Source organism: Dendrobates tinctorius, unplaced genomic scaffold, assembly GCF_039654945.1.
Source record: "Dendrobates tinctorius isolate UK_male_01 unplaced genomic scaffold, ASM3965494v1 ptg000069l, whole genome shotgun sequence".
Taxonomy (NCBI): Eukaryota; Metazoa; Chordata; class Amphibia; order Anura; family Dendrobatidae; genus Dendrobates; species Dendrobates tinctorius.
In genome coordinates this window covers 4,302,531-4,446,709 of record NW_027361737.1, presented here as the reverse complement: position 1 = coordinate 4,446,709, position 144,179 = coordinate 4,302,531, and the positions used below count along the sequence as shown (strand labels likewise).

The 144,179-nt window shown below is 44.4% G+C and overlaps 1 protein-coding gene across 1 annotated transcript; it reads right to left on the bottom strand.

The window, feature by feature from the left end:
- Positions 1 to 38,796: 38,796 nt before the first annotated feature.
- LOC141095357 (mast cell carboxypeptidase A-like) lies at positions 38,797 to 96,089 on the bottom strand. The gene is made up of 11 exons (XM_073581329.1): positions 95,983 to 96,089; positions 95,786 to 95,861; positions 69,467 to 69,591; positions 65,696 to 65,792; positions 65,507 to 65,608; positions 51,680 to 51,781; positions 49,823 to 49,933; positions 46,945 to 47,035; positions 45,562 to 45,764; positions 40,748 to 40,832; positions 38,797 to 39,245 (listed from the first exon to the last, which is right to left on the bottom strand). The coding sequence occupies exons 1-11, from the start codon at positions 96,051 to 96,053 to the stop codon at positions 39,058 to 39,060; spliced, it is 1,251 nt and encodes a 416-aa protein (XP_073437430.1). The 5' UTR covers positions 96,054 to 96,089; the 3' UTR covers positions 38,797 to 39,057.
- Positions 96,090 to 144,179: the final 48,090 nt, after the last annotated feature.

Sequence of the window (144,179 nt, the reverse complement as noted above, 5' to 3'; positions counted from 1 at the left end):
CGGAAGGCCACAAGGGTCAATTTTAAAAACCGGATCCGGCGTAATCCGTCGAAAAACGGATAGAAAAACGGATGAACCGGATGAGACGGATCCGGTTTTGTCTGTCAAGAAAAAGACGGATCCGGCAGAAAACCGGATCCGTCACATCCGGTTTTACTAAACATTTGCCGGATCCGGCGTTCCGGCACGACGCCGGATCGCGCCTGACGCCGAAAACCTGATGTGTGAAAGTAGCCTTAATGAGGTGTTTAAGGAAAAATCCCCGGTGATTTTAGATTCACAATATAAGGACACTAAGGAACAGACTACACGGTTAAAAAATCTTTTATTAAAAAGAACTAAGCTATGGTGGAACAAAGCGTTCCTGGAAAAATATCTCAGCAAAGGACTGATCCCTAGGGGATTACGAATTCAGTTATTCCCAGCTTTCCCCATAGATGATACCTCCTTTAGAGACAACTGGGAAAGGATCTCAACAAGATCCTCTAGGGAATATATGGAGCTATTAGTTCAACTTGACAGCACTAAATTGAATACATTGGAGACTGAGATTGAAGTTCTACAATCAGAACTTAAAAAGAATTTATCCCCTGAAGCTCTAACCAAACTCCAGGAGGATCTAGATGGAGAGTTTGCCAAGTGGGAGCAAGATATTTGTATGAATAAATCCCAAAAATTCCAGAGGGATGTTCTTGACTTTCAGGATAATAGAGTATACAGGTGGAAGGCGACACCTAAACGGGACCGTTCTCCGTCTGCTGCCAGGTCCGAATCTTTGTCCTCATTTGCTTCTGCCGATGAGTCAAGGCAGATATCTAAAACTGGAGCTAAAGTGAAAGATTCCTATAGCAGGAATACCCGTAATACTAGAAGTCGTCATACAGGTAGAAGAAAGGCATATTCATCACCTACTCATGGAGCCAAGACTAAGCCCAAAAACATGGAGGTAATTAATCTTTCAAACCATGTCATTTCTAATGACCAACTTGATCTCCTGAGTTTGGGCTTGTCTTTTGCGCCTAGTAACAGCTTTAATTTCTTCACAGCCGTGAAAGATGTACATCTTTTCTGTCGAAAACTTATTTTAACTAAGTTGCACAATGCACGTCGTCTGCATATAGGTGTGGATGATGATACCGAGCATCAAGCATTATTGGCCCTTGAGGACCTTTTGAGAGAACAACAGATGGAACCTACAGGTATGTTCCCAAAAACAGTGATGCCTAGATCCACGACATTTCCTGCCTTATCGATATGCCCACAGGTTGAGATATTTTGCAAAATGGTGATTGAGGAATTCAAAAAGATCCCTACGAATATTTATAAGGACAATCTGTCATTTAAACAAAGACAAGCTCTAAAGGAGCTACAACAGATTAATGATGTGGTTATTAAGGCTGCAGATAAGGGCGGAAATGTTGTGATCTGGCCCATTGATAAATATGAAAAGGAGGCTTTTCGGCAGCTAAAAAATAAGGAAACTTATCAACAACTAACAAATAATCCTACCGCATCATTTGCTCAGTCTTTGGAGAGAATATTGCCTAATGCATTTGAGTCGGGTTTGATTCCCAAAAAAATCTTTGATGGACTCATGACCAGGAACCCTAGGGTGCCAACATTTTATTTGTTACCCAAGGTCCACAAGGATCCGGCCAACCCCCCGGGTCGTCCCATTGTAGCTGGCATAGGGGGGCTATGCGACATGACATGTAAATTTATTGATTAATATTTGAAACCTATTGTCGAGACGCTGCCCTCCTATGTCAGGGATACCACCGATTTGTTGAATAAGATCAATGGGATTACCCTGGAGGATGACATGATCCTTGTGGCTATTGATATTGAATCATTATATACATCCATTAACCATGTGGATGGATTGGCTGCTGTGCGTTTTTATTTGGAGATGATGAGCCAGGATGGCCATTGGTGTGAATTTCTCATGGAACTTCTAGAATTCGTTTTGTTTCATAATTACTTTGTCTTCAAGGACCAGTTCTTCTTGCAGAGGCGCGGCACTGCCATGGGTGCGGCTTGCGCCCCGTCCTATGCTAAGCTGTTTCTTGGTTTTTGGGAGAGGCAGGTTTTCTTTGGGGGCGGGATGCTTGCTGTAAACCATGTGCAGTGCTGGCACCGGTATATCGATGACGTCTTTGCCATTTGGCAAGGGTCATCATCTGACCTCCAGGATTTCATGCATTGTCTTAATTCTAATACCTTTAACCTCAAATTTACTTATAAATGGCATAGATCTAGTATTGAATTCCTGGATGTCTTAATTAAGGCCGATTCGGGAGGCTTGATTCAAACGGACTTGTTCCGCAAAGCAACAGCGGGGAATTCCCTATTACATGCGTCTTCGGCACACATTCCACCAATTATTCGTGCCATCCCCATTGGGCAATTTTTAAGAACAAGGCGTATTTGTTCTACAGAGTTTATGTTTGAACAACAGGCTAAGGATTTGGGGCATCGATTTAAGGCTAGAGGGTATAGTAATAGATGCATCAAACAGGGGTATAGGAGGGCTAAGCAGGTTCCACGTAATGATTTGTTGGCTAAATCCACCAGCACTCGACAAAATGAAACTAAGGACACTATCTGTTTTGTGTCCACATCTAACTGCCAGTGGGATCGGATGCGGAAAATCTTTGATAAATGTTGGCCCATTTTACATACTGATACCACTTTGGCAGCACATTTGCCACCATGACCTAGAATCATTCCTAGACGGAGCTGGAATTTAAAAGATCATCTAGTTAAAAGCCATTATGTACCAACAATACCAACAGTCCATGGCCTTACTCATATACAAGGATGTTTCCCTTGTGGGAGATGTGTTGCATGTCCGAATATTTGTAAATCTACATCTTTTAGTACATCTGACGGAAAAAAGACTTTCTCCATAAAGAGTTATATTACATGCAACACATCAAATGTGGTGTATTATGCCACTTGTCCTTGTAATAAAATTTATATTGGACTTACGTCACGAGAGTTTAAAGTTCGGGTGCGTGAACATGTTAGGGACATAATGGCATCTAGAGATATTGAGGATATTTCCTGTCTAAAAACACTTCCGAAACACTTTAAATTGTTTCATAGTGCCAATCCCAAGGGTTTATTAGTCCGTGGGATTGATAGGATTGATTGTGGTATTCGTGGTGGCAATGTTAAAAAGATCCTTGCACAACACGAGTGCAGGTGGATTGTGACATTAGATACCTTAGCCCCTGCCGGCCTGAATGAAACTAATACCTTTGTTCCTTTCCTTAATTAGGGATTGGTCCCAATAGACCTTGAATTGGGTTCTGAAGTATTACGGTTTCTTAAGTTCCACTGGGATAATAACGATCCCGGCTATGACTCAGTTTATCCTTTTTTCCGTTGTGGTCTGACTATTTATCCGTTTTTGTTCTTGTTGTGCTTTTAATTTGGTTTTAACATTCTGTGTCTGTTTTTTCTAGTTTATTTCACAGTTGTACTATTTCTGGCATCCATGTCTGAATGCGGAAGAGTTGGTTCCATTATACTTTTCATAACTATTTGGACCAGTGGTCGCCTTCTCTGGGAAACTATACTGCCTGCTATTTTGTGAAACATGGTTGACTATGACATCCATCTCCTACGCTTCACTGAAGATACTGCCATTATTAGGTGGGGGTTCGTGGTTTGGAGGGGGGGGTTGGTGTGGTTACTTTTTATATAATGTTGATCTTGTTATGTCCAGACATTTAAGAAGAATTTTCCATATTTTTGTATCATTTAATTAATGATGATTGTATGATGCTTTGTAATATTATACATTATGAGATCTACTGTATCTGTATATAATATTTAATTGTATGTACCATAAGTGCCATTTATATGTATGATCTGGGGCATATTTTGTTCTTTTTTTAGAACGTTTTTTCCTCCAGTAGATGGTATTTTATGATGGCGGGATTTCCTTATGATTTACACTTAATATTATCTTTTTTGCATATTTGCATTATTGTCTTCCTCTCTATATGGTGTTATATATTATATGCACTGCTCATGTCTTTGATTGGCTGTATATTATTACAACTACATAATGGGGATTCTCTGTGGACTCCCTTTTCTAGCAATCATGGATTTTTTTCTTATTATGATGTCCTCCTCCCTCCCTTTTTTGTATTTTGCCTGTGAGCAGTTTAACTACCTGTTTAGACCCCACCATTATGGCCGCTTGCAGTGTCTCCGAGAACATGGCGCTGATCCTGAGCACATGCGCGGTGTGCCCGACATTGGTCGCGATGCTCCGGCCATCATATTGTGGGTCGCGCGCGTGTTGATGACGTCTAGCGGTGTTTTTTCACCGCGCACGCGCGCTGCTCACTGATGGCGGCGGGTCATCGCGCGGGTTACTATGCGGCTACACTGGGCATGCGCCATTATTGATTAGCTACACCTGGAACGCTGCATTTATATATGGGTGCTTGAGGATAGATAGGCACTTCCCCTTGAGAAAGCCGAGGCGAAACGCGCGTCGGGGTTGAGCGCGGTATCCTCCCTGCATTTATATTCCCCTATGGGTAAGTGGCATGAGCAATATGGATATTTGGTATGATCCCAGAATTGATTGATATATTTCTCTGAGCCAGTAATTGTTTATATAAATTTTAGCACCATGCTATATACAGCACCTGGTCCTTTTTAGGTACATAGAGACATTGTCTCTGGATAAGTTGCACAATACGTTTTGGTGCTTAGACTAAGTTTCATACTTGTAACATATGGTGCTTTGGCCTGCTGTCACTTTATATATAGGGATGTCTACCGTGTGCTACACTGGGATTATTCCTTGTATATCTACCTCTATTATGTGTTTATAAATGTCTGATTTTGTTTTAAGATGTGTTAATAAAGATTTTTCATTTTTCTTACATTTCTATTGTGGTTTATGGCTACTCTATTTTTTTCTTTATTTGTATGTTATTGGGAGTACTCCACTATTATCTTATTAGTCCTAATTTTTGGTGGGGGAACTATGATTGTTTTCGAACTGGTTCCTGACCACGTTTTATAGTTATGAAGGTTTTGAAATTGTCTTCTATACAATTATATTGTATGGAAGGCAATGTGGGCTCATTATACTGTACAGAGGACAATGTGGGGCACATTATACTGTATTTAAGGCATTGAGGGGACCATTATTCTGTATGGAGGACTATATGGAGCCCTTTATACTATATGGAAAGCAATGTTGGGCCCTTTATACTACAGTATATTAAGGACTATGTGGAGCTTCTTATACTGTATGAAAGACATTGTGGACCCATTATACTATATGGAAGGTAATGTGGGGCCCATTATATTGTACAGAGGACTATTTGGAGCCCATTATGCTGTATGGAAGGCAATATGGAGTCTTTTGTAGTGTGGGGAATTCAATTTGGAGTTCATTATACTGTATAGAGGGTTATGTTGAGTCCTCTATACTATATGGAAGGCTATGTGGAGTCCATTATACTGTATGGAAGGCTATGTGAGGGGAATTATACCATTCAGAGGGCTATGGGGGTAATTATATGATTTGGAGGGCTATGTGGGAGCATTTATACTGTATGAAGGGCTATGTGGGGGCTATTATACTGTTTGCAGGGATATGCGGTAGGCCGCTGCACAGTTTTCAGGCCTGTTTGAAGGTCCATTATACTGTTGCGGTTTTCATTACACTGCTTGCAGGGCAATGTGGGGTGTCATTACACTGTTTGCAGGGCTATTTGGGGAGACATTATACTGTTTGCAGGGCTAGGTGGGGGACCATTACACTGTATGCGAGCAATTATACAATGTGAAGGTTTGTGTGGGGTCCAAAATACTACGTGGAGTGCTGTGTGTGGGCCATTATGCTGTTTAAAGGGATGTGGTGGCTATTATACTGTTTGGAGGGCTCGTTCGGGCCATTACACAGTGTGGAGGCTTGTGCTGGGGTTGTGTGGGTTCAGTTATATTGTATGGTGAGATGTGTGGGTATCACATTTGAACATCATACAGTATTGGGGTCACCATACTTGCCCGTTGTATTGACAGGGGTAGAGTAGGGTCATCATTCAGTGCATGTGGAAGCAGGGCTGGCTCCAGATTTTCTTGGGCCCCGGGCAAAATAGTCTCAATGGGACCCGTTTATGAACCCCACAATTTATGAAGCACAAATACTGCAGAGAAATATAGGTATAGTACATGTCAAAGATTTTACTTACTTCTTACATTACACAAGTAATATCTATTGTAAATTCTACAATAGATCAGAAACCTGACAGTATAATGGGCACCACATAGTGCTCCATACAGAATAATGGACCCCATATAATGCATCATAGAGTATAATGAACTCCATATAATGCTTCCTACAGTATAATGAGCCCCATATATTATTCCATACAGTATAATCAGCGCCATATATTGCTCCATACAGTATAATAATCCCCATATATTGATCCAAACAGAGTAATGGAGCCCATATTATTCTCCATACAGTATATTATGGGCCCCATATAATGCTCCAAACTGAATGGGCCCCATATAATGCTCCAGTAAATGATGGGCCCCATATATTGCTCCATATATATTGGGCCCCATATAATGCTCCATACAGTATATCATGGGTCCCATACAGTATAATGAGCCCCATATAATGCTCCATACAGTATAATGAGTGACCCCATATTTTGCTCCATACAGAATTGGGGCCCCATATAATGCTCCATACAGAATAGGGCCCTTATAATGCTTCATACAATATGTGATGGGCCCCATATAATGCTTCAGTACTTGATGGGACCCATATAATGCTCCAAACAGAATGGGCCCCATATAATGCTCCATACAGAATAGGCCCCATATAATGCTCCATACAATATATGATGGGCCCCATATAATGCTTCAGTACTTGATGGGCCCCATGTATTGCTCCAAACAGAATGGGCCCCATATAATGCTCCAAAAATAATTAGCCCCATATACTGCTCCATATGTAATTAGCCTGATATACTGCTCCATATGTAGTTGGCCCCATAAGATGCTCCATATGTAACTGGCCCTATAAGATGCTCCATATGTAACTGGCCCCATAAGATACTACATATAGAATTGGCTCCATAAGATACTCCACATAGAATTGGCCCCAAAAGATGCTCCATATAGAATTGGCTTCATGAGATGCTCCATATATAACAAGCCCCTTCTGATGGTCCCCACATATTGCTCCAAACATAAACAAAGAGAAAAAAGAAATACTCACCTCTCGTTGCTGGCCGCTGATCTGCTCCAGACTCCTCAGTGTCACCGACTTCTAGTTGTGACTATTCAGGCAGAGGGCGCACAGATGTGATGTCATCATGCCCTCTAACCTGAACATCACAGTCAGAGGATGTGGAAGATGCTGCAGTGCTGGAACAAGGAGAGGTGAGTATCGCAAGTGCCGGGACCCAGAACAAGCGGGGGGACCCCCTCTCAAGTGTCGGCACCAGGCCCCCTTAGCGCGCTGGTGTCCCCGATGGCGAGTGGGCCCCAACCTATTCAGGGCCCCGGCACTTGCCCGGGTGAGCCAAGTACTGATGCCGGCCCTGTGTGGAGGGTACTGTGGAGGATTTCACTTTGGGGGTATCATACGGTGTTTGGGGACGATACTTTTGTTGGCATTGTACTTTATGGGGGCAATGAAAGGGGAATCTAGGGGCTTCAATAGGAGGAACATTACTTTATAAAGACTGAAAAGTTCTGAGATATGCTCCTTTATGAGCCTGCAGAATATTATTACTTTTTGGCTGGGGTCCAATTAGAACTTCTACTATGGGGACCAATGATTTCTATGCATGCACCTGTATGCCAGGACGTGTCAATGCACCTGGAAGAAACAGTGGAATTGCATTGTCGCGCACCAGAGCTTTTCCAGCCTGATTTGCACATAGTTTCTTCAATAGATTTCTCATGAATAGCATGTTGGATCTCTTAAAAAAAAGTATAATTTTTATTTGGAAACAGGCACCTATACACAGACATACCACTACTTGCATATGTAAAAACATGTAAACAGTAATCTTTCATTTGGGTTTCTATGCATGTGAAAGTGAAAATTACTGTATATTCAATAAAATTACATTGTTTGAATTTATTTGGTCTGAAATGGTCCTCTTTATTTAAGGGAAACCACTATAGAATACCCCACATTGTTTCAAGTAAGCAGTTATTACAATCTTGAGAGATAACTTCCAAAAACTTTTTTTTTAGATATGTGGATTTGATTTTAAAACGTGTTTTACTAATTCTTTTATAATAAAGCTGAGAATGCTGAGTAATTTAATCTGTAAGTAGTGGGACTTCTTTAGGTTGTCTTTTGGCTAACCAAGATCTAATAACCAGTTTTAGCATGCTAAACAGGTCACATCATTGAACAGTGACTGCACTGCTGAATGCAATGTCATTTTTATTCCTCTAATTTGAATCTTGGTTGCCAATATTTGAGCTTGTAAAGTTTAGATTATAATTTCCTCTTCAATCAAGGGACTTTAGCAAAGATTCATCTCTGGAAGATGCGTATTTTTTTTCCCCCTGCTTGATGTTGATGAATAATAAGCATGAGGTGTCAGGTCAGTGAGACATGTACTGACATTCAGCCTTGCTTCCGTCCCTGATCTCTGCATATATGTGTCACTAGAAGCTAGTCACTAGTGCCCTTCATCTCAGGGCACTGTCAGCTCTGCTGTACTCATCCTCCTACCACACTCACTGCCGTGAGATGAATCTTGCAGAAGTTGTTTGTATTGACATGCAGTTCTGTTCTACCCTTAATCAGGTGTAGAGATCATGGAAGATGCATGGCTGAGTGTCATTACATCTCAGAGGAGAAAACCTGCTCTAAACTTCTCTAGGGGGCGTTTTCCTCCCCACTGCATAACACCTCCGGACCATGATTGGACAATGTCATGCAGGAGAAAAAGTACACACCCCTAGAGACAAATCTTGGTTAATGCCTCCTTAGTTGGATGGGAAATTAGTATTGAAACTTTGCTAGTTAATATCTGCACAACAGATATGAGAATAGAAGCTGTTATACTAGGATGTGGCCAGATTAACATGCTCAAACTGGTGAAATGTCTTCCTTTAACTTCTTATATATTTTGTATTGCTGTCAGTCACAACATTTTTGTGATCAAGGGAGAGAAAGCTACTAAACAGTAAAAATAGCAGCTGAGACCTAGTCTAGAAGTTTGTGTTCCATTCCTAGGTGACTGAATCATATCTAGATGTTCTGAGCTAGATTGTTTTGGGTACATTGTGTGTTCTGCTTTTCTTTTCATTATTAGGCATTATGGGCCTTAAAGAGAATCTGTCACCAGGTTTTTGCCACCTCATCTGAGAGCAGCAAAATGTCAGAAAAGAGACCCTGATTTCAGTGATATATCACTTAAATTACTGGGTGCAGCAGTTGTTACACAATCAGAGTTTTTAGATGAAGCATGTGACTCTTTATATACATAATCTATTGACAGTGAACTGCTTATCAGAGGAGGAGGCATGGTCGAACCGGGGCTCACGCGAGCTGTTGTCCAAGCAGTGATGATCTCCTGGTGATAAAACATCAATTGTGTTAAAACAACAGCAAACAGCCTAAAAAGAGACACATCTGTTGTGAGTTCATTTTCCCCTTCACTACTGAGGCCCGAGGAACTCCCTCTGCTGGTAAAGAAAGGTAGTGAGCCTGATTATCAAACACCTGAGTCTGATGATGATACCTGGCTGAGTGGAGTTACTGACTGGATATAAGGCTGCCGACGCCCTTCTGCCCTGCGGGTGATTTCTCTGTGGGATCCTTGGAGACCAGTCTGAATTCCTGCTCCTCTAAAGCTAAGTTTTCTGCTCGGCTTTTTGCATTTGTGCTTAGACTTTGTTTTGCTTTGTTTTTCTGGATTTCTGCCATTCCCTGCTGGGGTGTGCTGAATTCCTTTAGCTCTGTCTTCTGAAAATACCTGAGTGCTGATTTAGTTTTTGAAGCCTAGCTGCTTCAGGGTCTTTTTCATATCAGCTTGTTGGCTTATGTCTTTGATAGGGTTTTGGCAGATTGCAGACAGCAACCTTCCTTTCCTGTTCTGTTTAGCTAGCTTGGGCCCCATCGTTTGCTCAGCCTATCTTTCTATCTGTGTGAGTGTTTTTTCATCTTGCTTCACCGTCATTATATGTTGGGGGCTGCCTTTTACTTTGGGGTCTGCTCTGGGGCAGTTTAGATTTCCTTTTCTGTCTTTAGGCTATTTAGCGCTCCAGCTGTGATCGAGGGGTCTAGGGCATCGTAGGAACCCCCCACGGCTACTGCTAGTTGTGTTGATAGGTTCAGGGGTCTGCAATCTGATAGTTGTCAACTTCTCTGGTTTTCTGGACGTAGCTTCTATTTTTGTGTCTGCCTCCTACGGTGACTCAATCATAACAGAATCACCCGCCATACCGCAGATCCTAGGGTACTCAATAGCAGGAAAGAATTGTATAAAAAAAAAAAAAAAAAGTGTGTATATTTTTTCCTCTATATCTCTGAGGCCGTAGGGGGAATTTTTTTTTTCTCTCAATGGAGATAAAGCAATTGTCTGATCGAGTGGAGCAGCTCGCTGTGGAAGTGCGGGGAATTTCCGTCTACCTTGCTCATTCACATGCTGCTGAACCAAAGATTCCTACACCTGATGTATTTTTTGGGGATCGGTCTAAATTTTTGAATTTCAAAAATAATTGTAAATTATTTTTTGCCTTGAAGCCTAACTCGTCAGGGAGCTCCGCGCAGCAGGTTAAAATTGTCATCTCTTTGCTGCGTGGCGATCCTCAGGATTGGGCGTTTTCTTTGAAACCAGATGATCCTATTCTGACTAATGTGAACGCATTTTTTCAGGCCTTGGGGTTGTTGTATGATGAACCAAATGCCATTGATCAGGCTGAAAAGACCCTGCTGGCATTGAACCAGGGTCGTGATTCTGCAGAATTGTACTGTCAAAAATTCCGAAAGTGGGCAATACTTACTACCTGGAATGATAATGCCTTGGCTGCTCTCTTTCGGAAGGGGTTGTCAGAAGCTGTAAAAGATACTATGGTGGGATTTCCTGTTCCCTCTGGTCTTGACGATTCTATGTCATTAGCCACTCAGGTTGATCGGCGTTTGCGCGAATGCAAAGCTGCACGAGAGGTGTTGCCACCTGTTGAACAAATGTCTGAACCTATGCAATGTGATAGAGTTTTTTCCAGAGAGCAGCGTCAGTAGTTCAGAAGGCGTAATAAGTTGTGTTTTTTCTGTGGAGATGCCTCGCATATTATTTCTGTCTGTCCTAAACGAGAGAAACGCTTTGCACACACGTTTTCTGTTGGTGGTGTTCAACCTAAGTTTCTTCTGGCTATTACTCTGATCTGCTCCCTGTCCACATTTTCCGCCAAGGCTTTTGTGGATCCGGGAGCAGCCCTAAACCTAATGGACTTGGATTTTGCTAAACGTTGTGGATTTCCGATGACACCTCTGCAGACGCCTATCCCTTTGAGGGGGATTGATGCTACTCCTTTGGCTAAAAATAAACCTCAGTTTTGGACCCAGGTGGTAATGCGGGTCGCCCCAGACCATCAAGAAAATTGCAGATTTTTGGTGTTGCATAATCTGCATGATACTATTGTTCTGGGGTTTCCCTGGTTACAAATTCATAATCCAGTTTTGGATTGGAAATCTGTGTCTGTGGTGAGTTGGGGTTGTCGGTGTGCCTTTAGTGAGGCTCCGGTGTTTTCCACCTCTCCTCAGTCGCATGATGTTCCTGATTATTTGGCGGACTTTTATGATGTATTTAGTGAGAATGAGTCTGCGTCTCTGCCTCCTCATAGGAGTTATGACTGTGCAATTGAACTGAGCCCGGGGTGTAAATTTCCCAAGGGTCGGCTCTTCAATTTATCTGTACCCGAGCATGAGGCTATGCGATCCTATATTAAGGAGGCGTTGGAGAAGGGTCATATTAGACCATCCTCTTCACCCTTAGGTGCTGGTTTTTTTTTGTAGCCAAAAAGGATGGATCATTAAGACCTTGTATTGATTATCGTGCCCTCAACAAAATTACTGTTAAATATCAGTATCCGTTACCCCTGATTTCTGATCTATTCTCCAGAGTTAAAGGTGCTTGCTGGTTTACCAAGCTTGACCTCAGGGGGGCGTATAATCTTATTCGCATTAAGCATGGGGATGAATGGAAGATTGCGTTTAATACTCCGGAGGGACATTTTGAGTACCTGGTGATGCCTTTTGGGCTCACTAATGCCCCTTCTGTCTTCCAGTGCTTCATGAACGATATTTTCCGAGATTTTGTCGATAAATTTTTGATTATCTATCTGGATGATATTTTGATCTTCTCCAAGGATTGGGATTCTCATGTGGAACATATTCGGACTGTGTTCCGGATCTTGACGGAGAATTCCCTGTATGTCAAAGGATCTAAATGCTTTTTTGGAGTACAGAGGATTTCTTTTTTGGGATTTATTTTGTCCCCGTCAACTATTGAAATGGACCCGGCCAAGGTACAGGCCATTTACGATTGGGTTCAGCCCACTTCTTTGAAGGCCCTCCAGAAGTTTTTGGGTTTTACTAAATTTTATCGGAAATTTATAGCAAAATTTTCTAGTATTGCCAAGCCATTGACTGATTTGACTAAGAAGGATGCTGATGTGTTAAATTGGTCTCCGGAGGCTGTTTCTTCCTTTCAGGAGCTGAAGCGAAGATTCACCTCCACCCGGTTTTGCGGCAACCTGATGTCTCACTTCCGTTCCAGGTAGAGGTGGATGCTTCTGAGATTGGTGCAGGAGCTGTTTTGTCCCAAAAGGATCCTGTAACATCTAAAATGAATCCCTGTGCTTTCTTTTCCCGAAAGTTCTCTCCATCTGAACGTAACTATGATGTGGGGAATCGGGAACTGTTGGCCATGAAATGGGCTTTTGAGGAGTGGAGACATTGGTTGGAGGGAGCTAAGCATCAAGTCGTGGTCCTCACTGACCACAAGAATTTGATTTACCTAGAGTCGGCTAAGCGCTTGAACCCTAGACAGGCTAGGTGGGCCTTGTTTTTTACACGTTTTGATTTTGTGGTTTCTTTTCTTCCTGGAACTAAGAATGTCAAGGCAGACGCCCTCTCTAGGAGCTTCTTTGCTGATTCTCCTGTGGTGACCAAGCCTACTACCATCTTAGGCGAAGGGGTAGTTCTTTCTGCCATCTCGCCCGATTTGAGACGTGCTCTGGAAGAGTTCCAGGAGGACAAACCTGAGCGTTGTCCCAGTGGAAAGTTGTATGTTCCTGACCAGTGGAAGAAGAGAGTGATGTCTGAAGTTCATTGCTCTGCTTTGGCTGGTCATCCAGGTAATTTTGGTACTAGAGATCTGGTGAGTCGGTCTTTTTGGTGGCCCTCCTTGTCTCGTGATGTCAGGAATTTTGTGCAGTCCTGTGGGACGTGCTCCCGGTCTAAATCGTGTTCTCGCTCTAGTGGGTTGTTGATGCCTTTGCCTGTCCCCAAGAGGCCATGGACCCATATTTCTATGGATTTCATCTCTGATATGCCTGTCTCTCAAAGGATGACTGTTATTTGGGTGATTTGTGATAGGTTCTCTAAGATTGTTCATCTTGTACCACTCCCTAAGTTGCCGTCTTCCTCTGAGTTGGTGCCCCTGTTTTTACAACAGGTGGTTCGCTTGCACGGGATTCCTGAGAACATTGTATCTGACAGAGGAGTCCAGTTTGTGTCTAGATTTTGGAGAACTTTCTGTTCCAAGCTGGGAATTCAGTTGTCCTTCTCCTCTGCTTTTCACCCTCAGACCAATGGGCAGACAGAGAGAACAAACCAGACCTTGGAGTCATATTTGAGATGTTTTATATCTGCTGATCAGAATGATTGGGTTTCATTTTTGCCCTTGGCCGAATTTGCTTTAAATAATAGAGCTAGTTCTGCCACTTTGATGTCACCTTTTTTTTGTAACTTTGGGTTTCATCCTCGATTTTCTTCAGGGCAGGTGGAGCCCTCTGCCTGCCCAGGTGTTGACACTGTGGTGGAGAGAATGCACCAGATCTGGGACCAAGTGGTGGATAAGTTATCTCTCTCCCAGGAAAAGGCCCAGCGGTTTTCCAACCGACATAGGACCATTGGTCCCCAGTTTAAGGTTGGTGATATGGTGTGGTTATCATCAAAAAATATTGCTAAGAAGGTGGCTTCTCCTAAGTTTAAGCCTAGATTTATTGGACCTTACAAGATTTTGGAGATTATTAATCCGGTCTCTTTTCGTTTGGCTCTTCCTGTCACATTTAAAATCCATAATGTGTTCCATAAATCTTTGTTGAAGAGGTTTGTTGAACCTGTTGTTCTGGGGGTGGCACCTCCAGACCCTGTATTGGTTGAAGGTAACATGGAATATGAGGTAGAGAAAGTACTGGATTCCCGTCTGGCTAGACGGAGACTCCAGTATTTGGTTAAGTGGAAGGGTTATGGTCAGGAGGATAATTCCTGGGTCTCTGCCTCTGATATTCATGCCAAAAGATTAGTGCGTGCCTTTCATCGGGCTCACCCTGATCGCCCTGGTGGCGTGGTTGAGGGTTCGGTGACCCCTCCTCAAGGGGGAGGTACTGTTGTGAGTTCATTTTCCCCTTCACTACTGAGGCCCAAGGAACTCCCTCTGCTGGTAAAGAAAGGTAGTGAGCCTGATTATCAAACACCTGAGTCTGATGATGATGACTGGCTGAGTGGAATTACTGACTGGATATAAGGCTGCCGACGCCCTTCTGCCCTGCGGGTGATTTCTCTGTGGGATCCTTGGAGACCAGTCTGAATTCCTGCTCCTCTAAAGCTAAGTTTTCTGCTCGGCTTTTTGCATTTGTGCTTAGACTTTGTTTTGCTTTGTTTTTCTGGATTTCTGCCATTCCCTGCTGAGGTGTGCTGAATTCCTTTAGCTCTGTCTTCTGAAAATACCTGAGTGCTGATTTAGTTTTTGAAGCCTAGCTGCTTCAGGGTCTTTTTCATATCAGCTTGTTGGCTTATGTCTTTGATAGGGTTTTGGCAGATTGCAGACAGCAACCTTCCTTTCCTGTTCTGTTTAGCTAGCTAGGGCCGCATCGTTTGCTCAGCCTATCTTTCTATCTGTGTGAGTGTTTTTTCATCTTGCTTCACCGTCATTATATGTTGGGGGCTGCCTTTTACTTTGGGGTCTGCTCTGGGGCAGTTTAGATTTCCTTTTCTGTCTTTAGGCTATTTAGCGCTCCGGCTGTGATCGAGGGGTCTAGGGCATCGTAGGAACCCCCCCACGGCTACTGCTAGTTGTGTTGATAGGTTCAGGGGTCTGCAATCTGATAGTTGCCAACTTCTCTGGTTTTCTGGACGTAGCTTCTATTTTTGTGTCTGCCTCCTACGGTGACTCAATCATAACACACATCGCTGAAATGTGTGTCTCAACCCCTGCATCAGGCTGTCCTCAGATTTCACAGCAAAACCTGATGACAGATTCCCTTTAACCCCTTTCCTACATTAGATGTACTATTCCGTCCATGTGACCTGGGACCTAAGTCCCAAGGACGGAATAGTACGTCTAGTGCGATCAGCTGCGCTCACGAGGGGAAGCGCAGCTGATCGCGGCCGGGTGTCAGCTGATTATCACAGCTGACACCCGGCATTATGTGTCAGGGGCGGTCACAGACCACCCCCGACATGTTAACCCCTGGCACACCGCGGTCAAACATGATCGTGGTGTACCGGGGGTTAATGGAAGCATCGGCAGAGAGGGGGCTCCCTCCGTGCTTCCCTGAGACCCCCACAGCAGCGCAATGAGCAGCGCTGCTGCGGGGCATCCCTCCCTGCAGGTCCCTCGATCCAATATGGCGACGGGGACCTTCGGGGGCCTGCAGGGAGCTGGCTTCCTCACTGCCCGCAGAGCGCAGGCATGAGGAAGTCTGCAGCAGTGCCTGTGACAGATCGCTGATCTGTCACAGCGATCTGTGATGTGACAGATCAGCGATCTGTCACATGACAGTTATGTCTCCCCCCGGGACAATGTAAAAGTTAAAAAAACAGAAAAGTGTAAAAATAATTTATAAGAAAATCGCTAAATAAATAAAAAAAAAAAATCCCTAATAAATTCATTTTTTGAAAAAAAACAAACAATAAAAGTACACATATTTGGTATCGCCGCGTCCGTAATGTTCCACCCTATAAAACTGTCCCATTAGTTAACCCCTTTAGCGAGTCCCTTAAAAAATAAAAATAAAAAGCGAAGCAAAAAATAATGATTTATTATCATACCGCCAAACAAAAAGTGCAATAACGCATGATCAAAAAGACACATATAAATATCCATGGTATCGCTGAAAACGTTATCAGGTACTTGAGGAGGCTTTACATCACGTTTCAGGTCTCTAGGACCAGCTGTTCTTGACATAGTCACAAAAAAACTGAACAGATAATCAAACATTAACTGAAATCTCTTCATGACATCACTAGAGAAACATAAAATTTCTGTGCATAACAACTATGTCATATCAGTTTCAAATGTTGCAATTCTACTATATTATATTTTTAAAAATATTATATAAATAAATTAATTGTATATATTTTAAATCAAGCGAAAACAGAATGTATTTAGCCCATAAAAAACTTTTATCTATATTAATACAGAACATCAATCTTAATCAATTTACTAAAGACAAATAAAGCAGAGGCTGCTGTCCTTAGGTAGAGACATTGAAACACTTATACACAAGTTGATAAGAATTCATAAAAATTCCAGATATTGGTTTATGTACCATAGCCTAACTTAGTAATTCAATCTTTCCTTAATACATTCAGGAGACAAATGCATGGTAGCATACTAAAGATAAAAACTTACTTGAAACGACCACTGCTGTGTGTGTTGTCTCCACCGCCCCAACGCATGTTTCAATGTAACCTTCATCAGTGGACATCGAAAAATGCATTGGGGTGGTGGAGACAACACACAGCAGTGGTCATTTCATGCAAGCTTATTCCATTATTATGCCCCTACCATGCATTTATTACAAAGCCTCTGATTTATTTTTCTTTAGTAAAATGATTAAGATTGATGTTTTGTTTCAATAATTTTACAATATCAGGGTAGGGGAATAGGTTATATACGACCATATAACATGAGCTGTAATTCAATATATATAATATTGGAGTATGACGGAAAATACCATATAAACTATATGAAACTATATGAAGGATAATAACACAACATTAGACAGGATAATGGGGAAAAGAAGAGAAAAAAGGGAAGAAAAAGGGGTAGAGGAGAACTTGGATAAGGTAGGACAAAGGGGAAATTAGGGATAAAACAAGGGAACAGAGCAAAATAGTCCACTGAGAGCGGTGATACCGTAAAGAGCAACAATCTTAAAAGATTTCTACTTGACAAATCCACTGGCTGTAGATCCATATCAATCAGTTGTAAAGGACTCTGCATGTGGAGAATAAAAACTGAATTCCATAATGCCCATTTAGATTTATACTTTGTAAGGGAGTTGTTGTTCAAGGCAAAAACTAATTTGAAGGTGTTATGGGATGCCTTTTTTTTCACAGGCCCGGAAGCCAGACGTTCTGTTTTAATATAATATGGATAAAATTATTTTTATGTACTAAATACACTCTCTTTTTGTTTGATTTGAAATATTTAGAATGTCATAACAAATAAACATATACAGTACCTTGAAAAAGCATTCATATCCTGTCAACTTTTCAAAGCTTTTTTCCACATTATACTCACAAATTAAAATGTCTATTATTTGGATTTCATGTGCTATATCACCACAAAGTAGCAAGTATTTGTAGCATGTAAGGAAAATGATATCTGATTTTAAAAATATAAATCTGCAAATTGTGATGTGCATTTGTATTCAGCTCCCTTGAGTGAATACCTGGTAGGACCACCTTTCTTTGCTGAGAGTGGATAAACAACATCTGAGAACAGCAATTTTGTAGTCTTGCGACAGTTTATCAATCGGATTTAGGTCTGGACTTTGACTAGACTAGTCAAATACATGACTATGCAATGATACAGTCTATTCCATTGTAGCTCTGGCAGTATATTTAGGGCAACTGTCCTGCTGGAAGGTAAACCTATGCCTCAGTCTTAAGTATTTTGCAGCCTTTAACACGTTTTCCTCCAGGGTTTCCCTGTATTTACCGCCATCCATCTTCTTATCATCTCTAACCAGCTACCTTGTCCCTGCTGAAGAAAAGCATCCCAACAGCATGATGCTGCACCACCATGTTTCATGGTGAGGACATTTTTTTAGCAATTTCTGTTCGCCGGGCAGCAGCTCTTTCCTTTGAGCTATTCAGCTCGCTGGACAAGTGCTTGCTAATCCAGCTATCAATACCTGTGTTGTACCTGATTGACTCTACTGTGTAATTTCCTGATTGAACACCCTATTAAAGCCTGGCATTGCGAGATTATTGTTCTCACGGTCTTTAGTCAATCTTTGTCACTGTACCTGATGGTACTTCATATTGTACTGCTGCAACCGTGTACCACCCTCTGGCTGCCCGCTGGCAACATAACCTGCTGCTCCTCCATTATATACTGCTGTGTCCTTGTACTGACCTCTGGATTCCCACTGACAATGCTACCCGCTGTTCTTGTGTAAGAAGACCCGGACCAGGCCTACCTACTCTGTTACTCATCCGGAACTGTCAGGGCTGTCAACCAGGTTTCACGGGGAGAAAGCATAAGGCCCTGGACCAACCTCTGCACCTAGGAGTAGGGGGCGTGGCTAAGATAAAAGGGCCACAATGCGCAGGAAATCAGTTAATTGCCGCAGGAATGTGCAGCACGCAGGAGGGCAGTGTCAGGGATTCTGCGGAAAAGCCAATTGCCAGAGCAGGCCTAAGCCAGCAGAGGCTAAAAGCTGCTAACAGAGACTGCCAAGAACGATGTACCTGGTCCCTGCTGACATCGCTGACCGTGAGTGACAGGACGCCCAGTCAGGACATAAGCGCGAGCACGCACCGATGGGAGAATTGAGACACCCGCTGTGAGGGGTATCCCTTTGTACCTGAATCAAGTTGCTCATTGTCCCTGTACGTTGACAGGGGGAAAGACTGTGCTCTGTCCGGCTCGTCGATCACCGACCGGACCACGAGGAATCACCGTAACCGCCAGGAGCCAAGACGTCATCTTTTCCAGGGCTACACCGGACCACAAGGAATCACCGCCACCGCCAGGATCCAGGATGCCATATTTTCCAGGTCCATACTGGACCCCTTGCGCGCCACTGCTTTGACGCCAAAGTCCACATTCTGAACTAACCACATTCTGAAGTCGTCAGACTGATAAGTTTGCTATTCTTGAACGTCCTACTCTATTCTTCCCACCCGTTTCCCCTGAGTTACGTACCCTGTGTTCCTTTATACTGTTTTCCCTGTTTTATCCCTGCGAGGAGTATACCTATTAAATTAAACACGTTAACCCATGGTCTGCTTCCGACACGTTACTGCATCTTGCAACCTGCTCACACTTCTGTACCGACTATTGGCTTCCCAATGACTGTGCCACCTGCCTGTGCTACCTTTCGTGGTTGCAATAATAAGACTCCCACCCAAACCAGGACAATTTCATGTACAGTATTTGTTTTCCACCACGCATAGCGTTTTGCGTTTAGCCTCTAAAGTTCTCTGAACAAAGCACCTCCTTTTACATGTTACCTGTGTCCCCTATATGGCTTTTTGCAAACTAACAATGGGATTTCTTATGGCTTGCTTTAAAAAATGGCTTTCTTACTACTCTTCCATAAAGGCCAGATTTGTGGAGTACACAACTAATAGCTGTTCTGTGGCCAGATTCTCCCACCTGAGCTGTGGATCTTAGCAGCTCCTACAGAGTGATCATGGCCTCTTGGCTGCTTCCCTAAATAATGTTTTCCTTGCTTGGGATGTCAATTTAGGTTGAATGCTATGTTTTTGTAGGTTTTCAGTTGTGCCATTCTCATTGCATTTTTGAAAGCTGGATTGAACAGTGCTCCGTGAGATGTTCAGAGCTTGGGCTATTTTTTTTTTATAATCTAACCCCCCTTTACTGTTCTCCACAACTTTATCCCTGACCTGTCTAGTGTGTTCCTTTATTTTCATGATGCTGTTTGATCATTAATGATCTCAAACGAAACTGTGAGGCCTTCACAGAACAGCTGTAGGTATACTGAGAATCAATTACACACAGGTGGACTTAATTTACTAATTATGTGACTTCTGGAAGTCATTAGTCACTTAGTATTTTATTTAGATCTATCAGACAACAGGGGGCTGAGTACAAATGCAAATCACAATTTTTATTTTCATTACACTTCACAAATATTTGCTTCGCAACTTTGTGTTGGCGTTATGAATGGGTCACCGAGGAGGAGAACACAATAGGCTATGCCACCAAAACACCAGAGAGGTTGGTAACTCAATGGATTGCAGACCCCTGATCTTAACAACACAACTAGCAGTAGCCGTGGAGCGTTCCTACGCTGCCCTTGATGCTTTGTCACAGCCGGAGAACTAACTAAGCCTAAAGACAGAAAGGTGAAATCTAAACTGCCCCGAAGCAGATCCCCAAAGGAATAGACAGTCCCCAAGCATATATTGTCGGTGAGACAAGATGAAGCACAGACACAGACAGAAAATAGACTGAGCAAATGATGGGGCCCACACTGACTAGATAGGACAGGACAAAAAAGGCACTGTCTGCAATCATGCAAAACCCCTAAAAATTCCAACACGACTGATGTACAAAAATACTGAGGTTTGCACAACCTCGCTCCCACTATATCAGCACTCAGGTGTGAACTGGCGGCTTGCAACAGGCTAATACAGAAGGGGACTGAGCAAACAAACACAAGATACAAAAATACAGGGCAGGAGCCAGCAGCCCCAGAGGGAGCAAGCTGACCCCTGACAGCAAGGCAAAATCAAATGCAAAGGATTTAGCAAATGACACTTAGCTGAAAAATGCAGGATCAGGCAGGAGACAAATATCCTCACTAAGCACAGAAAAGAGTATCACCGGCAGCCACTGAGAGAAGCCTGCTTGCTTATATACTCCCAGTCACTACCCCCACTCCTCCAATTATCCTCTGCAGCTGTTGGATTAACATCATGTTGACCAGCTCCACTACCAGTAGTCTCCATCAGAGGGAGCCCTGCCTCAAAAGTCAGATAAAGAGAGTTCCCAACATGTTGGTATATCATAAAAATCTAAATTAAATAGATGTAAATTTGTAAGTGTAACGAGAAAAAAGGTGAAAAAGATCACTGAATATGAATGCTTTTTCAAGGCTTTGTATAAGATACTGTCATAAATTAAAGCAGAAATAGCATTAAATAATGTCAAGCTTGATGAACATAATGCATATTAGAAACATACCAATAGAGTGATTGATTAAGAAAATATAGAATTGCTAAAAATCAGCCATCACCTGCTTATAAGAGCCATGGTTGGAGCGGAGCAGTGTGCCAGCAATGGGCGCAGGTTCAAGTCCCCAAGGGGACAAACAAATACAGTAAAAAGTTGAAAAAAAGTTTTGAAAAAAAATTATAAAAGTTAAAATCACCCTCCTTTTCACCTAATAAAAAATGAGAAATAAAAAAAATAAAAACAGTGCACATATTTAATATCTCTGTGTTCGGACATGTCCCTTCTATGAAAATTTTAAATAAATGAATCAGATTGGTAAACAAGGTAGAGAGGAAAAGAAAATTTCAAAAAACACAAAAAATATATAATAAGAGGTGAGCAAAAATGTATCTACCCCAAAATTATATCAATAAAAACATATTGTAGGTACATTATGATGCATGAGTAGATTTGGGGCATCATCCGTCCATGTCATGTGTCTCCTATATTTTTGAATATGGTGCCCGGCCATCTGTCAAAGTTAAATGGGATTAACAAGGTAAAAAAAAAGTTGGTGCCTCTGATGAAGAGGTTAATAAATGTATTCACTTTATTTTTCACAAGTATTTTTTTTTATATTTACTATCTAACATTTTTGCTTAAGGTCTGATAACAGGGTGTGATTAGTGAAATATGATCATTACTCGAGTACATAAGTTACGGTTTAAAAACTGTTGGTCACAATACTTATCTATTAAACAAGTGATAAGATGAAGCAGAAAACTGAACTCAAGAATATTATCCATGAATCTCTTGATAGTGATAAGCATTTAAGAATATTGTGACAGTTGTAAATTTTATCTGTCATTTAAAGGGACTCTCCTTTCAGATTAGTCTCCATGGTCTGAAGACCTGTACTGAAAGCATGTCATGTTGGCAGTGCCAGTGAGGTATAAAGAATATACTTTGACAAATCAGCTACCTCACATAACTTAGTAATTAACAAATGAAATCTGCACTCTGAAAGGCTAAAATATGTAGAAACCATGTTAAAAGTGGAGGTACTTGACGCACAAATTAGTCAATTCATGTGAGTCCAACAGCCAGTGACAATGTGTACCCCTTTGTTGGGACCCTAAACCGAAAATGATTAAGCTCTTCCCTTAGTTTGTTGAAATCAGCTTTCCTAATGTTCCAGGTTTTTTCATTTCATCTTTGAAATGTTTTATTGAGTATTACATTGAAACTTACCAATTTATGGTCACTGTTTCCCAGATGCTCCCAAACCTGTAGATCAGAAATTGTATCTGGTCTATTTGGTAAGACCAGATCCAACAAATTACCTCCCCTTATTGGTTCATCTACCAACTGAGAGCGGTAACTGAACTGCAGATAAGTACTTGCATCTTTTAACACAAGCAGACAATTCTATGTCACATTGAATGTCTGGATAGTTAAAATCCCCCATAATATGATTATTTGCTGCCTTTTCCAATTGTTCCAGCATTTCAGCATCTACCTGTTCAGTTATATTAGGAGGTTTATAACAGCTTTCCATTATTGTCATTCAAATGTACTGTGAGGTAGCGCTGTCATTTACTTGGGGAATTCTCGCTTGGCAGCGAACAAAACACATCCGGCATGGGTTTTCCATCAAACATAGCAGTCCATGCGGTTTATTATGCAGCATAAACCGATAGAAGCAATCAACAAAACTTCACATAAACAGCAGAGCGTCCGTTATAGCTTCCCTCTGTAAACCCAGTGTTCACACAGGTTGCTCAATGTCCAGCATACAGGCTCTCTTAGCCTCATTTATCTCACCCATGTCAGGGTCTCCACATGGTTCCGTCACTCATGCTGCAGACGTCCATATCCCTCCAGGGAACTTTCAGGCTCTGGCAGCCATTACACACAGCCACACACAGGCTGTTCGCCAGGAGACAATCCTGCACACGGGACCTTCCGCTCTGGACCAACCAGGTCCCTGCATTCACCACATGTGACCTACCCTGGCCACATTATACGGTCCATAGCCACCAGGTCATGTGACTATGATCTCACCACAGGTCCTTCACACACTCACACAGCCTTTTACTACAGGCGTTTTCAGACCCGCCCATCTCTCTAGTTACCTGGAGACTTCTCCCTCTCATATTAAATCAGCATCTTAGCAAAGACCTTGCTGATCACACACCTATAAGTCTCCATCTCAAAGCCACCCACTTTGAGATAGCAAACGGCCATTCAATATTCTGCCATTCATCCTTTCTCCTGGAACCTCCACACAGCGCCCCCTAGCGGACACAGTGGTTACTACACCACATACCTCGCCCCTCTATTCAAACTTGTGGGGTTGAACACACATTACATCAGGCTCTCGAGACTGGGCACTCATCACACCTTGCCCCACAGGTCGATAGAACCTTTTCCATCTGTCATACAGCCTCCTCTCTACGTTAGGCCTCCCCTGCCCCCAGCGGTCAGAATATCGGTCCTCATCTTTGGTCCTCCAGTTACAGTCTGTCTGCGTCATCAGACACTATCTAGTCACCACCTTCCTCTCTCTGTTTATTTCGTTCCCCAACCAGCTCCCCCAGTTGGTACGGTCATCCGTATTAGTTGGACATACTGTCTGGCCCGAGTCTGACCCATTTAGGGTCTCACAGGAACTACGGTCCCTCAACGTCATCCTGCCAGTCGAACTACCACTTGCTGACATTCTTTGGCCATCTGCCCTGTCACTTCTTGGCGGAACTCTTTGGGTCCTTACATCTTGTTGGGTTGCAGGTGGCCGTCACCTGGTATTCCGTACTTCTTTATTAATTCGCCGGCGGTCCTGCCTCAACTGCTCAATCTCTTGCAGGTACCCCACTCGATACTCCAAGAGCATCCGAAAGTCTCTCACTCTCTCCACGGAGCCAACCACCAGGATGGGAATCCTACCCACTTCACTGGATACTTGGTCTTCATCATCAGGAGGGATCCTCACTCTCACCACACCAGAGATATTCACAAGGTCTTGCATTACCTTCCCAGATCTTCCAATGATTCTCCCAATCAGAGCTTTGGGTACCGGCACCACATCTTTCTGCAAACCCAGCTGATCCATAGCCTCCATTGCTAACTCTAGGCATCGAGCAGCCTTCACATTACTCTGCCTTACCTGCTGTTTGGTGTGGAGACATTGTAGATGCATCTCTTTCAGGACAGCTACTCGGTTTGATGTATCTTCTCTGTCCGATACTATCACCAACTGCCGAGTCTCAGGTGCCCAGTGCACCTTACACGCTTTGACCGCTTCCTTGAAAGCCTCATGCACAAATTCCTCCGCACAGACTTCTTGCATGTCCTCTGGTACATCAATCACAAACTGGAAGGTTGTAGTCTTGCTCTCTTCCTGGACCGAAGGCTCTAGCTTTACCACGGACACTTCCCTCACTACAGTTGACCCGACCGGGTGACTGTCTTCATCAGTTCTTAACTCACCAACTTCACACGATTTGATCACTTCATGACCCTTTGCCACGAGGGCTACTGGCCGTTCTGTCCTGTTATCACTTGCGCTCACCCGCGGTAAGTCTTCGTCCAGTTTCTCCCGCAGAAGACTTTTAACTACTCCTCTGTGTTCTTCCATTTCTTCCCTAAGGGCCTTGTTCACATTTTGCCACATTGATAGGTGACCTCTGAGCTCCAAGACTTCTTTCTCAAGCCCTTTCACCTCCTCTCTTAAGGTGTTGTTCACGCTGTGCCACGTTGACAGGGGACCTCTGAGCTTCAAGACTTCTTTCTCGAGCTCCTCCTCTCTGTGCTCAGCCGTTTGTCTCATCACACTTTCTCGTTCGAGATGTTCCTTCACTGTCTCTTTTATTAACTGTATCTCCTGCTCTAGTTCTCTTTTGGCCAGTATGTGTTGCACCATTACTTCTTTAATTATATCGTCAAAAGGTACCCCTGGGTTAGTCCCGTTAGTCGAGTGAACCCCCCAATTACCTTCTGCCTGATTATTGAGTTCCACTTGCATAGTCTGGCCTGCTTGCTACTGCTAGCTTATTCTCTGTGAAGCTTGCATCTAACACCCTTTTGTCTTCTCCTGTTTCTTGCAGTGCCCGTTCCTGTCCTGCTTTCCCCTGGTGTCTGCATTCCGTTACCAGCTCCACTCTCCTCAGTTCGTACTCTGTAACCACCTCTGCTCTCCTCAGTCCGTACTCTGTAACCACCTCTGCTCTCCTCAGTCCATACTCCGTTTCCACCTCCACTCTCCTCAGTTCGTATACTATCTTCTCCTCTGCTCAGTTCTACTCTCTTCCTTCCCAGTCTCTTCTCCGTTTCTTGTTTTTCCCTGAGCCGACCCCTGGTCCTGACATCCGTGGTACTAGAGGCCCCTGAGCCTGCTCCCTAACGATCACTGTATAGGGGTTGGTTGAACCTGGTGCACTCGCTTGGGGGAGTTTCGGTATCGCGATCCAGTGGGTCCACTCTTGGTACTCGGCGCCTCCGGTGTAACAATATAATCAGGCCATGGACCCCGCTGGGACCTCTGCCCTGAAGGAGGTGTTTTTGTGGGTCGCCCTCCCAGGGCTGTGGGGTACTCGGTACCGGGCCAGTATCAGCGGGATGTGTCACAGCAGCAGTGACCCGGTCCGTGGCCCTGGGTGCCCAAGTAATAGGGAGATTGAATAGTGGAATGTAGTTAATTGAATGAACAGTTTGTGACGCCACCTGTGGTGTTCGGCAAGGGAGGTGTTAAGCCGACACTGCATTCAGATCCGCTGGGACTGATGGTATGGTGCAGCAAAGATGTAAAAGCTCCCCACAGGTGAAGCTGTAGTCTCAGGGCAGTGTAGATGTGGTTGTCATGGGGATGTAGCGGTGCCGGAAGGGTAGGAAGCAGACAAAGACACAGCGGGGTGCAGTTTCTGTACCTTTACTTGGCAAATGCAGTCCAGGGTCCTGATTACAGATGGTACCAGAGCAGGCTAGCCTGGAAGCAACTCAGGGATTCTTTCTCAGCAGATGGGCTGTGAAGTCTCCTTCCTAGTGCTTATTTGAGGTGTTTCCAGTACCGAGTTACACTGAAGTTCCTCCTAATTCTCTTCTCCTAGCACTACTCATATTGCAGACAGCTGTAGCCGCTATTCCTCTCTTGGCTCACTCTGTGCTATTGTGCCTCTGAGTCTTAGATGGGAGTAGTGCATTTACAGCCTCTACTCCTCTGGTGTCTGTTGCAGGACCATTAGTATCCATACAACCGTGGAGACCAGGCTCCAGTTCATGCGCTCTCGATGGAGATGAGCCTTTCCTCCTTGCTCGATCTCCACACTTCTTCCTCACGTCTGCACACTTCACCCTCCTCACACTAACTACCCACTCCTTCCTCATGGCCCTCAGAGAGCACTCCTCCCCTTAATTCCGGTTCAGAGTCCCCCCTGCTGGCCTGTAGTGGAACTGTGTTGCATGTATAGGTTAACTGCGAGAGAGACCCTTCACTGCTTCCAAGCCTGGCATTACCCTCCCTAGAGGAAGGCAAAGCCACTGTGGCGGCCATACTTCTGGGGGCGCCACATTTGCATGAAAACCAGACCCGCATCATGTCTTTTATGAAGACAATGGATTCACGTCTGTCGGCCTTACAGGCCACGGATCCCGGGAACGCCTCCCAGTTAGCCAGTCTCCAGCAGGAGCTGGTCCAGCAGCGCGATACCCAGGCCCACATCTTGTCCTATATGGCCTCCATGGATGACCACCTTCTCTCCCTACAGTCAACCTCCTTGCAGCCTCCTTCCCGTGCCTCAGACTCCACATCTGCACCCTCCCCCAGTCTTGGTAAACTGCCTAAGTACCCCACCGACCGGGCTAAGGTGGCTTTTATCGTGTCCCACTTGGATGGAGAGGCACTTTCTGGGTGAATCCTCTTTGGGAATGGGACGACCCTGTTGTGTCCAGTATAGTGACTTTTATGGACACCTTCCAGAGGGTCTTTCATGAACCTGGGCAGCTCGCTTCCACCACAGAGTCCCTCTTTAACCTCCGCAGGGCTCCCTCACGGTCAGACAATATGCGATCCGTTTCCGTACGTTGTCCTCGGAGCTATGGTAGGACAACGAGGCTTTGGTTGGGGCCTTTTGGAGGGGGCTTTCTGGCAGGATTAAAGATGAGCTCGCTGGATGAGATACTCTGACCACCTTGGAGGATCTCATCTCGCTCGCCATGCACATTGACTTGCGCTTTCAGGAGTGTTCTAGGGAGGCTGCCAGATCGAGGAGATCTTTTAGGTCTTCTTCTTCTTCAGTACACAGACCACCTAGTCCTCCGCCCTCGGGTTCCTCTGGCAGTTCTGCACCAGAGCCAATGCAGGTAGACCGGGTTAAGATGGCGGAACAACGTCGGAGAGAGAGGTTAGCACAAGGCTTGTGCTTATAGTGTGGTGGAAAGTCTCATTTCCTCCGCTCATGTCCTGAGAGTCCGAGAAACACCTCCACCTAGGTCAGGTAAGAGAGGCCTCCCTAGCTGTGTCTGATTCCTCTCCACCTCTTACTCTTTCTGTTTTGACTATCCAGGGTCAGAGACGTGGCTTTGAGGTGGCTTATGTGGACTCGGGCGCCGCAGGCAACTTTATTAGGCTTAAGCAGGTGAAGAAATACCGAATTCCCATGATCTCCTTAAAGTGCCCTCGTATGATCGCTTCCGTGGATGGTAAACCCCTGCAGGAGTCCGTCTCCATGGCTTCTGAGGAAGTTGTTCTGCAGATTGGGGCTCTACATCAGGAGAAGATTGCCTTCTATGTTCTGCCCAACTTGTCTCATGCTCTGCTTCTCGGTCTTCTGTCTTCGGACACACGAGCCCGTTTTGGATTGGCATACATGTGAGGTTCGTCGATTGGGTCGTCCGTGTCAAGAGAGATGCATAGGGTCTGTCCGCCTGGTTTCCTTCCCTCCGCCCTCGTAAGGACCAGTAGGACTAACTTCTGCCTACTGGTCCTTTGCGGAGGTTTTTGACAAGAAAGAGGCTGAGACCCTACCACCTCACCGACCCTATGACTGCCCAATTGAACTAGCTAGGGGCCAAATCTATCCACTCACTCCAACCGAGACCTCTGCCATGTCCGAATACATCCTGGAAAACCTCGCCAAGGGATTTATACGAAAATCCTCCTCATCCGCAGGCGCTGGCTTTTTCTTTGTAAAAGAGAAGGATGGCTCTCTTCGGCCATGCATCGACTTCAGAGGGTTGAATGACATCACGATAAAAAATAAATATCCTCTGCCGCTCATCCCTGAGCTCTTTGATCGCCTGAGAGGGGCCCGGATCTTCTCTAAGCTAGACTTGCGTGAAGCCTACAAACTCATCCGTATCCGCTCTGGAGATGAGTGGAAGACCGTTTTTAACACCCGGGATGGTGCACTACAAATATCTCGTCATGCCCTTCGGTCTATGTAACGCTCCCATGGTATTTCAAGAGTTTGTCAACAACATTTTCCGGGATCTGCTATACTCCAGCATTGTGGTCTTCTTGGATGACATCCTCATCTTATCTCCGGATTTATCTTCCCACAGGAGGAGCGTTCACCTGGTACTGCAGCGTTTGCCGGAGAACCCTCTTTATGCCAAGATAGAAAAATGTCTTTTCGAGCAGTCCTCCTTGCCCTTCATGGGGTATATCGTCTCTGAGTCTGGGCTGGAGATGGACCCTGAAAAATTGTCTGCGATTCTCCAGTGGCCACGTCCGGTAGGAGTTAAGGCTATCCAGCGGTTTCTTGGTTTTGCCAATTTAACCAAGCCAATTTCGTGCCTTACTCGCAAAGTAGTCAGCCCTGCAACCTGGTTTCCGGAGGCCAACGTTGCCTATCTAAGCCTAAAACAAGCTTTTGCGGTCTTATATCGGCCCGAGGGCAACAAACCATTTGTCCTGGAAGTGGGCACATCTTTCACTGGCGCTGGCACTGTGTTGTCTCAGAGGTCTTCTTATGGCTGGTTGGTCACCTGTGGATTCTTCTCTAAGGCCTTTTCTCCTGTGGAGTGCCACTATTCCATTGGGGATCAAGAATTGTTAGCCATAAAAATTGCTTAGGAGGAATGGCGCTATCTACTGGAGGAGGCTATCCATCCCTTTGTCATCTTAACTGACCATAAGAACCTGGCCTACATTCAGTCTGCCCAGAGGCTCAACCCCCAACAGGCCAGGTGGTCTCTGTTCTTTGGTTGCTCCGACTTCAAGTTGCACTTCCGTCCGGGTCAGAAGAATGTCAAGGCTGACGCTCTATCTCGGTCTCTACAATATCCAGACTCGGAGGAGCCCTCCCACATCATTGATCCGGACAAGATCATCATGGTGGCTCCTGTGAAGCTGATTACCCCACCCCTGGTAAAACCTTTGTTCCTGAGGCTGATAGGAGAGAGGTTTTGCGTTGGGGACATTCCACCAAAATCTCTGGCCATGTCGGGGTTAAAAAGACTCTTGACCTTGTTTCACGCTTTTACTGGTGGCCTTCTCTCCGTCAAGACGTGGCTGACTGTACTGCATCGTGCCCCTCCTATGCCAAGGTCAAGGTCCCCAGGTGGTTGCCTTCTGGGCTTCTGCTTCCATTACCTGTTCCTTCGTCTCCGTGGCAACACATTGCCTTGGATTTTTATCACGGACCTGCCTCGCTCTTTCGGTTGTACAACTATTCTGGTGGTAGTCGACCGGTTTTCTAAGATGGACTACCCTCCGCTCCTGAATTGGCAAAGGTCTTCGTCCAGCACGTCTTCCGACTTCATGGATTTCCACAACACATTGCATTAGATCGTGAAGTTCAATTTATGTCTCGTTTTTAAGCGCCTTATGTGATCTCTTGGAGGTATAGTTGGATTTCTCTTCTGCGTATCACCCTCAAACCAACGGTCAAGTGGAGCGCGTGAATCAAGTGCTGGTGTCCGATCTACATCAGTTTTCTAACTTGCATCAAGATGACTGGTCCTGCCTTCTCCCATGGGCTGAGTTAGCCTATAATAAACATCCCAACGAGCCCTCGGACAAGTCTCCATTTTTTGTGGTTTAGTTATAGAAGGATAGGGAAAATGAAGGGAGGTCAGCTCACCAGTCTCAGTTGCGATCCATAATCCTCCTGCGCACGGAGTCACCTTGATCAGGGGCGTTGACTGAAGCAAAATAAAGGATAGAATCTCCAGCGCTGGACTTCAGTTAAAAATTCATCATTTATTATAAATTCTTAAAATCGGACAGAAAAAAGTATGACTAAGGACATACAGGCAGATGGGGTCTCTGGTGGTCTCCAACCAACGCGTTTCGACCTAGAGGGTCTTACTCATGGTTCCATGAGTAAGACCCTCTAGGTCAAAACGCGTTGGTTGGAGACCACCAGAGACCCCATCTGCCTGTATGTCCTTATTCATACTTTTTTCTGTCCGATTTTAAGAATTTATAATAAATGATGAATTTTTAACTGAAGTCCAGCGCTGGAGATTCTATCCTTTATTTTTTGTGGTTTATGACTTGCATTCCGATGTTCCTCTGCCAGTTTCTGCCAACTCTGGGGTACCTGCAGCTGACTCTGTGACCTTGGAATTTTCTAGAATTTGGTATGAGACTAAGGAGGCGCTCGAGAGAGCCAGAGTACCTATGAAGAGGCACGCCTATAAGAGGCATTTGGATGCCCCAACTTATCTTCTTGGCGAAAAAGTTTGGCTCTCGTGTAAATATATTAGATTGAAGATGCCTTCCTACAAGTTGGGACCTCTTTACATCAGTCCTTTTGAAGTCCTCCGGCGCATCAACAACATGGCCTACAATGTCTTCTACATCTCTCTCCTGAAGGCAGTAATTCTGAATCGCTTCCATCCTGCTCCTGGTTCTTCTCCTCCACCGGTCAGTGTCGATAATGTTTTTGAGGTGAAGGATATTTTAGCCTCCAAGAGAGTCAGGGGTAAGACGTTCTTCTTAATTGACTGGAAGGGGTTTGGTCCTGAGGAGAGGTTGTGGGAACCCTGGGAGAACCTTAATGAGGCTAATATTCTTAATAGGTTTTTGTTCAAGGATAGAGGAGGGGGGTGTAAGGGAGGGGGTACTGTTACCCCCGTGCTTACCGCCGTCAGGCCCGGGTTCGCCGCTACCTGCTTTGCTGCTCCCACGCTGCTCTAGGGCTCCCCATGTCCTGCTGTTGCTCCCCGCCAGGGTGCCTGCACGGGCGCTCCTTCTCTGCCACTGGCCGCGTGCTCCTTCTATTCGCGCATGCGCCTTGGGTCAGGACCTCGCGTGCACCCACCTCTCTTGTCTCCCTTCATGACCTGGCCCGGCAGCGCTCCCTGTCCAATGGAGGACAGGCACCGGGTGTTACAGAACCACTCAGCACCCAGAATATGTTGTGCAGTTATATGTATATATAATAGGTTCCATGTGAGATGCATGTCCCTAATGTATCAGCAGTGTCCGCCCTCCCCCTACCTTTGTAATTCCCACAGTAAACATACGCAGGCTCTGGCCACCTGCTGCTTTTGTAATGAATGTCTGGCCTGGCGCTTGTCTATTGACCGGCCCTCTGTATCTGTGTGATATATTCTGTGTCCTGTGAGTAAAGTGTTGTCAGACTGGAAATACATGGAGAAGCAGTGATCTTTTATATGCGCCCATGCACTCAGAGGAATTCCAGCCAGCGTCCTTCATTCAGACTCCAGCCAACGCAGAGCGGACCTCTGAAAACACGGGGTGGTACTGAAAGAGGTACCCCAGCTTGGAAGCCCCCGTTACACTGGTGGCAGCCAGCGGGATTTGATACCCCTTCTACAGGAGGAAAGGAATGAATGCAAAATAATTACCAGAAGTTAAAGAGGACTACATTAAAAGACCTGGTGGAAGCCTGAGGGTTGATCGCCAGCAACAAAACAAAAGCGGATTTGATAGCAGCCATCATGGAACACGACAGTGCAGCGTCCCCCAATGTGAATGTGGAAGAGACTGAATTCCAGAGGGAGGTAAAGAGCAGACTGGTGTTCTATGGCCCAAATCCTGCAGTAGAGATCATACGAGAAGTGATGGCTGATGTGCGTACTGATCTGAAGGAAAAGATGGCTGAGTGGACCAGGATAGAGCTAGCCAAGATGGAGATGGCAGAGCGGACCAAAGTGGAGCTGGCCAAGATGGAGATGGCAGAGCGGAGAGAGGAGAGTCAGCGAGCAGGGGGAGCTCTGGCCTTCAACCAGGTACCTTCAACAGTAAGCCACAAAAAGATCCAGTACAATGCCTTCCGACAGTTGGGGGAGGCAGAGGAAGACATTGATGGCTTTCTGCAGGACTTTGAGCGGCAGTGTGCTCTTCATCAAGTAAAGCCGGAGGAACGGGTTCAGATTCTGGCCAGCAAGCTGACAGGCCGGCCAGAGGACGCCTATCGCACGGTACCTGATGAGGACTGTATGGACTATGAGCGGATCAAAGAAGTGATCTTGGCCCGGTATGCGCTGACACCAGAGGCCTACCGCCAAAAGTTCCGCGGACTTATAAAACGCGTAACCGATACCCACGCTGAATGGGCCTGTAAATTACGGCGGTCACTGCTACAGTGGGTACAAGGGAGCCAAGCAACCACTAAGGAGGACGTCCTCCAGCTCTTCCTGTTAGAACGATTCTTTAATGGACTAAACCCCGAGACACAGGAATGGCTTCGGGACAGGCGGCCAACGACTCTTGAGGAAGCCGCTTGTCTGGCCGATGAACATCATGATGCCAGGAGGCCGCAGTTGTCCGGATCAAAGGTGGCCACTAGCGGCCCGCCCATGAACCTGGAGGGCCCCAAACCACCGAAGATTGTAGGGGGACCAGCTAGAAACCCGGCCTACAACAGTCCCCCTGGGGCGCGATGCCACACCTGTCGTCAGCTGGGCCACCTGCAAAGACAATGCCCCAACCGGACTCAGCATACCCAGTGGCCAAAGGCAGGAACAGCTACCTTCAGCCGGGCTGCTGTACACTGCTACCAAGGTGAAGCTGACCTGGCATTGGGGGCTACGAATAACCAAGGGGTGAAAGAGATGGAGGAAGTGCTGCATGAAGTAGACCCCGTGCAGGCAGCCCGGGCAGATAATCGACAACAGCATCGACAAGTCGTGTGGGTTAATGGGAAACATATGCAGGGACTAAGAGATTCTGGGGCAACTTTGACCCTTGTGAAGCCTCATCTCGTCCGGGACCAAGAGAAGACGGACCGGACAGTGGCAGTCCGTGTAGCAGGGGGAGCCATACATCGACTACCCACTGCCAGGATTCACCTAAACTGGGGAGTCGGGGATGGCCTTGTTGAGGTCGGCTTGATGGAGGATTTGCCTGCACACATCTTGCTGGGAAATGACTTGGGGCCCATGTTGTCTGCATTCTTGGTGGCCCCTCTGGCTGAGACATATCCTGTGACCACCCGGAGACAAGCTCGAGCTGCGGACGCGGAATCACATTCAGAGGCCCAGGTAAGACATTCCAGCCCTACACGTATTCCCATAGCCAGACACATTTCTTGGGCCACCCCAGATGAATTTAAGAGGGAGTTACTTGAGGATCCTTCATTAGAGGGATATCGTGGGAAGGCACAGGAGGGGAGAGGGGTACTGGAAGGGGAACAGTTTGTATGGAAGCAGGGACTCCTCTACCGGATCACAGAGCAGCACCACACAGGGACGAGCCCCACTATAAAACAACAGCTGGTAGTTCCCAAGAAGTATAGGCAGGAGTTACTGCGAATCTCTCATGATATACCCTTGGCCGGGCACTTCGGCATCAGTCGCACCAGGCATCGTCTGACACAAAACTTCTTTTGGCCGGGGGTAACCTATGATGTTCATCAGTACTGCCAGACCTGTGACAGTTGTCAGCGCATTGGCAAGAGGGGGGATCGATGCAAGGCCAGATTACGCCCCCTCCCCATTGTGAAGGAACCATTTAGCCGAGTAGCGGTCGATCTGATAGGGCCGTTAGCCAAACCCAGTCCGTCTGGGAAAAAGTATATATTGACAGTGGTAGATTATGCCACACGGTATCCAGAGGCGGTTGCGCTACCTAACATACTGGCAGAGACGGTGGCTGCCGACCTGCTCCAGGTTTTCTCACGGGTTGGATTTCCCGGGGAGATTATCTCGGAGCAGGGTACCCAGTTTACAACAGAGGTGACCAACCAACTGTGGAAGCTGTGCGGCGTAAAGTCCATTAGAAGCGCCCCATACCACCCGCAAACCAATGGGCTGTGTGAACGCTTTAATGGGACATTAAAACAGCTCATTGGGACTTTTACCAGGACCTACAGGGACTGGGAGAAATTCTTGCCACACCTCCTGTTTGCCTATCGGGAGGTGCCCCAAGAATCCACGGGGTTCTCCCCGTTCGAGCTGGTATACGGGAGACGGGTAAGGGGACCCCTAGACTTAGTGCTGGAACACTGGGAAGGGGAGGGCCTCATAGAAGAGGTACCTATTGTACCCTATGTGCTGGAATTCCGGGACCGCCTACAGGAGCTGACCCAGGTTGTACGTGAGAACCTGCAGGCGACACAGCGGCGCCAGCGCTTATGGTACGATCGGAGGGCCAGAGAGCGCACTTTGGAAATAGGACAGAAGGTCCTGGTGTTAGAGCCTACTAAGCAGAATAAGTTTCAAGCTGCATGGCAGGGGCCCTACCAGGTAGTGGGGAAAATAGCCAACACAACCTATAATGTTGCCGATTGTAACGACCCCAGGGTTATCCGCATGTTCCACGTGAATATGCTGAAGCCCTACCGGGAGCGCCCTAAAGAGGTAGTGGCCATCTGTGCACCTGAAGCAGAGGATTTAGCCGGACTTCCCTTGCTGGATGTCTTAGGGGAAAGGACTCAGTCTAAAACATGGGACCAGGTACACTTGGGCGAAGACCTAGGCCCCCGGGAGAGACAGCAGGTGGAGGCGTTGTTGAGGCTGCGACAGAGGATGCTTTCAGAGAGACCGGGGTACAACCGCCTGGCACAACACAAGGTTGAGACCCAGGATCAGACCCCCCTGCGACAAAACCCCTTCCCTGAGTCTGTACGAGAGGGGATGCGACAAGAGATTCAAGAGATGCTGCGTTTTTGAAGAGTCAGATAGTCCCTGGGCATCCCCCGTAGTGTTAGTGCCCAAGAAGGATGGGACTACACGGTTTTGTGTAGACTATCGTAAGCTCAATGAGAAAACAGTGACGGATGCATATCCCATGCCACGTGTGGATGAGTTGTTAGACCGGCTGGCTGGGGCAAAGTATTTGACCACCATCGATCTATGCAAAGGCTACTGGCAGATTCCCCTTAGTCCTGACGCTATTCCCAAGTCGGCATTTGTCACCCCGTTCAGCTTATTCCAGTTTCGAGTTATGCCATCCGGGATGAAGAATGCCCCGGCGACCTTCCAAAGGCTGGCTGACCGGCTTCTGGATGGTCTCCAGGACTATGCTTGTGCCTACCTGGACGACATCGCCATCTACAGTGCGACATGGGAAGAGCATCTAAATCACCTAGAGACAGTATTGGACAGGATCCACCAGGCCGGAATCACCCTGAACCCAAACAAGTGTCACGTGGGCAAAGCAGAGGTTCAGTATTTAGGGCATTGGGTGGGAAGTGGGAAACAGTGACCAGAACCAGCCAAGATTGAGGCCATAGCCAAATGGCCCATCCCACGCACTAAAACCCAGGTCATGGCGTTTCTAGGGACAGCGGGGTATTACAGGAAATTTGTTCCCAATTACAGCAGCGCAGCCAAGCCCTCACTGATCTGACCCGTAAGAACCAACCCCGCCAGGTAACCTGGACCTCAGAGTGTGAGGAAGCCTTCCGCCAACTAAAGGACGCCCTCACCAATACCCCTGTATTGGCCACACCCGATCCAACTAAACGTTTCCTTGTTCACACAGACGCTTCTATGTAGCTTCCCTGAGTCGAAAACTACTGCCCCGTGAAGTAAGTTATGCGGCAAATCGAGAAGGAGTGCCTGGCGGTAGTATAGGCACTCAAGAAGTGGCAACCATATTTGTATGGACGACAGTTTTCCCTCCTAACGGACCATAATCCCCTAGTCTGGCTTAATGGGGTCTCCGGAGACAACGCCAGATTGCTGCGGTGGAGTTTAGCCCTACAACCTCTGGACTTCACCATCCACTACAGACCCGGCATACTAAATGGTAACGCCGATGGACTAAGTCGACAAGCGGAACTTGTACCAACCCCATAAACTTCGGTCATCCCCAAACTTATTGAGGATCAGACTGTGTATGCCGATCGCGTCGCTGAAAAGGGGGAGCCGTGTTACAGAACCACTCAGCACCCAGAATATGTTGTGCAGTTATATGTATATATAATAGGTTCCATGTGAGATGCATGTCCCTAATGTATCAGCAGTGTCCGCCCTCCGCCTACCATTGTAATTCCCACAGTAAACATACGCAGGCTCCGGCCACCTGCTGCTTTTGTAATGCATGTCTGGTCTGATGCTTGTCTATTGGCCGGCCCTCTGTATCTGGGTGATATATTCTGTGTCCTGTGAGTAAAGTGTTGTCAGACTGGAAATACATGGAGAAGCAGTGATCTTTTATATGCGCCCATGCACTTAGAGGAATTCCAGCCAGCGTCCTTCATTCAGACTCCAGCCAATGCAGAGCGGACCTCTGAAAACACGGGGTGGTACTGAAAGAGGTACCCCAGCTTGGAAGCCCCCGTTACACCGGGTATTTCAGGCCACCCTCCCTTAGTGGATGTGCCTGATTATTGAGTTCCACTTGCATAGTCTGGCCCACTTGCTACTGCTAGCTTATTCTCTGTGAAGCTTGCATCTAACACCCTTTGTCTTCTCCTATTTCTTGCAGTGCCCGATCCTGTCCTGCTTTCCCCTGGCGTCTGCATTCCGTTACCAGCTCTGCTCTCCTCAGTCCATACTCTGTAACCACCTCCGCTCACCTCAGTCCATACTCTGTAACCACTTCCACTCTCCTCAGTCCGTACTCCGTAACCACCTCTGCTCTCCTTAGTCTGTACTCCGTTTCCATCTCCGCTCTCCTCCGTCCGTATACTATCTTCTCCTCTGCTCAGTTCTACTCTCTCCCTTCCCAGTCTCTTCTCTGTTTCTTGTTTTTCCCTGAGCCGACCCCTGGTCCTGGCATCCGTGTTACTAGAGACCCCTGAGCCTGCTCCCTAACGATCTCTGTATAGGGGTTGGTCAAACCTGGTGCGCTCGCTCGGGGGAGTTTCTGTATCGCGGTCCGGTGGGTCCACTCTTGGTAGTTGCCGCCTCCGGCTTAACAAGACATATATCCTCATTTGTGTTGCCCTGTATCCAGGGTTATGGCTATCAGTGCACATTACTGACACTCATGTGTATCTTCTGAGGCACCATGAGATTTATGGCAGCTGCTTTGAAGTCTTTTACAGATCGGGTGATGGTCGGGTGAATGTCACACTGACAAAGATACCGATCTGTTTAAAAGTTCAAGCAGCCGCAATAAATGTAATTATGCCTCAGATAGCAAGACCACAGATACAAGACAAGAATCCATCTAGGACTTGTCAGGAGATGAGCAGTGTCCTATTACTGTCTCCGTACCCTTAGGGTAAGTGCACACATTCAGAAATTGGCAGTGCTTTGGACGCAGTACATTTCCAATACACCTGTCCAATACATTGTATGGGTGAAATTTATCTTGCGGAGGCTTGCGCCTCCACGGGTGATCCGGGGGCATATGTGCATGCATAGTGGGCATGGGATTTCTTGAAATCTCATCCACTGAGCTGTAACAGCTGGACACTGCTGGTTGGACACTTCACAAGTATGCAACGTTCCAACCTGCAGCATTTACTTCACGTGTGCACATACCACCACACTAATTTGTATAAGGACCTTAAAACGGTCCATCTTTACATGTTCTGAAGTCATACACAAGGCAAAAGGTTTTATAAAGAGGGAAGAAGGCAAAGAGTTAAAAGGATTTTTCAACTATTAAAAGTTATCTCCTAAAATTAGGATATGAGATAGTTACTGTTCTCTGCGAGTATGTATGATGTTTGGGACCAGCAATGATCCCAAGAATGGGTCTCTCTACAGATCTTATCTGAATGACATGTAGAATGCATATACACGCCCCACTCTGGTCACTGATTATGGGACTAAACTGAGCTCATTCCCTGGATATATCTAGCTGTCTCACAGACAATGAATAGAGGTGCACATGCTCGCCATCCTTTCCATTCAGATAGACTCTGCAGAACCACGTTCTTGGGAATGATGGCACTCTGGATATTAATAAGTTATCTTCTATCCCCGCTTGTATTTGTATTGGACATAACTTTTGGGGAAAGCACATTTCATGCACTCATTAGATTGCTAAGTAACTTTATTTTTTAGGAAGTGCACATTAGAAATTAAAACTCTGAAGTCTCTGAGAAAACCTTTAATAAGCATTGGGCTGTTATACAAAGATATTTCATACACTGAAAAAATTGCATTGAAAAGGCTACAACTTTGGATCAAAAGAAGCAAAAGAACTTTATTGAAGGTGATTATTCTCAGATCATTTACTGCATAAAAAATAATAAAATGTTTCCCTTAAAACATTTGAATCAAAGTGAATAAAAAGTGAAAGCTTTACAGTGATGTGTAAAATGAAGCGTTGCGCCTTCTTGCATCGTACAGAATCTTAAATATCTCGATCAATGAGATAGCTAGCTATGTTTCTCACAGCCAACATGGTCTCCTTGCAGGTTGGTTCTATGTCATGTTCTGGAAGCAGAAAAGCATATTGACCTTCATCACGCAGCTCAAATACAAATGAGTACGTAATGCCTTCGTCATAAGACCAATCGATAGAAGAGCCACAAACTGGATCTGGAAACAGATATGAATAGTTAATAATAATTATACAGTATATATATATATCTAACGACATGTAACTTTTGTATTATAATGTTTTCTCAAACCAAATGGAGTATTTAATTTCACTAAAAGAAGCAAAGTTACATATAATGGCCTTTTCCCAATGTGTCCATGTGGCGGGACAAGAGTTGTTTTCTGTTGTCTCTGTGCAGACGTTGTAGATCTGTCTGCCACAAAAAAGGTATGGAATAATGTAGACTATGCTGTCCCATTCCAAAAGTCGACTATAAATGTGTACTGGGAGGAATGATTTTTTTTTCTAGGTAGGCTATTGGGGACAGGTGCTACTGCATGACAGTCATAAGGTGCAATGCATTCATTAAAAATAAATGCCACAAGGTTTTTAATAGCTTGCTATGACATATTCTGCATGATACGTAGCTTTGATTATGGTTCATGGGTGATGGATGATGCTGTCACTGGTGGATACCATCTGTTATGGTCCCTTTTAATATATCCATCAGGAACTTTTCCCAGTATTTATGTTAAATGGACACCAATAATGCAGTGTGATCATATTCTGAAATGTCTACTTGGCAGTTTGTTATTACATGTAGGGTTGAGCCTACCAGAGGAAGTTCAGCTTCTGGTACCCAACTAAACTTTTAGTCCAAAGTTCGGTTTCGGTACCAGAGCTCTACTTGAACTTGAACTCGAACCCCATTGATATAGGAACCCAAACTTTGGAGCTGGAAAATTCTCTCTGTCTCTCTCTTTGCCTGGAAAGCCAAACATTAAAATGGACTTCAGGAAGAATTCCATGTTTGGAGTTTAGCACCGGACACTAAGTGTCCGGTAAGAACCCAGAACTTTTAAGTTTGGGTTTTCTTACCTCTAATCATGTGCTATAACCAACTGATCTGCTGTTGTGGTGTGTTGATGAGGAACACTGGACAGAAAATATGAAGATCATCCTGAATAGGAGACGATATCGTAGGCACTGGATGGGGAGGACATTTTTCCCATGGTCTTCTCTATGGGATTTGAAAAAACAATGTCCCAAACGCAACACTATACTAGTTATAAAAAATGTTATGAAAAACATTGGAAATTTGGAACTTTATTTTTCACAAACATCTTTACTGTGTGCAGGACGCCTCTATACTTTTCACTAACCAAGAAAGAGCGCAGAATATATTGCAGTTCTTCCTGAGAGCACAGATTGGGAAAGATTCTCTATGTGTGGTGGAATGGTGTGGTTGCGGTGCAGTTGTTACACGGCTTTGACATTGTCAAAAATCATGTGCGATTGACTGCATGTGAGTCTTGCACAACCTGTCAGAAAATAGCACTGTCAGAACATGTTTATGGACAAACTGCTTGCAGTCAACCACAAGTCATAAAATGTGAAACCTTGATCCTTGACATCTCCAGTCTCCCATTAAAATTGTAACCTAGGATTACTATTGTAAATGTCATTTTTTTCTTCATATCTGTTAAAGGCACAAACTCACAGATTGTGGTGTAGATAGGTCCGTATGTGTAGTTGGTGTTGTATAAACTGTAAAGTGCTTTCACTGCAGACTTTGCTACTTGTTCCTGTGAAAGAAATAACATGAAACATGAATAAGTATATACATGCCATTGGTAAGATATGGGTGCAGCAGGAGGCAGGGAAACCCCTGAATTTTAGGCAAATGGCATTGTCTATTGAAGGTGGATCATCAGCACTTCCTCTATCCATGATTGATTGGCATAGACAGCGCTGATACTCTTGTGAGATAAACTTTAAAAAAAATATCCAGTATGGGTAGAACATTAAACATTCACCAACCCTGCTTCACAGGGGAAATGATATACAGGAGATTACCGTCATTTGTCTTCTATTGCTTTCCTCCCATAAAGTGTATTTTCTTCTGATTCATGCAGAATCCTCAGAAGGAGCCAGTGACAGCGAAAACCATTTGTGATGAGTGCACCACTAGACGTTAGAAGCATTTTAATGACAGTTTTTACCATTTGCGCTATTGTACACTGTTCTTTTAGCAGGACAGATGATCAGCAGACTTACAGGGATTGGAAAGGATGACTGATTACTGGTAGGAAAACTCCTGAGAAGCAGAGGTTGGTAAGTGCTTGTAAGTATTAACTAGCTATAGGAAGAGTTTGATGTTGTAGCTGTGTTAATTATCTTTTGAAAGCTAACTTTGTGGGGATAAAATGGGAGGACTGACCCTAAAAGACTTACATCAGGTTCGGTTTTCATATTTTTTTTTAATTGAGGCCATATCAAAGATTAAGTATAATGAAGTTTTTGTAAATCTGTTATTATCTATGAGAGGCATTCCTGTTCTATACTCATTTTCTGTTTTAATCAAATTTGGATAAGCCAGAATATTAAGATCCCCATCTATAAGCAAGAGCAGAAAGTTGAATGTCCATTATGGCCCATTTAGACAGGCCAATCCAGGCTGTTACAGCTGACTGGAGGTCATTTATTTATTTATTTTTACACAGGTCTATGAACCATTAACTGTGAAAGAATTATTGCAAATATGGTCGTTTTGTCCCTATATAGTTTTATGTTACCAGCAGCACATGTTTGCATGGGGAGATGTACTGCCAATAATGATAAGTAGTCCCAAGCTACACGTGGAGACTGAACATATTTTTGCTATCTGGATCCTACTAGCCTATTCTACATACACACGTGGTCAAAATTGTTGGTACCCCTTGTTTAATGATAGAAAAACCCACAATGGTCACAGAAATAACTTGAATCTGACAAAAGTAATAATAAATAAAAAAAAATCTATGAAAATGACCAAATGTAAGTCAGACATTGTTTTTAAACCATGCTTCCACAAAATTTAAAAAAAAAACAAAACTCATGAAATAGGCCTGGACAGAAATGATGGTACCCCTGAAAATAATATGACAAAACGGACCTGTTAAATTAAGGTACCCCTTCGGCCTCGCTCAATGGTCTTCTGCAGCCACTCACAAAGATGGCCACACACTGGACCACCCTTTACCTGCCTCTGCTCCCTATCTAACCTCTCTAACTCACCTCTACCTCTTTCTGACCATATCCTACTCACATTCTCTTCCCTTTCCTCTCCAGGTCCACAATCCCCACCCCCACAAACTTGCACACCCACCCACCAGAAATCTCAAACACCTCGATCTACACTCACTCTCTGAATCCCTTCTCACTCTTACAGACATGTTTCCTACACAATGTGGATGCAGCTGCCACTTTATAGAACACCACAATAGCTGCAGCTCTTGAATCGGTCACCCCTGTCACATATACCAAAACTTGCAAAATCAACAAACAACCCTGGCACACCAGCCTGACCAAAGAAGTGAGGCTGAGTGTAGATGGAAAAGATCACACTCCAATGAGGATTTCATCACATTCAAACAGTCCATCACTGCTTTCAAGGCCACACTCGCTACAGCACAAATCTACTTCTCATCTCTCATATCCTCCCTGTCTCACAACCCTAAACAGCTATTCAACACCTTCAATTCTCTCTGTCCGCCAGCACCTCTTCCCTCTCCACTTAAATCAGCTGAAGACTTTGCCTCATTCTTCAAACAGAATGTTGATAACATCAGACAAAGCTTTGGCCTACAACCCCCAGAGTCCCTCCACCTAACTACTCAGCCCTCCTCCTACAAAACCAGCTTCTCGACCATTATAGAAGACCAACTTTCCATCCTACTCTTGAGATCACACCTAACCACCTGTGCACTTGACCCGATCCAATCGCACTTCATCCCAAACATCACCACAGTCTTCATCACAACCCTAACCCATCTCTTCAACCTATCACTAACAGCTGGTGTTTTCCCCTCATGCTTCAAAAATGCCTCAATCACACCCATCCTTAAAAAGCACTCACTTGACCGATCCTCAGTCTCTAGCTATTGCTCCATATCACTTCTCCCCATGCCTGGAACAACATGTCCATTTCGAACTGTCCTCCCACCTCACTTCCTGCTCACTCTTTGACCGCTTACAATCTGGCTTCTAACTGCATCCTCCACTGAAACTGCCCTAACAAAAGTCACCAATGATCTACTGACTGCCAAAGCCAAGCGACATTACTTTGTCCTCCTTCTCCTGGACCTGTCCTCTGCCTTTGACACAGACCCTCTCATGTCTTGGCATCACTGACTTGGCCCGATCTTGGATCGCGTCATACCTAACAGACCAGACATTCAGTGTCTCCCACTCACATACCACATCCTCGCCCCCTATCTGTCGGAGTCTCGCAAGGTTCAGTCCTAGGGCCCCTGCTCTACTCCATTTACACCTTCATCCTGGGACAGCTCATAGAATCTCACAGCTTGCAATATCACCTCTATGCTGATGACACACAGATCTACCCCTCTGGACCAGATATCACCTTTCTACTAACCAAAATTCCAGAATGGCTGTCCGCTATTTCATCCATTTTCTCCGCTAGATTTCTAAAATTTTACACAAAGAAAACAGAATTCATCATTCCCCATCTCGCTCGACTCCCCCAACAGACCTATCCATTAAAGTAAATGGCTGCTCACTCTCCCCAGTCCCACAAGCTCACTGCATTGGGTAATGCTTGACTTTGATCTCTCCTTCAAACCACAGATCTTTGACAAAAATGAAAGAAAGAAATAGGCCATGAGCAGGGGATCACCCTGGATGGGACATAACATATGTAATACAAATTTTATTAAACACAGCAACTGCCAACTCCAACTCAAAAATATTTCCTTGATCCGTACATTCCTCAACCTAGAATCTGCAAACACTCTAGTGCATGCTCTCATCTCCAGGTTTGAAACTGCAACCTCCTACTTTGTGGCCTCCCCTCTAACACTCTCGAACCCCTCCAATCTATCCTAATCTCTGCTGCCCGACTAATCCACCCGCCCCCCTGCTATTCCACAGCCTCTCCTCTCTGTCAATCCCTTCAATGGCTCCGTATTACCCAGAGACTCCAGTTCAAAACCCTAAGCATGGCATACAAAGCCATCTACAACCTGTCTCCTCCATACATCTGTAACCTTGTCTCCTGGTACTTACCTACACGCAACCTCCAATCCTCACAAGATCTTCTCTACTCTTCTCTTATCTCCTCTTCCCACAATCGCATACAAGCTTTCTCCCACACATCCCCCCTATTCTGGAACTCTCTACCCCAACATATCAGACTCTCGCCTACCATGGAAACCTTCGAAAGTAACCTGAAGACTCAGCTCTTCCGACAAGCCTGCAGTAACCACCAGACCACTGCATGACCAGCTCTGCCCTTGCCTATTGTGTCCTCACCCATCCCTTGTAGATTGTGAGCCCTCGCAGGATGGGTCCTCTCCTCCTGTACCATTCATAACTTGTATTTTTTATGATTACTGTACTTGTTTTTATTATGTATACGCTTTTCACATGTAAAGAGCCATGGAATAAATGGTGCTATAATATAAATAATAATAATGTAGCACAAGTGATCAGATGATCGCAACTTCTAGTCTTCCATGGGGACTATTGAACAAGTAAAAGTAAAAAAATGTTTTTAAGAATATAAAAAAATAAAAAAATATAAAAAGATCAAATCATCCCTCTTTCACCCCATTCAAAGTGAAACAAAAAAATCAAATATACACATATTTCGTATTGCAGTCTTCATAATCGACAATTGTAGAATTGCATTTTTGCAATTTTACCATAATCGGAATTTTTTTCCCCATTTTCCAGTACATGATATGGTAAAATCAATAGTACCATTCATAAGTGCAACTTGTCCTGCAAAAAATAAACCCTCACATGACCATATTGAAGGAAAAATAAAAAAGTTATGGTCATGGGAAGAAGGAGAGCAAAAATTGGAAATGCAAAAGCAGAAATTCCCCTGGTCCTTAAGGGGTTAATCAGTAGTTTATATTCATATAATAATGAATGATAACAGTCCAGTTAGCAAGAAAAAAAAAGTGGAGTAGCCTCATCTGATAAAGGTTTTTTTAAGTAAATGTTCATTTCCCGCATGAAATACTGGTGCAGTAGCTCTTTCTGCTCAAAAGAATTTAGTTCCACTCGAGTGTCAAAGCTGTCTTATTAACAAGGCTACTACCCCACTGTTCATTTATTCATCCACTTCTAGGAGGAATAACAGATGAAAAAGTCATGCTCTAAAAGTGTTGTAATATAAGGAATACAAGCATTTGCTATCAGAGAAGTCATGAAAGCTCGATGCATAGGGATGGTAATCTGTTGCCGTAAATGACTTTACAATGAGATGGTACATACATTGCTCATCAGCCCCAGATTTGGACTTACCAGTTTTTCATGATTTGGTGGCAGTTCTTCTGTATATCCATAAGGATATAATAATAATTGTGAGAATGAGTGAAAACTTATGTAAGCTTTGAATGATTGAAGATTTTCACGAATATATGCAGTAAGAGCTTTTATTTCTGGCGCAGATTCGGGAGCAGTTCCAGCATAGCCTTCACTACACGGCTCATCATCAAAGCCAATACCTGCATGAGAAAAATGCTTATGACTGAAGTTTTTGTATAACTGAAAATTTCTGCTTTAAAATGACTGGTTTGTATTAAAGGGAACCTATCAGGACTATTTTTTTTTACTATTAAAACTAATAGTAGCTCTCACGGGGTTACCGCAACAGAGAGGAGCCAGAAGACCACAGTGCCTGATTACTCCTACTCCGGCACTGAAAAGATGCACTTCTCCTTTTTAAATGGTGTTTATTTCTTTTGGCAGAACAGGGGTTAATCGGCCATGTTGGAGACTCTGGAAGTATGAGTATCAGTTAACCACTCTCATACCCTTTATAAACCGGGACCTGATTCAAACCCACGTCAGAGCTAGCTTATGCTGCATGGCTTGGCGGAGAGGTGTTTATATATGAAGAGTTTTGGAGGAGTTATCTGTGACTGTTGCGTGGTTTGCAAGTGTGATAATTTTTTTCCCTCCTCTTACTTTGGTTTTTCCCTCATTGTCCACTCCCCAGTGCATTCCTCCGTATATGTGAGTGAATTTTTGTATGCTTGGTATTTTCAGTTTACCCTTGTTTGTGTTGCCTTGTTTGTTGGGTTGGTGTACTGCGGAGCACAGTAGTGCCCCTCTTCCCTGGGTGGGGGGAGAGAACAGATGGAGGGCTAATTCAGGAGATAAGGCAAGGTTGGCAGCCCCAGCATCTTCACCTTCAGGAGTATCCCAATGAATAGGGCAAGCTAGGGCGTCCCTTAGTGGTAGGGAAAGGGAAGGAAACCCTGGTCCTGGGTCACCCGACAGCTGAGTCGTGACAGTAGCGCTGTATATGTTCTAGTACAACAATAAAAATAATACTACATTTGTGTATATATTGATCCACTCAGTTTATTGACACTTCATGTTAGCTAATTTGCATGTGGCTTGAAAAGCTTGGTTTCTCAGCACTGTTACATTGGATAACTATAAAACAGGTATCACTTTTATTGTCATGAGCTACACAGTCATACCACTAGTTTCAATGGTAAAATTGTCCTGACAAGTTCCCTTTGGTGGTCATCTCATATTCTTTAAGACATTTATGGAAAGAATAAAGTACGGCAGACATTTGCTACAATATTAATCAGGTTTATCGATCTATACTATAATATGCAATAAACAGTGACACTGGGTCTGGTTTTCATTACTGATTTATCTGTAGCTCACCTTTCCATGATGCATTGAAATTTCTGTTAAGATCTGTGCCAATACATTTATCAATAGGTGTTGGAGCGCGATTCTTCCTCCAAATACGATCCTGCAGACATTATAAAATATGAGCATTGCCTAATATCTGAAATAACTTGGAATGACTGTTATTAAAAAGTTGAAGAGGACATTTTAATTTGTACAGATGTATTGGAGTATATTATGTAGCGTGTGAGTTTTTAAAAAAAAAAATAATTTGCTTCCGTATATGACAATTGATCAGTTCAATCCTGAGTTTCAGATTAATGTATGGGTAGGATATACGTTCTTGGTGCCCATGGCAGTGGTTGCAGAATTATATGGCAAGTTAAGCCTAATTGCCATTTGGTAGTCAGTCTCTTATTTTAGTCTTCTATTTTTGAAAGTATTCTTACATTGCAGCATCTATTCCACATCTGCATAATAATTTTGCACACCACTGTATATCTTCCATACATGTCTAATCACTGGATGTTGAACTTTTTTTTCTACTGTGAAGTGGCATCATGGAGGAAGTGTGCTTTTTAGTTTTGGTTGGAATTTCCCCTTACAGTATTCAATGCCCTGTTTGATACATGTATATTTACCTCATGAAGAAGGCATGAGGGTCTTTCAAGGGCTCCTCGTATTCACACCATTTTGTCTACAGGTATATTCTGAGTTTTATATTTCAGATCTAATGGACTAGCCGTGCTTATAGGTATTACCTCACAGCGCTCTGATAATTATTTGTGGTGTGCATATGTCTTTTATCTATTGGTGTCATGATTTACTTTTGGGTCATGCCTAATATTTTATAGGGTTTCATTAAAGAGCATCTGGTGCTTGCTCCAAAAAATTGAGTACAAGTTTTTTGAATTCTCAACATCCATGCTCAGTTAAATAGAATAAGAATAGTAAGTTTTAAACTATGAACTAGAATAATAAGTTTTAAAGAATAAACATATTAAAGTGGACATGTCACTTACTCCCCAAAAATATGTTAAACTTGTAAACAGACATATTCACATTTGTTGCTGTTGGAACATAGTTTGTGAAATATCTGCTTGTAGTCCAACTGGTCATTTCTTCAGAGTCTTCTCCGGGGACATGAGCTTTCACCCCTCTTTAGTGTATTTGTCACGAGTGTGTCACATCCTCCTGGGAGATCTGGAGTAAGGCTATGTGCACACACTGTGGATTCACCTGCTGATTTTTCCGTGTGGATCCGCAGGTAAAACCGCAGGTAAAGTGACCTGCGGTTTTACCTGCGGATTGGCCAGCGGTTTTCCCCTGCGGTTTGACACCTGGACAATGGAATAGATGTCAAACCGCAGCGGAATCCGCAGAAAGAATTGACATGCTGCGGATTTCAAACTGCAGCTTTTCCGCAGGAAAAAATCCGCAGCATGTGCACTGCGGATTGTAAATCCCATATACTTACATTGTACTTGTGAAGCAACCTAATAGCACACTGAGCTATTAGGGAATGTAGACCACTACAGATGAGCTGGATGATGCTGTTTCTCATTTTTGGGGAAATCTTCTTCATGCCTGCACCTCAATTCGAACCAGCGACCTTACACTTGTGAAGCAACCTAATAGCACACTGAGCTACATTGTACTGTAGACTGTCTGCGGAACTGCTGCGGATCCGCAGAGGCCAATCCGCAGCGGATCCACAGCAGAATCCGCAGCATGTGCACATACTCTTAGGCGATCATTACACATTGGAAATTGCAGGTCTTCCGTTCAGCCTGTGTTTTTTGTTCCTCTTATTAAATGGACTTTGCTTCCTTAGGGGCTAAAGAGGCTAACGACTCTTTGTATTCTGGTTGGAGGCATGCAGCTCCATCTTACAGATGTTCCTGATCTGCTTGTTTTCTCCCTCTATAAAACCTGACCAAACGTTTTCATCCCTGCCTGTGAAAGTTTTGCTTCCTGGCTTGATGGAGATGGTGTGCTGACACTGCAGTTTGTAGTTGCTGCTGGAGATTGTTGGATGCTGTTTTTGGTTACATTCTTTCTCAATTATCCTATTCCCATTTGGTTAGTATCTACCAATCCTTCCCTATATTTCTCCCTGTCCTTGATGAGTGTTTTTTATGTAAGTTGCTTTTTTGTTATCCTTTTTGTCTTACATGTTTATACACTAACATATCTGTCTCAGGCCTTCTGGGGGAGGGGACAGCTTAGGTCATATAAGGAGCATAGTAAAGTTGGAGGCTCAGGCCACTCTACCATCAAGAGTACCCTCGGGACAGGGATTGTTAGGGTCCCAGTACCAGGGTTAGTTTGAGGCCCCCTTTCCTTACTGAAGACCATCATAGTTTGGCAGTATTTATTCTGTATAACTAGTATGCTCATTTTATTGGACATGGTACTGAGAAAATAAAAAACCTGTGCTGTTGTGATGTGTTGCATGAGAGGGTGTTATTTTCTGTGTAAATGTTGGGCTGAGCTATTGAGATTTAAAATGTTTCTCTCTCGCATTTTATGTTTTATATGGCATGTATAATACTAATAAAGGTCATTTTTTTATATATTGTAATGTTTATGAAATCCTTTTTTCTAGGTTGTTCTAATGTGCTTGTAATGTAATTGTTTTCCTGTCTATGGACTTCATCAAGAATCTCTAGATGACCAATTTTGTGGAAAAATATACAATATATTAGTGTTTAATTCCTGATTTCCTCCATTTTCTTTATTCTCAATTACAGGAATCTATGTGTACATGCTTATAGAACCTTCTATTCTTCATGTTTAGTTACAATGTTCAATGTACATGAGTCAGTCCTCTAAGTTTCTGGTGTCCCACATACATTTTATCTACTTCTTGCTATATAATGTATGATTATTGTCCGCATCTAATACTTACATTTGTCCAAGTATAAATATATCCATCAACATTTAATACAGGCAAGACATGAAATGTCAAACTGTCCAAGAGTCTAGTCATTTCCTTGTCCTTTCCATAAGTTCTTATTGCCTGGTTAGGATATAAAAAATGGAATATTTGTATTCAATGTACATTATGTATAAAACCTAAAATGCAACACAAGTGGTTGCTAAAGGGCTTTACAACTACTGTGTGCAGAATTATTAGGCAAGTTGTATTTGAGAGGATTCTGTTTATTATTGAACAACAACTATGTTCTCAATCAACACAAAAGACTCAAATATTTTTGGAAGTTGGAGTGGTTTTTTTTTAGATTTGGCTATCTTAGGAGGATATCTGTCTGTGCAGGTAACTATTACTGTGCAGATTTATTAGGCAACTTAATAAAAAACAAATATATACCCATCTCACTTGTTTATTTTCATCAGGTAAACCAATAGAGCAGCACAAAATTTGTGACATTCAAAATAAAAAAAAAAAAAATCAGTGACCAATATAGCCACCTTTCTTTACGATGACACTCAAAAGCCTTCCATCCATAGATTCTATCAGTTGCTTGATCTGTTTACGATCAACATTGCGTGCAGCAGCAACCACAGCCTCCCAGACACTGTTCCGAGAGGTGTACTGTTTTCCCTCCCTGTAGATCTCACATTTTATGAGGGACCACAGGTTCTCTATGGGGTTCAGATCAGGTGAACAAGGGGGCCATGTCATTATTTTTTCTTCTTTTAGACCTTTACTGGCCAGCCACACTGTGGAGTATTTGGATGCATGTGATGGAGCATTGTCCTGCATGAAAATCATGTTTTTCTTGAACGATACCGACTTCTTCCTGTACCACTGCTTGAAGAAGGTGTCTTCCAGAAACTGCCAGTAGGTCTGGGAGTTGAACTTCACTCCATCCTCAACCCAAAAAGGTCCCACAAGTTCATCTTTGATGATACCAGCCCATACCAGTACCCCAACTCCACCTTGCTGGCGTCTGAGTCGGAGTTGAGCTCTCTGCCCTTTACTGATCAAGACTCTGGCCCATCAAGAGTCACTCTCATTTCATCAGTCCATAAAACCTTAGAAAAATCAGTCTTAAGATATTTCTTGGCCCAGTCTTGACATTTTATCTTATGTTTCTTGTTCAAAGGTGGTCGTTTTTCAGCCTTCCTTACCTTGGCCATGTCCCTGAGTATGGCACACCTTGTGCTTTTTGATACTTTAGTAACGTTGCAGCTTGATTTTTCTCAATTCATGGGCAGTTATTTTGCACCTTTTTTATCAACACGCTTCTTGCGACCCTGTTGGATATTTGCCATGAAGCGCTTGATTGTTCGGTGATCACGCTTCAAAAGTTTGGCAATTTCAAGACTGCTGCATCCCTCTGCAAGTCATCTCCCAATTTTTGACTTTTCAGAGTCTGTCAAATCTCTCTTCTGACCCATTTTTTGCCAAAGGAAAGGAAGTTGCCTAATAATTAAGCACACCTTATATAGGGTGTTGATGTCATTAGACCACACCCCTCCTCATTACAGAGATGCAAATCACCTGATTTACATAATGGGCAGTTGGCTTTCACGCCTATACAGCTTGGAGTAGGACAACATGTATAAAAAGGATGATGTGATCAAAATACTCATTTGCCTAATAATTCTGCACACAGTGTATGTACAAAGCCTAAAACGCAATACAAGTAGTTGCTAAAGGGCTTTACAACTTCAATAAAACATGAGATAAACCACAAAGGAACAGCATGGAGCTGGTGAGCAGTCACCTGACTTGTACTGAGAGATGAGAAACTTTAGAATTTCTATTTCTGAATTCAAAAACTTTCTGTCACATTACCTCTGTTACAAACCACTGACAGAATGCTGGAGAGATCCATTCCCGAGCATGGATTCCACATTCTAGGAAGACTCCTTTCTTGGCAGATTTTTGATTTCCAATCTTTAAAAGGTGAAAGAATAACACAATTATAGCTTTATACCAATAAAGTAATATAAAGAAATAAAAAGTAAATAGAAAGAAAACGTTTTCCTCATTAAGACATCCACTCTCCATGTTCCCTGTTCAGGTATATTGTATTATTAGGGTCTATAGTACAAGAAACCTATGTACTAGAAGCCTTAGATTCACTAAGCTAAAAACATTGCTGGCCACAAAAACATGTATCTATATATATATATATATATATATATTTATAATTATATATATATATATATATACAATATACTGTATATATATATATATATATATATACAAATACGCTTATACTGCTCAAAGAAATAAAGGGAACACAAATAGCCTGTTGCAAATAGAATAGTGTTCCCTTTATTTTTTAGCAGTATATACAGTATATATATATATATATATATATATATATACACAGTGAAGGAAATATTAGTTATTTGGTCCCTTGCTGATTTTGGTACGGTATATAGCCCACCATGGTATACAGCCCACCAAGGTATACAGCCCAGCATGGTATACAGAACCCCATGGTATACAGCCTCCATGGTATACAGCCCACCATGGTATACAGCCCAGCGTGGTATACAGCCCAGCATGGTATACAGCCCGCCATGGTATACAATGGTATACAGCCCACCAAGGAATACAGCCCAGCATGGTATACAGCCTAGCATGGTATATAGCCCAGCATGGTATATAGCTCACCATGGTATACAGCCCACCATGGTATACAGCCCAGCATGGTATATAGCCCAACATGGTATACAGCCCACCATGGTATACAGCCCAGCCCAGCATGGTATACAGCCCAGCGTGGTATAAAGCCCACCATGGTATACAGTCCAGCATGGTATATAGCCCACCATGGTATACAGCCCAGCATGGCGTACAGCCCAGCATGGTATATAGCCCAGCATGGCATACAGCCAACCATGGTATACAGCCCAGCCCAGCAAGGTACACAAACCAGCATGGTATACAGCCCACCATGGTATACAGCCCAGCATGGTATACAGCCCCCCTTGGTACAGAGCACCCAATTGTATACAGCCCCCATGGTATACAACGCAGCAAGGTATACAGCCCAGTAAGGTATACAGCCCAGCATGGTATACAGCCCAGCATGGTATACAGCCCACCATGGTATATAGCCCAGTATGGTATACAGCCCAGCATGGTATACAGCCCACCATGGTATATAGCCCAGCATGGTATACAGCCCAGCATGGTATATAGCCCACCATGGTATATAGCACAGGAAGGTATACAGCCCCCCATGGTATACAGCCCAGCAAGGTATACAGCCAAGCATGGTATAAGCCCACCATGGTATACAGCCCAGCATGGCATACAACCCAGCATGGTATATAGCCCAGCATGGCATACAGCCAACCATGGTATACAGCCCAGCCCAGCAAGGTACACAACCCAGCATGGTATACAGCCCACCATGGTATACAGCCCAGCATGGTATACAGCCCCCATTGGTACAGAGCACCCAATTGTATACAGCCCCCATGGTATACAGCGCAGCAAGGTATACAGCCCAGTAAGGTATACCGCCCAGCATGGTATACAGCCCAGCATGGTATACAGCCCACCATGGTATATAGCCCAGTATGGTATATAGCCCAGCAAGGTATACAGCTCAGCATGGTATACAGCTCACTATGGTATTCAGCCCAGCAAGGTATACAGCCCACCATGGTATATAGCCCAGCATAGTATACAGTCCAGCATGGTATATATCCCAGCATAGTATACAGCACAGAATGATATAGAGCCCAGCATAGTAAACAGCCAACCATGGTATACAGACCAACATGGTATATAGCCCACCATGGTATACAGCCCAGCATGGTATACAGCCCACCACGGTATACAGCCCAGCAAGGTATTCAGCCCACCATGGTATATAGCCCAGCATAGTATACAGTCCTGCATGGTATATATCCCAGCATAGTATACAGCACAGAATGATATAGAGCCCAGCACAGTAAACAGCCAACCATGGTATACAGTCCAACATGGTATATAGCCCTCCATGGTATACAGCCAAGCATGGTATACAGCCCAGCAAGGTATATAGCCCACCATGGTATATAGCCCAGCATGGTATAGAGCCCACCATGGTAAACAGCCCAGCATGGTAAACAGCCCACCATGGTATACAGCCCAGGAAGGTATACAGCCCACCATGGTATATAGCCCACCATGGTATACAGCCCAGCAAGATATACAGCCTAGCATGGTATACAGCCGCCCCCCCACAAGGCCCCCACAGTCCAGTACTCTGATTTAAAAAAAAAAACAACACACTCCTCACCTTCTCCTGGTGCCTCTGCTGCTCCCGAGTCCCGGCTCCTGTCTCCTGCACTCAGTGCACTGCCCAGCACACAGTGATTGCGCGATGATATCATCGCGCACCCGCTGTGTCTGAGGCAGAGCGGGGAATGATGGGAGAGGGAGCGTCAGCTGATGCTCTCCTCTCCATCATTGCCTCCTTCGATGCGGCGGCAGGGGGAATCGGTGCTGGGGGCAGGCGGGCCCCCCGCCTCACAGGGGCAGCGGCTGCATGATGTACCACTAGCTGGGGGCCCCTGGGGGAGCGGGGGCTCTAGGCAGCTGCCTGGTCTGCCTGCCCCTAACGCCGGCCCTGGTAACATATTACACTGTAAAGGTTTAAAATCCTGCAGTGTCCCCCTGCTCATGAAGGCACATGTGAAGGCCCGTCTGAAGTTTGCCAATGAACACCTGGATGATTCTGTGAGTGATTGGGAGAAGATGCTGTGGTCAAATGAGACAAAATTGAGGTCTTTGGTATTAAATCAACTTGCCGCTGTCACGGACGTGATTTGTGGAACCACTGTGCCACGGACCATGGAGAGCCTGGAGAGAGGTGTGACTAAGCAAGCACCAGACTGTTCACTAGAGCCTCTGATGGTGAGGTTAGACTTGTCTCCCGATGAACGCCAGGTGCCTATCCAAGACAGACCAACGGACGTGCAGCAGCTGGACCCAATAGGACAGACTGGATGGTGCAGCAGGAGTTTGTATCAGAGTGCATCAGAGTGCATCAGGCAGTGTTTGTATCAGAGTGCAGCAGGCAGAATTTGCACCAGAGTGCAGCAGGCAGGATCTGCACCAGAGTAGAGCAGGAATGTAATCTTATGCAACTTAGACTACGGAACAGGAAGATTGCTCAGACACCTCTCCAGTGAGGAGGATGCAATATATACATAATGTCCCACAGCCATTTGCTGGGGTGGGTATAGCAAGTGCACGCACTGGCCCTTTACAAGGGCAGGAGCATGCGTGAGCGTGCCCTAAGGACATGGTTGGGAGCCCAGTTGGAAGCTTTGCTGGATGCATGCAGAGCATGGGGAAGGGAGGAACTGACCGCAGCGCTGGTGAGTGAAGTGACACGCCGGAGACCTTGCCCCCTTCTCTTCAAGCTATCGAAGAAGTTCCGGAGGAGAATCAGAGTGTGAGTGTTCTCCTTAGGCTCCCAGGATCTTTCTTCGGGACCAAATCCCTTCCAGTCGACAAGGAAGAAAGTCTTTCCTCTAACCTTCTTCATGGCCAAGATATTCTCCACCTCAAAGACATTATCTGAGGCAGTTGGCATGGGTGTGATACTGGGATCCTTGAAAAAGGAGCTCAAGATGACCGGCTTCAGTAGAGATACGTGGAAAGAATTCGGAATCCGTAATGAAGGAGGCAATTCAGTTTATAGAAGAGCTTGTTAATCCGCTTCAGCACTTCGAAAGGCCCGATAAAACGAGGACCCAACTTGTAAGAGGGAACCTTCAGCTGGACGTACCTGGATGAGAGCCATACCTTGTCGCCGGGGTGGAATCATGGAGGGTCCAGGCGCCTTTTGTCTGCATGTCTCTTCATATGGGCAGAGGATGCTTTTAAAGTGGCTTTGGTGTCCTCCCACAATTTCACAAAATCCTTGGAGAGGACATCTGCCACAGGGACCTCAGAAGGAACTGTAACCGGGAGCAGAACCTCGAGTTGCCGATCGAACTCAATGTAGAAAGGAGACTCTCCCTAGACTTCACCAACATGATTGTTGTACGAGAACACAGCCCAGGGAAGTAATTTCATCTAATCATTGTGGTGGGCATTGACAAAGTGTCGCAGATAGTTGACTAGGACCTGGTTGACACGCTTCACTTGCCCATTGGACTGAGGGTGATAGGCCAAGGAGAAATCCAAGATGATATCCAGATATTTAGAGGGAGCTCACCAGAATCTGGAAGTGAACTGCGAACCTCGATCAGACACAATGTGATGAGGAAATCCATGCAGGCAGAAATATGCTTGATGAAGCTGTCAGCCAGTTCAGGAGTGGACGGAAGAGCAGACAACAGGGTAAATTATGCCATTTTGGAGAAGCGACCCATGACTACCCAGACGACGGTGTAACCCTCGGATACTGGCAAATCTGTAATGAAATCCATTGCTATGTGCTGCCATGGACCAGATGGCACGGGTAACGGCAGGAGAGAATCAGTATAAAGTCATTTGGGGACTTTATTGAGGACACAAATCGGAGAGGCAGCCACGTAAGCATAGATCTCCCTCCTCATGGATAGCCACCAGTAGTGGCGAGAAATCAGTTGTAGTGTCTTTCTTTGTCCCGTGTGACCAGCCACCTTGGACGAGTGGCCCCATGACAAAAGTCACTCCTTCTCGGATTCAGCCACAAGGGTATTTTCCTAGGGGGAATTCGCGACAGGCTGACTGGGGTGACAGTCACCATCTTGGACTGTTCGGTGATAAATTTGGAGTCCTCCTCTTGGTTCATGGACAGAATTGAGCGAGAGAGGGCATCAACTCTGGCATCCTTGTCACCGAACGTGAAATGTAATAAAAAGTTAAAGCAGGCAAAAAACAAAGGCCACCTGACTTGGCTTGGATTAAGTCTCTGGGCAGACTGGAGGTACGCCAGGTTCTTATGGTCCGTGTAGATTACCACTGTATAGACTGCGCCATCCAGCAGGTATTGCCACTTCTCCAAATCCACCTTAATGGCGAGTAACTACTGGTCACCAATGGAGTAGTTACGCTCTGGGGCGGAGAAGGCCTTAGAGAAAAAACCGCACGACATGCAGCAACCGGTGGAGGATTTCTGAGTGAGCACAGCTCCAGCCCCTAACAAGGATGCGTCCACCTCTAGGAAGAACTGTTTGTTCAAATCCGGATGATGCAGAACGGGAGCGGTGGAGAAGGACCATTTAAGAAAGCAGAAGGCCTCCTCAACCTCGGAGGACCAGTTCTTTGGATCAGTTTCTTTTCGGGTGATAGCAGAGATGAGAGCGGTCAGAGAGGAGAAGTGAAGAATTAATTGTTGATAATAGTCTGCAAAGCCAAGTAATCTCTGCATTGCTTTGAGTCTTCTCTCCAACAGGCAGTGGCCATTTAAGGATGTAAGAGACTTTCTCAGGATCCATCCTGAGTCCGGTGTGGGAGATAATGTAACTCAAGAAGGGAAGGGCAGACTGTTCAAAAACGCATTTCTCATAGTTGGCATAGAGTCGATTCTCCCTAAGACGCTGAAGAACTTGCCGAACTGCTCATCTGTGGGAGGCCAGATCCGGGGAAAATACCAAAATATTGTCCAGGTACACAACAACGTAGGAATAAAGCAGATCCCGGAAAATATCATTGGGGAACTCTTGAAAAACTGCCGGTGCATTACTGAGACTGAAGGGCATCACTCGGTATTCATAATGTCCGTCCCTGGTGTTGAAAGCTGTCCTCCATTTTTCTCTCTGCCGAATGCAGTTTAGATTGTAGGCGCCTCTTAAATATAATTTGGTGAAGATCCTGGCACCTCTTAATAGGCCAAACAACTCAGGGATCAGTGGGATAGGGTATTTATTTTTCACCGTGATCTGGTTGAGACCCCGATGGTCTATAGAGGGTCGGAGTGATCCGGCTTTCTTTTTAATAAAGAAAAACCTGGCCACAGCAGGAGAGGAGGACTTCTGAATGAACCCCCTGGCCAAATTCTCATGAATGTAGTCTGACATAGCTTGAGTCTCAGCTGGGGACAGAGGGGAAATTCGGCCTCTAGGGGGTGTAGATCTGGAAATCAAGTCGATAGGCAGTCATACGGCCTGTGGGGCACCAAAGTCTCTGCTTCCTTTTTGTCAAACACATCAACAAAGGACCAATAGGCAGACGGCAAACTGGGCAGCGATGCTGGAAAAGACGGGGCCTTAGCCGGACGTACTGGAGCCAGACACTTCTCATGACAGGAATCCACTACAGCCTGGAGGATAACATTTCCTGCTGCCACTGAATCCAAATACGATGACTCACTAAACTGGGATTCACCGGTTGTCATGGCCACAGTAAGGGTCAGGGGTAGAGAGATGTCTTTTCCGTCTAGAAAGACCTCTCCTACTAACCCTAGATGCCAGAGCTTCTCCTGCTTCACCGGACAGGCTCGAATGGAGTGACCCATGTTTCCACAATACTGGCACTGGCAATCACTCTGTCATTGACTGGCAAGTGGCAAGGGCAAGGTGGTCAACCTGCATGGGTTCAGGTGAGACCTCAACAGGGGAGGGCAAAGGAACAAGCGGCCTTTGAAAACACAGAGCCAGGCACCGCGGTCCTGTTTCATGTGTCACCTCACAGGCAAGCTCAAGGAGACGAAGGTCTATACGCATGGCAAGGGAGATCAGGTCGTCAAAGGTAGTTGGTAGGTCTCGACCGGCTAGCTCATTCTTAATGTCTCTGGAAAACCCCTCCCAGAATATTGCCACCAAACCTTCATTATTCTATCAGAGTTTGGACGCCAGAGTGTGAAAGCGCACCGTGTATTGTCCCACAGATGAGTTGGATTGACGTAAACGGAGAAGAGCGGAAGCTGAAGAGGTGGTAAACCTAGGTTCATTGAATGCTTCACGAAAAGCCTCCAAGAATGTAGGCAAATTGGAGATAATCGGGTTCATCTCTCTGCCATAATGGGTTCAACCAAGCCAGGGCCTTGCCTCCAAGGTGCGACATAAGGAATGGCATCTTTGCTCGGTCCAATGGGAAGTGGTGAGGAAGGAGTTCAAAATGTAGCCGGCATTGATTGATGAACCTGCAGCAGAGCTTTGGATTGCCAACAAAGCGTGGTGGAGCTGCGAGTCGGGTGCCTGGACCCTGGACCTCAAACTAAGCAAACAGTCTGAGGACTTTCTGAAGAAGGCTGCTTCAACATGCGGGAAATCTGGAGAGATGCTTAGGGCCTCCAACTTGGTAGTTAGGAACTGCAACTGCATGGACAGCTCCTCCTGTGCGTCTTTCTGTCAACAGAGCTCTTGGTACATGGTTCGAACAGGCAGGATCCGGGGTCCAGTGGTGTTCATGACCTGAGCAAACTGTCACGGATGTGGTTTGTGGAACCACTGTGCCACGGAAGACAGAGAACCTGGAGGGGCATGACTAAGTGAGAATCGGACTGTTCACTAGAGCCTCTGATGGTAAGGTTAGACTTGGCTCCCGATGAATGCCAGGTGCCACTCGAGGACAGACCAACGGATGTGCAACAGCTGGACCCAGTAGGACAGACTGGATGGTGCAGCGGGCAGAGTTTGTATCAGAGTGCAAAAGGCAGAGCTCAAAACAGAGTGCAGCAGGCAGGACCTGCACCAGAGTGCAGCAGGTAGGATCTGCACCAGAGTGCAGCAGGCAGGATCTACACCAGAATGTAGCAGGCAGGATCTGTACCAGAGTGCAGCAAGCAGGATCTGCACCAAAGTGCAGCAGGATCTGGTACGCAACCTTATGCAACTTAGACTGCAGAACAGGAAGGTTGTTCAGGCACCTCCCCTTTGTGAGGAGGAAGCAATATATGCATAATGCCCCACGGCCATTGGCTGGGGAGGAAATAGCAAGTGCACGTGCTGGCCCTTTAAGAGGGCAGTCTTGTGCACGAGCGTGCCCTAAGGACATGGCTGGGAGCCCGGCTGGAAGCTCTGCTGGACGCAAGCAGAGCATGGTAATGGGAGGAATCGACCGCAGCATGGGTGAGTGAAGTTACACGCCGGAGACCCTGCCTGTCAGAGCAGGGATCCAGCGTGCTGCTACCGTAACAGCCGTGTTTCGAGGAAGAGAAATGCTGCCTATGACCCAAAGAACACCGTCCCCACTGTCAAGCATAGAGGTGGAAACATTATGTTTTGGGGGTATTTCTCTGCTAAGGGCACAGGACTACTTTACCACATCAATGGAGAATGGATAGAGCCATGTACTGTAAAATCCTGAGTGACAACCTTCTTTGCTCCACCAGGACATTAAAAATGGGTCGTGTCTGGGTTTTCCAGCAAACGTAACCAGGAGGTTAGCGTGCACTCAAGTCCAATAGCGAGGTGCAGGTGTAACAGACCTGTAGGTCCTATTACCAATAATAATATAATTCACCGCACACTCAGAGGGGTTTCTTTATGCAAATAAGTGCTTATTTTTATTATATACAAAACATGTGGGAGCCAAACAAGTATATATAGCACGAAGTAGAAGCGATATAATTTAATACGACGTTTCGGCTCAATCCGAGCCTTTATCACTTTTATCGCTGAATTGAAATTCGGATCTTTGAATAAGGAAGAACAGAACTCCCAAGAGAATAGCCCAAGAAAGATGGCTGGTGCAGTGGTGCTAGATAGCGGCGCTCCCACGCCTAGCTGCATGACGCCACTGCAGCTAGGCGTGGGAGCGCCGCTATCTAGCACCACTGCACCAGCCATCTTTCTTGGGCTATTCTCTTGGGAGTTCTGTTCTTCCTTATTCAAAGATCCGAATTTCAATTCAGCGATAAAAGTGATAAAGGCTCGGATTGAGCCGAAACGTCGTATTAAATTATATCGCTTCTACTTCGTGCTATATATACTTGTTTGGCTCCCACATGTTTTGTATATAATAAAAATAAGCACTTATTTGCATAAAGAAACCCCTCTGAGTGTGCAGTGAATTATATTATTATGGGTTTTCCAGCAAGACAATGTCCCAAAACATACATGCAAGGCAACAAAGATTTGGCTCAAAAAGAAGCACATTAAGGTTATGGAGTGGCCTAGCCAGTCTTCAGACCTTAATCCCATAGAAAATTTATAGAGGGAGTTGAAGCTCTGAGTTGCTAAGCGACAGCCTCAAAATCTTAATGATTTAGAGCTGATCTGCAAAGAGGAGTGGACCAAGATTCCTCTTGACATGTTCGCAAACCTCATCGTCAACTACAAAAAACGTCTGACTGCTATGCTTGCCAATAAGGGTTTTGCCTGCCACCAAGTATTAAGCCTTGTTTGCCGGAGGGATCAAATACTTATTTCTCACTGCAAAATGTAAATAAATTTATATAATTTATACAATGTGATTTTCTGGATTTATTTTTTAATATTCTGTCCCTCAATGTTAAAATTAACCTACCCTTGGAATTATAGGCTGTTCATGTTTTTGTCAGTGGTAAACTTACAAAAATAGCAATGGATCAAATACCTATTTCCTTCACTGCATATACAGTAGTTATATAAATCTTTGAGAAAAGCAATGTTGGGTCTTTATGCAAATGAGGCTGAAGTTTCAAGTAGGGGTCTGATTACCAGCTAGTGCTTTAATTCTGACATCGTTGAATGCATTTGTCAAGAACGGTGCCGCTGGCTCCATCTTCCACCAATTAGCATGTGAGCCAGCAGTCGTGATAATGTCATTTCATTGCATCAGCTGTGCACTGCAGAGAGTCAGAGCGCTGAGGGAAATGGAGCAAGGTGAGTATGTGTTTTTGTTTGTCATGTGCATGGGATATTTATATGTACATAGAGGGCTGTGTGAGGCTCATACTGCATATAGGGGGGCTCATGCTGTAAATAAGAGGCTATGTGGGGCCCATGCTGTATATAAGAGGTTATGTGGGGCACATGCTGTGTATAGGGGGCTACGTGGGGCACATGCTGTATGTCAGAGGGCTACATGGGGTTCATGCTGTATAGCAGAGGTTATGTGGGGCACATACTGTGTATCAGAGGCTATCTGGGGCCCAAGCTGTGTATCAGGCTATCTGGGGCACAATTTTTTAAAGAAGAGGCAATAACTCAGCAGACAGAGGAACTGACCATGCAGCAACAGGTCAGCGGATCGAATCCTCAAACTAAGCAAACTGAGCTATAACCGTCATATACTGACATTGCAAACCAGACCCTCTCTTCCAATCTACTTTCTAGTCCATTGTGACGGTGTTTGATTGAATTGAGGTCAGGGCTCTTTGCGGCTTGTCAAGCTCTTATGTGGGGCACATGCTTTATATCAGAGGCTACATAGGGTACATGCTTTACATGGGAGGCTGCATGGGGCTCATACTGTAAATAGGAGGCTACGTGGGGGCTCATAATGCATATAGCAGGCTTGGTGGGGTCTCCAACTCTATATATTGGAGGCTAGGTAGGGGTTTTTATGACATATTTGGGGCTGTGTGAGGGCTCATATAGTATACAGGGGATGTCAGCATACTTAATTCTGCTCAATACTAAGTCATACAGTTAAGATTAATATAAAATATCTATAATTAATGTGTTAATATTAATATTGAGCAGAATTAATTTTAGCCTATTGTTTCGGTCTCCACAACAGTCACTGTCTCTTATGTGGCCCCTTGGGAAAATTAATTGCCCACCTGTGATGTAGAGGATCGATGAACTACAAGGATAATCAGTCTGCCATCTGTCATGGGTGTATGGGCTCAATTCAAATTTTGAACAAAGAACCCTTGCATCATTGCTCAGGTCCCCAATGACATTGGGACCTCTGCTGCTTATTTGTTACCAGCACGTATAGCTCTGCTGTCTAAACGCTACAAGCACAGCCTTCACTCAGCCTTACAGGCATTCACATTTATGTCTCCGACAAGGTGGGAAATGAAAATGCATATGAATATGTAAACAGCAGAGCTAGTGGTGTGTGATACATAGGTAGCATGGGGATAATTGCATGCAATGAGAACATAGCTGAGTTGTGTTTGCAAAACTGCAATGTGTCGATAACATAACTTTGCAAACACATCTTTAGACAGTCACAACACTTGGCTGAATCATTGACATGACCTTTGTTCTCTGTTTTTATTGTTCTGGAAATGTGTGTGTGGCGCCCCTGAGGGTTCAGTCGCCACAGAGGTACTGCACCTCCTTCTGAGGTGTAGTATCCCACTCCTCAGGTAAGATGGTGACACTTGACCAGACTCCAGCACCTGCACCCAGCACAGAAACTTTAGAACAGCAGAGCACCCTCTATGGCCCCTGCTTGGTTCATGAAGGGTTCTGGGAGGTGGGTGGACCTTAGATTGCACTAAAGAGGGGAAAGCTGACAGGAAGTTAGGAGAATCCCCAGAGAGGGATGGAGTGAAAGGACTGGAGCCGGTATCCAAGGCTGTGCCTGATACTAATGATCCTACAGCAGATACCGGAGGAATAGAAGTTGAGACCACTTTATTCCCACCTTAGACTCGATGACACAGTAGCAACGTGTGTGAGCCGGGGCATGATTGTAAGGAGTCCCCGAAGTAGGCTACAGCTGCCTGTCATGCAAGTGGAGTTCTAAGTAACAACAAGAAAGAGGAACTTGAGTGTAATTCATAACTACAAGTGTTGTGAATTCTCTTTCTGGGCTCCCTCTGGTGGTTACTGAAGGTAGTGGAGCTGGTCAGATTGACAGAGGTGTTGCAAGTTCTCTTTCTGGGCTCCCTCTGGTGGTTACTGAAGGTAGTGGAGCTGGTCAGATTGACAGAGGCTTGCCACCTGATAATGATGATGACGACGATTGGAGATCTGGGATTTCTGACTGGTGTATTTAAGACAGCTGACTTCCTTCAATCCCTGCTGGTGATTTTCTTCCTGTGCCTTCTGAGGTCTGATGTCTGATGTCTCTGGCTCTGTTCCTGCATGGTTCAGCTAAGTGGTTCATTTGCTAATCTTTTTGCATTTGATCTGGTTTTGTCTATCTCTGCTTTGTGCGGGTCAGCTTGCTCCTGCTGGGGCTGTGCTGGATCACCGCCCATATGTTACTACTTGTGTCAGTTTGTTCTGTCCCCTGCTATATTGGTCTCTTTTTGCTTTGCTTTCAGTATATATCAGAGTGCTGATATAGTGGGGGCGAAGTCATGTGACTTCAGTGTTTTTTGTGCATCAGACGTGTTGGATTTTTCAGGGTTTTTGCGTGATGGCAGACAGTGTCTTTCCTTTCCTGTCCTGTCTAGTCAGTTTGGGCCCCATCATTTGCTCAGTCTATTTTCCTGCCTGCGTTTGTGTTTTCATCTTGTCTCACCGACAATATATGTTTGGGGGCTGCCTATTCACTTGGGTTCTGCACCAGATTTCACCTTTCTTGCTTTAGGCTGAGTTAGATCTCCGGCTGTGCCGAGGCGTCTAGGGCTTCATAGATACGCTCTACGGCTACTGCTAGTTGTGTGGATAGGATCAGGGGTCTGCAATCAGCTTAGTTACCAACCTCTCTGGTTTTCTGATGGCTTAGCCTGGTCCTGTTATCTTCCTCGGTGACCCATTCATAACATACAAGCACTTCAGATTAGCGCTAGTAAGGAGACGTTCAGAAAAGGCACATTTGGAAGGGAGTGCTGGAAGGGTGTGCTCCATCTACCTGGGAGTTGGCTGAGCCCCTTACCTGTAGGACGCGGCACTGAAGCAGGCGCCAACCCACTCAGCACTGCTACATCTCTGTGCCTAACACTACACCATCTACCTCAACATCTTCTACCGCTGCTCTGGGACTACAGCTCTGCCTGTGGAGAGCTATTACACCTCTTCTGCATTACACCATCTGTCCCAGAGGATCTGCACTGCAGCGCTCATCCCCTTTTTGACCAGATACCACAGGTGGCATCACGAACTTATCTACTCATAAACTTTATTCAACTTATTTTATATGGACACCCAGGGCCACGGACCGGGTCACTGCCACCACGACACATCCCCTTTAAGACACCGGCCCGGTACCGAGTGAGTGAACCCCTCTTGCCCTGGGGGTGATCCATGTGTTAAGGGATGTGTGTAAACTATCTGGAGCTGAAGACTGGGAAATGTGATTTCTAGAGACAGTCAGGCTCTGGACCGGTAAAACCCTCTGCATCCTAATTGAGGGGTTGCCCCGTAATTATCTACATGTCTGCCTCACACTAGAGTGCTAATGAACTCTTGGGCACTCAAGGCAACAAGATCTGCTGCTCTGCAGACAGAGCAGTATCTGCAGACAGATCAGGCCATGATAGCTGCTCACAGTACGTCGAGCAACATGCTGTTGTTGTGTTGAATAATTCCTCCTGGGACATTTTGGAGAAATGGCCGTACTACTGGTACCCAGACCAAATCAATGTTATGCCAATCTGTTAGTTTACCTGGAATGAAGGCTAGAGGGGTTTGGCTACTGTGCATTATGCTACCCCACACCATAATAAATCAATATATTTTGAATTTTTTTATCATTTGCATGTCATTAACATGTCTATCAATCACGTAATTTCCAGTTTCATGACACATGACAATGTGGCTTGTAGCTATGGCTTGCTTCACATTTCTCGCATACTAGATATGAGCTCTGCACACTTCTGACCAATATAAACAAAACAAAAATAGAAATGTATGTATAAAAAGACATTTGCATTGTTAAGTATCAGGAATAAGCAGATTGTACCTTTAGAACCAGCATGGGACGCCCTTCATATGAATTTCCAATTTGTACTATGGAAGCCAAGTTTGGGTAATTCAATGAGATGGAGTAAGCCCACATGACAATCTAATGTAACAAGCGAGATACATATTTAAATGCACATTCTATTAATGACACTCAGACGACTGGCAGTAGGTTAGAGATGTTTCTGACCTCTTTCCATTCACGGTAGCGAGTCGATACCTTCTTGTTTTTACTTCTTTTGTTAAATTGATTCTCAATAGCTTTTTGTAAGTCATGAAATATAATCCTATAGGGAAATTTTAAAGAATATAATGGAAGTGGAAATATAACAGTACATTATGACATATATAAATTAGTATATATATGTACAGTATTTATTTATCAGGGATGATCGTATCGATCTTTTGATTATTGACTTCAAATTAAATTTCAAGAAATTAGAATGTCCCCACAATTTCAAACAATTTGCTATTCAACTCACAAGGAACTGCCCCCAAAAAGCCCAATACCATTTGACACACTATTGAAAAGTCCCAGAGTGGTCTTGCACCTCCTTTCGTGTCCTTTTTTGGTGGCGAAGGTTGTGTAGGGATGTAATTAACTTTGTGTCCTCCTGTTCTGTCTGTGCAAGTTCCAAGACCGTGCATTCTTATCCGTCTGGGTCTCTTTTAGCCTTAACCATTCCTGACCGACCATGAACTCATTTATCCATGGATTTATTTGCGGATCTTTCTTCATCCTCTGGTAAAACTGATATCTTAGTTGTGGTGGACAGGTTTAGTGAAATGGGTCACTTTATTGCTTTACCTGCTCTCCCTTACACCAAGGCACTGGCTCAAGTGTTTGTCACTAAGATTGTGAAGTTTCACGGGGGTTACATCTGGTGTGTCATCAGATTGGGAGACCCAATTTGTATCTAAATTTTGGAGGGTGTTTTGTTCTCTTTTAGGGATGAATTTATATTTTTCTTTGGTGTTCCATGCTCAAGCTAATTATAATGCTCCATACAGTACATGATGGGCCCCATAAGATGCTCCATACAAAAATATGCCCCATATAATGCTGCACAAAGTTTAATGGTGGCCCCATAACATTCTCCATAATAATAATAATAATAATAATAATAATAATCTTTATTTATATAGCGCCAACATATTCCGCAGCGCTTTACAGTTGAACAGTTTCAAACACAACAGTCATAAGTAACAACGTTAACAATAATAAAAACATAATAAATAATAATAAACATGCCCCATATAATACTGCACAGTAGTTAATGGTGGCCCCATAACATGCTCCATAACAAAACATGCCCCATATAATGCTGCAAAGTAGTTAATGGTGGCCCCATAACATGCTCATTTACTGCACAAGTGATAGGATTAAATCCTATCATGCTGCTGCTGCTGCCATTAAAAAAAATGACATACCTCTGTTGCTGACCACTGCTCTTCAGCGTCGCCGGCTCTCTGCAGTGACAGTTCAGGCAGAGGGTGCGCACTAACTACGTCATTGCGCCCTATGACCTGAACGTCACAGGACCCGGAAGACAGAAGACCGCTGGAAGATAGAGCGCGGTGGTGGACAGGTGAATATTGCAAGTGCTGGGGGCTTGAGCTAGAGGCGACATCGGCACCTGGCACCCAAGCGTGCCAGTGTCCCTGCCTGCTCAGGACCCCAGCACTTGTCCCGCTGCCAACGCCAAACGCCGGCCCTGTCAGCAGCCACCGGGACACTGACAGAGGCTGCAGGGGAGCGCAGACATGTTTCGGAGATGCTGGGGACCTCCACCCTGCATCGGTGAACAGGTAAGTGGCAAGTGTAAGTGACCATGACTCGTGTATAAGCCGAGGGGGGGTCTTTTCCAGCCCAAAAAAAGGGGCTGAAAAACTCTGCTTATACACAAGTATATATGGTACTTCTGTATGGTTCGCTGCACTGTATAGTGCCTGGTACATTGAAAAAGATATGATCTGTAGGAGATGATGTGGGTGCCTGCATCTGAGCTCAATGCTGGTAGGTTGATACGGTCCTTTCATTTGGCCCAACTGAGAAACCTAGCTCGAGGGTCTTGAGACTCCTCGTAGAAGGGGGGGTACTGTTACGAGTGTGTCATGCCAACCTGGCAGATCTAGAAGTAGAATATTTCTGCATATTGTGAATACCAGATCTCCCTGTGTGATTGGGTCCCAAATTAAATTAATTTGTTTTTCTTTAGTGCTGAAGACCATTTCATTGTTGATCAGAAAAGTGCAACTCCATTTTCAGCTGCTTCTGATCAGGTCATTACACCAAAAAACCTGGCCAGACCCTCTCTGTCTTGCCAATGAAAGCTCTGCTTCCAAGCACTTTGGAGACACTGTGTTGAGTAGAAGATCGTTGTTGCTATTGGAGATTCATCTTCCTGTGCTGTGTGTTTAAACTAAGTGTTTTGAGAGAAGTTGTGGGGAGGTGATCTGAAGTACATGTATGTTAATCTCCTGGTCCCTGTTCCTGTTTAGTTTATTGCTCCCTGTCCCTATTGCTGGTTGGTGCTTTGTAATCCCGCCCAAGCCACTACTATTGACAGAAAGCTTCCAATCAGTGGTGGGGGTGTAGTTGGACCAGGAGGTAGGAGACACCTATTTCTGTGGTGATGATCTCCTGCTGATAAAATACTGATTGCATTGAAACAGCAAAACACAGGCCTGTAAAGGGCCTGTCACACTAAGTGATATCTCTAGCAATATCGCTATAACTTGTGACGTTATAGCGATATTGCTAGCGATATCGCTGTGTGTGATACCTACGACCGGCTCCCCCGCTGGTTATCGCTGATCGCGCGAGAACGTCCTGGACCGTTTCTCGTCGTCAGCTTCCTGCGGTGCTTCCTGTGGAGAGACGAGCGACGAGCGTGGAGCCGGGCGGGAGGACGTAGGATCGCCTAGTGTGACAGGTAAGTAGCGTCCCCCGTCCCCAGCGATGTCGCTGGTGAGATCTGCCTGTGTGGCAGCTCACTAGCGACCACTTAGCGATGCACCAGCGATCCTGACAGCGTCATATCGCTGGTCAGGATCGCTGGTGCATCGCTAAGTGTGACAGTACCTTAAGTGACACATTGTTGGAATCAGAGTTTCTGTCTCTACATCTCAGATTACATAGCAAAAACATACTGACAGATACCCTTTAGTAAATCGCCTCATAGCTTTAAGAAGTCTGTAGGACACACATTAGTTTTTTGGGTATACAGTATATGCTATCCATTATTTTTCGGATAGACAATGAACCCATTACAATAAATGTGCTTTTCCACACGTTCATTATTATTTGCTGACCGATTGTTTTAAAAAAATGAACGTAGACATATCCCACTTTGATCCGTGTTTTGGATAAAACCCACCGATGTAAGTCAATAGCTCCATAAAATCAAATGGATTAGACATGAATGTGATTTGTGTGCTGTCTCTATTCTTCTGTTTACTGGGTTTGGGAAACTAGGATTTTTTTTTTCCATATGAGGAAAATGAATGCCACAGAGACTGGAAAAACTGACACAAGGACTAAAAATTGGTTCAGGACCCTGAAATAAATATGTAAATGAGAAAAATTTTGGGAAAATTCTGCCTTCCTAAGTACAGAATATACTTTGCCAATGCAAATTGATATCTCTGTAGAAAGCACAAGACCAGAACGAAGGGCAAGGTTTGCAAGATTAACAGCCTGCTCAATTGTGACTGGGGACAAAATTAGAACAGAAAGAATAAAGATGTATAAACTTTATATGTAGATATGTAAATTGTAATAACAATTTAAACAATAAATTGGTTAATTTTAATTGGTTGCACACAATATTATTAAAATAGTGAACAAAGAAATGTTCTTCACCCAGTTATGGTTTTGTCATAAATCACAGAGAAGAAAGTTACAATAAATGGAGCAGAGCCCAATGATCATGATTCAGAATTATAATTAATTACTTACTTGTACTTGATTCTCTCTTTTTCCAGGAGCTCTGCAACCACTTTAGATTGTTCTATATCAGCATGAAAATAAACATTAGATTTTGGGGTAATATGATGACTATATTTGGGCTTCCAGAAGTCAAGCTGCAAAAGTTAAGATAACAAAAAAATATTTATTTGAAGTACAGGTAATAGTTTCCACAGGTGTGAACAGCTTCACAGATTACACTAGTAAAGTCTAGGATTCCAGGGATCTGCTCACATAAGACACATTTATTGAAGAATGCTTTCTGACTTAAAATCCACTCCAATCTCCATTCAAATAAATGGGGTGGATTCAGAAGTTTCTACAATAAATATACTGCTTGTGAATAAACCAAGGGATCAATATTTCATCAATCCCTCTAGTTTAACCCCTTAGATGTTGAGGTCAACAGCACCGCTGATAAGACAGGTGGGTGAGGCTCGCTTCATCAACCCATCATCTCTCAGAGACCCAAACAAGCTGATATGTTGCCATGACATTGGCAGGCCTTACCGTGGCTTCCATAGCTCCCATCTTAGATCTCCTAACTCACACCTGTTCAAAGCAGTTAAAACTGGTTTGAATCACTGACTGGTAACCAACTTACGATGTTACTTAAAAAAAATGCTTTGTCCCAATTAATTTGCACAGCACCGTATGTGTGATCTGATGTCTTATTGCAGAGATATCCATGTTTTTCTAAATATGTAAATGAACTGTTAAGATCTATGGGCTGGATGTAAGAGGGTCACTGGGATGGTCATGTGCTTTTCCCTTGATTAGAAGAAAACAGTTATACGAAAAAGTGTTTTATATTGCATAGAACCTTATAGGCACCAAGGTGCATGGTTAATGTATTTTCATAATATGTGGATGACTCAACCTGTTCTGATAAATACATTAGATATACAGAAAGGATAAGATTAATACATAGGACATAGGTTAATATTTAGCTATAAGATAGGATTGGGTATAGTGCAGTGGTAATAAAGAAAAAGAAAAAGTCATTTCACCCCTTGTTGCGCCAGAAGACCGAGCACGGAAAATCTGCAGTGCAGCAGGAATCAAATCCAAAGAAGAGTAAATCCAGCTCTTGGTTCCTTGGGAAATTGTCTTTAGTAGACCATGCAATTAAAATCCAACTTCATATAGACAGCATATCGTCACTAACATCCTCAGGGACACTAGAACAGACGCGTTTCAAGCTCAAAGGCTCTTAAACATTGCTCTCAAATGATTGCTTGCACTGATTAAGAGCCTTTGAGCTCGAAACGTGTCTGTTCTAGTGTCCCTGAGGATGTTAGTGATGATATGCTCCCTATATGAAGTTTGATTTTAATTGCATGGTCTGATAAAGACAATTTCCCAAGGAACCAAGAGCTGGATTTACTCTTCTTTGGATAGTGCAGTGGTGGGCACAATAAGTTCATGAAGTAGACAGATTTAGGTTAGAAACAGTTAATGTGTACAGGAAGAGCTCCTGTATGGGAGGGGCAGGGTCAGTTAACAAGTGGAACACTTCCTGATTAGTTGAGGAGATTAGATAGAGAGAGCAGTGGTTGGAGGTGTGAGGGCACGAGGAGCATGGGTTGTTCATCACCAAGAGAACATCTATATATCTATATTAGAGAATATCTATATATATATATAATCGTCTTATGATGTTTGTCTGTAACCGAAATCCCGCTGCGGCCGCGACCAATCAGCGACAGGCGCAGTACGCAGGCGCAGTCCTCAATTAGAAGGATGCACGCCACCGCTAACATCGGGAGATCAGCGGCGTGCCGCTGATCTCCTGACTGTTGCTGCGGGTCATCTCCGGGCGCATGGGCGTCAGCGGCGACGCAGCCGGGAGATGACCAGCGCTAGCCAGTATCCAGGGTCCGGAGGAGAAGAGACTCCTTCGGACCCTCGATACCATAAACGTGTAAAAAAATAGAATTGGAATAAAAAATAGTGATCTACTCACCTTCCGACGGCCGCCGGACTCTTTCGCTCCTCTCCACGCTCCCGGCATCTTCCGGTCCCAGTACTGCTTTGCGCGAAATACCGCTGATGACGTCGCACTATCGCAAGAGTGAAGTCAGCAGCGGTCTTTGGCGCAAAGCAGTACTGGGAACGGAAGATGCCGGGAGCGTGGAGAGGAGGGACAGAGTCCGGGGGCTGTCGGATGGTGAGTATATCACTTTTTTTATTTTAATCTCCCGCTGGCCATATTCTAGCTCACTGTCCGCCATATTGGGGCACCCAAGTGATGGGTGTCTCAATATGGAAACTGCTGGTGATAGCAGCCTCTTGTGCGGTACCACCAGCGGAACACCGTCGCACTACACACACACACACACACTCTGTATACGCCGTATGCACCACACACACAAACACACACTGTACATGGGGAGGAAGCAAAAGACAATACTGACATTAAATAGGGGATCACAGAGGATTTATTTTGTGAGGTAAAATATTTCACTGACTGTCTTTAAACAATATTTTACCTCACAAAATGTATCCTCTGCGATCTCCTGCTGTAATGTCAGCATAGTCTTTTGCTTCCTCCCTTGCCCAGGAGATGTGGTATGTTCTGTACATGGTGAGACACAGACAATTTTTAAAATGAACTTTCGTTTGTGGGATAGCAGAGGGGATAGCACATGGGGTAGACAGGTCAAAGAAGAGAGCACAGACAGGAGAAGTCATCACATGGGGAAAGAGAGAGTGGATATGTGGGTGAGCTCACGGGGGGAAGAGATTCTCAACGCTGCAAAGCCTGCCCCCATGGTGACATTACTGCCTTCCCAATGCTATTGCATCGGGCCTCCATCTAGTCAGTCATATACTCGAAACTGACTTTTCTGGACCGTCTAGGGCCTACAGTACAACTGAGGCACTGAGAAGTGGGCCTCAGTGTCTTCCTAGGAGACTAAGTTGAAAGTGAAATTGCATAATGGAGTTGGGACCAGACATATGGAAGAAATAGAGCCGGATGGAGTATCTCAGTGGTCAGCGATGCCAAACAGGAAAGCAATAGCTCAGGGTGAGAGAACCACGAGCATCAGAATGTGTTGTGCTATGAACTTTGAAAACGGAATTGTTTGTGTCCAATACTGTGTGTTTCATTATGATAAAAATGTACTGTTAACAAACTTTTTTATTATAAAAGGAATTTGATGACCCTTAATGTGTGTGTTCCTAAACTTCAAGAACTGGAGACAGCAGATGCTTGCAACCAAAACGCGTGTAACAACCCTGCTGGCATCGCTGCATGGCCTCCCATACAACCTCTCACCAACTTGCTCACTGCTCCAGGTCATGCTGTGATTTCTGTCTGCTGCCAGCTCCATGCTTTGCCTCCTCTCTGCTCTGTGCATATTTCTTGACTGTGTGTATAGGGGCACGGCGCCAGAACTCTCTTGTTCTTATGGAGTCAGGGTGCACCTGGCTAATGTATCCCTGACCAATTACCAAGAGCCCTCTAGTATTTTGGGCTGCTCTATCCACTGAACTGGGCCTGTGCAATGTGTTCACTCAGTATCTTGCTACTGAGCCTGCCAGGTCCTCTTCTGTGTATCTCCTTCTCTGGAGGTGTTGCTCCTAGCCTTGCTTGGTATCTGTGTACACTCTGCCCCAGTGTCCTTGGCCAATTACCTTGTCTCATATAGTTACTCTGTCTGAACTCTGTCCTAAGTCCGTCTGTCTGTCAGTCTCCTTGGCTTTGGCTTCTTACCCTGCTGTGTCTTTCCTTGTGTCCTCCCTGTCTGCTTTTGTTCCGCATTCTTGCGGCTCTGTTCATGCTCTGCTCTCTTGCGACTCTGTCTGCTCTGTAGGCTCTGCCTGTTCTCTGTACTCTTGTGGTTCTGCTTGGTTCTGCTGCTGCAGAACCTCTTGCCGCTCTCCTGCTTTTCTCCGCAGCCTTGCGGTTTCCCTCCTGTGTGAACAGGTCCAACCCTGTTCCATCACCCTCCACTCCTTCCAGCCTGTATCCGTACTTGCTCCTCCTGTGTGAACAGGTCCAAACCTGTTCCGTCACACTCCACTCCTTCCTGCCTGTACCAGTACTTGCTGCTCCTGTGTAAACTGGTCCAAACCTGTTCTGCATCACTCCACTCCTTCCTGCCTGTATCCGTACTTGCTCCTCCTATGTGAACAGGTCCAAACATGTTCTGTCATACTCCACTCCCTCCTGTCTGTTCCAGTAATAGCACCTGCTGTGTGAACAGGTCTCTACCTGTTCCTTCATACACCACTCCTCCCTGCCCTGTGTCTCTCCCGTGCCAGCCTGCCCTGTGTCTCAAAGCCGTGCCTGCTTGCCAGAGTCTCAAAGCCATGCTCGCTTGCCAGAGTCTCAAAGCCATGCCCGCTTGCCAGAGTCTCAAAGCCATGCCCACTTGCCAGTGTCTCAAGCCGTGCCCGCTTACCAGTGTCTCAAGCCGTCCCTGCTTGCCAGTGTCTCAAGCCGAGCCCGCTTGCCAATGTCTCAAGTCATGCTCGCTTGCCAGTGTCTCAAGCCGTGCTCGCTTGCCAGTATCTCAAGCCGTGCCTGCCTGCCCACCCTGTGTCTCAGCCGTGCCTGCCTGCCATGTGTCTCAGCCATGGCTGCCTGCACTGTGTCTCAGTCGTGCCTGCCTGGGTACCAGCTGTGCTTGCCGTGCCTACCTGCCTGTCTGTCAGTCGCACCTGTCCAAGTGCCTTGTCCCCGAGTGGCATCAGCACGTGTGTTTGCGAGGTGTACGGAGAGGAGCTGTGTGTGTGTATGGGGCGTACAAAATGGATCCCTGTGTATGAAGTGTACGGAGCTGAGCCGCGTGTGTACAGAGCAGAGCCGCGTGTGTACAGAGTGGAGCAGAGCCGTGTGTGTACTGAGTGGAGCCACGTGTGTATGGAGCAGAGCCGCGTGTGTGCGAGGTGTACGGAGCAAAGCCGCATGCGTACAAGGTTTACGGAGTGGAGCCATGTGTGTACAATGTGTACAGAGTGTGGCCATGTGTGTAAAAGGTGTACGGAGCAGAGCCACATGTGTACAAGGTTTACGGAGTGGAGCCATATGTGTACTGAGTGGAGCTGTGTGTGCGAGGTGTACAGAGCAGAGCCACGTGTGTATGAGGTGTACGGAGCGGAGCCGCGTGTGTATAGAGCAGAGACATGTGTGTATGGAGTGGAGCCGCATGTGTATGGAGCAGAGCCACGTGTGTGCGAGGTGTACAGAGTGGAGCCGCATGTGTGCAAGGTGTACGGAGTGGAGCTGTGTGTCTATGGGGCATACAAAATGGAGCCCTGTGTGTACGAAGTGTACGGAGCAGAGCCGCGTGTGTACGGAGCGGAGCAGAGCCGTGTGTGTACAGAGTGCAGCCATGTGTGTATGGATCGGAGTCGCGTGTGTGCGAGGTGTACAGAGCAAAGCCGCATGTGTACAAGGTTTACGGAGTGGAGCCATGTGTGTACAAGGTGTACAGAGTGTGGCCACTTGTGTAAATGATGTACGGAGCAGAGCCGCATGTGTATGAGGTTAACGGAGTGGAGCCATGTGTGTACTGAGTGGAGCCGTGTGTGCGAGGTGTACAGAGCAGAGCAGTGTGTGTACGAGGTGTACGGAGCGGAGCAGCGTGTATACGGGGTGTACGAAGTGGAGCTGCGTGTGTACGAAGCGGAGCCGTGTGTGTACGGAGTGGAGCTGCGTGTGTATGGAGCGGAGCTGTGTGTGTGCGAGGTGTACGGAGCAGAACCGCGTGTGTACGAGGTGTATGGAGCAAAGCCGCATGTGTGCAAGGTTTACGTAGTGGAGCCATGTGTGTACAAGGTGTACAGAGCGAGGCCACATGTGTAAAAGGTGTATGGAGCAGAGCCGCATCTGTATGAGGTTTACGGAGTGGAGCCATGTGTGTACTGAGTGGAGCCGTTTGTGTGCGAGGTGTACAGAGCGGAGCCACGTGTGTACGAGGAGTACGGAGCGGAGCCGTGTGTCTACGGAGCGGAGCTGTGTGTGTACGGGGTGTACAGAGCGGAGCCGCGTGTGTGCGGATTGTACGCAGTGGAGCTGTGTGTGTATGGGGCATACAAAATGGAGCCCTGGGTGTAGGAAGTGTATGGAACTGAGCCGTGTGTACTGAGTGAAGCAGAGCCGTGTGTGTACGGAGCGGAGCAGAGCCAGCCGCGTGTGTATGGAGTGGAACCGCGTGTGTACGAGGTGTATGGAGCAAAGCCGCATGTGTACAAGGTTTACGGAGTGGAGCCATGTGTGTACTGAGTGGAGCCGTGTGTGTGTGAGGTGTACAGAGCACAGCTGTGTGTTTACGAGGCATAAAAAGCTGAACCGTGTGTGTATGAGGTCTGCGGAGCCATACGTGTACAAGGTGTATGGTGGGGAGCATTCATACCTCCCAGCGGGACAGTCCTGATTTTGAGAGAGAGTCTGCCCCACTGCCCCGGCCGGGAACTTACTTTTCTCGTGGACACAGGAGTACACGGAGGAACCCCGAGGAGCACTTTAAAATTCGCACCTGACGTTCCACCGGAAGTGACGTGCTAGAAGCTGACCGGAAATTAGGTAATTTCGGAAGGAGATTATGACAGAACCATGGAGGCACTTCAGGGAATACTTCAGATCCATCACCGTGTCCTCCTCCGACAGCGCAGAAAGCAGGATCGCCTTGGACTCAGGGATGCCGGCCATGTGAGCGGATCATGATATATCCTGCATTGGGAGGCTCAGGTGGGCACTACAATGGGAGCCGGGCTGCTATAGTATCTTTATAGAATCTTTCTCTCTCTGTTTCTTTCTCTCTCTCTGTTCTTTCTTTCTTTCTCTCTCTCTGTTCTTTCTCTCTTTCCTCTCTTTCTCTCTGTTCTTTCTTTCTTTCCCCTCTTCCTTTCTCTCTCTCTTCGTTCTGTCTTTTGCTCTGCTCTTTCTTTCCCCTCTTTCTTTCTCTCTCTAATCTTTATTTCTTTTCTCTCTGTTTTTTCTTTCTCTCTCTGTTCTTTCTTTCTCTCTCTCTGTTCTTCATTTCTCTCTCTCTGTTTTCTTTCTTTCCTCTCTTTCTCTCTCTGTTCTTTTTCTGTCTGTTCTTTCTATCTCTCTCTGTTCTTTCTTTCTCGCTTTTTTTATTTCTTTCCCCTCTTTCTTTCTCTCTCCCTCTCTATTCTTTCTTTTCTTCTTTCTCTCTCTGTTCTTTTTCTTTATTTCTTTCTCTCTGTTCTCTTTCTTTCCCCTCTTTATTTCTTTCTCTATGTTATTTCTTTCACTCTGTTCTTTCTTTCTCTTTCTTTCCCCTCTTTCTTTCTCTCTCTAATCATTCTTTCTCTCTAATCTTTCTTTCTCTCTCTGTTCTTTCTTTCTCTCTCTGTTCTTTCTTTCCCCTCTTTCTTTCTTCCTTTCTCTGTTCTTTCTTTCCCTTCTTTCTTTCTTTCTTTCTTTCGCTTCTCTCTTTCTTTCCCCTCTTTCTTTTTTTCTCTCTCTCTGTTCTTTTTTTCTGTCCCCTCTTTCTTTCTCTCTCTGTTCCTTCTTTCTTTCTCTCTCGCTCTGTTTTTTTTCTTTCTCTCTATCTCTCTGTTCTTTCATTCTTTCCCCTTTCTTTCTTTATCTCTCTGTTCTTTCTTTCCCCTCTTTCTTTCTCTCTCTGTTCTTTCACCTCTTTCTTTCTCTCTCTGTTCTTTCTTTCTTTCCCCTCTTTCTCTCTCCCTCTCTGTTCTTTTTTCTGTCCCCTCTTCCTGTCTCTCTCTCTTTCTTTCTTTCCTTCTTTCTTTCTTTCTTTCTTTCTTTCTCTCTCTTTCTTTCTTTCTTTCTTTCTCTCTCTGTTCTTTATTTCTTTCTTTCCTTTCCCTCTTTCTCTTCTTTCTTTCTTTTTCTTTCTCCTCTTTCTTTCTCTCTCTGTTTTTTCTTTCTCTCTCTCTCTGTTCTTTCCTTCTTTTCCTCAGTACCAGTCAGTGTGCCCACATTACCAGTAGAATAAGAGGGGTAGGAAACTAGGTGGCATGGGTCACATTGAGCCTCTCGTACTTTTACTGGTGTATAATCATATGCCCTGAGCACCCCCATAAAGTGGGCCAGCCCCAGACAACAGGGTACAAACAAATCACTATTACTATCAGTCCAAGTGGACAATTATATACGTAAAGTTAATGATGTCCCTGTGCCAAGCAGTGCGGAGGATCAGAATACACAGAGGAGACCAGAGCAGTGGGGTATGGGGAGAATTATATGGGACACATTATGCTGTATGAAGTGATATATGGTATTCATTATACTGTATGAAGTAATATATGGGGCCCATTATGCTGTATCAAGTAATATATGGGGCCCAATATACTGTATGGAGGAATTATATGGGGCCCATAATACTGTATGCAGTAATATATGGGGCCCATAATACTGTATGGAGCATTATGTGGGGATAGGGGATGACTTTCTGTTTGTTGTGGATCTGACCGCTGGGACCCCATGATCCTGGGAAACATAGCTTTGAAGAGCACCATGTAAATGGAGCTGTGGTCAATCATACGCACTGTGGTGCCATTCACATGTGGCTCTTCAAATTACACCTTTAAGAGAGTGATGAGGGGGTGACAAAGTATAGCAATAATTCACTGATCAGGGCTGATGAGTGCTATAGTTTGTGGGCTGGTGGGATTTGTGTGACAGGGCTGCATTTTTGTCCCAGGCCGGCCCTGTGCCAGGCCTACCATTGCCATTAATGACTCTTGTTCTGGATACTTCTGTGTTGTTCTTGTATGTGCGGATGATGGCACTGACATCCTTATGTTTGGACACCTTTTTTTTCTAATTATCTAAATGTCCACTATTGTACTCAGTTTTATAATATAGATATAACAATTTACTTTTTGTGTGTGTGCGTGGGGGCGTCATTTTGCTGTTCACCTCAGGCACCATAGAGTCTAGGTTCACCCCTAGGTGTCAGGGTGTGGGAACACAACAGCTCATGACAACCGCTCTGTATACATCACACAGACAAAGTGATATGCGTCCGGTTCCTGCCACTGCACAGCAGGAATCCAGAGCCTTGCACCCAGCGGTCTCCCATTCTTCTTCGGCCGCAGTGGAGCCTGCTCAGCAGATTCGTCGGTCCCAGCGCTCTGCCCAGGCCAACTCCGTGGGTTTGCTTGCTGCTGCCACCTCTGGCACAGCTATGACAATGCAGGCTGCTCAGCAGTGAGATTCTCCAGGGACTAAGTCCTCATGTCAGGCCACTGAGCATGCCCGTGGAGTGATCTCCCATTGGAGATCGAGGGTCACGTGCTCAGGTCCTGCTCGTGTTCGGATTGGCCCATCCGAAAAGCCAGGAAGGTCCCGGACGCCCGTGGCTATAAAAGGTTCGCATGGCCACTCGCCCATGCGCTAGGATAGACTGTATTTACAGACTATAAGGTGTGAGAGATGTATGCACGTATGAATGTATCTGGTGACTGACTCATGAAACCCATACCCTTGGTACACATGTGTTGTGCAGCCTAGCCTGCTAGTGCCCAGGCTTAGGTGTAGGTAGCTCAGGGTTTGAGTCAGACATTGGTCCTCACCAGTGATCCAGCACGCCTCAGTGCACGTGCTCCACACTCCACTGCCAGCGTCTTTAGCGGCGCTCGTGGCAGCGACGCCGCGCGCTCAGTGGACCTAGAGGGACTCTAACCCCCGTGTCCGGGGTAGCGTTCTGTGGCCATACACTGTACGCTCTTTTAGCCGAGCTCTGTGATCACAAACAGGCTCCGGCGTTTATGTTCAGCGGTAGTGCGGCTCTGTAAAGCAACAGAGTCCGCCCCCGTACACACCGGGTGACGATAACCCGCGTGTGTTATTATAGTATACCGCCATATAGCATCCGCCATTACTGAGCAGCAGGTTACCACCCCTGCACGGTGGAACGCACCTTATTACCATCTTTATTATTTGGTCCGTTCCGCCAGCCCTAACACATAAATCTCCCTGAGAATCTGATTTTACCACTTATTGTAAATAAAAGGGAGCATTACCAGTGTGAAGTAAGCAATGACTGACACACAGCTCTTTTGGGTGGTGACTAATCACTTGGGGGGGAGGTGAATAAGACATCAACTCCTTGCACAAACGGTGAGGCACCATGCTGCTCTGTAGTAACTCAAATTGCATACTTAATCCTAAACTTGACAAGTCTACCAACCCTCAACTGTCGAGTTCCCCATTATCACCACTCTCAGTAAACACTGTCTCCATCTGTAAACATCTTTCTCTCCATCACTGAGTTGACTTGTGGAGAGAACTGCAGCCAACAGTCAAAGATTACACCTATCTTTCCCCGTGCCATTCAGTTTTTATCAGAAAAGACCACATACTCGCTCATTCAGCCTTGGTGCCTAATATAACAAACATTTGTAACCTCACCACTCTCTGGTCTGACCACTCTCTGATTCATTTATCCTGTTCCTCCCTGCTTGGCTCCCTGCATTCCTACCCAAAATTCTCCCAAAGACTAAGTAAAAACTGTGATTATTATTTCTCTTTGAATCAACAGCAGCCTCTTCACCAATTTCTCTTTTGGAGCATACAAAGCAATTTTCAGGGGCTTCTAGGTTCAAGAAACTACTCTCAAGAAAAAAGAAAGTCTTGCTAGAATGGCAGGGTGTTAACTTTAGAGTTCCATATGAAAACAAGCCCTCCCCATCGACATATCGGGACTAGTGATGGGCAAGTAGCATGGTTGCTCGGGTCTCTCTGAGCATGCTCGGGTGATCTCCGAGTATTTTGGTTTGCTCAGAGATTTTGTTTTCGTCGTCTCAGCTGCTTGATTTCCGACTTGTAGACAGGCTGAATACATGTGGGAATTCCCTAACAAACAGGCATTCTACACATGTATTCAACCTGTCTAGCAGTCAAAAATCATGTAGCTGAGGCGATGAAAACTAAATCTCCGAGCACGACAAAATACTCGGAGACCACCCGAGCATGCTAGGGGAGACCGAGCAACGAGTATACTCACTCCTCACTAATCGGGACCTCAAACATGCAGGCATCTAATTATACCTTTGTCTTTCTGAGAATGCAGACTGAACCCTTCAACATACAAAAAAAGATATACAGCATCCCTCTGTAAGGACCAAGATATATGCAAACACAAGATCTAATCTACATTTTTGCTGAATAAAATATACTTACAAGAAAAGTACTTACAAAAAATGAAGGTTCTTAGCACATAAATTGGCCAATTCATGTGTGCCCATCAACCATGGGAAGGTGACACTTCTCTGATGGGTCCTATCATCCTAAACATGCCTCTCTTGGGCTATAAGCCTAAAATTTAAATGGGCAAACATGCCTCCCTCAGGTTATAAACGTACAATTTTAAATAGGGAGGTAGGAACCAGCACCAACTAAAAGCACTCTTGGGTTGATGGGAGTAGCGAGTAATGCAGAGTCAGAAAGGAGGCAGTCACAACTTCCAATGGCAAACTGCAAAAAAAAAAACCTGACCAACACCTTCATATAGTGTGAACAGGTGCAAGCTGCAATGACTGCATAGCATACAAAAAAGGGACTCAGCAGCTTTCTGTAAGGACCAAGTTATATGCAAATACGACATCTAAAACTGCATTACTGCTGAATAAAATGTCCTTCCAAAAAGAAGTACTTAAAAAATGAAGGTTCTTCATGCATAAATTGGCCAATTCTTGTTTGCCCATTTAAATAGTAGGTTTATAGCCCAAGAGAGGCATGTTTAGCATGACAGGACCCATCAGAGAAGTGTCATCTTGCCATGGTTAGTGGGCACATATGAATTGGCCAATTTATGTGCTAAGAACCTTCAATTTGTGTAAGTACATTTTAATCAGCAACAGTGTAGTTTAAATCTCGTGTTTGCATATATATTGGTCCTTAAAAAGCACTGATGTGCCCCTTTATTGTATGCTATGCAGTAATTGCAGCTTGCACCTGTTCACACTATATGGAGGTGCTGGTCAGGTTTTTTTATTTTTTACAGTGAGCCCTGACAGTTCCAACAAAAGTTTTACATTCTCAATAATAAAAGAAACTCCAATCTTGCTTCATGCCTAAAAGGTCTAACCATACTACGTCCCCCAGAGCACCAAAAGTGTTCTCATATCTAACCCACAACGGATTACCCATTGGTTTCAACAACACCTTGAATATCTACACATGTGGTCAAAATTGTTGGTACCTCTCGTGTAATGACAGAAAAACACACAATGGTCACAGAAATAACTTGAATGTGACAAAAGTAATACTAAATAAAAAAATCTATGAAAATGAACAAATGAAAGTCAGACATTGCTTTTCAATCATGCTTCCACAGAACTTAAAAAAAAATAAAACTTATGAAATAGGCCTGGACAGAAATGATGGTACCCTTGACGTAATATTTTGTTGCACAACCTTTTGAGGCAATCACTGCAATCAAACGATTCCTGTAACTGTCAATGAGACTTCTGCACCTCTCAACAGGTATTTTGGCCCACTTCACAAGAGCAAACTGCTCAGGTTGTCTTATGTTTGAAGGTTGCCTTTTCCAGACGGCATGTTTCAGCTCTTTCCAAGGATACTCGATATGATTTAGGTCAGGGCTCATAGAAGGCTACTTCAGAATAGTCCAATGTTTTCATCTTAGCTATTATTGGGTGTTTTAGCGGTGTGTTTTGGGTCATTATCCTGTTGCAAGATGGGTGACCTGCGACTAAGAACAAGCTTTCTGACACTGGGCAGCACATTTCTCTCTAGAATCCCTTGATAGTCTTGAGATTTCATTGTACTCTGTTATGATGAGTCACCGAAGGAGGAAAAAACAAAATACCCGCTAAGTCCAGAAAAACCAGAGAGGTTGGCAGCTATCGGATTGCAGACCCCTGAACCTATCCACAACAACTAGCAGTAGCCGTGGGGGGTTCCTACGGTGCCCTAGACCCCTCGATCACAGCCGGAGAACTATATAGCCTAAAGACAGAAAGGGGAAAAACTAAACTGCCCCAGAGCAGACCCCAAAGCAATAGGCAGCCCCCAACATATAATGACGTTGAAGCAAGATGAAAACACTAACACAGATAGAAAGATAGGTTGAGCAAATGATGGGGTCCAAGCTAACTACATAGGACAGGATAGGAAAGCTGCTGTCTTCCATCCGCAAAACCCCTATCAAAATGAGCCAACCGACTGTTAGGAAAAACAGGCCCTGAAGTCGCTAGGCTTCAAAAGACTATATCAGCACTCAGGTATATTCTGAAGACAGAGCAAAATATCGACAGATCAGAGACAAAAATGGAGTTCAGCTCACCCCCGGCCGGGGATGGCAGAACTCCCAAAAAACAAGGCAAAACAAAAAAACAAAACTGAAGAGTACAAAGAAGAGCAGAAAACTTAGCTTTGAGATGCAGGAATCAGACTGGTCTCCAAGAATCCAGCAGGAAAATCACCAGCCAGGAAGAAAGGTGTCGGCAGCCTTATATCCAGTCCTCAATTCCAGCCACCCAGTCATCATCTAGCTGCCCATGTGTTTGGTAATCAGCCTCACTACCTTCCTTCACGAGAGGAGGGAGTTCATCAGACCTCAATGTTGAAGGGAAAAATGAACTCACCTCAGTACCTCCCCCTTGAGGAGGGGTCACCAAACCCTCATCCATGCTACCAGGGCGATCCGGGTGAGCCCGATGAAAGGCACACACCAATCTTTCAGCATGAATATCAGAGGCAGAGACCCAGGAATTATCCTCCTGACCATAACCCTTCCACTTAACCAAATACTGGAGTCTCCGTCTAGCCAGACGGGAATCCAGTACTTTCTCTACCTCATATTCCATGTTACCTTCAACCAATACAGGGTCTGGAGGTGCCACCACAGGAACTACTGGTTCAACAAACCTCTTCAACAAGGACTTATGAAACACATTATGAATTTTAAATGTGACAGGAAGGGCCAACCTAAAAGAGACCGGATTAATAATCTCCAAAATCTTGTAAGGGCCAATAAATCTAGACTTAAACTTAGGAGAAGCCACCTTCATAGCGATATTTTTTGATGACAACCAAACCATATCACCCACCTTAAACTGGGGACCAACGGTCCTACGCCGTTGGAAAACCGCTGGGCCTTTTCCTGGGAGAGAGACAACTTATCCACTACTTGGTCCCAGATCTGGTGCATTCTCTCCACCACAGTGTCAACACCTGGGCAGGCAGAAGGCTCCACCTGCCCTGAAGAAAATCGAGGGTGAAAACCAAAGTTACAAAAAAAAGGTGACATCAAAGTGGCAGAACTAGCTCTATTATTTAAAGCAAATTCGGCCAAGGGCAAAAATGAAACCCAATCATCCTGATCAGCAGAAATAAAACATCTCAAATACGACTCCAAAGTCTGGTTTGTTTTCTCCGTCTGCCCATTGGTCTGAGGGTGAAACGCAGAGGAGAAGGACAACTGAATTCCCAGCTTGGAACAGAAAGTCCTCCAAAATCTAGACACAAACTGAACTCCTCTGTCAGATACAATGTTCTCAGGAATCCCGTGCAAGCGAACCACCTGTTGCAAAAACAAGGGCACCAACTCAGAGGAAGATGGCAACTTAGGGAGTGGTACAAGATGGACCATCTTAGAGAATCTATCACAAATCACCCAAATAACAGTCATTCTCTGAGAGACAGGCATATCAGAGATAAAGTCCATTGAAATATGGGTCCATGGCCTCCTGGGCACCGGCAAAGGCATCAACAAGCCACTAGAGCGAGAACAAGGTTTAGACTGGGAGCAAGTCCCACAGGACTGCACAAAATTCCTGACATCATGAGACAAGGCGGGCCACCAAAAAGACCGACTCACCAGATTTCTAGTACCAAAAATACCTGGATGACCAGCCAATGCAGAGCAATGAACTTCAGACATCACTCTCTTCCTCCACTGGTCAGGAACATACAACTTTCCACTGGGACAACGCTCAGGTTTGTCCTCCTGAAACTCTTCCACAACAACTAGCAGTAGCCGTGGGGGGTTCCTACGGTGCCCAAGACCCCTCGATCACAGCCGGAGAACTATATAGCCTAAAGACAGAAAGGGGAAAAACTAAACTGCCCCAGAGCAGACCCCAAAGCAATAGGCAGCCCCCAACATATAATGACGGTGAAGCAAGATGAAAACACTGACACAGATAGAAAGATAGGTTGAGCAAATGATGGGGCCCAAGCTAACTACATAGGACAGGATAGGAAAGCTGCTGTCTGCCATCCGCAAAACCACTATCAAAATGAGCCAACTGACTGGTAGGAAAAACAGGCCCTGAAGTCGCTAGGCTTCAAAAGATTATATCAGCACTCAGGTATATTCTGAAGACAGAGCAAAATATCAACAGATCAGAGACAAAAATGGAGCTCAGCTCACCCCCGGCCAGGGATGGCAGAACTCCCCAAATAACAAGGCAAAACAAAAAAACAAAACTGAAGAGTACAAAGAAGAGCAGAAAACTTAGCTTTGAGATGCAGGAATCAGACTGGTCTCCAAGAATCCAGCAGGAAAATCACCAGCCAGGAAGAAAGGTGTCGGCAGCCTTATATCCAGTCCTCAATTCCAGCCACCCAGTCATCATCTAGCTGCCCATGTGTTTGGTAATCAGCCTCACTACCTTCCTTCACCAGAGGAGGGAGTTCATCAGACCTCAATGTTGAAGGGAAAAATGAACTCACAACAGTACCCTGCCCAGATTCTAGACATACTGTGCCAGATGCAGCAAAGCAGCCCCTGAACATAACAGAGCCTCCTCCATGTTTCACAGTAGGGACAGTGTTCTTTTCTTGATATGCTTCATTTTTTTGTCTGTGAACACAGAGCTGATTTGCCTTGCCAAAAAGATCAATTTTTGTCTCATCTGTCCATAGGACATTCTCCCAGAAGCTTTGCGGCTTGTCAACGTGTAGTTTGGCAAATTCCAGTCTGGCTTTTTTATGATTTTTTTCACCTATGGTGTTCTCCTTGGTCGTCTCCCATGAAGTACACTTTGGCTCATACAACTGGCTACAGTCCCATGGATCTTAAATTTCTGAATAATGTATGCAACTGTAGTCACAGGAACATCAAGCTGCTTGGAGATGGTCTTATAACTTTTACCTTTAACATGTTTGTCTATAATTTTCTTTCTAATCTGCTGAGACAACTCTTTCCTTTGTTTCCTCTGGTCCATGTTGAATGTGATACACACCATTTCTCAAACAACACAGTGAGTATCTGTAGCCCTATTTACAGACCCACTCACTGATTCCAAGATTGTAGACACCTGTGATGCTAATTAGTGGACACACTATGATTTAACATGTCCCTTTTGTCACATTATTTTCAGGGGTACTATCATTTCTGTCCAGGCCTATTTCATGAGCTTTATTTTTTTTTTAATTCTGAGGAAGCATGGTGGAAAAGCAATGTCCGACTTTCATTTGTTCATTTTCATAGATTTTTTATTTATTATTACTTTTGTCAGTTTCAAGTTATTTCTGTGACCATTGTGGGTTTTTCTATCATTAAACGAGGGGTACCAACAATTTTGACCACGTGTGCATACTATGGCCCTTCCCCTAACACCCCACACTCAATAAATGCTTTTTTAATCTCCTAAACTGAGCTATTTTCCCTACTGAAATAGAAATGGCTATCCTCCAATAAAAATTAAATAAAAACCCGGGCCCTGCACCTACTCTTATCCCCTATCTCACTAGTTATTTCAACTCTCTGAGAGATAGGCAAAAAACAGGAGCAGCAGCCTTAAAGGGAACCTGTCACCACTTTTCTGGTCTACCGGCTAAAAATATCAGTTAATTGAGTGTCAGCTATGAATTCCATAACTACTTATTAAACCCCCTGACTCCCCATGTATCACCCATAAAAACCTTTTTTATTTCTCCCGCGCTCTATGGTAATGTGATCGATTCGATTCCCTCACTCCACCCCTCCTCGGCTTGCTGTACGCATTCCTTGAGGTGAATAACGCAGATCGCTTAAAGATTCCGCACGTGCGCAGTCAAATGAGATCTCGTGCGTGCGCAGTATATTTTGCCCAACTGCGAGCAAAGCCGAAAAGCAGTGCGGCCCATGCGCACTACTGCTTTTCGGCTTTGCTCGCAGTTGGGTAAAGCATACTGTGCACAAGCGAGATCCCATTTGATTGCGCATGCACAAAATCTCTAAGTTATTCACCTCAAGGAATGCGTACAGTAAGATGAGGAGAGGTGGAGTGAGGGAACCGAAGCAACGCCCATCGGATCGGACCGAACACATTACCATACTGTGAGGAAGCAATAAAAAAGGTTTTTATGGGTGATACATGGGGAGTCAGGGGGTTTCATAATTAGTTGTGGAATGCATAGCTGTGACTCAATTAACTCAATTAATTTTTAGCTGGTAGGCCAGAAAAGTGGTGATAGATTCCCTTTAACAGTAGCTATATGTATGATACCCAAGCCAAACTTGGACCATACATTATAATCAAACTATAGAGCCACATCCTTAATTAACATTTCAACATTTAGTCAGACCACACTATTGTGTGCAATTTTGGACGCTGGTGCTCAAGAAAGACATTACTGAACTTGAAAGGGTTCAAAGGCGGGCTACTAAAATGATAAATGGAGTTGGTTCACTACAATACACAGAAAGCTTATCAAAATTAGGTCTATTTACTCTAGAAAAGAGAAGACTTAGGGGAGACCTAATATATATGTACAAGTATATCAGAGGGCAATACAGAGATCTCTCCAATTAACTGTTTGTACCAAGGATTGTGACAAGAACAAGGGGGGATTCTCTTTGTTTGGAGGAAAGACAATTTCTGCACCAGCATAGAAGAGGGTTCTTCACGGTAAGAGCAGTGAGGCTCTGGAATTCTCTTCCTGAGGAAGTGGTGATGGCCAACTCACTGAATGAATTTAAGAAAGGAATGGATGCTTTTCTTGTGAGTAACAGTATAGAAGGTTACGAATAACAGAATATTATAGGTAGATGGTTGACCCAGCTTAGGGGAAGGATTTTTTTCCCTATGGAGAAAATTGGCTTCTACTCTGTGGGTTTTTTAGCCTTCCCCAGGCTCAACAATGCAGAACAGCTGCACTAAAAATAGGCTGAACTAGATGGACATAAAGTCTTCCTTCAGCCTTTAAAACTATGTTACTATGTTACATTCATTTAAAATGACGTTGCTCCCCAAACTGCTCTATTTATTCAGAATTCCCTCAGTTTCATTCCTAACTCGTTATCTTAAAATAGTTCAACGTCTAATCAATACTTTCCTTTGGAAGGGTGGTCTCCCCCATCAACAAAACCACGCTATTATTATTATTTATTATTATAGCGCCATTTATTCCATATACCTATACCGCCATCGCTTTAAAGCAGATCTGGGTGTTCCCAATCTCACCAAATATTATCAAGCAGCTCAACTAGCCTAATTTACTCTATACCATGCCTTCTCTGAACCACATCTCTGGCTCTCCCTGGAAGCTCCAGAGTGCCATCCACTTACTCTTGACACCTTATTATGGTTTCTGCCTGTCTATCGAAGACATATTACTATTCCTATCATATTGCATTCACTTCAAATCTGGGACTTTTTACTCTCTAGCTGAAGTCAAAACACATCTATCTTGTGTAGTGCGGCCGTGTTCACATTGTGCAGTAATGAGGCAGTGACCCAGTAATGTTCAACGCAAATGTCTTTATTGTCCAAAAACTCACAAATGAAAAGCAAACGGTATCCTCCAGATCGCAGCCAGCGCATCCAAAAAGTCCATCTCCAAAACCTGTTGTCGTGGTGACTGCACCACCATGTCACGCTGAGGGGCGCCAGCCATTTTACTTCCCTTGGCTCTGTGTTGACTTCACACAAGCCAGATGTTGCAGAGCCACCTGCTCTGCAGCTTGCAAACAAACACTGACACACCCATACCTTTGCTGCAGGGTTTTTAAATGGGATCTGTAGCCATGGGCCAGTTGTAAGACCCGGCTGGAGGGAGTGAACCACTCCACTGCCATCCTGTAGTTCACTCCAAAAATAAAAGCCTATGCTGGGTTTTCGTAAATCTGCCTTGGCCAAATAGCTTGACCAAGTCCAAACTTACTTTTATCCTGCACTGCAACCACAGCTATGTCTGTAACTGCAATGCACTCCAGTGGGCTCAATATGCTTCTATGCACAACCTGGGGGATACATACTGTCCCTCGCATATAATTCCTCTCAGTGCGTCACACTTGGCATATTATTAACAAAAAACTATCAGCTGTACTGAAAGACAAAGTACATAGATTTGAAAAAAATGTTGCTTCCCTAGGTGGAATAGGCCAACCATACCACCTTTGCCTCCAATTCTCTATGAACTACCTTCATCTAGAAGAATCAATTGGTCTCCTCCTCAGTCCCTACTCAATTCTCCACCCCTCCCTCTTTCCCTCCCAGCCCTCTACCCTCACCTTACCATGTGTATGTCCCCTCTTACAGTTCTTTCTATTAGTTGCTTGCATTAACACATTTTGTCATGTACTATATATGTAATGTACTTAAAACTTTCACTACAAATTTATTGCTGATAAAACCTTATACATTCTGTATAGTATAGATATTTTTCAATTTGCTACATGCAAATTAAGCAAAATGATGGTAAGATGTTGTGGCGCCTTGCGTCTTTATCGCCACAAAAGGGTTAAATATGTACTGTTTTGTATGTGTTTTGTGAGCAATGAGAGTTATGCTTTCTCTGCTAGAGACCACAACACACAACCACAATTTGCCTCACTCCCTCACTTGTTTGAAGCTGAGAGCTTTGCAGACATACCATAACTGGGAGGAGGAGGGGCCGTGTTGTTGTTTTGTGGGGAAGATGACCTGACGGACGGACTTGTCAGCAAGAAGAAGGGATGGTTTGTGCACTGTAGGCGTATGTTTGTAATTACACTAGGGAAACATCTGGGAAAAGTGTAGATTGAGTGCAGTATCTTGGGTTGACCACAAGATGGCAGGGGAGAGTGTGAGTTCAGGACTTGACAGCAGCTTATGGCTAGAGAAACCGTTGGTCATGGGGGCGGAGTTATAGGGAAGCGGCAAAGTTATAAATAGGACAGGAGGGTTCCAGAGAGTTCCAGTCCCGGGAGGAGCTCAAGAGAAGAGGAGTCTGTGACGGAGTGTGTGCTGTCTGGAGAACCTAACTAGGGGGACTGAGGAGAAGGGAAGTCAGGGGGTGGTCCCAACACGAAGAACTGCAGAACAGAACAGACGAGGCCCCGGGGGGTACCAAATTGACGATGATCTCTGACCGGTGAAGTGCTGGCAGTGGGAAGGCCTAGGGCAGCCCCAGTGGTTGAGCCATAAAGAGACGTCACTACGACAGAAGAGAAGTGCAGGTACCCGGGCCTAAATACGAAGAGCTGTGGAAGTACTGCGGTGTATTGCTGAGGTTGTCAAGAAGACGGCCAATAAACTTGGACCTGTTGTACCTAAAATCTGCCACCATCTCGTGTCTTTATCGTCTGTTCGCGGTGAGTAGGGGACCACCCCCCAGTCCGGCCCACTCTAATACAGTTTCAGCAAAAAAGAAGGAGGAAGAATGCTCCTGGGAAGCCATGTTAAGACATGTGCTCTGTCCAGGAGTACTGCTAAAAGAAGCATCAGGGACCAGCCCCTAGACCATCCATGCTTTCAGAGCAGGGTGGTAAGCTGAGAGACTGTGTGGGATTATACAACCAGCAGCAAAGTGTTTTCCCTCAGAAATACTGCAAGAACCTAGGATCAGTGAAGGATAGTGCAAGTGAGAACTTGAGCTGCTCGCACACAGGATCCATGCTGCAAGTTGCCAAAGGAGAAATATACAGTGAGTAAAGGCAATACTGGGAAGTTCTAAACTCCGGGAAGCCTTGGTCCCAGAAGGGATTAGAATAGCAGGAAGTTACACTGAGTCACAGCAGGGAAAGATAACTCCAATTCTCCAGAGCAGACTGTAACCTGGTGAGAGTTGTAATATCTCCTCTGAACTGCACCTGAACTACAGTAAATGATAAAGTGACTTTCCTTGTCTCCTGCCTTATTACTCCGTGCCTTCTACTTGCATCACAATCTCTGAGGGTCTGCCCTGGTTGGAGAGGGTTTAACATCTGCACTGCCATCATCATCTACTCCCCCAGGGATCATCTGCAGTGCTGACTATACTACAGTCGAACACTCCAACTGGCGTCATGAATCACTACATAAGCTTTATCCCCATCCAATTCTACCCCTGTTACATGACCGCCTGAGACCACGTACCGGGTCACCGCCATTGTGACATCTCCCATTGAAGTTAACGGGCTCGGTACCGAGTATCCCACGGCCCCTCGGGTGCGTCAATGTGGCCACTATTTTTCTGATCCAGAGAGGGCAAGGCAAATGGTCAAGGTCACCTGTTGCACTGTCCTTACAGCTTATCATATTATCCTCAACATCACTCATTTTTCCCTTCCTATGCCATACTCATTTTCATCAGCCTTTTCGCTCTACAAGGCAGCTTCAGGCTTGACTGGGCCTTGGATGGCACTGCAAAGATGCCAAGGAGGACGCACATGATGGGGAAAGGAGAAAAGAAAAGGTACCAGGACCTGACAGAGGGCTGCGATGACAGAGGGATGTGTGCGCAGAATAACTTTGCTGCAAACTGAAATTTCCAGTTAGATCTGTGCGAGTTGGCAAAGTCAAAATTTTGCAGCTTTGATCATCTCTAGTAGCAGATGTTATCCCAGGACTGCAATTAGGTCTAGAATCATTGGTATTAAAGGGGTGTTCCCATATCCAAGATCTTATCCCAAAATGTAGTAGACATAATAACAATAATATTAGCAAATACCTCCTATTAGAAATGTAGTATTGTTTTTTTGATTCGCTATGTCCCTTTCCTCATGTGCAGGCATTGCAGGACCTTAGGTATCCATGGTCAAGACCACTGATATGGTTACAATTAGTTAGCTAGTTGCTAGTGGTCATAACCATGGATACCTAATGTCCTGCAATGCGTGCACATGAGGAGCTGCTCTCAGCTCTCAGAATTGGAGTATATACAGTTGTGCTCAAAAGTTTACATACTTCGTCAGAATTTTTGCTTTCTTGGCATTTTTTCATATGATGTGAATGATAACACCAAAACTTCTTCTCCACTCATGGTTAGTGGTTGGGTGAAGCCATTTATTGTCAAACGACAGTGTTTTCTGTTTTTAAATCATATTGACAACCCAAAACATCCAAATGACCCTTATCAAAAGTTTAGTGATTTTGGCCTGATAGCATGCACAGAAGTCGACACAAATGGGTTTGAATGGCTACTAAAGGTAACATCCTCACCTGTGACCTGTTTTCTTGTAATCAGTGTGTACATAAATGCTGAATGAGTTTCTGGGATCCAGACAGACTGTTGCATCTTTCATCCAGCCACTAAGGTTTCTGGATTGTGAGTCATGGGGAAAGCAAAAGAGTTGTCAATGGATCTACGGGAAAAGGTAGTTGAACTGTATAAAACAGGAAAATGATACAAAAAGGCGTCCCAGGAATTGATAATGCCAGTGGAAAATGGAAAATCAGGGGGTCTGTAAAATCAAGACTGCAGTCAGATAGACCAACAAAAATTTCATCCACAACTGCCAGGAAAATTGTTCGAGATGCAAAGAAAAACCCACAAATAACATCAGCTGAAATACTGGACTCTCTGAAAACTAGCGATGTGGCTGTGTCAAGATACACAATAAGGAGGCACTTGAAGAAAAATGGGCTGAATGGTCAAGTCACCAGAAGAAAGCCATCACTGTGCAAATACCACAAAGTATCTCGCCTATAATATGCAAAACAGCACAGAGACAAGTTTCAAAACTTCTGAAACAAGGTAGTTTGGAGTGATGAGTCCAAAATTGAAGCTATTGGTCACAATCATAAATGTTACATTTGGAGAGAGGTCAACAAGGTCTATGATGAAGAAAACACCATTCCTACTGTAAAGTGCGGATGTGGATCGCTGATGTTTTGAGGATGTGTGAGCTACGAAGGCACAGGAACCTTGGTCAAAGTTAAAGGAAAGATGAAAGCAGCAAGTTAACAACAAATACTGGAAGCAAATTTGCAATCACCAGCCCGGAAGCTGCGCGTGGGCCGTACTTGGACGTTCCACCATGATAACAATCCAAAACACAAGGCCAAGTCGACCTTCCATTGGCTACTGAAATCTAGACGTGGCGTGACGTGGCGGGATGGCTTGTACATTATTTTGATCAAAATTATGTTTACTAAATACCCTTATTATTATTATTACCTTTATGCATTATTTGCAGTATATTTTTTACTTTTTAGTTCAGGATATTTGTGTTTTTTGCTTTTTGTTTTCTCTGGTTAATGGTCATGTGTTAATATGCACTTACATTGTGCATACACATTAACTTACTTTTCTCAGTTCAGATTTGTTTTTTATTCATTTCATTGTGCATTCAGTGCATATATGGGTGTGACCGCCCTCTTTCTGAGCTGGGAAAGCCATCCAGTCTGGCCTAAGCTGTTACTAGTGGTTCAGCCGCTCGACCCTTATTCACATTCACGCCACTTGGCAAGTGAAAAGGTTTTAAATACTAGAGTAGGTACTGTCCCACAAGGGTTGCCGTGACGTGGCGGGATGACTTGTACATTATTTTGATCAAAATTATGTTTACTAAATACCCTTATTATTATTATTACCTTTATGCATTATTTGCAGTATATTTTTTACTTTTTAGTTCAGGATATTTGTGTTTTTTGCTTTTTGTTTTCTCTGGTTAATGGTCATGTGTTAATATGCACTTACATTGTGCATACACATTAACTTACTTTTCTCAGTTCAGATTTGTTTTTTATTCATTTCATTGTGCATTCAGTGCATATATGGGTGTGACCGCCCTCTTTCTGAGCTGGGAAAGCCATCCAGTCTGGCCTAAGCTGTTACTAGTTGTTCAGCCGCTCGACCCTTATTCACATTCACGCCACTTGGCAAGTGAAAAGGTTTTAAATACTAGAGTAGGTACTGTCCCACAAGGGTTGCCGTGACGTGGCGGGATGGCTTGTACATTATTTTGATCAAAATTATGTTTACTAAATACCCTTATTATTATTATTACCTTTATGCATTATTTGCAGTATATTTTTTACTTTTTAGTTCAGGATATTTGTGTTTTTTGCTTTTTGTTTTCTCTGAAATCTAGGATTAGCCTGCACACTGTGAATATTAAAGTGAGGTTCTGGTGTAATGGACCATAAAGGCCCTAGACCAGTATAATAGAAAATTCACTGCACACTCAAGTGGAATATCTTGCACAAATAGTAAAATTTATTAGGGTTTTAATAAGGGAGAGATAATTTATAGTAAGACCAAGCGACTACAGACACTGATGTTTTGACCCCGCCGGGGTCTTACTCATATGTCGCTTAGTCCTAGATGTATATGGGAGATAAGGCACCATGGTGCACAATAGGGATTACACGTGATCCAAATAATGCTAGTTTGTTGAGATAACATGCCAATAGAGTGCTTGTATAGCACGGTATGACGTGTGGACCTGGACTTGTAGCGTGACCGAGTGGCGCTCCCGCGCCTTGCTGTGGCTGCAGCAGAACAAAGTGAAGGTTCTGGAGTGGCCATCTCAGTCTCTTGACCTCAGTATCATTGAGCCACTCTGGGGAGATCTGAAGCGCACAATTCATGCTAGACAGCCCAGGAATTTACAGGAACTGGAGGTTTTATGCCAAGAAGAGTGGGCAGCTTTACCATCTGAGAAAATAAATAATCTCATCCACAACTATCACAAAAGACTTCAAGCCGTCATTGATGTTAGAGAGGGCAGTACACGGTACTAAGAAATGGGGTATGTAAACTTTTGATCAGGGTCATTTGGATATTTTGGATTGTCATTAAGATTTAAAAAGAGAAAACACAGTAGTTTGACAATAAATGGCTTCACCCAACCATTAACTACGAGTGGAGAAAAAATTTTGGTGTTATAATTCATATTCTCTGAAAAAAGGCCAAGAAAGCAAAAATTCTGGGGTATGTAAACTTTTGAGCATAACTGTATATATACATGAACATATATATAACCAGATATCCTCATACATTTCCAACTGCACATTCAATGTCTCCCACTCCCACACTACCTCCTCATCCTACCCTTTCTCTTTTGGAGTCCCCTGAGGCTATGTTCTGGGACCCCTACTCTTCTCAATCTATACGCTTGGCCTGGGACAACTCAAAGTCCCATGGATTCCAGTACCACCTTTATGCTGATGACATTCAAATCTACCTCTCTGGTCCAGATGCCACATCTCTGCTGTCCAGAATCCCAGAGTGTCTGTCTGCCTTATCCTCCTTCTCTTCTCACTTCCTCAAACTCAATGTGGACAAATCTGAACTCATCATCTTTCCTCCATCTCACAGATCTTCCTTACCTGACCTATCTATCACAATAAATGACATCATGCTTTCCCCCGTACCGGAAATCCGCTGCCTCGGAGTAACTCATGACTCGGCCCTGTCTTTCAAACCGCACATCCAAGCTCTTTCCATCTCATGTCACCTCCAGCTCAAAAATATTTCCAGAATCCATCTTTTCCTCAACCCTCAATCTACTAAAATGCTTGTGTAAGCCTCGACTACTACACATCCTTTTCTGTGGCCTCCCTGCTAACACTCTCGCACCTCTCCAGTCCATACTTAACTCTGCTGCCTGACTAAATCATCCTTCTCCTCGCTACTCCTCCACTTCTCCCCTCTGCAAATCGCTTCACTGGTTCCCATTCCCTCAGTGTATCCAGTTCAAATTTCTAATAATCGCACGATATTTTCCTTCACGTAATCTCCGTTCCTCCCAAGACCTTCTTCTCTCCTCCACACTTATTCGCTCCTCATTTAATCTCCTCCAAGACTTCTCCTGAATATCCCCCATCCTCTGGAATTCTTTGCCCCAACACGTCCAACTATCAACCACATTCAGACCCTTCAGACGGAACTTGAAAATCAACCTCTTCAGGAAAGCTTATAGCCTGCAATGACTCCGCTGCCTCCTCACCACTACCAGAGCTACCGCCTCACCAACACCTGAGCTGCTGAAAGCCCCAACCTACTGTCTCCTTCCCCAACATCCTGTAGAATGTAAGCCAGCAAAGGCAGGGTCCTCTCTCCCCTCTGTATCAGTCTGTCATTGTTAGTTTGATTACTGTAAGCGATATCTGTTATTTGTATGTAACACCTTCTCATGTACAGCAGCATAGAATTATTGGTGCTATATAAATAAATAATAATAATAATAGTAATAATAATAATATTAAACTACTCACCTCCATTATGCTGCCCAAATATTTAATGAATTCCACCTCATCATCATTTCCAGGAGTAACATGAAATAGTTTCTCACTGCAAAAGGGTGAATATAAATTTCAATAAGAAACATAAAAAATGTAATACTGTCCATATTAAAAGCTCAGCACATCAGCCATTCAATGAAAGTTTCACTATGCATAGAAAAGAACAGTACTTGTCAAATCGTCGGCCATGAGGAACGCTGAGGCTGGCTGCAACACAGCACAAAAGTAAGAACAGCTTCATCTTGTCTGCTGGCTTCTTCTAACTTCTTTCTTTTCCTTTTATTTTCTTGCAACAGACAACATGTGATTATCTTACATTATTCTAAGATTAACCAGATTTTACTAGATAACATTTTATCTCCCATTCAAGAGCAAACAAATCATCTCTAATATGAAGCAAAACAGCTTTGTCCTCTAAAATGAATCAAACACCACTTAAAGGGAACCTGTCACCAGAAAAAAACGCTATTCATCTGCATATATAGGGTTAATCTGCAGGTTAATAGCGTTACTAATCTGCCTGGCACCTGCACTTACCTGAACGCAGCAGGGAGAAAATTAACTTTATTACCCCTGCAGCGTTCGACTTTTAGTCACGGGTGCGGTGTCGGCGCTGATTTAGTCTGCAGGTTAATTGTTTTTTTTCTGGTGACAGGTTCACTTTAATGTTTAAAATGTCCTATCATATTGTTTCCTACCTAGCCGAGGTGCAGCTCATAAAAGTGAATGCATATTGGGGAGAATGTATCAAAACTGTCTAAAAGAAAAATTGTCTTTGTTGCCCTTAGCATCTAACAAGGATGGAACGGGACTGAAATTCAGCCCTGGCATTTGAAATCACACAGGATCATGCTGTCCTCAGCTCCCCAAGCACCTGATGGGGACATATTGCTAATATTTTTCCGCCTAAAGGAAATCAAGATGTACTACAAGACCAATATTTCTAATAATACCAACAATATTGCTATATAAGATTAAATAATTATATCAAAATAATAATATTGCAATATTACAGACGAATACCAACAAACCATAACCAAATATTACCAGCATTTATAATATTGATAATACCACCATACTGATCATTAGGGGTTGAGGATAAAGTCTATATACAGTAACCTTAGAGCCTATCGGGCCCAAAAAGTCCCTATGGCATATACAGTATAAAAAGACCAATGCTATTAAAGACTTGCAATAATTGGAGAACCCATTAAAGCATTTGCTTTGGGGCCCATGCTGTTCAAGTATGCCACTGCACATGATCACCAACTCCCACTGCCAGCACCTAAGAATTTATGAGGATTCAGAAGTCCGCAGTCACATAGAGTCACTGCAGACTTTAACCCTTTCGCGCCAGAGCCTGTTTTTGCCTTTGTGACCGGGACAATTTTTTCAATTCTGACCAGTGTCACTTTATGAGGTTTTCTTGTGACATATTGTCCTTTCTGATAGTGGTAAAATTTCTTTGATATGACTTGCGTTTATTTGTTAAAAAAAAATGGAAATTTGACGAAAATTTCGAAAATTTTGCAATTTTCAAACTTTTCATTTTTATGCCCTTAAATCAGGGTCATATCGCATAAAATAGTTAAGAAATAACATTTCACATATGTCTACTTTACATCAGCACAATTGTTGAAACATATTTTTTTTTCGTCAGGAAGTTATAAGGGTTAAAAGTTGACCAGCGATTTCTCATTTTTCCAACTAAATTTACAAAACCATTTTTTTTAGGGACCACCTCACATTTGTTTGGGAGGTCAGTGTCACAGAAAATACCCAAAAGTGACACCATTCTAAAAACTGCACCCCTCAAGGTGCTCAAAACCACATTCAAAATGTTAATTAACCCTTTAAGTGCTTCACAGGAAGGAAAAAAATGAACATTTAACTTTTTTTCACAAACATTTTACTTCAGAACCAATTTTTTTATTTTCACAAGTGTAACAAGAGAAAATGAACCACAAAATTTTTTGTGCTATTTCTCCTGAATACGCCGATACCCTATATGTAGGGGTAAACCACTGTTTGGGCGCACAGCAGAGCTTGGAAGGGTAGGAGCGCCGCTTGACTTTTTCAATGCTGAATTAGCTGGAATTGAGATTGGATGCCATGTCGCGTTTGGAGTGCCCCTGATGTGCCTAAACAGTGGAAACCCCCCACAAGTGACACAATTTTGGAAACTAGACCACTCAAGGAACTTATATAGATGTGTAGTGAGCACTTTGAACCTCCAAATGCTTCACAGAAGTTTATAACGTAGAGCCGTGAAAATCAAAAAATCATATTTTTTCCACAAAAATTATCTTTTCGCCACAAAATTTTTATTTTCCCAAGGATAACAGGAGAAATTAGACCCCAAAAGTTGTTGTGCAATTTGTCTTGAGTACACTGATACCCCATATGTGTGAGTAAACCACTGTTTGGGCGCACGGCAGAGCTCGGAAGGGAAGGAGCGCCGTTTGACTGTTTCAATGCACAATTAGCTGGAATTGAGATCGGACCCCATGTCGCGTTTGGAGAGCCCCTGATGTGCCTCAACAGTGGAAACCCCCCACAATTGACATCATTTTGGAAACTTGACCACCCAACAAACTTATCTAGATGTGTAGTGAGCACTTTGAACCCCCAAGTGTTTCCCTAAAGTTTATACTGTAGAGCCATGAAAATAACAAATCATTTTTTTCCACAAAATGATCTTTTAGCCCCCAATTTTTTATTTTCACAAGGGTAACAGGAGAAATTGGACCCTAAAAGTTCTTGTCCAATTCGTCCTGAGAATGCTGGTATCCCATATGTTTGAGGAAACTACTGTCTGGGCACACGGTGGGGCTTGGAAGGGAAGTAGTGATGTTTTGGAATGCAGACTTTGATGGTATGTCTGCGGGCGTCATGTTGCGTTTGCGGAGCCCCTGATGTGTCTAAACAGTAGAAACCTCCAACAATTGACCCCATTTTGGAACCTATACCATGCAAGGAACATATCTAGATATGTGGTGAGCACTTTGAACCTCCAAGTGTTTCCCTAAAGTTTATAATGTAGAGCTGTGAAAATAAAAAATCTTTTTGTTTCCACAAAAATGATCTTTTAGCCCTCAATTTTTTATTTTCACAAGGGTAACAAGAGAAATTGGACCCCAAAAATTGTAGTCCAATACTTCCTGAGTACGCTGGTACCCTATGTGTGGGAGAAAACTACTGTTTGGGCACACGGTGGGGCTAGGAAGGGAAGTAGTGATGTTTTGGAATGCAGACTTTGATGGAATGGTCTGTGGGTGTAATGTTGTGTTTGCAGAGCCCCTGATGTGCCTAAACAGTGGAAACCCCACAATTTTAATTCCAACCCTAACCCCAACACACCCCTAACCCTAGTCCCAACCCTAACCATAACCCTAACCACAACCCTAAACCCAACACACCCCTAACCCTAATCCCAATCCTAACCCTAGCCCCAACTCTAATCCTAATTTTAGCCTCAATCATAACCCAAGCTTTAGCCCCAACCCTAACCCTAACTTTAGCCCCAACCATAATCCTAACTTTAGCCTAACACTAGCCCTAACTTTAGCCTAACACTAACCCTAACTTTAACCTAACCCTAACCCTTACTTTAGCATAACAATAACCCTAACTTTAGCCTAACAATAACCCTGACTTTAGCCTAACAATAACCCTAACTTTAAGCTAACCCTAACCCTAACTTTAGCCTAACCCTAACCCTAACTTTAGCCTAACAATAACCCTAACTTTAGCCTAACAGTAACCCTAAAAGTAACCCTAACTTTAGCCTAACAGTAAAACTAACCCTAACTCTAACAGTAACCCTAACTTTAGCCTAACAGTAACCCTAACTTTAGCTTAACAGTAAACCTAACAGTAACCCTAACAGTAACCATAACAATAACAGTAACCAAAACTTTAGCCTAACACTAACCCTAACTATATAACTAACCCTGACCGTAACCTTAACTATAGCACTAACCCTAACAGTAACCCTAACTTTAGCCTAACAGTAAAACTAACTCTAACAGTAACCCTAACTTTAGCCTAACAGTAACCCTAACTTTAGCCTAACAGTAACCCTAACAGTAACCATAACCCTAACAGTAACCCTAACTTTAGCCTAACCCTAACTATAGCACTAACCCTAACCTGCCGTATCTGCTTTGTTTACTTTATGACAAGATTGCTGACTGGCACAGCTGTTGCCAGCAGCACAGCAGCACTTGTCACACTGTTTCTCCTCTAATCTCTCACTGACAGGAGGCAGATTGCCAGGAAAGTTCATTGCTACAACAGACTTTCCCAGTGATCTCTCTCTTTGGCTGGTGGGATGCTGACATAATCAGGACCTGAACCAATAAGGTCTCATTGAGGTCGGGGGTCACAGGAAGAATTGTTCACCAAGATCCCTTCGTTATATGGTAGGTGGGGTCCAGATCAGCACAAAACCTCTGACCGTAGACAAACGTCGGCGCTGCAGAAAACATTGCTAGAGCCAATGTTTATCTACCATTGGCGGTCAGGAAGCGGTTAACCTCTTCAGCCCCCAAGCCTGTTTACATTTTCATGACCAGGCCAAATTTTACAATTCTGACCAGTGTCACTTTATGAGGTAATAACTCTAGAACGCTTTAACGCATTCCACTTATTCTGACATTGTTTTTTCATGACATATTGTGCTCTATGATAGTGTTAAAATTCCTTCAATACCACTTGTGATTATTAGTAAAAAAAATGTAAATTTGGTGAAAAGTCTTAAACTTTTACAATTTTCAAACTTTTAATTTTTATGCCCTTTAATCAAAGTGATATATCACGCAAAATAGTTAATAACATTTACCATGCATTTATTTGGCTGCCATGTAAGCCTATGAACCCTTTGAGTATAATGAAACAAACATCTAAAGAGGCACCTCATCGGCAGATATTGGGCTTTGGCACATTTTCATTGTCATCATTTTTTAAACACATTTTTTATTAACACTTTTTTATACATTTATGTAAATAAAGGTTATGTTTTATTTATTTATTTTTTTTTTGTTTCACTTTTTAATTCTCATAAGGAATTTTTGGACCACATAGGGTTAAAATTTAACCCATCTCTGTAGAATATTGGTAATGATAGGGTCCCGCAATCATTTAGTTACATGTATACACACCAGTATTTTGTACTACATCTAATCAAGTCGCTCAATCAGGCATTTGGGTCAGGTGATCACTTAATTCAGGCTCAGTCTGCTATAAATTGACGGTCTGCACACTAAGAGGCACAACCCTGATGAAGAGAGTAGCTATCTCTCAAAACGCGTTGGTAGTGTGCCGCCTTTGAGCCACTGTCTTATCCCCAGTGTGACGTAACGCTAGCCCCGCCCCATCACACGCCGACTCCCTCAGCGTTGCTCTGTGCCGGAGCGCGTGAGGCAGCGGCAGTCTCCACTTCCATATGGAGTAGCAGCAGCAGCCCCCCCACGCTGAGCACCCAAGCCTGCCTCACTGAGCACTGGCCCTGCAAGTAAGTGCACCAGAATCAAGCACCCCGTTCCACTAGCAGGCACAAGCTGTCACTAACGCTCATTCACTTTGCAGGACCTGTGCCATCATTTGTTTTGCACAGGATTAATCATTCTGACCTTGCCTGTTGAAATTGGCATGCAGTAAGGTCAGCATTCAGTTATCGTCCCAAACATCTATTTATTCCCCTCTTTTTTGGTGTTTCATTTTATTTTTCAACTATTATATTTTTTTACATCAGAAACAGGCTGCAACATTCCAATCTTAATACCTAGCAACGGCTACATTTACAGCATGTATTTTATATGGTTCTGACATACTCAAGTGAGTAAATTAAGCTTAGTTCATTTTTTTTTTTTTCTCTGAAACACACTAAGGCTGGTTTCACATTAGCGCTTTTTAAGCGCACGCACGGCCGGGGGTAGGCCGCTAAAGATAGGGTGCGCCGATCGCAGGCGCCGCTGTGCGCTAGGAGGCAGCGCTACAAGCAAGGGGCGGGCACGCCGGCCAGAGAGCCGGCTCAGGGGCGGAGCTACCCCCGGCCGTGCGTGCGCTTAAAAAGCGCTAATGTGAAACCAGCCTAACAGGCTCACCCCTATTTAACCCTATATTATCTACTCAGCAGTTTTGGCATCCAAATGAAAGACAATATACATCAATGACAAGGTGAATAGTCTCAGGATACTGCTACTGCTATACATCCACCACGTGATTTTTTCATACATCAGCAAGTGAGTACTCAGTTATATTATTTTTTCATTTCCCAGTAAAGCGCGGTGTATTTCTTTTTTTATCAGCTTTAGCTCTTTTAAACAGGCACCAGCACAGAGCCTGTTATTCACCAGCTGCATCTGGGAATAGTGGACCTTCCTTCTCTGTCCAAGTGGACTGGCGCCAGTGTGTTAATCTTAAACTAACATTTACCACATATCGACTGCAGCACAATTTTTGAATCATCATTTTTTATGTTAAGAATTTAAAAGGTTTTAAAGTTGACCAGTGATTTCTCATTTTTCCAACAAAATTTGCTAAATCATTTCTTTTTAGGGAGCACATCACGTTTGAAGTGTCTTTGATATGACAGAAAATACCAAAAAGTGACACCATTCTAAAAACTGCACCCCTCAAGGTGCTCAAAACCACATTCAAGAAGTTTAATAACCCTTCAAGTGCTTCATAGGAATTTTTGGAATGTGGAAGGAAAAAAATGTACATTTAACTTTTTGTCTCAAAAATTTTAATTCAGACCCAATTTTTTTATTTTCTCAAGGTAACAGGAAAAAATGGACCCCAAAATGTATTGTCCAATTTCTCCTGAGCATTCTGATACCCCACATGTGGGGGAAAACTACTGTTTGGGCACACAGAAGGACTCAAAAGGGAAGGACTTTTTTAATACAGAATTTGCTGTATTAGAGCATACTCCATGTCGTGTTTGAAAAGCCCCTGATGTGCCAAAACAGTGGAAACACACCACAAGTAACACGATTTTGGAAACGAGACCCCTCAGGGATTCTGTTTAGATGTGTGATGAGCACGTTGAACCCCCAGGTGCTTCTCAGAAGTTTATAACATTAAGCTGTGAAAATAAAAAAAATCACATTTTCCCTCAAAAATGATTTTTAGCCCACAATTTTGCATTTTTAATATAAGTAACAGAAGAAATTCCAACATAAATGTTGTTGTGCAATTTCTCCTGAGCATGTTTGGGTGCACAGCAGGTCTCGGAAGGGATTGAGCACCATTTGAATTTTTGAAAGCAAAATTTGCTGGAATAATTAGCGGACAGCATGTCACATTTGGTGAGCCCCTGATGTGCCTAAACAGTGGAAACTCCCCAAAAGTGACACTATTGTGGAAACTAAACCTCTCAGGAAACTTATCTAGTTGTGTGATGAGCACCTTGAACCCTCAGGTGTTTCACAGAATTTTTAAAACGTTAATCTGTGGAAATGAATTAAAAATATTTTTCACCCAAAAATGTGGTTTTAGCCCCAATTTTTTTTGTTTTCACAAGGATAACAAGAGAAAATCAACTTTAAAATTTGTTGCACAATTTCTCTTGAGTATGCTGGTACCCCAAATGTTTTTGAAAACTACTTTTGAGGCACAGTGCACAGCCCAAAATGGATGAAGCGCTATATTATAGTTCAGATTTTACTGGACTGGTTTAAGAGTGCCATGTCACATTGGCAGAGCCCCTAAGGTGCCAGAACAGCAGACCCACACATAAGAGACCCCATTTTACAAACTACACCTCCCAATGAATTTATCTAGGTTGCAGTTATCATATTGACATCACACGTCAGTCACAAAACTTTTTTACCATTGGGCTGTGAAGAAAAAAATAATTACATTTTTAGTACAAAAAATATGTTTTAGCCTTAGAGTTTACATTTTCACACTGGGAAATGGGTAAAAATGGCACCAAGATGTGTCCAACAATTTCTGCTAAATGTGGAAGTACCCCTTATATAGCTGTAAAGTACTGCTTAGTCTCACAGCGAAACATGGGAGGAATGGAGCTCTATTTGCCTCATAGAATAATTTTCCTACAATAGTTTGTGGACTCGATATACAGAGCCCTTAAGTGCTAGAAAATCAGAATTCCACTGCAAGTGACTTCATTTTGGAAATTATACCCCTTTGGGAATTTACAGTATATAAAAGTGTAGAGCCGATTTTGACCCCATGGGTGTTTTCCAGAAACAAGCAGTAGTGCATATTGCTAAGTGAAAATTGCAAACTGCCATTGTAGTAACCAGTATATTGTGCCAAGCTCATGCTTCTGGAGACATGCACACGTAAGTTAGGTGGGCTCTCATCTATACATAAATTACAAACATGTGGACGTTAAATGTGGTTTAGGTACACTCCACTCAGAAGGTTGAGTAAAATTGATAAATAATAGTGTTTGGGGACATGGCAGGTTTCATATAAGTTCTAAACACTTAACTCTACAAGGTAATCAACATCAAGGAGTATAATTTCATATTACAAAGAGATTTCTGTAAGCTGGAGGCTTGGACTGAGAAAGGATAATTGAAGTTTATTGTAGACAGATGTAAGATCATGCACTTGGACAGAGAAAATAAAATTTACAATTACGTACTAAATAGTAAAATACTGGGTAAAACTGTCATTGAAAAAGACTTGGCATACGGGCAGACTCAACATTGACTAGTGTCAGGCAGCTGCTGCCAAGGCAAATAAAATGATGGGATGCATTAAAAGAGACATACAGGTGCGTCTCACAAAATTACAATATCATCAAAAACGTAAATTATTTCAGTTCTTCATTACAAAAACTGAAACTCGTATATTATATAGAGTTATTATAAACCGAGTGATCTATTTTAAGTGTTTATTTCTGTTAATATTCATGAGTATGGCTTACAGCCAATGAAAACCCAAAAGTCATTATCTCAGTCAATTAGAATACTTTATAACACCAACTTGAAAAATGATTTTAAAATTCTGAAATGTCGGCCTACTGAAATGTATGTTCAGAAAATGCACGCAATACTTGATCTTTTGCATCAATTATTGCATCAATGCGGCGTGGCATGGAGGTGATCAGCCTGTGGCACTGCTGAGGTGTTATAGAAGTCCAGGTTGCTTTGATAGCAGCCTTCTGCTCGTCTGCATTGTTGGGTCTGGTGCCTCAATCCTTCCTCTTGACAATACCTCATAGATTCTCTATGTGGTTGTAGGGAGGAGGACCCCCACAGAGTGTCCGGGCCGGAACCAAGGGGACCGCCATCTGAGTTCCTAAGGAAACAGTACCCGGGGAACAGTGGAGGAGAGTGGACTGTTGAGAGTGACAGGACAGCAAGGGGAGGGGCGAGTATAAAAGGGACAGGGAGCGCGCAGAGCAGTCAGTTGGTGATACGTCAGACACGGAGCAGGAGACGGAGGGGGCGTGAGAGAACGGGAAGGACACTGACAGTTGAGAGAAGAGACCAGCAGCAGAGGGTAGATATGCAGTGGCCCTCAGGAAAGAGGTGTCGAGCTCACTGACAGGGGACTGCCTCTTCACCCCAATCCCGGGTTACGATCTGCCCCTGGTCATCCTCGGCCGTGACCGCTGAGCTCGAGCCCTCCGTGGCCTGTCCTCTCCCTCTCCTGTCTGCTGCCTTCATCCTTCAGCCCGCGGTTGCGGCCTGCCCGCTGCTACCCACGGATGCTGCCGTTTCACTTCAGCCCTTGGTTGCGGCTTGTCTATCACCGCTCACAGCCACCTTCACCCCGCTGCAGTCGGCAGTTGGGGCCTGTTCCTCATCAACAGAGACACTCTGCACACTGCCTCAGGCTGTGCGTGTGGCCAGTAAACCGCCATTCTTGAGCAATGCGACACAACCCTGCTTGGGGACAGGAGTCCCATTGAACTCGCTAACAAGCGCAACCCTGCTATTACAACAGGGGGTTACTTCATCTCAGGACTCCATCAGGGCCTGTTGTGCCCCAACTCCTCCTGGGCGCTGGAACGCCCGAAGACTACTCCAAATCTTCAGCAGCTGGGCCCAGCGGCTGCGACGCTAAGGCAGCCTCATCAAAGACGCCACAGCAGCCTCATCAAAGACATCAAAGCAGCTTCATCCGCAACGCAGCTCCAACATAGATGCCGAGGGATGTCAGGACGGATAAGTGACATTATAGAGTATAAGGACCCGTAGATAGCCATACCGTGGCCCCATAGTAACTGGCCTCGGCCGGGTTAGTCGTGGTCTTTTCAAATAGTGTTTGGTTGTACTGAGTCCGTGCGAGGACAACTGTTGTTACCCCTTTTTGGTTGCTTAGTAAAGCCCTAGCGGCTTCAAATTATAAAAGTTTGCCTTTCAAAGTTCAACCAGTCTCGCGTCTCGTCACTGCATCCTGCGAACCTGCTGTTACCTACACTTGCCGCAATCAGTAGGATGCAGTCTCCGAGCGTAGACAATGATGCCCCAGACCAGGGCAGGGCCGTGAAGTCAACAGTTGACAAGGGCCCTCGTTCCAGCATTTCATTGGGGGCTATGCTGAGCAACCTGCCTAGATTTTCCGGCTCCAATACAATGCTATGGAGCTGGACAGAGCGAATGCGGGGGCTCTTTCGAATGCACCCGATGACTCCTGACCTGGAAGCAGAAGTAGCTCTCATGGCATTAGACGGGGAGGCTCGCAATTCAGTGATGTTAAACCCCTCGGGACACCGCAACACCTTTGATAAGGTTTTGCAGATTTTAGAACAGACCCATGGGGACCCAACCAACGTGGGAGAGTTAAGAACCCGGTTGTTCAGTCGGATACAGGGGGAGGGGGAGACCATCACCCAGTATATGAATGTCCTCCAAGCGTTACACATGGCCATCGAAAGAAAAGACGGCGTAGGGGTAGGACCTGTTGACATTACACTACGCAACCTGTTGGTGACTGGACTGCGGTACCCGTTAATAAAGCAGGCATTACGGGAGCAGATTAGAATGAATCCACGTATAGACTTTTCTGAGGTGGGAAGTCAAGCACACGCTTGAGAACAGGAGCAGGGAATGGCGGTCCCCGTGGGGAAGGTCCGGAGTGTGGAGGCTTCCCTGAACGCAGTTGCGGAGCCTCAATAGGTAGAAGAAATGAAGCAGGAGTTGAAGAACATTCAGGGCGAGTTGGCTGAAGTGAAAAGAAGGACAGAGTCTGGGACCGGATGGCCTAGTTTCAACCCTGGTCCCTGGGGACCCCGCCCCACCCGGGGCGTACAGACCTCGCAGACCCGGTACTATGAGTGCAGGGAGCCGGGCCACTTCGCCCGAGAGTGTCCGCGGCGTGGGAGATACCCACCCCAGCGGCCATTAAACCAGAGGGCTCCGGGCTAGGGGGACGCCACTCGGAGCCAGAAACCACGATTAGGGGTGGTGGAAGTCCCGAAGATTTGGTTGCAAAGTGTCTGGTGGTATGGGCAGAAGTCGAGGGCTGTGCCGTCCGGTGCCTGGTGGATGCAGGGTCGCAAATAACAACTATGCCTGCAAATTATTTCCAGCAGAATTTCCCCGAGGCAGCGAGACCCCAGTGGGGGCCCATGATCAGACTGGTAGCCGCCAATCAACTACCGGTCCCTGTTGCCGGGGTGGTGTGGGTACAGGTGACGCTGTGCGGTAAATTCCTCGGCTGCAGAGGAGTGGTTCTGACCCACGGAGAAACTGATAAACAGCACCCAGTCATTCTGGGCATGAACATACTGCGGGAGTTTGGCAACCTACTTCTCAATGATCCCACGCATGAGACCTTGAAACAGTGGGGTTCCAGCACGGCCCAAGGACAGGTATTCCAGCAGTTGGTGCAGGAAGCACGAGTCCTCCAGGACTGCCAGGAGGGTGAGGCCCTGGGCAAAGTCATCGCGCCAGCGGCTCCCCTGCTTGTACTGCCCCCTGGACAGACAGTGGTGACCATGCCTATGCGAGCCCCGATACCATTGGAAGGCATGGAGATGCAGGTGGAGTCATGCTACTCGGAGCGCTTACCCCCTGGCATACTGGTGGCTCGCTCCCTGACCACAGTGCAGAAGGGGACTGTACTGGTGCACTGCATCAACCTTGAAGACCAAGACATCACCCTGAAGCCCCGGACAGAATTGGCCAAGCTATTAAGGCCTTTTGAAGAAGTACTACCGGCCCCTGCAGTTCAATTGAGAGTGCGATCCGAGGACCCCTGGGCAGTAACTATCCGTACTCTACAGGCTACCGAAATTTCAACTCAGGAAAAGGGTCGAATCATCCTGGAACAAATGTGGGCCGAACTCTCCGGACTAACTGCAGCCCAGCTCTCTCAGATAAAAACACTGCTCGGACAGTACCATGAGGTATTTGCTAATCATGAGGAAGATTTTGGATGTACCACCGCCATCACCCATGGAATTCCCACGGCAGGAGCAGCCCCCTCCGTGAACGATATCGACAGATTCCTCCACAACTGTACCAAAAGGTGAAAACTTTGCTGGCCCAAATGCTAAGAAAGGGAGTGATTCGAGAAAGCCAAAGCCCCTGGGCGGCTCCTATTGTGTTGGTCCGCAAAAAGGATGGCACCTTACGATTCTGCGTGGACTATCGAAAGCTGAATGCTTGAACTATCAAAGACTCATACCCACTACCCTGAATAGAAGAATCCTTGTCTGCCTTGGGGAAGGCGACGTACTTTTCTACTTTGGACCTGGCCAGTGGGTACTGGCAGGTACCCATGTCAGAAGAAGACAGGGCAAAGACGGCGTTCATACTTCCTATGGGGCTATTTGAGTTTAATCGAATGCCGTTCGGACTGGCCAACGCCCCGGGGACCTTTCAGCGGTTGATGGAGCAGTGTCTGGGAGATCTCAATTTTGAGGCCACGTTGATATACCTGGATGATATCATCATCTATGCTGCCACTTTTGAGGACCACCTGAAGCGGTTGGGGCAGGTACTCGGATGGCTGCAAAAGTACGGGTTGAAGGTAAAACCCCAAAAATGCCATCTATTTCGCACCCAGATCGAATATCTGGGTCATGTCGTCTCAGTGGAGGGTGTAAGGCAGTCCCGGGAAAAGGTTGCTGTCATTCAGGGATGGCCTACCCCTGAGATGATAAAAGACGTGCGGGCCTTCCTGGAGTTGGCTGGATACTACCGTCATTTCGTAAAGCATTTTGCATGCCGGGTTCGAGCCCTGCACGACCTGCTGAAGGGGGCTCCCGCTGGGGCAAATGGACAAAAAATCCAGTGGTGACAACCTCAAGAAGAGGCCTTCCAAGACCTTAAGGCTGCGCTCTCGGATGCTCCGGTGTTTCTCGCAACTGTTCATCCTGCACACTGACGGGAGTCTTCACGGGCTGGGGGCTGTGTTGTCACAAGTCCAAGATGGCCGGGAGAGAGTGATCACGTATGGAAGCCGCTCACTCCATGATTCCGAGCGCAACCCTGACAATTACAGCTCCTTTAAGCTCGAGCTCCTCGCAGTAGTGTGGGCCATGACGGAGCGGTTCGCAGAGTACCTGGCGGGCTCCGAAGTAGTGGTGCGGACCGACAATAACCCGCTGGACCATTTGGAAAACTCCAAACTGGGAGCACTCGAACAAAGATGCGTGGCTCGGATGGCGAAATTCAACTATAAAATTATCTATAAAAGAGGGGCCGAGAATGTACACGCTGATTCTCTCTCCAGGATTCGACATACAACCACAAGGAAGAGTCGAGACGACGAATTAGTAGGGGAAGAGATACCGTTCGCCCTCACCGCTGCCATGCTTACAGCTGCCACCCAGGAAGTACCTCCCACAGAGACCCTAAGGGGCTTGCTGGAACAATCCCGGGATAAGTGGATCCAACAGCAGCAAGAAGACAAAGAAATTGGGCTTCTCTGGAAATGGGTAACCACTGGCAAACTGCCCACTGACTCACAAAGACAGACTTTGACTCAGAACATGTCGCTGATGTTACGACAATGGGATAGACTGGTTATCCGAAAGGGACTATTGTATCATAAAATCACATCACGAACAACATCTATGACAAGTTGGCAGGCAGTTGCACCCGAGCCCAACTTAACGAACTGGCTCGAGAAGCCCATGAAAAAGGGGCTCATTTCGGAGCTCAAAAGACCTTGCAATTGTTACAACAGAAAATTTACCATCCACGCTTGCATGCTGTTGTGGATGAGACTTGCCGGACCTGTCGCCTATGCGAATTAGCTAAACCGCCCACACAGCGAACCCCAGTACAAACAATCGTGACCTCAGCGCCCCTCGAGCTTCTGACGGTGGATTACCTGACCATTGGTCCTGCATTCCAGGGGTATGAACACTGCCTCGTCATGGTAGACCATTTCACTAAGTTCGCTGTGGTCACCCCCACTCGAGACCAGACCGCCGAGTCGGCCGCCTCCGCAATTTGTAGAAACTTTATACAAGTTTACGGCTGCCCTCAATGGATACATTCTGATCAAGGAGCATGTTTTTTGGGAAAAATAATGGAGGAACTACACTGTCTCTATGGTATTGACAAATCCCGGACCACGCTATGCCACCCCCAGGGAAACGGGGCCTGCGAGCGATTTAATCGGACATTAATCCAAATGTTGCGTACTCTGGAGAGTGACAAGAAGGCCTGTTGGCCTGAGTATGTCCCTGAACTAGTATGGGTCTATAACAACCGAGTACATCGAGTTACCAGCTATACCCCTTACTCCCTGTTGTTCGGATGCGAGGGCAAGGGGATCACGGAGGTAGAATTGGACCCAGAGGAACCTCAGCCCTGGACTGGGGTATCATCATGGGTCCGAAACCACCGGCCCAGGCTGCAAACTCTTCACCCAGGAAAGAGTTCATCTCTACCTCCTGACCTCCAAAGTGGAGACCAAGTACTCGTACTAGACCAACGTCCCCAGAACAAATTAGAGCCACGCTGGGAAGAGGGTCCCTATCGGGTCCTACGCCGTATAAACCCTGATGGACCTGTGTACGAAATACGACCCGAGAAAGATGAAACGCTGCCTACCCGCATAGTGCATCGGAATATGCTACGCCCTGGTATTTCCACCGACCCGAAACAACCTGAACCTGTTCCTCAGGTGTCTGAACCATTGACCGTGTTCTGGGACTCGGACGACTAAGAAGACTTCCCCACAATAACCAGGGGCTCTCTACTCAATGACAAACCAACTGACACAATTAGCGTACCCGAACCAGCTAGCCCACCACTGGCCACCACCCCAGAAGACTCCACCCTCGTCAAACTAAAACACTCCGAGCGGTCAACAGCCGGCAAACCCCCCGAACGATACGAACAGGACCAGTTCATATGGCATCGAAAACTGACACCTCCCCTGCCAGCCCAAGTATACTGAGGCCCTCGCCCGAGGGCTGGCGAGCTTACAGGATGGAGGAGTGTAGGGAGAAGGACCCCCACAGAGTGTCCGGGTCGTAACCAAGGGGACCGCCATCTGAGTTCCTAAGGAAACAGTACCCGGGGAACGGAAGAGGAGAGTGGACTGTTGAGCGTGACAGGACAGCAAGGGGAGGGGCGAGTATAAAAGGGACAGGGAGCACGCAGAGGAGTCAGTTGGTGATACGTCAGACATGGAGCAGGAGATGGAGGGGGTGTGAGAGAACGGGAAGGACACTGACAGTTGAGAGAAGTGACCAGCAGCAGAGGGTAGATACGCAGTGGCCCTCAGGAAAGAGGCGCTGAGCTTACTGACAGGGGACTGCCTCTTCACCCCAATCCCAGGTTACAATCTGCCCCCGGTCATCCTCGGCCGTTACCGCTGAGCTCGAGCCCTCCGCGCCCTGTCCGCTCCCTCTCCCGGCTGCTGCCATCCCCCTTCAGCCCGCGGTTGCGGCCTGCCCGCTGCTACCCACGGACGCTGCCGTTTCACTTCAGCCCATGGTTGCGGCTTGTCTATCACTGCTCACAGCCACCTTCACCCCGCTGCAGTCGGCAGGTGGGGCCTGTTCCTCATCAACAGAGACACTCTGCACACAGCCTCAGGCTGTGCGGGTGGCCAGTAAACTGCCACTCTTGAGCACTGCGACACAACCCTGCTTGGGGACAGGAGTCCCATTGAACTCGCTAACAAGCGCAACCCCGCTGTTACAATAGGGGGTTACTTCATCTCAGTACTCCATCAGGGCCTGTTGTGCCCCAACTCCTCCTGGGCGCTGGAATGCCCGAAGACTACTCCAAATCTTCAGCAGCTGGGCCCAGCGGCTGCGACGCCAAAGCAGCCTCATCAAAGACGCCACAGCAGCCTCATCAAAGACGTCAAAGCAGCTTCATCCGCAACGCAGCTCCAACATAGATGCCGAGGGACGTCAGGACGGATAAGTGACATTATAGAGTATAAGGACCCGTAGACAGCCATACCGTGGCCCCATAGTAACTGGCCTCGGCCGGGTTAGTCGTGGTCTTTTCAAATAGTGTTTGGTTGTACTGAGTCCGTGCGAGGGCAACTGTTGTTACCCCTTTTTGGTTGCTTAGTATAGCCCTAGCGGCTTCAAATTATAAAAGTTTGCTTTTCAAAGTTCAACCAGTCTCGCGTCTCGTCACTGCATTCCTGCGAACCTGCTGTAACCTACATTAATACTAGGCAACCACACCCTCCACGAATTGTTAGGTTTGCGAGTGATTGCTTCATCAGAATTTTGCACCTGTGCTTCCTCCGCCTTTATCACTGGGGTATACTGCATCCTGCTAGTGCATTGGTAATTTTACCGACTCCACATACGGCAATTGTTACGCCCACAGGGCGTGAAGATGTATAGTGGACCCACTAGACCACTGATGGTGCAGTGGTAGCTGTATACCCGATACACAAGAGACAGGAGAATGAGCTTCCAAAAACTAAGGATGTTTATTAAAGAATGCAAACAAATGGACAGGGTGCCTGAGGGAAGAAGCCTTTGGACCATGACACAGAACCACGTAGTGGAGCACAGGGCAAGGTGTACCCCTATACAGGGGCTCCCCCATTGCAACACCAGATGACCTTAATGCCTCGATACCCGGACCAGAGGGACGACCCATACAGATATAGACCATAAAGAAGAGGTGGCGAGAATACCGGAAGGTCTGTGTAAACACAGAAAGGCTGATCTAGTCTGCAATGGAAACTGGATGATTCCAAGAGGAGAGCCTTGGTCAGTCTGAGGTAGAAACTGGAGTATCCAGAAGGATCCAGGAGAGGGAACTGCCAGCAGAGGATTCTGAGGAGACAGCGATATTAGTATATTGCAACAGCCTCGGAATTTATTTTTTTAACAAACTTTGGATTTTTTTTCACCGCTTAATTAAGAAACAACCTATACAGTGGGGGAAAAAAAGTATTTAGTCAGTCAGCAATAGTGCAAGTTCCACCACTTAAAAAGATGAGAGGCGTCTGTAATTTACATCATAGGTAGACCTCAACTATGGGAGACAAACTGAGAAAAAAAAATCCAGAAAATCACATTGTCTGTTTTTTTTTCATTTTATTTGCATATTATGGTGGAAAATAAGTATTTGGTCAGAAACAAGCAATCAAGATTTCTGGCTCTCACAGACCTGTAACTTCTTCTTTAAGAGTCTCCTCTTTCCTCCACTCATTACCTGTAGTAATGGCACCTGTTTAAACTTGTTATCAGTATAAAAAGACACCTGTGCACACCCTCAAACAGTCTGACTCCAAACTCCACTATGGTGAAGACCAAAGAGCTGTCAAAGGACACCAGAAACAAAATTGTAGCCCTGCACCAGGCTGGGAAGACTGAATCTGCAATAGCCAACCAGCTTGGAGTGAAGAAATCAACTGTGGGAGCAACAATTAGAAAATGGAAGACATACAAGACCACTGATAATCTCCCTCGATCTGGTGCTCCACGCAAAATCCCACCCCGTGGGGTCAGAATGATCACAAGAACGGTGAGCAAAAATCCCAGAACCACGCGGGGGGACCTAGTGAATGAACTGCAGAGAGCTGGGACCAATGTAACAAGGCCTACCATAAGTAACACACTACACCACCATGGACTCAGATCCTGCAGTGCCAGACGTGTCCCACTGCTTAAGCCTATACATGTCCGGGCCCGTCTGAAGTTTGCTAGAGAGCATTTGGATGATCCAGAGGAGTTTTGGGAGAATGTCCTATGGTCTGATGAAACCAAACTGGAACTGTTTGGTAGAAACACAACTTGTCGTGTTTGGAGGAAAAAGAATACTGAGTTGCATCCATCAAACACCATACCTACTGTAAAGCATGGTGGTGGAAACATCATGCTTTGGGGCTGTTTCTCTGCAAAGGGGCCAGGACGACTGATCCGGGTACATGAAAGAATGAATGGGGCCATGTATCGTGAGATTTTGAGTGCAAACCTCCTTCCATCAGCAAGGGCATTGAAGATGAAACATGGCTGGGTCTTTCAACATGACAATGATCCAAAGCACACCGCCAGGGCAACGAAGGAGTGGCTTCGTAAGAAGCATTTCAAGGTCCTGGAGTGGCCTAGCCAGTCTCCAGATCTCAACCCTATAGAAAACCTTTGGAGGGAGTTGAAAGTCCGTGTTGCCAAGCAAAAAGCCAAAAACATCACTGCTCTAGAGGAGATCTGCATGGAGGAATGGGCCAACATACCAACAACAGTGTGTGGCAACTTTGTGAAGACTTACAGAAAACGTTTGACCTCTGTCATTGCCAACAAAGGATATATCACAAAGTATTGAGATGAAATTTTGTTTCTGACCAAATACTTATTTTCCACCATAATATGCAAATAAAATGAAAAAAAAACAGACAATGTGATTTTCTGGATTTTTTTTTCTCAGTTTGTCTCCCATAGTTGAGGTCTACCTATGATGTAAATTACAGACGCCTCTCATCTTTTTAAGTGGTGGAACTTGCACTATTGCTGACTGACTAAATACTTTTTTTCCCCACTGTATATGTTTGATATCTACAAACTCATAATGACCTGGAACACGGTAGAAAATAAAGCAAAAAAACAGTTGTGGAATTGCATTTTTTTTTTGCAATTTCACCCCATTTTCCAGTACACAATATGCTTAAAACAATGGTGTCATTCAAAAGTACAACTCCTCCTGCAAATAACAGATCCATGGCTGTATTGACTGAAAAATAAAAAAGTTACGGCTCTGGGAAGCAAGGGAGCAAAAAATAGAAATGCAAAAATTAAAATGGGCTGCAGCGTGAAAGGGTTAAAACTGCACAGGTACATGTGATGCATAGTGGCTTACAGCCTATCGATGACGCCCCATGCTAATAGATCAGGTGGGATTGCCAACACTATAAGGCAGGTTTCACACGTCTGTTTATTTCCAGTATCGGAAAAACTGGTACCAGAGATATCCATGTCCGTGTGTGTAATACGCAACCGTGTGCAGCATCAGTACCACACGGATGGCTGCCGGGGAAGAAGCGCTACAGTAAGTACTGTTCCCAAGAGACAGGTGCTGAAGACGGCTCTCATCATTCTCCCCTGCTCTGCTGGCGATCGGCGCAAGCAGAGGAGAATGATGAGTTATAATAAAGTCAGAATGATGACAGCATGTGGGGGCTTTTGGGACAATTACTCCCATCATCTGACACTTGCTGCTGCTAATAACAGTGACAGCAGGAGAAGATGATCGGGGTTTTCCTCAGCCGCCACAAATGAAGGAAAAACCCGACGAGGGTTTCCCCCTATTTTCTTCAACCAACCAGGCAAAACTTACAGCTGGGGGCATTAACCCTCAGCTGTCAGCTTCAGCAAGGTTGGTTTTCCAGAATAGAGGGGTCCCTACGCTGTTTTTGTAAATGATTTAAATATATAATTTAAAAAAAATGGCATGGAGTCCCCCCATTATTGACAACCTGTCTTGATAAAGCAGACAACTGGGGGCTGGTAAGGGGCCATGAATATTGACCCCCCCCCAGCCTAAAAATAGCAGCCCACAGCTGACACCTATCCATTACTAATCCTATAGTTGTATGTTAAATGAAGACACAGCCAGAATAAAGTCCTTTATTTGAAAAAATGACACAGACTCCTTTATTGATCTCAATTAAACCATGCTTACTACATCACCTAATCCAAGCGAAACTCTCGATCTCCCGTAATAAAAAATAAACTAAAAAACAACAATATACCAAACCTGTTCGTTGTTGTGTCCCATGCCATAATTCATGTCTGGGGGCTAAATAGTTTTCAACCTGTGCCAAGATGCAACCGTCCCGGCTGAAAACCACTGGTGAATGAGCTGCTAAGAGTGCAGCATCATTCACAAGTGGTGATATCATTGAGGCCGGGCTGAACTTTGGAGACCTCATGACCATCAGAAAATGCCAGTGATGATGTCATCAATGGTAGAAAAAAAACAGCGTGGGGACCCCTCTATTCTTCATAACCAACTTTGCTGAAGCTGACAGCTGAGGGTTGCAGCCCCTAGCTGTGAGTTTTGCCTGGTTGGTTGAAGAAAATAGAGGGGAACCCACGTCAGGTTTTTCATTCACTCATTTCATTGGATCGCAGGCGATGGCTGAGGAAAACCCCGATCATCCAGATAATGGAAGTAATTGCCCCAAAAGCCCCCACCTGCTGTCATCGTTCTGTCTTTAATATAACTCTCATCATTCTCCCCTGCTTGCGCTGATCGTCGGCAGAGCAGGGGAGAATGACGAGAGCTGTCTTCAGCACCCGCCGCCGGGGAACAGCGCTTACTGTAAGGCTTCTTCCCCAGTGCTGATGCATGTCACACAGAGGACATCAATGCGAGTTCTCCATGTGCACGTGTGCGGGAGGTTTTGCCATCTGTGCTGACGGTAAAAAATGGACATGTCAGCGTGTTTTGTCCACGAACATAAGGTCCATGGAAAGACACTGACATGTGCACAGACCTATTCATTTTAAAGCTGTCACCACACGTACCGGAGACACAGATGTGTGTAAAAGGCCTGAAGGTAAGTGGTAGATTTGAGAGTATCAGTATTTTGCACCTGTGCTGCGCCCGCCTTTATCATGGTGTCTACTAGACCCTTCTAGTGCATTGGTAATCTGACCTGTTGTTGGTAAGAATGTTTCTTTTTTTGTGATTTTTTTTGAATTTATGTCCTTCTGTGAGCCATATGTGGAATCGGGAAGGAATATTTCCCCTAATATGGGGCAATTAACATTTGTCTCGTGTTTTTTGCCTTCCTCTGGACCAATTGTTGAATTATATGTTGAACTCAATGGATTTAGCTCTATTTTCAACCTTAAAAACTATGCAACTACCAGTTAAATCTTTAGCAGACTTCTTTTACATGAGCATAATACCGTTGTCTTTTTTTTGCCCTGTAGCCAGTTACTTTGTGACGAAGCCATGCACATTTTACTGAAAATTGCTGTAGTTTTGCAAGGCAGCATTTGGCCGCACAGCTTCTACATATGAAGCAGGAAAGAACATCTTTCACCTGTAGAAACATCACTCACTTTTACAGAATACTTTTGGTTTCTATGAGGAAGGGTCAGACTGTTCATGTGAGGACCAGAGGATCCTCTGCTGAATCAGGATTCTGAATTTTGAATAAAGACCTTCCATACAATAATCTATGAGGTTCAGATGGGAATAGCTCCATCTAAAGTTAAAGGGGTTGTCTGGTCTTCTGATAAAAGTTAGCAATCGCTCTATGTGACTCTAGACTTTGAATCCTGACAGCATGTGGTGCGCACGCTGTTGCAATCCCCTGGTATTTCTGGAGAGAGAAGGCAATCATGTAACTGCAAGTATGTGATAAGCAACTGTGAGCAGGTTGCGGGATGCAGTGACGGACAGGAGGCAAAGCAAGGGTTAACAACTTTAATAACAGGGGAATACTCCACACAGGGAGGTAAAGGGTTAAACAAGCATTTAAACAGGACGATTAGCAAAGGATATACTGAGGTAAAGAGTAAAGGATAAGGTAACAGCAGTTGCTATGAAGCACTTGTGTCAGGAGTTCCCCAAACTGTAACTCCTGCTGGGAACTCAATAGCGCTGGCAACGGCTGGTGCAGTGTCTTTTCCAAGAAGGTCCTGTGGGCATCAATGCCCCGTCTTTTGGCAGCAGTTGGTCTCCGGTACCTTTCGCTGAGCCTAGTCCATATACTGCAGTGACTGAAAGGTTACGGGCCACAGTCCTGTACGAGCCCAACATGGCTCTGCAAATATACTGTACTCTGGTGAAGTCAGGTTGCAAGTGTCTGGGCAAATATTCGCTAGCAACGTCAGGGCACAAGTGTCTGACCCATTCCTGGTCACCCTAATGTGGCACGTGTACTGTACTCACGGACATGGAGCATACAGCATCTTGTTCTCTTGTAGTCACAGGCACGCTGCACCTTTCTCTGTAGTCACCAGCAAGCTGCATCTCTTTCTCTCTGGCCCCCCGCTGTTGGTGGCGGGAGATGGTGGACCTTGGCCTGCACTCTGCTAATGCTCCCAGTACGGAGCACTCCTCTGCCTGGCTGCTGATGCTGCTCCTGTTGGACATGGCTCCACTCAGTGCAGCAATCCCTCTCTTTCTGGTCTGCTGCAGCACACCTGGCCCTTCTCTCTGCTGCGGCCCCTCTGCAGGTGGTGGGGCCTGTCGCAGCGCCAGTACTGTGTGGAGGGACGGGACGCAGCGCTCCTCTGACCGTGCGCTGCCCCGAGTTCGCACCAAACTCCGCTGCTTTGAGCTCTACCTTTTTTATCCCCTGCCCCTCTCTGTCAGGTGGAAGGTCCGGCACCCTAATGCTTCCCCCCTGGGAACAGGGGATGTAGCCTCAACAGTTCCAGACCCGGCATGCAGGTACCCGCGGTCCGGTCATCCTCCTTACACAACATTTCCGGCCACATTCTGACTAGACATAAACCACAAAAAAGAGCACAAAGACCTGCATAGAATGTCAAAAAATACCAAATTTTATTAATGTTACGTCATAAAAATATTAATAGGACAACACATTGTTCAAAAATAACACATATTCAAAAAAATATATAGAATAAAAAGGACATGAACAGTGACAACGTGGTATATATAGTTTAAATATGAACTGGGTATAGAAAAATCCAAATTGAATTGTCTATAAATATTGGACAAAATTTTGTCCCGATTCATATATGGCCACCTAAAATAGGAGACTAATCTATATCAATATGCACTATTGGTAATAACCTATAAATAGACTTATTAGCTCCAGATTAAAAGGGTGCCATAATGCAATCATAGAGGAAAATTCTTACCCAAATGAGTCCAGATATACCACACGCAAAGCAGCCCCAACGCGCGTTTCGCGTGGGCTTCCTCAGGGGACTGTGCTCATACTGTGTGTTTCAACTGCATATATATATATATATATATATATATATATATATATCCCTCACAGCTGTACCCATTTTACATCTGATAGCCCCGCCCGTCACAAACAGCGCCCAAACCGGAAGTGACATCACTCCCAGAATCCAATGCTGCTTATGACGCTGCTGAATCATTACCATGGTAACTGTAAACAACCAACATAAGTATGCATCAGACAAGGCGCCCGATCCAGAAGTGACATCACTCCCAACATTCATAGCGGCGCAAATACTCACACAGCCATTACCATGGCAGCAGTAAACAGCCCATACCATAGGCAGTGTCTTGTCAGGAAATGACCTCACTCCCAGCATACATCGCAGTATACATCGGTATAACAAATCGCCATGGCAACAGTGACTCACACGCCACATATCACAGATATAAGAGCGCTATGCCTTTTATTCATTGCCTATATGTACATTAAAACATCAGTGCTCCAGGATATCAGTACAGCGCATGTCACTGTGACATGTGCGCTGGAAATGACATCACTCCCAGGCCTCCACCAAGACACATAATCAAAATGTGCCAAATAGGACGCCAGCAGCGATGCTCCAGATCGCACAAGGCATAGTCATGTGCACCTATCCATGGACACACAATATTAGGCATCAATATACATCCAAACTGAATCATATACCGGCTCAAATCAATTACGGTGTTAAATGTGCAAAAGGTGAAATTACAATAATATTATCAAATATAAATAGCGTGATAAATATAATAAATATAATTATAATAAACTTACAGTAATCAATACATAATTTAATCAATAATCAGTGTAAAGTGCAAATAACAAATTAGAATAAATAGAGTGCAAATACAATTCAATCATAATAAATCCATTAAACAAATATATATATTTATAATTATAAGTGGGATCAATTTCATCCATATGAACCGATTTGAGTCCGCTTTCATCAGTATGTTCCAGAGGGGATTTGAGCAGACATCTGCTGTTCATGTAAGTCCATTTATCAGGGTAACAGCATCAGGGTATAACACATATAAAAAACTAAAAGAAAAAAATATTAATAATAAAATGGTTAATAAAAAAAACAAAAAAAACACAAAATTAAAACCAAGACTATTTATAGACAATTCAATTTGGATTTTTCTATACCCAGTCCCTATTTAAACTATGTGTACCACGTTGTCACTGTTCATGTCCTTTTTATTTTATATATTTTTTCTGAATATGTGTTATTTTTGAACAATGTGTTGTCCTATTAATATTTTTATGATGCAACATTAATAAAATTTGGTACTTTTTGACATGATAAAGTTTGGTACTTTTTGACATTCTATGCAGGTCTTTGTACTCTTTTTTGCGGTTTTGATCTTATTGTTTTGAGTATTCCTGTTTACCTGATACGGTGATATTATAGCATTTGTTTTCTGGTTGTTTTTTATTCTGACTAGACATGCCTAGCTTCTCCCAATACACGTGAATTATGAGATGCCAGGCATGTCTAGTGGGCAAGTGTATGCAATTTACTTTGTGATCACATGACCACTTTCTCCGACTGTCACTATTAGGGTACCCTCACTGCACGTTGTCAGGATTCAGAATTCACATAGAGTGCCTTGCAGACTTTTATCAAAAGATCGGACAACCCCTTTAAATAAACGTAATTAATATCACTGAAAAAAAAAAACGCTTTAAGCCACTGGCACTTTTTACATGATTTTTAAAACAAAACAAAAAACTCCACTGTGCTCGATTTCTTACAACAATTATTGTCCTGAAAAAAACTGCTAATATCCCTAAATTAAATTTCATTCACTTTCAAAACAGCCTAATGGATCTGCCTACAGGTATTTCCCATCCTTATCACAATATGCAGAATTTCACAATCACAGAAACACTACGATTTGTAAATCCTATCACAAACTGATCTGCAATGACACAAATACCGGTATGCTTTATTACATGAAAAGCTTGAAAAATATAAGAGCTACCACTAGAGAGCATCCTTGTGACAAGTACAAGCAATTATAGCCAAAATCTTCGGAAGCAGAAAGTCTGGATTTCCTATATGAAATATAAAAATATTACACCGCAAAACAAAATATTCTGGCTTAATTAAAATTGACAGAATGATATATCCGGGGCAGACACCATCACTCATCAGACCCTTTGAGTATTAAAGTCTGTGAGTACAGCACATTATTGATGCCATATAAAATCCTTGGAATAAACTTTTGGACTTTAAGTGCGCTGCCAGACAAATTCCATATCCAAATCAGGTTGATGAATTAACCCTTTATTCCCAACGCGTTTCGAAGTTCTTAATACTTCTTCCTCAGGGGATGACATATGAATACACAGAGCTGTCTCCAGTTTTATACATTCACATTTCAAAAATTGGCGCCAATGATGACATGTGATGCGCACCAAAGGTCAAAGTTCAAAGCAGATCAAATGTCATAAAATTGTTACAATAATTCATTTATCATCATTTTTCATCTGCTTTGAACTTTGACTTTTGGTGCGCATCATATGTCATCATTGGTGCCAATTTTTGAAATGTGAATGTATAAAACTGGAGACAGCTCTGTGTATTCATATATCATCCCCTGAGGAAGAAGTATTAAGAACTTCGAAACGCGTTGGGAATAAAGGGTTAATTCATCAACCTGATTCGGATATGGAATTTGTCTGGCAGCGCACTTAAAGTCCAAAAATTTATTCCAAAGATTTTATGTGGCGGTCACCGCATTGTGGACCGTTGGATGTGCAGCAGGCTGACACATTGATTCTACGTGCTTGACTCTCTCCTGGGAAGGGTGAGAATATACTCGAATAATCCTTATAAGATTGCCCGGATAAGACCCTATTGCACTCTTATTTTACCTATAGTGTGAACATTATTGATGCCATGCCATTCTACTGTCCTATAATCCTCCCTAATTCTGTAGTCTGTAAATAATTGTCATTTTCTATTTTTGCCCTTGATGAAGCAGTTTGTCATCTGTTTAGAAAATGTTTTGGGAGATGTTATTGTGTCCATACGTTACTCTCTTAGTCAGCAGATTCCATTGCATCACTCAGCTGGTGGTTGGCGTTTATGTGCTGGGCAGAAGGTATTTTGTTTGCAGTTTTCTAAAGTTATAATGAATTTATCATTTACATGCCTATTTGGCAACTTTTCAGATCTGATTTGAGGGCGAGTTTCAATCAGGGCTGATTTTAGACAAAATGGGGCCCTGGACAAAAGTTTAAAATGGGGCTCCAAATGATAAAATATTGCACCATCGCACAGAAACATTTCGGTTTATTTACATGCGCTGAGTTCAGGCTGTTAAATGAGCACAATCAACAATCAACAATATTGAAGCCATTTGGTGCTTGTTTCCTGGCCTCTTTACACCGACTGAGGAAGAATGATGAGGATAAAATGATCACTAATAGATCAATCTGTCCCCATAGATATATTATCAACTGCAAATCTGCAGTTTTCACCGGGCGATTTGCTGCCGATAACAAAAATTTTTGTTCCGTCATAAACAATCCAATCATTTGATGAGTAGGCAGCATTTGATGAATAGGCAGCAGTTTTCTTATTTAGTATAATACACCCCATAGTCCTCCATATAGTATAAAGTGCACCACACTCCTCTATATAGTATAATGTAATGTACCCCATATCCCTCCATATACTTTAATACACTCCACATAGTCCTCCATATAGTACAATACACTTCCCATAGTCTAATACACTCCCCATAGTCCTCCATGTAGTATAATACCCTCCTCATATCCTTCCTATCGTAAAATGCACTCCCCATAGACCTCTATATAGTACAATAAAAATAATAATCTTTATTTTTATATAGCGCTAACATATTCCGCAGTGCTTTACAGTTTGCATAAATTATCATCACTGTCCCCGATGGGGCTCACAATCTAAATTTCCTATCAGTATGTCTTTGGAATGAAACTGGAGGAAACCCACACAAACATGCGGAGAACATACAGTGCTATCCACTGTGCCATCGTGCTGCCACAATGCACTCCCCTTAGTATCTTAGTATAATGCACCCCATATAATGCATCCTCCATATCTAATATATAAAGCTCAAAGTGTGTATGTATGTATGTGTGTATGTATGTGTGTATGTATGTGTGTATGTATGTGTGTATGTCCGGCATAGGCATCCGCACCGTCGGAGCTACAGCCACAAAATTTGGCACAGTCACACGTCTGGACACGGGACTATGGGATGGAGGATAATTATAATTTGCTATAACTAACCACAGTCAGTTACTATGCCCGGGCAGCGCTGGGCTCTTCAGCTAGTAGTACATATAGTGTAATGCAACCCATAGTCCTCAATAGAGTATAATGCAGATCCCCCTCAGAGTATAACGCAGCCCCCATATAATATAATGCTGCCCCCTTATATAGTATAATGCACCCCACCACACACAGTAAAATGCAGCCCCCTACACACAGTATAATGCAGTCTCCACCACCACACACACACACGCTAGAATGCAGCCTCACAGTATTATAAAAAATCCATAAATACAATACTCACCTCTTCCCATTCCCCCGCTGCTCTGACGTCTGCAGAGCATCACATCAGTTCCACTGCTGGCAAAATGTAGCGCATGATGAACTGACATCATCACGCGCCCACTGTATCAGAGACAGATGTGGGATGGGAGAGGGAGTGTCATCTGACGCTCTCTCCCCTATCATTGCTTTCAACTGTATCAGCATCTATGATGCCGATAAGGTGCGTGATTCAGAGGGAATAGGCGGCACCAGACCTCCTTACTCACGGGCCCCATAGCGGCTGCGTGGTATGTCGCTGTCAGCGGCACACCACTGACTGGGAACTCCTGGAGGAGCAGGGACCCTAGGCAGATGCCTAGTCTGACAGCCCCTAACATCGGACCTGGTTTCAATCCACGTTCCTTTTGCACAGAACACATTCCTTCTTGCAGATCATTTCAATTTATACAATTTATATCTTTGGGAGGTAGAATGAAAAAATCAACAGCATGTGTTTTATTTATTTTTTACGCCGTTCCTCATGTGGTATAAGTGATTAGGCGACTTCATTCTTCAGGTCGGTGAGATTGCAGCGGTACCAGATTTTTTGCGGGTTTTTATGTTTGGCTGCTGTCACATACTAAAAACACTTTTTATTCAGGGTGTGCGTGTTTGTGTATTTTGCAAAGGGGCAGTGTGTCTGTGTATTTTGCAGAGGGGCAGTGTATGTGTGTTTATATTTTGAGGTGGAGCAGTATGTGTGTGTGCGCATTTTGCAGAGAGGCAGTGTGTGTGAGTATTTTACAGAGAGGCAGTGTGTGTATAATTTGCACAGGGGGAGTGTATGTGTGTTTTTTATTTTGTAGAAGGGCAGTGTGTGTGTATTTTACAGAGAGGCAGTGTGTGGGTATGTATTACAGAGGGGGAATGTATGTGTTTGTGTGTATTTTGCAGTGGGGCAGTGTGTATATGTATTTTGTAGAGATGCAGTGTGTATGTGTATATTTTGTATAGGTGCAGTGTGTGTGTTTTGCAGAGAGGCAGTGTGTGTATATTTTGCAGAGGGGCAGCGTGTGTGTGTGTGTGAGGGGCAATATTTTGCATGTCTCCTGTGGTGTCTGCACCAGATCCAATGCCTCCTGTGATGTCCGCACCAGGCCCAATGCCTCCTGCGATGTCCGCACCAGCCCCAAATGCCTCCTGTTATGATTGGGTCACCGAGGAGGAAAACAAGACCAAGCTCAGCTGCAGAAAACCAGAGAGGTTGGTAACTAAGCGGATTGCAGAACCCTGATCCTATCCACACAACTAGCAGTAGCCGTGGAGCGTGCCTACGATGATTCTAGACACCTCGACACAGCCGGAGAACTAATTAAGCCTAAAGCAAGAAAAGGGGAAATCTAAACTGCCCCAGAGCAGACCCCAAAGGAATAGACAGCCCCCAAACATATATTGTCGGTGAGACAAGATGAAAGCACAAACACAGGTAGGAAAATAGGCTGAGCAAACGATGGGGCCCACACTAACTTGAAAGGACAGGAAAGGAAAGACAATGTCTGCAATCACGCAAAAAAAACTGCAAAAATGTCCAACATTTCTGATAGCAAAAACTCTGAAGTCACTAGACTCCCACTATATCAGCACTCTGGCATATTCTGAAAGCAGAGCAAAAAGAGGCCAATCTAATAAGGGACAAAAAACAAACTGACACAAACAGTAACATAAGGATGGAAATTCAGCACAGCTCCAGCCGGGGCTGGCTGACCACACAAAACTGTATAGACAAAGCCAAATCATATGTGGACAATACCAAAGAACACTTAGCTTGAGCATGGAGGGACAGAACTGGATACTAAGACCTCAGGAGGCAGGAAAAATCACCAGCAGGGATAGAGGGAGTCGGCTGTCTTAAATCCAGTCAGAGACTCCAGATGTCCAATCATCGTCCTCATTATCAGGTGGCAGGCCTCTGTCAATTAGATCAGCTCCATTACCTCATGTAACCACCAGAAAGAGCCCAGAAAGAGAACTCGCGACTCCTCTGTCAATGCAACCAGCTCCACTACCTTCACTAGCAACCAGAGGCAGGCCAAAAAGTGAATTCACAACACCTCCTGTGATGTCCGCACCAGTCTCAAATGCCTCCTATGACTTCCTCATAAGCAACACTGTCTCCTGTGGTGTCTGCACCTGCACCAATGCCTCTTGTGATGTCTGAACCGGCTCTACTGTGTCCTGTAATGTCCGCACCACCCTCACCTGTCTCCTGCGATGTCCACATCAGCTCCACTGTCCCCTGCAGTGTCTGCACCAGCCTCCCTGTCTCCAGCCATGTCCGCGCCAGCCTATTTGTCTCCTGTGATGTCCGCACCCACCTCCCCATATCCTGCGATGTCCGCATCAGCTCCACTGTCTCTTGCGATGTCCGCACCAGACATCCTGTCTCCTATGATGTCCTCACCAGTTTTAATGTTTCCTGTGATGTCTGCATCAGCCCCAATACCTCCTGTAATTTCTGCACCCAACCAAGGTGAACTTGCTGTCCTGGAATTTTGAGATAAATAAGTGGGTTTTGTGCTACCGTTTGGGCCCTCGGTCTCCAAAAGTTTCGTCATCACTGTCAAAAGTAGTAAATTTGGAAGGAGTTTTGTGTCTTAAGATATTGTCTAGAGCCTATTTGTTTTTTCCAGGAATAAACCTCCTGTAAACCTTCTTTGTGTCAATGAAAATGAAATAAATTATTAAAGCCTTAATCTTCTGACGTCCTGACTACTTTCATGTATATGCAAGAAATAATTGGTTACTGACAATGTAATTGCTGTTTAATACTTTGATTTGGCTTATTATCCCAGTGTATAATATTACTAATTTCCCAAGCTCAGCCACTTTTAAAACAATATTTATGGAAATTTGCTGATGCATTTGCTAGCAACATTGAGATATTTCAGTGTCTTCTGCTCTACTGTGTAGTTTTTGTAGAAATGTATTCATCTTGGTCACTGTAGAATGTGTTTCGTATGCATGGCATTGCTTTTATTAGCCATAATTTTTTTTTGTATCAAGAAACTGTTATTGAAACCAATGCCATAATTTACAGCAGAAAAGCTTGCAATGATCAGAACCTTATACATCCCAAGTAAATAATAAGCAGCAAATAAACCAATACTTATAAGTCCACAATCAGAAGAAAAAAGGACCATAGCACTCACCGATCCAAATAGAAAGTCCGCTTTTATTGGCACACAATTAAAACTTCATGGCCGGGAGGCTCTGGGAGAGAGTAACCACGCACTTTTAGGCGCGAAACAGCCATCGTCGGTGCATGCTCACTCTCTCCTACAGCCTCCTGGCCATGAAGTTTTAATTTTTTAATTGTGTGCCAATAAAAGCTGACTCTCTATTTGGATTGGTGAGTGCTATGGTCCTTTTTCTTCTGATTGTGGACTTATACATATTGTATTTTCTGGACAAGCACCAGGATCTTGGTAATAGCCTGCAACACCACGAGTTTGACAGCAATACCTGGCAGGGATACCGGCGGTGCCAGCTGGCCTTTTCTCTCACCAAGTTTAAACCAGTACTTATACCTTGTTCATACCAAATCCCCCCCCATAAAAAACTTTCCCCTCCTGACAAATCTCCCCATTTCCCCTTGTGTTGTGCAATGAGAATTGACCAAACAATGTTAAGAAAGGCTAAAATTTAAGGATAAAATATTGGGTATTGCGTATTCCTAAGTATGACAGGAATTAGAAACTTCTCATAGTACTAACAGATTGAAGATAACATAATTTCCCATTGTCTTTGAAACTACAGCTGGGCATTTAATCCAGTCACCCCATTGCTTTCCAAACTTAGGGATTCCTCCCCTCTTCATTTTGACCTCTTCTCCATTAACCCCTTTGAGACGAAGTCTGTTTTCACCTTAATGACCAGACCAATTTTTACAATTCTGACACTGTCACTTTATGAGGCCATAACTCTGGAACGCTTCAACGGATCCCAGTGATTCTGAAATTGTTTTCTTGTGACATATTGTACTTTATGTTAGAGGTAAAATTTCTTTGATATGACTTGTGTATATTTGTGAAAAAAAGGGAAATTTGGCGATAATTGGGAAAATTTCGCAATTTTTAAACTTTTAATTTTTATGTCCTTAAATCAAAGTCATATCACTAGTGTTGAGCTTTCCGATACCGCAAGTATCGGGTATCGGCCGATATTTGCCGTATCGGAATTCCAATACCGAGTACCGATACTTTTTTCGTATCGGATACCAGAATCGGAAGTCCAAAATGTAATGAGCCACTTTTGTGGCTCTGATTGGCTGCCGAAATGACGTCATCATGATGCGCTGTCTGTGCGCATCATGATGCGCCGTCAGTTCGGGCCTTCGGGGGGGCTGTGCCGACTGTCCGGGGGTCTGTGCCGGCCTGCCGGTGGTCTGTACAGGCTCTGGGGGTCTGTGCCGGCCTGCCGGTGGTCTGTGCAGGCTCCGGGGGTCTGTGCCGGCCTGCCGGGGGGGCTGTGCCGGCCTGCCGGTGGTCTGTGCAGGCTCCGGGGGGCTGTGCCGGCCTGCCGGGGGGCTGTGCTGGCCTGCCGGTGGTCTGTGCAGGCTCCGGTGGTCTGTGCCGGCCTGCCGGTGGTCTGTGCAGGCTCCGGGGGGCTGTGCCGGCCTGCCGGTGGTCTGTGCAGGCTCCGGGGGTCTGTGCAGGCATCGTCCGATGGGACTACAAGTCCCATCGGGCGATGCCTGCTACCATGACAGTGATTGACACATTAGCCAATGATGGGACAGTAGTAGTCCCATCATCCGGCTAATGTGTTGAATGTAAAAAAAAAAAAAAAAAAAAAAAAATTTTACATGCTACATACATGCTACATACATGCTACATACATACAACATGCATACTACATATATACTACATGTAACATACATACTACATGCAACATGCATACTACATACATGCTACATACTACATACATGCTACATACATGCTACATACTACATACATGCTACATACATACTACATACATAATACATATATACTACATGCATGCAACATACATACAACATATATACTACATGCATGCAACATGCATACTACATATATACTATATATACTACATGTAACATACATACTACATATATACTACATGCTACATACATGCTACATACTACATACATAATACATACATACAACATATATACTACATGCATACTACATATATACTATATATACTACATGTAACATACATACTACATATATACTACATGCTACATACATGCAACATACATACTACATACATGCTACATACATACTACATACATAATACATATATACTACATGCATGCAACATACATACAACATATATACTACATGCATGCAACATGCATACTACATATATACTATATATACTACATGTAACATACATACTACATATATACTACATGCTACATACATGCAACATACACACTACATGCTACATACATGCAACATACATACTACATACATGCTACATACATACACACTACATGCTACATACATGCAACATACATACTACATACATGCTACATACTACATACATGCTACATACATACTACATATATACCACATGCATGAAACATGCATACTACATATATACTGCATATATACTACATGCATGCAACATACATATATACTACATACATATAGACATACAGTACATATAACATAGAGTACATACTCACCGTCACTTGTCACTTTGATCCCCGAAGCCATTGTCGCCTGAGGAATAAATATCAAAATAAAAAAACACCAATATACTTAACCCGATCCGCAGAAGTCCACGAGGGTCCCACGTCCATCTTGCGTGGAGAACAGCAGCATCAGCTGATGCTACCATTCTCTACCAGCTCCAGGAATACAATAACGGAAGGTAGGTATCCTTCCGCACTGTATTCCTTCACCACTTTAAAAAAAAAAAAAGTCCCTAGTCTCACTTTATGCCATTGCTGCGTGGGAAATTCCCACGCAGCAATGGCATAAAGTGAGACTAGGGACTTTTTTTTTTTTTTAAAGTGGTGGAGGAATACAGTGCGGAAGGATACCTACCTTCCGTCATGTAGTATATATAGTTTATATGTAGTATGCATGTAGTATATATGTTGTATGTATGTTGCATGCATGTAGTATATATGTATTATGTATGTAGTATGTAGCATGTATGTAGTATGTAGCATGTATGTAGCATGTAGTATATATGTAGTATGTATGTTACATGTACAGTCATGGCCAAAAGTATTGACACCCCTGCAATTCTGTCAGATAATACTCAGTTTCTTCCTGAAAATGATTGCAAACACAAATTCTTTGGTATTATTATCTTCATTTAATTTGTCTTAAATGAAAAAACACAAAAAGAATTGTCCTCAAGCCAAATTGGATATAATTCCACACCAAACATAACAAAGAGGGTGGACAAAAGTATTGGCACTGGTCGAAAAATCATGTGATGCTTCTCTAATTTGTGTAATTAACAGCACCTATAACTTACCTGTGGCACCTAACAGGTGTTGGCAATAACTAAATCACACTTGCAGCCAGTTGACATGGATTAAAGTTGACTCAACCTCTGTCTTATGTCCTTGTGTGTACCACATTGAGCATGGAGAAAAGAAAGAAGACCAAAGAACTGTCTGAGGACTTGAGAAACCAAATTGTGAGGAAGCATGAGCAATCTCAAGGCTACAAGTCCATCTCCAAAGACCTGAATGTTCCTGTGTCTACCGTGCGCAGTGTCATCAAGAAGTTTAAAGCCCATGGCACTGTGGCTAACCTCCCTAGATGTGGCCGGAAAAGAAAAATTGACAAGAGATTTCAACGCAAGATTGTGCGGATGTTGGATAAAGAACCTCCACTAACATCCAAACAAGTTCAAGCTGCCCTGCAGTCCGAGGGTACAACGGTGTCAACCCGTACTATCCATCGGCATCTGAATGAAAAGGGACTGTATGGTAGGAGACACAGGAAGACTCCACTTCTTACCCCGAGACATAAAAAAGCCAGGCTGGAGTTTGCCAAAACTTACCTGAAAAAGCCTAAAACATTTTGGAAGAATGTTCTTTGGTCAGATGAGACAAAAGTAGAGCTTTTAGGGCAAAAGCATCAACATAGAGTTTACAGGAGAAAAAAGAGGCATTCAAAGAAAAGTACATGGTCCCTACAGTCAAACATGGCGGAGGTTCCCTGATGTTTTGGGGTTGCTTTGCTGCCTCTGGCACTGGACTGCTTGACCGTGTGCATGGCATTATGAAGTCAGAAGACTACCAACAAATTTTGCAGCATAATTTAGGGCCCAGTGTGAGAAAGCTGGGTCTACCTCAGAGGTCATGGGTCTTCCAGCAGGACAATAACCCAAAACACACTTCAAAAAGCACTAGAAAATGGTTTGAGAGAAAGCACTGGAGACTTCTAAGGTGGCCAGCAATGAGTCCAGACCTGAATCCCATTGAACACCTGTGGAGAGATCTAAAAATGGCAGTTTGGAGAAGGCACCCTTCAAATATCAGGGACCTGGAGTAGTTTGCCAAAGAAGAATGGTCTAAAATTCCAGCAGAGCATTGTAAGAAACTCATTGATGGTTACTGGAAGCGGTTGGTCGCAGTTATTTTGGCTAAAGGTTGTGCAACCAAGTATTAGGCTGAGGGTGCCAATACTTTTGTCCGGCCCATTTTTGGAGTTTTGTGTGAAATGATCAATGTTTTGCTTTTTGCTTCATTCTCTTTTGCGTTTTTTCATTTAAGACAAATTAAATGAAGATAATAATACCAAAGAATTTGTGTTTGCAATCATTTTCAGGAAGAAACGGAATATTATCTGACAGAATTGCAGGGGTGTCAATACTTTTGGCCATGACTGTAGTATATAAAGTATATATGTAGTATGCATGTTGCATGCATGTAGTATATATGTTGTATGTATGTTGCATGCATGTAGTATATATGTATTATGTATGTAGTATGTATGTAGCATGTAGCATGTATGTAGCATGCATGTAGTATGTAGCATGTATGTAGTATGCATGTTGCATGTAGTATATATGTAGTATGTATGTTACATGTAGTATATATGTAGTATGCATGTTGTATGTATGTAGCATGTAAATTTTTTTTTTTTTTTTACATTCAACACATTAGCCGGATGATGGGACTACTACTGTCCCATCATTGGCTAATGTGTCAATCACTGTCATGGTAGCAGGAATCGCCCGATGGGACTTGTAGTCCCATCGGACGATGCCTGCACAGACCCCCGGAGCCTGCACAGCCCACCGGCAGGCCGGCACAGCCCCCCGGCAGGCCAGCACAGCTCCCCGGCAGGCCGGCACAGCTCCCCGGCAGGCCGGCACAGCCCCCCGGCAGGCCGGCACAGACCACCGGAGCCTGCACAGACCACCGGCAGGCCGGCACAGCCCCCCGGCAGGCCAGCACAGACCACCGGAGCCTGCACAGACCACCGGCAGGCCGGCACAGCCCCCCCGGCAGGCCGGCACAGACCCCCGAAGCCTGCACAGACCACCGGCAGGCCTGCACAGACCACCGGAGCCTGCACAGACCCCCCAGCAGGCTGGCACAGCCCCCCAAAAGGCCCGTACAGACCCCAGAGAGGCTGTACAAGGCAAAAATAGGGTTTTTCTTATTCCGATACCGGAAGTCCCATAGACTTGAATGGGACTTCCGGTATCGGAATCGGCGATACCCGATATTTTTTTTAGATCGGCCAATACCATCCGATACGATACTTTTAAGTATCGGACGGTATCGCTCAACACTACACATCACACAAAATAATTATTAAATAACAATTCCCACATGTCATTAAAACCAAACACACCCTTGTTTTTCTTGTGAAATGACCCTCTTCCCATTGAAAAAAATAAAGTTGGATCCAAAATGGCCAATTTCAAAATGGCCACCATGGTCACCACCCATCTTGAAAAGTTTTGCCCCTCCCATATACTAATGTGCCACAAACAGGAAGTTAATATCACCAACCATTGCCATTTTCTTTAGGTGTATCCATATAAATGGCCCACCTTGTATTTTAGCTCCATATTTTGCATTTTCATAAGTGAGACAGGTGAAATTGCTCATACAATTTGTTGTGCAATTTCTCCTGAGTACACCGATACCCCATATGTGGGGCAATACTACTGTTTGGGCGCATGGCAGAGCTTGGAAGGGAAGGAGCGCCATTTGACTTTTTGAATGTAAAATTTACTGGAATAATTAGCGGATGTCATATCGCGTTTGGAGAGCCCCTGATGTGCATAACCAGTGGAATACCACTCAAGTGACCCCATGTTCTTATTGCTCAGCAGTGGTTTTTGTCTTGTAGCTCTGCCATGCAAGCCATTTTTGCACAGTCTTTTACTTATGGTGAAGTCTTGAACACTGACCTTAACTGAAGCAAGTGAGACCTGCAGTTCTTTGGATGTTGTTGTAAGGTCTTTTGTAACATATTGGATGAGTCGCCACTGTGCTATTGGGGTAATTGTGTTTCAGCGGGGCACGGTTCATCACTGTTCCATGTTTTCACCATTTGTGAATAATGGCTTTCACTTTGATTCGCTAAAGTCTCAAAGCTTTAGAAATGGCTTTATCACCTTTTCCGAACTGATAAATCTGAATTATTTTGTTTCTCATTTGTTCCAGAATTTGTTTGGATTGCGCCATGATGTCTAACTTTTGAAGATCTTTTGGTCCACATCACTTCGACAGCCAGGCCATATTTAGGTGATTTCTTGATTGAGAACAGGTGTGGCAGTAATCAGGCCTGGATGTGGCTAGGGAAATTGAACTCAGCTTCACGAAGAAGTTGTCACGATATGTGACTGGCCCTGCGTGGCGCGACTCGATGACCGGTCAGTCACCAAACAACAAGACAAACAAGGGGACATCGGGGAATCAATTACAATGGTGTGCCTGGTATAGGGAACGGGGAAAGGGACACCTCCTGCACTCTGCTGTGGCTGAGTCCTGGACTAACCTGATGTCCTCATACAGCTTCTTTCAAATTGTCGACGAGCAGGATACCTCATCCCTCACTTATCCTGCACCTATCCCTCACTAGGGAATTGGTAAGTGTGGCCACTGGTCCCACCACTGCACCAATAAAACAGAAAGCTCCTCTCTTCAGCAGAACCACCACTTCTCCCGACAAGCTGAACCACTACTGCACCAGGTAACTCCGGTCTTCACCACAGTTGGTATCCAAAAAGGACCTGTCATAACCAACAGTTAGCTGATGCACCAGGTGACCTTATATAGGAAGGTGGGAGAGGTCACCACCAGCACACACAGACTAACTAAACATGTAGTAACACCAGCGGCCACCGGGGGGAAAAACTAATATTAACCCCCGATGGCCTGAAAGGAAAAAAGTTTATATGTGAGCAGCCCAAACTGACACAGATCCAAAAATGGATCGTGGCAGAAGTAATAAACCACAGTTAATTTGTTTTAAGGGGTGGACAATCACATTTTCAAACAAGGCCTTTTAGTTTTGGATTTCTTTTTCTCTTAATAAAAAAGACCTTCATTTAAAAACTGAATTTTGTGATTACTTATGTTATCTTTGCCTAATATTTAAATTTGTGTTGTGATATGAAACATTTAAGTGTAACAAACATGCAAAAAATAGAAAATCAGGAAGGGACAAACACTTTTTCACACAACTGTATATAGCACCATTAATTCAACAGCGCTTTAAAGTCATTATCTGCACTGTTAGATCTCACAATCCATAATTCCTGTCAATGTGTCTTTAGAATGTCAGATGAAACTGGAAAACCTGGAGGAAGCCCACAGAACGACAGGGAGTCACTGTGCCACAAGCAAGATATATGGCATAAGGCTCACTTTAATCAGGTTTATTCTGCATGAAGCTGACATAGGTAATTTTCCCCAAGAGCTCAATTTATTCCTCATCTTGATTACAAGAGGACTTACATTTATAGTGATATAATTCCGTGGCTTTCTTGTAAAGTAGCTAACCAGGTATTTACATTTCTGAACCACTGAAATCTTTGACAAACAGTCCCAAAACAAATTATCTAAAGGAAGCAGAAGAGACTTTAACCAACTTATAGTCGGGTCCCAAAAGGTTTCGAATCTGTCATTTGTGTCCATTATAATTGGAAGGGAAGGGAGATGGTAGAATTATTGACAAATAATAGTAAATAATAATCATCAGCTTATAGAACAAACTTTCCTCTTTATTTCCGTACCTAAACCCCTCTCTTCCAGGATGTCTTATAATTATACATGCTAATGGTTCAATTGCAAGAGCAACAAGTACTAGCGACAAGGAGCAGCCCTGTCTTGTTCCCCTAAAAAGCTGAAATCTATGATTTATCTCCCTGTAAGCATTAGTATAGCTGTCAGGGTCTTATATATTAGCATATTCCACATAATAGCCCATATATAGCCCTATTCCACACCATCAAAGGCCTTGGCAGCATTTAAGAAACAGGCTATATGGAATATAAGGGGTGCTCACTGTACATGGGGTTTGGTACTCTGAAGAACCAAGTAGTAACAAAATAACAAAAACTTTGGCACTCAAATGTTAGGTTTATTATCCAATATGAAAAATAAGGCAAGAGCCACCACCTTACAAAAAAATAAAAAAATGACCCTAGTGAAAAACAGATGTACTTCTGCAACTTTTTTTCATATTGGATAATAAACCTACCATTCGAGTGCCGAAATTTTTGTTATTTTTTTTTAGCATCTAATAAACAATCAATTCATTTCATGGGTCAGCCTGCTGTAAAGGTCGGCCAGGGCAGTAGTCGTGGCTGAGGTTGTCAGGAAAACGGTAGCTCTTCTCTTGCATGTTACTATCAGTACCCACGATGCTGTCAGCGTCTTCTTTGCTGTGCTGACTTGAAGCTGGTCCTGGATCCCAAAGAATATAGACACAGTCCAGGGCAACTCTTAACTGAACAAATTTATTTACTTCAGGACACAGCTCATCCACGTAGTATCCAGCATTTTCATCACAGTAATGGTGGCATATTACTTCATCTTTCCCTTCACTGTTCCTTGCTTCACTAAGTGTTTCCATGGGACGAAACATCTAAGACGACCCCTCAGTGTCCTCCCTGTCAGGCGTTACCATGGTGAAGCATTCTCCTGTCCGTTTCATCCCGGACATCAGAGATCCAGCCCACGAGGCTAACCGCCACATTCTGGAGTGAGATATAGCATGGCACTACCATGAGGTGTGCAAGTAGGTCACCCAAACCAATTGTGCAGTAAATAGAAAACTTGGCACTCAACTTAGTATGTCATTTCAAAAGATTTTATTGTTGCAGTCTGTAAACGTTTCGGTCTTATCTAGACCTTCATCAGTCTGCGATAAATTTGAGACAATAAACAATAAGACAACAGAATACAAGTCATCATATAAGCAGGAAAAAACATATACAAATCACTTGACATAACGTTGTATCAACTAATCGTACATAGCCCGTGATGATACTGGAGTGACCTGCCCGTACACTTTTACGGTGACCTTCAGTCTTCCTCTACTTCCTTCTTTTCCTCTTTACTGCTAATTCTGCTGTACCTTGTTCTTCTCTAAGTACCCCGTGGATGGCTGGGAATACACTTTAACATCACGGGGTAGTTAGGCAGCTCAGGCATATAGCCCACCCGAGCACACAGGGGTCAGGCCCCAGACTCACTACTATAGGAAGACCTTCTTGAGTTATTCCCCAGCTAACCCCTCCTACAGTTAACTCCCATATGTCCTACAACTATATCCACTAACTTCTGACACCAACCTCTCCTTCACATCCCATATACAATCTCTTGCCCACTCTTGCCGCTTACACCTAAAGAACATCTCCAGAATCTGTCCTTTTCTCACCATGGAAACAACAAAATCCCTCACTGTTGCATTGATCCACTCCCGCCTGGACTACTGCAACGCTCTATTAATTGGCCTACCCCTTACTCGACTATCCCCTCTCCAGTCCATACTTAATGCAGCAGCCAGGGTCATCCATCTGGCTAATCGGTACTCGGACGTGTCCGCTCTTCGCCAATCGTTACACTGGCTGCCCATTCATTATAGGATCCAATTCAAAGTACTTGTTCTCAGCCATAAAGCTCTCCACAGTGCGGCACCCCCCTACATCTCCTCCCTCATTTCTGTCTATCTGCCTAACCGACCGCTGCGCTCTGCAAACAACTTTCGACTAACCTCTGCACTAATCCGCACCTCCCAATCACGACTCCAAGACTTCTCCAGTGCTGCGCCAATCCTCTGGAATGCTCTACCCCAAGAAATTAGGACTATCCACAATTTGCACAGTTTTAGGCGCTCCCTCAAAACGCATCTGTTCAGAGAGGCCTATCATGTTCACTAATCACAGTCATTCTATGTGTAAGTGTACGCTTGCAGCCCATTCACTATCTCCATTTATCCCTCACTCCCTCAAGATGGCTGGACCATCGTTGTAAATACATCCTTGTAAATACACACCTGTACTTTGTATCTCCCCCACCACATTGTAGATTGTAAGCTCTCGCGAGCAGGGTTGTCTTATTTTGCTTTAATTATTGTATTGCTAACGTTGTTACTTATGACTTGTGTTTTGAAACTGTTAAACTGTAAAGCGCTGTGGAATATGTTGGCGCTATATAAATAAATATTATTATTATTATTATTATCCACTATGCAGTGAGCTAAGTGCCCCCATCTAGTGACCATAACATAGACTGCACTGTCCCTATTATATACATGGTGTAGAAACATAACAGCACATAATATATATAAATTATGCAGTAACATGAATTACACGTTAGTATGCTACAACGTTATAAAATATATAAATATACATATATATTTACATAATAACAACATGGAGATTTAAAGGGATAAAACTTAACTCCTTACATTGCGATGTTTGCAAATTTAAGAATACCCTCTGTAAATTAATGGCATGTGATTTTGAGGGCACAAATCCAGCTTGATTAGAATGTATTATGGAGGAGATGACCATGTCTAGCCATGTCGACAGGAATTTTGCTACGAGCTTTACGTAAGATATCAATAATGGGTCTATATGAATCTGGTAGCTCCTTCTCCTTCCCCTCATTAGATGTAACCACAATTATTGCATCACTTGGGAACTTGGAGTTCTCTCAGCTACAAACCTATTGTTAATTATATCCAGGTGATGTTGCCCCAATACCTGCACAAACAGCTTATATATTTCTATTGGGAAACAATGCACCGCTGTTGTTTCATCCCCTCAGCAACTGATGGAGTGCAGTTAAAACCACAAAATGTAGGGTTTAATGGAGGATTACTGTCCAGGATACCAGAGCATAGCCACACACCCCTTTATTACCCATACTTAACAAATAATAACATATCTTAGTTATTATTATGTTGGAATAACACTAATAGCTCAAGAATACATATAGATGGGATATCTTGTGACAACCTCCTTTCCATTTTCATAACTTGCTCTTAACACACGTCACTGCAGCAACTGACCCAACAACTGTACCGTGTACTTGGATCTACTAACCTGGACAGCATTATGGGATTGTGCCACTACCTTCAACAGAGATGAATGTACAGTAGGGACAAGCAAAATGCCCACACTTGGCATCCATTTAACATTCATGAAACATGCTCATCTGTCTCACTCACTAGCCAAAAATAGGTACCTATTAACCCACATTCTGGTTAGAGTTCTAGGCTCATATCCATTTTCACCTCTACGGCTCACACAGTTTATAAGGTCTTGAAGAGGAGGAATGGAAAACAGAAAAATGAAAAACAACTTTGAAGAGGTTTATGATGATATGGCTACTTACTAAAAACTATAGGACAAATGGACATAGAGCAGAGTCCACAGTTCTAACAGAGACTTTTTCCAGCACGGAACACTGGTTGCATCAATATTGTTGTGTTCTATTAGATATTTTCTTGCTGTGTTTTATTAGTGATTTGCTTGCTTGTCAGTTCATCCTCAGGAATCAATGTTTACATTCAGTAACAGTAAGCAGAGGAAGAGGAGCAGATTGGATCTTATGTAAACCTAAGGCCAGACAGTAGATTGCCAAAGGTAAATGTAAATCAATGATCCTATCAATCCATTGTTCTTCCAGCCTAGACCCATTTTATGGATGAAGATAGTAGACCCAGGGGATCTCACATGCAGTCCCAGGTGATGGAATATACTACATTCTGTGAGCTAAAGAAAAATATTTAAGGACGAGGGAGAAAAAGACACGAGTTGAATCAGGCAATTGTTGGAGTGACTTTGAAGGTAGAAGATCCAAGCTGGGATGGATGGATGATCTATGGAGTTTTCGAGATTGATTGTTGGCTGGAGAGGTATCCATGAGCTATGGTCGTGATATCCATCGTCTGGAGGTGTGAGATGTGTGTCGGCTCACAAAGCCGGTATAATTGAAGAAAAATGTAATTGCACACACTCCTGAATATTTATTGTACCTGTCAATAGATTTTTTTTTATAGCTATTGTAGTTATCTGGTCCCAAGATGTTGCTGTTGTTTGAGTGTGGTTATGTGTGATATGAGTGTAGGATGTGAAAGGGAGGGTTTTATAAAGAAAAAGACTGTAAGAGGAAGCTTGGCCATCTTGCATCAGAGACTGCAGGAATGAGAAGGGTATGAAGTTGTGCTGGAGGGAAATGTGGTAAAGTCCCCTCGTGACAGCACCTGGCTGAGCAAAGAACAGTGGTAGAGTGAAGCTGAACTGAAACAGTAGCCTTATCTGCCCGGATGCAAGGGTGTTCCTGCTGTAAAAGCAGTTAAAGAACAGAAGGAGCCCGAGTTCTGTGAAGTGAAAGATGCCGCATCCTGAGGAAGAATTATAGTACAAGCCTCCTTGGTATTGCTCATCATCTGGAAAAGCTCTGCATCCTCCAGTGTGTCCTGATTGTGTCCTTCGGAGCAGACTCGGCGGTGAGAAACACTAATAGCCCGCTGAGACGCCGCAGTAAGTAAATGTGCACACATCACAATATATTTTGGCGCCAAAAGACACACGGCCGGAACAAAACCTTTAGTTAGTTAACTAGGTATGTTGACTCTATGGCCATGTTTTCCTTAACAGAACCCTTGGCCAGAAATCCTATATTTGCCCCTACATTTCGGTGCTGTATAATCACTAAAAACTCCATGCAACATTTAGGTGCTGACATAATGTAATAACCTGCAGGTATGCTGGATGCAGTCACACACGGGGAGACAGAGCAAGGGTTGAACAGGTTTATTTACAGAGGGATGTGCTCCACGCAGGGAGTGGGGGATTGTAGGGTAACGGTAAGGAATGGGGCAGAACTTGGGGGATGGCAGGGTAGGTGAGTGACGAGCGAGAGTTCAGTAATAAAGAGGTTAAACTTATCGGACAGTAGTCTTCTGTTGCGAAGAAGTTCAGGGTTGCAACAGTGGCACCGGCAACAGCGGCACATGCAGTCTCTCAAGTCTCTGTCCACGATGAAGAAACAGCTTCTGGGGAAAACAACAAGATGCTGGGCGGTGAGAGGGGGTCCTACTCTAACCACTCTTAGTCACAAGTCCACACTCAGTACGTGTCTCCGCAGGAAAAATACCATGCTCCTCGGTCAGTCCAGCTACTTCTCTCAGGGGCTCTGGTCTGTCACTGCGCACGCCAGGCCTGCAGGCACTAGTGTCTGTCTCAGACTTGTCATGGGAGTCTCCTCCGGTCACGGAGGCTGGCGTGTCCACGTTCACACAAAGGGCGCTCAACACGTACTGTCTGCCTGTCTCAGTCCTCAGCCGGAGGGCTCTTTCGAATAAGCGGTCACTCTTGAGCAGAGCGGGTACGGCACTCACTGGCTTAACTTTGCTCACTCCGCTCTGCTGACACGGCTCTGCACGCTCCGCTCTGCTGAGATCACTCCGAACGCTCCGTTTTTCACTACTGGCACGGCTAATCCCCCCAGCACCACAGCTTCTATCCTGGATAGCAGAAGCACGACCTGTCATAGGACCAGCACACTTGGGTAAGGGAAGCAGAGCACCCTCTTTTCTGCTCTGTGCACTGCACTTGGCGCTAAAATCTCCTGCAGCGCGCGCTTTTCCTTCCTCTCTCCCTGTGTCAGCATGCTCTCCTCAGGAATTCCCTGCCCCCTCCTGTCAGCAGGAAACTCTGTCTCTCTTCTCCTTCACTCTTGCAGCAGGGAAACGTCCGCCTCTCTCAGGCTTCCGCCCGGAAACAGAGGATGCAGCCCTTTCAGTTCCGAACCAGGCATGCAGGTATCCACGGTCCGGTCCACCTACTTACATTAGCATGCAATGAACTCCAGGAAAAACTTCTTTCCCTATCTGTTCTCTGAAGCAGGAGTCTCTCTGTGAGACAGTATAAGGTGGAGCAGCGATTCAGCGCCAATAGACTTTGTCTATGGCACCTTCTCTGAAGTGTATATATTTGGGTGATTTTGTAATATTTTCCAAATAATCGAGGATGGACATTTCCTCTACTTTCTTGAGCTAATACGGGGACAAATACAATATACAGCAATCGGTGAAATTTAAAACATAACTTTTACTCTGTTCAATAAAAGACTTGAAAAACGTGTGTCACCAAAAATCATTTAAAATTGTCGATTTAGTAAGGATACCTAATAATACAAGAATCAGACCCCACTTCGACACTATTAAGGATATCAATTGTCACCTAAGTACAATTAGATAACAAAAAAAGCACTGGGGTGTAGAAATATTTGTTCCTCATGTATACACCATAACCCAGTTTGCACATACATAGTAAATACAAGTATTGAAAGCCCAAAATACTGGCTATACATATGCATAAAAAGATGAGACCATAGAAAAAAGGAAAATTGGAGCAATCTCACCAAAAGGTTGGAAGCAAGTCGGGAGTCTTCAGGGATTCATATATTGATGGAGGTCCCAGGAAAGGAAGTTGGGAAGACAATACCCTGTCAATCCCTATGGGGCTAGCAATCATCTATCCCCCAAAACTCCCGCCCTAACAAGGGCAGTCCACATCTAACCCTATATTGCACATGCCCTGCACTTTCTCTAAATGGGTGTCCCAATGCGTTTCATCCAAGCGAACTCCTCAGGGGACTAGCTTGTCATAAAGTGCCATAGTGCTAAAGCTGGAGAGACAAATGTATCCTTCTACTCTCAGTGCTGTCCACAGAGAATGAAGTAAAAAGGGCATATTTATAAAGGTACACTTCCTGTGTAGTCACAAAGCAATCAACATCCGTCACCGTAATTATCTCATATGTGGTTCCAAATTATGCAAGAGAAGAGCGCGCTCCCTATAAGCAACCTATTCACTGTCAGTTTCAAAGCAGCGCGCCATTATCATAATGGATTCCAGTCTGTGAGGCGTACCATAGCGGGTGTACCACGCTCACTAAGGTGCACATGTCATTTCCAGTGGCGTGAGCACACAACATCCCACCTTCAAAACATGGAGAGCAGAGCGGCGCGCCCCTGTCACCATGATTTCCGGACCATGAGGAGCACGCCGGCGGGTGTGTCCCGCTCTCTGGAGTGCACGTCATTTCCGGCGCTCGTCCACATACCCGTCCGAGGGGCGCTTCAATGAAGGTGTCCGACTTCCGGTATGGAAAACGGTCATCAGAAAACATGTTCCGCTTTCAGACACACAAAGGGAAGGGGGAGGCGCCATCCCTAGAATCTCAAAAACTGACAAACGCAACCTGATATACCAAAAATATGTCAAAATCACTTCTATATTGGACACAAAAAGTCCTGTACTTCACTAATAAGTGCGCATAGTTTGATATATCAAAATGAGGCAGCAATTAACATCCGTCACCATAGTCATCTCAAATGTAGTACAGGATTAGTCTAATATATCAAAAGAGCGCATAACCTCAAGCTAATCACCATAAAAAGTCAAATAAGCTATCAAGCAGGTATATCGACATATCTTGCAAAAAAAGATATAGAGAAGATAAAAAGAAAAATATGAAGGAACCACCAGATGGTGCCAATATTTATATATATATATATATATATATGCAAATCCTACTATCAGGTGACAAAAGGGATCTAGGCAATATGATAGTAAATTGTGGGCAATACAGATGGCAAACAGAATCAAAAGGAAGAATTCAAATGAAACAACCAAAATTAATCTGGTCATTGAGGCCATTTGGCACAACCGTATCCAAATAGAAAATCCATTTGGCTTCTCGTTGTAGCAGCAACTAATCCCAGTTGCCCCCCTTTTTGGCCTGAATATCTTGTCAATCGCAGTAAATTTTAATTGTTCGTAAAAAAAGGAAAGGGGGTGGAGTCTGTTTATATATAAAGTCCACTTTAAAGCCCACACTAAGAGAAGATATACAAGAGGGAAATGAAGAGGTGGAGTCTCTATGGGTGGAGATACAAGGAGAGAAAAGTAATAAAATCCTCATAGGGGTTTGTTATAAGCCACCAAATATAACAGAAGCCACTGAAAATGTATTATTGAAACAAATAGACAAAGCAGCAAATCAAAATGAGGTGATTATTATGGGGGACTTCAACTACCCCAACATAGACTGGGAAACTGAAACCTGCGTATCTCAGAAAGGAAACCAATTTCTGTCAGTGACCAAGGATAATTATCTGTCACAACTTGTGCAGGGCCCAACTAGAGGGACAGCCCTTCTGGACTTAATTTTAAGCAACAGGCCAGATAGAATAACAGAAGTACGAGTCGATGGGCACCTAGGGAACAGTGACCACAATATATTACAATTCCACTTGTCCTTCAGTAAGGTGCCCTGGAAGGGGGTTACAAAAACGCTGAATTTCAGGAAAGAAAAGTTTGATCAGCTTAGAGAGGACCTTCGCCGAATTGATTGGGACAATGTCCTCAAAAATAGGAGCACAGAAAATAAATGGGAAATATTTAAATCAGTTTTACACACCCACTGGGAGCTAGCCATACCGTACAGAAATAAAAGGGCTAGGAACAGGCTAAATAAGGATGTAAAAAGGGCAATAAATAACAAGAACAAGGCATTTAGGAAGCTAAAACAAGAAGGCAATGAAGAAGCATTAAAAAGTTCTAGAGAAAAAAATAAAATGTGTAAAAAACAAATACATTAAGCAAAAGTGGAAACTGAGAGACTCATTGCTAAGGAAAGTCAAACAAACCCCAAACTATTCTTTAATTATATAAACAGTAAAAAGATTAAAATTGATGGTGTCGGCCCTTTAAAGAACAATGAGGGTGAAATCATAGAGAGCGATGTGGGAAAAGCAAATGTTTTAAATACTTTTTTCTCAACAGTGTTCACACAGGAAAAGGATTTGCCAGGGGAAATGCAGAGTGATAATGTAAACTCCCCATTAAGTATTCCCTGCCTAAACCAGGAAGAAGTGCAGAACCGCCTTAGTAAGATTAAAATTGACAACTCACCAGGCCCTGATGGCATTCACCCTCGGGTATTAAGGGAGTTAAGTA

Excerpts from the sequence above, each read along its gene's own strand:
- LOC141095357 (XM_073581329.1), bottom strand. The coding sequence starts at position 96,053 with ATGAAGCTGTTCTTACTTTTGTGCTGTGTTGCAGCCAGCCTCAGCGTT. Across the intron at positions 65,793-69,466 it reads AAAGAGAGAATCAAGTACAA|GATTATATTTCATGACTTAC; the intron begins GTAAGTAATTAA and ends ATTTCCCTATAG. Across the intron at positions 40,833-45,561 it reads CACCAAATCATGAAAAACTG|GAACAAGTAGCAAAGTCTGC; the intron begins GTAAGTCCAAAT and ends TTTCTTTCACAG.